Source organism: Chamaea fasciata, unplaced genomic scaffold, assembly GCF_029207755.1.
Source record: "Chamaea fasciata isolate MVZ Bird 193981 ecotype frontalis unplaced genomic scaffold, bChaFas1.0.hap1 SCAF_19, whole genome shotgun sequence".
Classification (NCBI taxonomy): Eukaryota; Metazoa; Chordata; class Aves; order Passeriformes; family Sylviidae; genus Chamaea; species Chamaea fasciata.
In genome coordinates, this window is record NW_027094104.1 from 1,536,832 (window position 1) to 1,681,010 (window position 144,179).

At 41.8% G+C, this 144,179-nt stretch overlaps 3 protein-coding genes across 3 annotated transcripts; 2 read left to right on the forward strand and 1 right to left on the reverse strand.

The window, feature by feature from the left end:
- The first annotated feature begins 26,238 nt into the window (after window positions 1-26,238).
- Window positions 26,239-92,298, forward strand: ANKFN1 (ankyrin repeat and fibronectin type III domain containing 1). Its single transcript, XM_066200413.1, has 19 exons — window positions 26,239-26,290; window positions 26,434-26,568; window positions 31,248-31,449; window positions 38,687-38,897; window positions 43,819-44,013; window positions 46,019-46,132; window positions 59,934-60,031; window positions 60,646-60,736; window positions 64,016-64,123; window positions 69,897-69,996; window positions 71,138-71,270; window positions 71,877-71,993; window positions 75,246-75,461; window positions 77,523-77,689; window positions 79,097-79,247; window positions 81,045-81,213; window positions 84,628-84,794; window positions 89,097-89,316; window positions 91,502-92,298. The coding sequence occupies exons 3-19, from the start codon at window positions 31,264-31,266 to the stop codon at window positions 92,296-92,298; spliced, it is 3,240 nt and encodes a 1,079-aa protein (XP_066056510.1). The 5' UTR covers window positions 26,239-26,290; window positions 26,434-26,568; window positions 31,248-31,263.
- Window positions 92,299-109,371: 17,073 nt separating this feature from the next.
- LOC136299334 (basic proline-rich protein-like) lies at window positions 109,372-110,229 on the reverse strand. Its single transcript, XM_066200850.1, has one exon. It carries the CDS (start codon window positions 110,227-110,229, stop codon window positions 109,372-109,374), a length of 858 nt encoding a protein of 285 aa, XP_066056947.1.
- Window positions 110,230-118,266: 8,037 nt separating this feature from the next.
- Window positions 118,267-120,083, forward strand: NOG (noggin). The gene has a single exon (XM_066200469.1). The coding sequence runs from the start codon at window positions 118,804-118,806 to the stop codon at window positions 119,473-119,475; it is 672 nt and encodes a 223-aa protein (XP_066056566.1). The 5' UTR covers window positions 118,267-118,803; the 3' UTR covers window positions 119,476-120,083.
- The last annotated feature ends 24,096 nt before the right edge of the window (window positions 120,084-144,179 follow it).

Consider the following 144,179-nt stretch of genomic DNA (forward strand, 5'->3'; position numbering starts at 1 on the left):
GCTATGGGAAGCCTGCCCAAAGGCTGCATTAGCCTGAGTGCTCAGAAATAGGGCATGGGCTGCCCAGGAGGGGAAAATCGGAAAACGTGAGGGACTAAAAGAAGTTTGTGACTCCAACTGAGATTCAAGGCTGTGTGTTGTCAGAGCAACAGTCTGTGCTCAGAAAAAGCTGTCAAATGTTTGGAGTACCAGGACACCTGAGCAAGGACTGTCCCTTCCGTTGTGTTGAGCTGTGGATGGCCGCAGCTTTGCCACCTGTGTTAATGCAGTACTCTGAGTTTGTGTTACTGTACAAAAGTGTCAGAGAAAATTATCACTGCACTTCAAGCTTTTAACTGATGGAGTTCTATTAACTTAAACAACTTTTCTGGGAATAAAAAACACTTTGAAATATATATGAAGCCTGATGGAAATACTTCTTTATTTATCACCTGATGGATATATTATTATCATCCCAATTCTCTTGTAGCCTTGTCTATCAGAACGTCTGCTTGAATCATGTAAAACTTGTGAATTGATAAACTAAAAAAAAGGTGCTGTATGCTGAGCAGCAGATTTCTTTCATAAAAAGTTTATGCTTAAAAAAACCCTGGTTTTTTTTTTTATTTTATCGGTCCTCTTTTAAAAGAGGATGTTTTTCATGGTCCACTATCACATTCTCTCTGCCATCAGTTAAAAAAAAAAAAAAAAGAGAAAGGTCTCTGCACTGTTGTATTTTACTTTTGAACTGGGCAATTCACCAGCTTTCAAAGAGAGAGAAAGAACTTAAGAGTTGATCCAGGGGGAATCAGAGCCCACTGTGCAGCCCTGAGATTTTGTGGGGCTGCACCCAGGGCTGGCTGTGTACTGGGGGACACAATGTCAGCCTTCCAAACCAGTTGCAAAACCAGGGTATTTTCCTGCTCTGCAAAGGGCATGTTTTTTCCCGTTTTTACTCCTGGTAGCTGAGCTCAGTGTGTTGGTCTGTAGGGCACAACAATCCCCGCACTTGTGGATGTGCCAGACTATTGTTCTTTGGTCAGTCAGAGCATTGAGTTGCGCTGTGAGCAAACATGGGGTGCTCAGTACATCCCTGGTCTCTTCCTACAAGAACTGCTTCTGAAAAGGTTCTTAGAAGTCGGAGTGTGGTGGGAAAAACACAGTATTGATTTCACAGGTTATCTGAGGAAAAGTCTTGTTTTGCATTCTCTAGATAATTTGAGGTATCCTTTGTGATGAAGACTTTCAGACACCCCTCAGAAAAGAATGAATTTCAGATCCTTCTTTTAAAAGTTAATTCTGATAAACGTGCTTTATATTTAGCCTGTCTTGGTAAATCTCAATGTATTTAAATGAAACATAACTTTTCTTCTCTATTTATTTACATTTCATTTGGTTCAGAAAAAAATCCCACTATAGTCAGTGACAATATGCAAGTGTTTGTGGGGTTTTTTTAAAATCTGGCTCTGAATAGTTAATATACTTTTATATAAATTAGGGCTAAATTAATGACATGTTTACCCTAGGAACACTAGGACTGTTTGCACTCTCAAAGCACTAGGAAGTTCATGCAAGGACATATTTTTTATTTTTATTTAACATCCCAAATTTTGTTGACTCAGAGTCTTAAGGTTAATAGGCATATTTATAAATATAACCACATCAATCTATATTGTGGTTCTCAGTAAGTGCTAGAGAGGAGTTGTTTGCACAGGAAGCTAAGACAAATTAACTAAAGATATGATTTTAAAGTATATTAGTTAAAGTGCATTAAAGCTTGGTGTGAATGCTCTCATTCAGAAATAAAGTGACTGTAGTTCACTTTACCTTAATGCACTTTAAATTCACACCTTTCAGCTAATTTAGCTTAACTTCCTGTGTGGACAAGCCTTAAGATTGTTCCCATTAAAAGCTCTGCTGAGCTTTATTTTCTACTTCTTAAATCCAAACACGTAAAATAGTCTAACATTCTAAAGAGACTATGTTTTAAAAAGGGAATTTTTTGTGAGTCTTCCAGTCATGAAATTTGCTTGAATGGAGTTGTAAGTAGTAAATTTAAGGATGAACTATATTTTGTCATTTTTAGTTTTAATTTCAGGTACAACATTAGTGAGAGATAGGATGTATTTATCAAGCAAAAACCTTAAGACCTTATGGGCAACACACAAAACTATGACAAATCATACTCAATGAGTCTGGATTATTTTTACTTGGGAACCTATTGGAGCAGAAAAAAGAGAGTTTGAACTATTTTTTTCCCCAGGATTTCTGAACTTTTAAAGCTCTGGACAAAAGATGCTGCACATGAGCAGATCGACCCACCTGCAATACACAGTGGCTTGGCTGCTTCGGGGATGTGAAACCTGGCATGAGATCTGCACACAGAACTCTGCTCATGTCCCTGACATGGCAGTGCAAAGATATTTTCTGTTTAAAAAACCAGTTCCTTTCTCTATTGTTTAGCAGTAATTTTGATAGAAGTATTCCATCCTAAAATAGATGTTGGATGATTATTTACCACAGTACCTTTGTGTATTTTAGGGTGCTTAAAGTATAGAAACTACTCATCGTATTACTCAGATTTTTCATTAGTTTTGGTTTAGGTTTGCATCCTTTTGTTCTCATGTTTATTATCAGATAATAAACTGCTTCTGTAGTAAGTTGTTATCCCAAGCACGACACAGGGCCGGGTCATTGAAATGGAACCGAAACCAAGGATGTGAATTAGTGGTTGGATCTGCAAGGAGTGTTGGTCCTGATATAGCACCCTACCTGTGCTTTCACTTAATTTTTAAGTGGTCTCATTTTCAATGGAATACCAAGACTTTTGAGGTGTTAAAGAAAATCATGTGCTTTATGGTTTCCAGGGTTAGGGTCAGAATGCTGAACACATTTTAGGGTTTAGCACATTGCATTTGACTCTGCTGATGTCATGAACTGTAACCAGAGAGTTTTGGTCAGAGCTGGCACATGGCTCAGAAGAGACTGTGTGGCAGCTGATAGTTAAGTATGTGTGTAATAAAAACTGTCATTCTGGTCTTCAGATAATGGTGACAAAGCTCCAGTTTTCTTTTGCCATTTGTCTTACTGTTCACATTGTTAGGAAGCTGTGATACAATCCTTAGAACAGTCGTTATTACTTCAAACGTAACTTCTGTTCCCTCTTTGCATGGTTAATAAAAGTTACAAATGTTTGAGAAAATAAAACTATCAAGTAACAGTAATTCCTGATGGTCTTTTCCATAAAAATCAACCCCTATGTAGAATAACAATAGAAGAACAGTAGATGAAATTGTGGTTTTAAAAAATGGGTAAACAATAGTAGGCAGATACAGTAGTGAGGTACATTGTCAAAGACCAGCTTTTTCACACACTTCAACATGTAAGATAAAATATATTAACTGGAGCTCAAAAATGCATTAGTACCTGATATGTAGTAGATTTACAGACTATAAAGGAAAAAAGAATCCTTAGCATCATTAATGGTTCACATATTTGTGAGACTATTTTGCCACTGGCAGTTAGGTTTATAATAATGTTTTCTGTGAGTCACACAGTAATATGTTGCCATCTCTTGAATCAACCATAGAATATCATGGAGGTAACATGTCTTAATAAACACAGGCCAGAAGCATTGTACAGATACTATTGGCATTACAGGATCACCTACTGACCCTGTCTCATTAGGTTTTGCCCATAAGAAAGCAGGTAGACGATGGATGAGGGTGGAAGGGGTCAGAGAAACAGAAAGCGACTTGGTGACAGTCACATAACAAGAATAGAAACAAAGTCTCCTCACTCCCAAGCCCAGTGTGTTATCCAGTATTTCATACTGCTGCTCCACGTCTGTGCTCGCTTGTTTCTTAAGCTCAACCACTGCTGGAAACTGGACCCCCTGTACCCTGTATGTAACAATGAGGACCACCTAAATTTTGAGTAGGTAAGCTGAATGGGCAGGTTAAGCATATTACTTACTAAGCGTAATATCAGGTTTCTAAATTTATCTGCAGAGACCATCATTCCAATTGCATTTTAACACCAAAATAGCATATCAGGCAAAATGAATTTAGCACAAATAGTGAGTTTATCATCACTTTATTTCCTTTGTACTTATGATAGTTACAAAGTTGCATTTCTAGTTGCTTCCAGACAAATGTGTAGTGTGTGGGAAGGCCTGTAAATTTCTTAGGTTTCTGCAGCCAAGTGTTTAGATAAAGGGATGACTGTCAAAGGAAACGTTTTTTCAAGCTGTTTTAGCTTCAAGATGAATAATTAACTGTCTTAGGTTGCAATGCAAGCTGTGATCAGAATTATGTATTCTGTCACCATCTGTTGAAACCAGGTGGAGCAGTGCTCTTTGTCTCTTCCATGACCCATCCCTCATAACTCCGGGGCCATATCTTCTGTGAATGGGCCATCAAGGCTCACTGCATGATTGATAAAATCACATCATTCCATTGTGAAATGCCCCACCAAGCGGGAGGAGCCAAGCGTTTCTACCTGGATAAAACCTGAGATTTGGGAACACCCCAGCAGCCTTTTCCCACTGAATTCCCAGAGGAAAACCAGACCCACCTACACCACCACTGGACCATCAGAGCAAAACTACACCCTTCTACAGGATCGTTGCTTCAACGGAACATCTGTCACTCCAGGAGGATTGCAGCCACAATTTAATTGGCTTGCTGCCAATACCCCGACCAACAGGGTGTCAGGTTGTTTTCTGACTTTGTCCGTGGTTTTTTTGTACTGCTGCTTTTTTTTTTTTTTTTAAAGTTTTCCTAGTTAAGAACTGTTATTCCTATTCCCTTATCTTTGCCTGAGAGCCCCTTAATTTCAAAATTATAATAATTTGGAGGTAGGGGTTTACATTTTCCATTTCAAGGGAAGCTCCTGCCTTCCTTAGCAGACACCTGTCTTTTCAAACCAAGACATTAACTTTTATCAGCTTTTAAGCTTAAGTTATAAGTTCTGTGGACTCTTTTCCCTGGTACATTTTCATCTTACAGTAAGATATTTCGTTTTTTTTTTAAAAAAAAAGGTGGGGGGGGAGTTAATTCTATCATTCTGGATCAAACATAAGATATTGTGTAAAGCTGTAGTGAGAGGAGGAGCAGTGACATTGCTTCCTTTATGCTGCAGTGTGAAAGTAGCAAAGGATACAGGGAGAGAAATGAACTATCCCACAAGAAACATTGTCCATGTTGTACACATGGACATCAGCTCACAATTCCAGTATGGGAAAGTTCAGCTGTTGTACTTGGGTCACAACATGCCTTAATATTACTGTCATTACAGTGACTCAGGAATTTCTATTTGGAAACAGTTCTTCATGAAGAAATATGGGATACCACACCTCCAGACTTTCCTTTCTGGATGAAAACTTTAGCTTCCAACATTTTGACACATTCAAACATTTATCCAGGTACCATGAGAGGCCAACTGGAGCATCAGCAACTGTGTCCATTGGAAGTTTTAGTGATATAGTTCTTACAAGAAACATTTGAGTGTACTCACTACAGCTGTTGTCTGCCTGCAGTAGAGCTGGCACCCACCAGAAGTTTTGGGCAGACCTGTCCTACCACATGCGCTTTCAGTTCCAGGTAGACTCAGTAAGTTACATCCTTCAGGAAGGATCTAACCCACTCCACAAGCTCTGTCTGTTTTTTTCCCTGCACACCCAGATTCGCTCCATTCCCCATGTGCACAGAAATGGTCCCCACCCAGGAGGTCTGACACGATCTTTCCAAGGTGTTGAGCTGACAGCAAAGGTGTTGCACAGCACATCTGTAAGCATTACAATCTGGATTTACTGTAGGAACAACAAAGGCTGTGTCTCACATTTAGCTGAAGCACTTGCAATCAGAAAGAGTCGCTGTAGAAACAGAGCACGGAGTTGTTATAGTATGGATGAATGAGAGATGAGGGAGGGAAGGAACATGTCAAACCAACTCTGCAGTCACAGAAAGTACTCCTGAGTCTCCAGCCTTTACGTGCACATGCTCAGAGTAACTACAAGCACATATATTAATGCAGCACTGCTCCTCAGAGCAGGAGATGGGGTCAGGGATGGACACCCCAGCAGCATCTGTGCCTGGGGCTGAGGGATAGAGGGTCAGGTTTGCACAGGGCAGAGCTGAGGGTGGACTCGGGCTGCAGCAACACCAAACACAACCCTGCTCTGCAAACACTCTGAGTACTTCAGAGAGAGCTGCAACTTATCCTTCACTTGCAGCATCATTTAAGGATTATTTTTCTTCTGAAATACAGAAGAAAATTCATTCCTGAATTTCCATAGAAGAAGAAAGATGACCTATTTAAGTATGGTATATTATTTAATCGTTGATGGAAATACATGCTATTGGGTCATCAGTCCTATGCACGGTTTATTTACACTGCATGTCCTATAAACATATCAGCTTACTAAATTCTCTGTTTACTAAAAGAATGTGGCCAGCATATTCAGATGTGCCTGGTTTTTACTTTTTAAAAACTTCTTTGTCTGCTCTTAAGAAAATTAATTTGCTTTAGAAATTACACTTCCTTGCAAATTGTTGTCAGATATTAAATACATCTTAAGTGTCAGCCAAAATACCAAGTCTATGGCTCTCATATTTGCATTCTGTATTCCTTCACTGTCCACTAAGGCAAATTAATTACCCTGTGTTTCTTTTGCAAGTCAGCAGGAGGTAAATTGGTATGGTAGAAATGAAAGGGCAGAGTCTAAAAGAAAATTCTCAATCAATTTGTTAAGTTTTAATTCCTCTTTACTGCTTTGTTTTGCAACATCAATGCCTGAAAATTAAATGCCTGTCATTGCTCTGAGCATTGTCCTAGTGTCCTAGTGCAGCTGGCACAGGAACTGTTAGCAGTGAGAGAAAATGTCAGTTGGCTTTTGAATGGCAGCTAAAGGGCATCATGAGGACTTAAAAAATCTGTTCTCTTCAAGGTCTAAAAAATCATTCATTAATTTTAGAGCTGTTGAATAATATGAACTTTTTTCTTTTTCTTTTCTTTTTTTTTTTTTTTTTTTGGTGAGAATCTGGTATCTTGATCTTTTCATGTGTGAGAGATTCCACCTCAATTATTTCATGAAGATGGTATTATGCTTTTTGCCAGTCTAGGTCATCTTCCATTATATTCAATGGCCTTTAAGTTGGGTTTATATAAATAAAAATATGAAGTGTTTTAGAGCGTGTGTCTTGCTCCTACTCTTTACACGCGGGTTAAGATTAAAGAACTGAAGGATGAGGCAGAAGCACAGTGTGTGTATATAAAGGGGAGAGACACTAGTGTTGAAAGGAGCTGAAAATATTAGTAAAGCCTATTATTTTTTTAACTTCATTATATATTTATATTTAGGGGCAAGTCTGGGGAGTTCACAAAAGTCAAGTGGGTTAATTCCCTCATAGAAGGGGTTAAAGATCTGACTGATCTGAACCTTCAACACAACTGCAAATTGAAAGATGTAAATCTGATCTCACAGGTCTAGACATAACTGCCAGCTACTTTTAGCCATTTGTTCTGTATTGATTTTTATGTTCTTATTCTTATTTAATTAACAGGTTATTTTTCTCTTCCTCTGTAATTCTGACCTCATTCAGTAGAATCTCAATCTGTAACTCCCCTTTAACTTTCAAAAAAAAATCTCTTCCAAAACAGGTTCAGAAAGCAGTTTCCTGTGAATTTTTATGAGGATGTTACGAAAATTAGGGTTGCATTTTTGACCCCATTTAATCTCCGAGCATCTGGCTTGCACTGTTCTGTTTGGTGATGTTTCTTTCCCCCAATATGACTTTGATAAATACTCTTGGTAGGCTGCTTACCCTTTGCAATTCAAAGCATTAGAGTTATTTACTACAGTCTTGCAAACTTTCCTATTGTTTCCACTGTCCTTTGTATCAAATAAGTTGGAGACCAGCACCAGATTTGCAGGAGATTGATTATGTGGCTGTTGATGGCTGCTTCTTTGATAGTTTTGAATTTCAGTGCAGAGTAAGAAGAACTGTGCAAGTACTATAAAATTATATCTTTCTTGCTTTTATTTTCCCTTTGCACATGATGCTTTTATTAAGATGATATACTATTTTTATTTGCCATGAAATCTTAGTTCTACAAAACTAATTTAGTTCAGATGGAAATACCTGACATATGAATTTTTAAGAACTTTGATGTCCTACAGGACAAAATTCTTTTCATGCACCTTTAGTCAATGAGCTGTATTTTTACCATCAGTAATATTTACTTTTTTTTTTTTTTTTGGTAGCATAGTACTACCCCATTGTGAGAAGATACCCATTGTAGCAGGCACTAAACAAGCATTGATTAATGGAATTCTTGCCCAGAAGAATTTACAGTCTGAAAATGAAGAGGAGAGGAGAGGAGAGGAGAGGAGAGGAGAGGAGAGGAGAGGAGAGGAGAGGAGAGGAGAGGAGAGGAGAGGAGAGGAGAGGAGAGGAGAGGAGAGGAGAGGAGAGGAGAGGAGAGGAGAGGAGAGGAGAGGAGAGGAGAGGAGAGGAGAGGAGAGGAGAGGAGAGGAGAGGAGAGGAGAGGAGAGGAGAGGAGAGGAGAGGAGAGGAGAGGAGAGGAGAGGAGAGGAGAGGAGAGGAGAGGAGAGGAGAGGAGAGGAGAGGAGAGGAGAGGAGAGGAGAGGAGAGGAGAGGAGAGGAGAGGAGAGGAGAGGAGAGGAGAGGAGAGGAGAGGAGAGGAGAGGAGAGGAGAGGAGAGGAGAGGAGAGGAGAGGAGAGGAGAGGAGAGGAGAGGAGAGGAGAGGAGAGGAGAGGAGAGGAGAGGAGTTTTTATCCTCCTTTTACAGAGGAAAAACTTGAATGACAGAAAGACATTTTACTGCTGTTGAAATCAACTGATTTATTCAAAGTCCACAATCACTCTCTGTGAAAGTAACATAAGGGAAGATACCTAAAGTTAGCTATACTTGTCCAAACAAACATACTGGAAAAAAATCAGCATAATATAAACTACCCCCAAATATGTAGGTTTACATAAGGTAAATCAGGATGTGACCATCCACTGGTGGAAAAGACTCTTCCAGTGGGAGTACTGGCAGCAAAAACCCAAATTATATTCATGGAAATGCATAGTTCAGTGCCCTGATGATCAGAGAAAACTAAGAGGCATCTCAGGTCATTGTGTTCATCCTTAGATGGTAGAGCTTCAATGTCTGTTGACCCAGACTCATCATGGTGTGGTGGTTTTGTTTGTTCTCCAGCAGGGTTATAAATACATAGTTTATAATGCTTTGGTTTACTGGGAAGCACAGAAAATGTTACACGTGCAGTGTTTGCATGCAACAAAACCTCTTATTTACCTGCGGGAGATCTTGGTCTTTGGATCTCTCCTCTCTGGATATCCCCGGTCTTTGGATCTCTCCTCTCTGGATATCCCCCACACCAGGAGATAATATGATGAAAACAAAATCCTGAAGTTTTTCTAGGTACTCATATAAAGAGTCCTTTGGATTGAATCATCTTAGAAGAAGACGGAGAGGAGACTCATTAAAACTAAGCACACAAAATGAGAGGAATATTTGGGAACCTTGCAATGTGTCTGATTATGTCTGCCAAAAAAACAATGCTTGAAAACCAAAAATTATATATAATCTTGTTTTTTGCTCCACCACTTCTAGCAGCCAAGCTGATGTAAACCAGCTCATTCTGTGTAAAAAACCACAAAATTCCAAATGGCATTTCTTCATTGAGCTATCCAAATGAATTTTGTGTTTTTGAGAAAACCAAATATCTCATGATTTGTGAGAGGCTTCGCTTCGGTTATTTTCTTGGCACAGATTATGGCATTAAATAATTCAATCATTTGAAGATCTGTGTAAAATCTCAGAAGTTAATTTTCCCTAAAATCTCCTCACTTAAGCCGTATCTCTGTACTTAACTTACAGATCACTCTCTTTCAAGCTCGGCAAGGAACTGCTTTTACATTATCTCACTGGATAACAGACAATCCTCAATAATTAATGCCAGATCCTCAGCTCTGATACTTTCATGGAAACCATTAGGTTGATGCCAGTTTACATCATTTGAAGATCTGACCCAGCAGGTATAAAAATGAAAATGGCAAGGCAAAAAAATATGAGCAATTTGATATCAATAAAAATGTGCATGAGGTCAGGGAGGACAGAGCCTTTTCAAGTTTTCCTTTGACTTTTTATCCTAAAGAAGAAAGTTGGTTTTTTTCCCCGTCATTGAGCTAGATAATGCACAGCAAAAGATAAATTACAAAAGAAAATAATCTGCTGCAATAAAACCTGGGCAGAGCCCCAAGTATTTGCTCCCAAAGTATTTATTTTTTCCCCAGCTGTATTTATATGTGAATTCAATGATGTTTGTAAAACAAGTATTAAAACTTGTAACATTTTGAGTTATGCACATTTCCAAAAAGAAGTTTCTCCTCTTTCAAAATTCAAACTTTAACCTTTCTGAAATTTCTCTGTCACAACTGACAAGACTGTTTTTTATTTTTCAATGTTTTCAGAAAAAGAAATCTCAATTCAGAAGTTGGGATCAAATTTCTAACACAGAAAGTTACTCCACTGCCCAGAAAAGAAGCTGTAATAGATCAGAGAACAGAGAACAAGTTATTGTCTCACTTTGAATAGCAAATATATTTTGGCTTGTATTGAAATTATTCTTGTTATAACTTACGCCCAGAAAAGATATATTAATAATTATTTACAAAGCAAAAACCAAGTCAGCGCCAAATACAGAATTAACTCAAAGAAGGGATGTTTTCTTTTTATTTCACTGTAGCACCCTTAGAAAACCTCAAATGCAAAATGTTTTAAGTAAGATTACAGTTTCAATAATGAGCTTAGTGAAAAAAAAGAAAAAAAACATACTCAGATGTGAGACCTGAATGCAGAAAATAAATTTCAGTTGGGTCCACCTGCTGTGGGGACAAAGCCCAGGGCAGAGAGCAGCCAGCAGGTTGTGCTTGAGCTGTTTCCCTTCTCCCTGGCACGTGAGCAGGACACAGGGACACCAAGAGTGTTCTGCTAAAATGCATGACTGGCATCTACCCCAGCGGGGAAACTGAGGCAGGAGTGCTGGGAGCTGGAGTTCTTCCTGGCAGAGCAGTGAAACCCTGTTCAGTCCTCCTGAGCCTGTGTGTGACTCCCTCTCCAGCTTTGCTCTGCCTTCTGCTCTGCTTCGTCAGGAGCCGTTCTTCAGTCTCTTGCTGGGGGTGAATGACAAAGATAACCCCGGCTGGTGGGAATCTAGGAACAGAGGCTAAAATATATTCTCCTTCACAGCGGATCCTACAGAGGAGCAGTTCCCTGTCTGGAATGGGTTGGGTGTATGCTGGGGCCTAGCCTCATTATAAGGAATGGAATATATGGAATCAAATGAAATTCTATATGGGACAAGAAATGGGGTGGTCTTTAGAGCAGGGTGGTCTTAAACTGAGGTTTAATGTATGTACAATATACAAACATTTTTGACAGACCATTAACACCTATAATCTTGTAAATATTTGCAATTTTCTAGATCATAAATATAGCTGCATAAGCAGTTCTTTCAGGACATCATTTATACTCCATTAAAGGTTAATTTACAAGTTAGTACCTTATAGAAAGAAGATATGTGTACTTTTATGTTAACTTTCTGTAAAGGGAGACTGGTGTCTCCAGCAGCAATTTGTAATTCTCCTGTGACGCTCCCAGTGGCACTATTCAAAGCACTATTTGAATTCTTTTCATCAGCTCATGTTCACAGCAAACTTAATCTTCTGTTTTGAAGGTGGAGGGAGAAAGAAAAGAGGAAAAAAAAAGGAAAGAAAAGAAAAGCTAGATCTTAGCTCTTCTGTCTGTGTTCCCAAGCATCCGAGTGTTTGTTTGAACAGCCTCCCCTGACACACATTCTCATTTGTCACAGTGCTGATGATACCTGCTGCTGTCTCTGAGCCCGACAGAGCCAGCCTGGCTGGGCTGGGGGCTGGCTCAGGCAGGGGGGAGGTAAATAGTAGGGGATTGACTCTGTGGGCTATGACTTTATTCACTGTAATGGCATTTGTGCTTTCTAAAGATCAAAGGCCAGGGGGAAAAAAAAAAAAAAAAAAAGGTGGGGGCAGGGGAAGAAGGGGAAGAGAAAGAAAATTGTTCACTCTAGACCTAGTCAGGAGCTTTCAGAAGTGCCTGTGAGAAATTAGGTGCCTCTCTTGCACATTTGATCATCTAACTTTGAAATCTTGGTGAGGGAGCTTAGAGAAAGATGTGAAGAGAAGGAAGAATAACCACCCGTATGTCAGGACTGGTGGGGAAGAACGAACAAGGAAGATGCCAAATTTAACTGGATTCTGATTAATTTTTTTTTTTCTAAATGCTAAATTTCCTTGTTCAGCCTGGTAGTTAAACAAATGAGAGGCTTTAAAACTGCAGTTAGCTACAGATTAAAAGGGAAAAAAAGGAAATCTGTTGTAAATGCATATATTTTGTTGCCAGCTATTGGGATAAAAGAAAGATTTCTCTAATGGTATGGTATGGGTTCCTACAATGGTCTCTATGGGTTTATTTGCCTTCCATAGGATTTCCCATCAAGAAAAATGAAAGCTTTATGCTCATTACTCACCATGTAGTATGTGTTTATGTTTGTCATTCATATCCTAATACTGTAACGACTTCAGCAGCATTTTTTTCCTGTTTCAAACCACTGTGAACACTGCAGAATGTTCCAAGCTTCTGTATTTCAAATATGGAGTTTCTTCCAGCTGGTTTCATGCACAAAACAGAGGGTGGTCATTATGGTGCATTCACATCGCCCTAAATAGGGGTTAATGATGTATTTTTACTGTACTGCTTTCACTGAAAGATCTTTATAAAAATTGAGGCTTTTCTCAAAACACAATGATATCAACACTTGAATAATTTTCTTGGGCTTAGGGATTAATTTGTCACTAAGGGATGTGAGAACTGGAGACTTTGACCATTGCACATTGCTTTTGTCATTTTCCAATCCATACTTACATTTCTACTCTGAAAAAGGGAGATCAAGGAGTAATTAGAAACTCACTGCAGACTGGAGTGGAGAGGAGGGACTGAGCTTCCCTTTTACGGGGTAGTGATCCAACTGCAACACCACAGAGTCAGTCCAGTCTGTCAGAACTTGTTCCAAACAATTGTTTGTCAACTCAGAGAAAAACTTTCTGAGGTACCACTTGTAACTCCAAACTAGTTTTTCCCAATATTTTTAAAAACACATCCTTATAAATCCAGTAGCATCAGCAGTGTTGAATGAAGTAGCTGTCTTCTTGAGGCCTGAACAAACGGGGACATACCTTGGTATGAAATTCAGTGAAAAAAATGCTACTATGGATGTGGCTGGAGTTGTACCAAGCTCCAGGACAGCACTGTGAATCCTGGTGTCACACCCAAGCTTGGAAATCTCAGTATTTCCATGACCAAGAGGGCATCTCTGATTAGTTTGACGGGCTCATTGATCCTGAAACCAAAGAGCAGCTGTGTAGATGCTTCGGCTGTTTAATGCCACCTGCCTGCGTGCCTCAAAAATCCCAAAAATAGGTTGAAGAAGCACATATCAAAATGGCAGAGCTGAACTTCTCAGTCACAGATCAGTCAGTGCCCTCCTGAGGCACAAAGGGTTTTGCTCCGTTAAGTGAAGCACTGGGTTTGTGTTTGCAAATCACGAATGTGGGTTTAATTTCTCTTGTAGTAGTTACCATAAATAGCCTTATTATAGTTGATGTTGTAAGTGGGTGGGCAAAACAAGAGTAATCATAAAGGAAAGTCTAAAATGATTCATTCGCTAGGGAGGTCATCAAAAAACAGCTTCTTCCTACAGTCACTGCTGAAGCGGCTCTGGGGAAAGGTTTAAAGGCTGTGTAGGTGCTTTAATATAATTCAGCCTGAGAAATCCCGTGAACCTCAACGTGTGCAAAGCCTCACTATTTGGTGGTATTGGACCTGTAGATCTATTTGCCACTGCAGGCTGAAGGCAGCTGAAAGAAATACTAAAAATGCAAGTTCAATAAAAGCCTGAAAACGTAGATTAAAGCAGGATTCATTCTATTAATTTTTTCCTAGGAAGGAAGTTGTTTCAGCTACCTTAGAAAATAAAGGAGTGTCTATTAATTATTAAATTCACTGTTTAATAATCTAGCAGACTTGCCAGGAATTGCATTAAAAACTGTTTTATGTAAATTGCCTCAAAATATGTTCAATTACCTCATTTTTGAACCAGCTGTGTGTCACACGGTTATTCAAGCTTCACAGAAGATTACTTGAGGAAATCATTTATGTGGAACATCTTTCTGCTGATAATTTGTATGTTTTATCATGACTGTGTCTTCTACATTTATCATGCAAACATCTTTTCTCTTTTAATATACAGAGTAAGGAATGTATGTAAGAGAACAGGTTTTCTTTGATGCTGTGAACGAAGGGAAATGTAGCAGTGCTTATGAAATTACTACGTTATGGTTTGTTTAGGACATAATTAAGACATCAATCAGAAAGGTTTGATTCCTTCACTAGCAAAGTTAAGGAGATATTAACCCGCACTCTGAAGCTTGATCCAAGCCAGCATTCCACTATTTCACAAGTCCTCCAAATTCCAACCTTTATGGTCAATGGTAGCGTGAAAGAAAACTTTTTAATATTTTCCTATATCTTTTTTTTTAAAGTCCAAATGCAAGAAAGCAATTTTGATCATTGCAATAAATTTCTGTGTATAAGTTATCACTAAACAGTTTTGCTTTAACCTGCTTGCAAATTGACAATGCAGCGTCATTCCAGGTGACAGCCAGCTTTGCTGAATAATAGCTTGCATGTGTTGAAGGCACTGACAACTCCTGCTGAATGCACCACGCTTCTGATCTTTCAATAGAAAGCATAAATTAAAGGAAGAGCTCCAGAGGAGTTTATCCCCAGTCCCTCTCTGAAAGACTGTATTTCACAGGAATATTGTCATTAAGGTGACCATCAAAGCAGGGAGAAAATCAACATCCTGATTTTCTGAGAGAGTGACACAATCTAACAGTTATCTAAATATTTGCTTTAGGAAACTTGATGCAACGTTTTAAAAGGAGTCTTCAGTGACCTTATAACCAGACAGTACAGAGGTGATAATTGAAGCACCTTCAGACTGTAAGGAACAGCTGCTGAATTGCAGCAGAAAACTGCAAGCTGAACAGTTGCACAGGTTTCTTAATAAAAAATACTTTTTGGTTACTTAAAATCTGCTGGACAGTTCTTTATCCATTGCTTCAACAAGTTCATATTGTTTGCATTTCCCTATATAATACTTCGTCCAAATGACTGAGATTATGGAGACTTTGCAGAAAGACAAAAAGTTTGAGATAAATACATATCTACCCAAACTCAAGCAGAGATCCTAATTGTTTGCTCGTATTTTCAAGCTCCAATAAATTAGAGTGTTGCTTTCATTGTTACACAGAGTCCCTGTAGTTTGCTTCATTTAGCTTCTGGAAAATCAGATTCCTATTTCCTCTGGCACAGAACACACCTAACAGAGAGACTGTCCTATTTTTTCAGCTGTTTATGAACTGCTGCTGTAATTGAAGAACTATGATCAGAAGTTGCTTTTAGAAGTCCCCTGGATGTTTTCCTTACCCAGACCCTGTCATAAATCCATTCTAAAGATAAATCTTAACACATCCTGCACCATTCATTTTAAAGTTTTCTCATTGAATGATCCAGATACACATCTGTAGGGACTTAGAAAATTATTTACTGTAACAGCACCACACTTTCTTCTACTGACTGAAACTGTATCAGTTTTAACTGGTGAGACTTATTTAGCTAAGAATATGGCTAATCATAAGACAAGGAATTATTCCATCACTGAACTTAAACTTCCATCCATTTTGGTTTCTTGATAATCTATCCTTTGTCTGCCTTTTGGTACCGATGCAATTTTCAGCATCTCTTCCTCCCTTGAACTTTATCTTGAGGAAGTTGTGGATGCAAGAGTGATTTGTCTTATGAGATCACTATTGCTAAGCCATTGCAATTTTTAAAGAAAATGTGTTTCTGGATTTTAAGAAAAAAGAAAAATCTATCTCCAAACAAGTGATAGGTGGATGCCTCCCATTTGGATTCCCTGGTAGCTGCTGTGATGGTATCAGTGGAGGTTAAAGAGACTTTCTTCTTGGCTGTTCAGATTTTATACAAGGTGTCAATAAAGAACAAAAACAGTTGCATGGTGGGTATTAGCAAAAAGTTGCAGAATATTCAGCCTGTGGCTAAGAAAAATCTTCCACGTCTTCTGTGCTGTCCAGCAAAAGAATTAAACCAATCAAAATGTGTTCCTGGAACAATTAACTGGCTCAGGGCCTGTTGTAGTTAAAACTGCTTAGTAGCTTTGGATGGGAATTTCTGGTCCTTCACTGATTGTATTAATTTCTCATTCGTTGAGGTTTTTTGATGATATTTTTGTACCATTTATCTTTAATACAGTATTATTTTCAGAACAAGGCAGAAAATGCAAATGTCCTTTTTTGACCTTTTTTAATCATGACTCATCAGTTTGTAAAGAAACACAATTTGCATTTTTTATTTCCTTATCCATTTGTTCCTGGGTTTAAAACAAAAGTGTAAAATCTGCTGTTATTTGAAACAGGTGATATTGTGTAACAGTTTTCTGCTTATCTTGTCTGAGACAGAGGTGAAAATGAGTTTATATAGAACCAATATAACATACTCTTTATAGAGAGAAAATGGGAGAAAATCCATAGCAATTACTTTTAGATTTCCATTCCTTTCATACTTCACTCATAAGCTTAATTTTCTCACCCATCTGTGTATGCTAATCAGCTGAATTAATTATTTCATGTTGAAAGAGATTACTTCATAATTAGTCGGTTGTATAACTTGAAGCAAATGCTGCAGTGAATTGTACCTATTTTTATTTGGAAATCATCTGCAAGCAGTTTTCTCAAAAGTGCTATTTACAGAAAATTATTTACCTGATAGTTAGACTTCAGGAATTGCTCTCTAATAATGTTTGAACACTGATTTTGTGTATCTAATATTTCATTTTTAATGTATTCAAACTGTCACTTTTTTTAGATAGACACATATGAATGTATTAATTTTCAGTACAGTAATTCCTTAATTTTCTGCATTGTTTTTCAAGGAGAGGAAAACTTTTCTGAGAAGACACCTAGTTTTATATAATTGTTTGCTTGGAAATACAGTTCAAATGCTGCTTTGTGTAGATAGATAGATAGATAGATAGATAGATAGATAGATAGATAGATAGATGAAGGAAATTAAAGTGAAGTGACTCTGATTTGCAGCATGCACTGGAAAAACCATATCTTGCAGGGAGACAACTTTCATTGCAAATTCAAAGCTTGCCACTGAAATCCTATTGGATTGTCTTGTATAATTGTGATCACACTTTTACTTCCCCCTTGACATTTCAAAAGTATTTCTGGTGTGCAAGTGACATCTTGCACTGTCGTCCACTGTGAGCACCATGTGCACAGCTGGAAATACTGTCTGAACGTAGAAAAACTTTTCTATTTTGACAGATGATTGGCAACACAGAACAGCAGCAGCTCAGCACTGCCAAGGTTTGTTAGGGCTTGTGTTTGTGTTGTGATTTTCTGTTTTGAACAGCTGAAACTAAGGTTGAAGAAGGAGATGAAAATAAGTCTTTCTCATGTGCAGTGATGTTTCATACCTCTAACCCACTGGGAGGTTGTCCCTATCCAAACCTAAGATCTGAGCTATCAGACCTGTAGGAGAAATGCAGAAAGCAGTGATTTAGAGAGGTTGCTATTATTTGCTAACTAAATAGGACCCCCCATTATGGAATGAAGATCGTATTACATGGATCTGTGGAATTTCACATAAAATTAGAGAAGATTCATTTCACTTTTAAGCCTGAACTCCTTGTTTTTCATGAGGGCTCTATGAATGATTCTGGCTGAAAGAAGCAGTTGTATTCTCCATATTATTTTCCAAAGCTTGCTGAACAAAATGCTGCATATTAAAATGCCATTCAGTGGTTCATAGATAAGTCTATGGAAAAACTCTGACCAAAATTTCTGGTTTCAATGGTGTATAACTATTTCTTTAAGTTAACTTGGAATTCTATTAATCGGGTTTTCCTACTACTTATATTTAAAAGCTAAATTCTGGTATAGGTAAAAGGAATGCTATGCAATCCTTGTGGTGGTGGACTGGTACTATTAAGTTTGAATCTGTGCTTCTTCGAGTGTTAGAAAACACAACTGCTTCACTTGTCTTTTTGTGTGTCTCACAATTTCGTATTCTCCCAGCACAGCTTGTGCGCTGATATATCAGAGCATTCAATTTTTAGATTGCCTATTTTCAGGAGAGACTGGTAGTTAGGCTCAGATTTCTCACCCTTCTAAAAAACATTCTTTAAGGACTGCACACCTTTGAAAAATAATTTTTTGAGTGTCTGGGTGTTCTTCAGAAAATCCAAAGAACTATATTGTAAGAATATGATATCTCAGCCTCACAGTTGTATTTAAACTGTAAGACTGTGATATAATAATGGGCTCAGCAATCAAACTTTCCTATGATATCAAAATACTAATACTCTAGCTTTTGCTGAAGTGCAGGTTCATTTCTTCGTGTTAAGCTGGTTTTTAAGATAGGCTCATTTAAAGAAAAACGATGGAATCATTCATTGGCCACCAGTTCTGTTCTCTTCTGACTTCATGTGGTCTATTCTGTCGACTTTTCAAACACAACTATCAATGTAGCATGTCAGTAATTTGAAAATTCCATTCAATGGTCACTTCTTGAAGGGGGGAGGGTGTAAAATAAAAGTCAGATGAGCCAAAATTGGACAAAATTCCAACATTTCTGTTAGGCTATGTGGTGAAGGATAAATAGGCACTGGAACAATATTAATGTCCAGTTCCAGCTCTCTCACAGGTCCCCTGAGTATCCATGAGATAAACTCTCACTACACTCTCCCTACTTTCATTTTCCTGTTGAGTGTTTATACTTAGAGCAAACATGAAAAATATATTCTCAGCTGCAATCATTCAAAAGACCTGCCTCAAGTGCAATCCTGCAAAACATGACCTAAAGCATATTATTTACCAATTTGACAAAAGTCGCAAAACAAATACCAAAATTGGTGTGATAAATGTGCACATTTCTGCATTTGTGCTTTGTGTGTGTGTGAGAGGGGCTGTTTTTGGGAGAACGGTTGCTGTTGAAACCAAGAGAAGCACCTGAAGTAAAACCCTGAGCATTTCTTTCTGTCCCCAGGCTCAGGTGTCACACTGGTCAGTGCTGTTTGAAGGGTAATTCTCTTGCCAGCACTGAATATCTGAAAGATTTCACTTGGGCTCCATGTTGCCTATAGCAGAGGCTGGCTGCATTACCACGTGAGAATTCAGTGCAGGTTTGTGGGGAACTCATTACAAGTTTTCTGTGACACACATTCATGCAGACCATGCCCCTTAAAAAAAAAGCTGAGAAAAGGCACTCCGTGAGAGGTTCCACATTGTGTGAAATCAGTTAATTTTTCCTTATAACACCTCATAATTTTCCAGAACAGAGATCATTAATCATCCCAAAGTGTGTAGAAGTCTGGGCAATTGCTGTAAGACCACCAAATGCTGACCCTGAAGCAAATCAATTACTAAAGGTGAAAAGCAAGTGTTTTCTTAATTAAGCCACCTAAGCTGCCTGGTTTTGCAAATATTTATTAACACAATTCAGATGAAATCAGATCAGCACTTCTGGCTGCAGAGAATGTTGTTTCATTGGACAAGGGGTCCTCGTTTCCAAATCCATATTCAGTCTTTTAACACAGCAGCAAATTATATTCCCCATCTGTCTCCTGTGACAACACTAATGAATGTAATAACTGGATGATGATGTACAAACGTTTTTGAAGTAGCTAATTTATAAAATATAGGAAGTAGTTATTTATAATAAGCTGTTGGGGGGTTGGGGTTCTATAGTTTTTGAAGTTAAGTTTTAGTATTTTTGATTTTCTGCATGTAACTGAAACATAAGTGAGCGTGTGATAACCAAACATTCTTGATACAGCGTAGGTGAGCCTGATATCTCAGAGGTTTTCCCAGCCAATGTCTCTGTTCTAGGACTAACAAGTGCTTTACCATGATTTGAAGAATAAAAGGTCCTGAGTCTGGACCAGCTCTGGCCTTGAGTTGTCCCACCCATGGTGAATCTGGGCACTTGCCAGCATCCTGCTGTGTGTTCTAAGCACCTCCTGCCCTATTTTAACCAGCGTTGCTCTTTCTGATTTGAGTGAGAAGGAGTAAAGCATGTCCCAGAGGGTCCACGAACAGGATGGAAGTTCCTAGACCTTTGCCAACACGTCAGGACTTGGCCTGTACCACAACCCCTCCTGAAGAATCGGCCTGATAGCTGTTTTCCAAGGACTTTGCTTAGTCAGAGTTTGAATATGGGAGATAAAGCCCACAATTTTATAGCCTGAGTCAGATTTTCTTTGACCTGTTGGAAAACAGAGCAAGTCACGCTGCAAGCAGCAAGAAAAGTAGGAGTTTATTTCAGATGGATTTCTCACCTTTGGAGTTGGTTGATGCATTAGTTCGGATGTGATAAAGAGAGAGAAATGGGAAGAGAGGCTGTGAACTAAATTAATCCAAAAAGTGTGTGCTCATTAGGGAGCAATTACCACTTTGTATTCTGATCTTGTTTGTGTGGTGGAGGAGGGATTTGTGGCAACACAGCAAGGCCGAGTACTGATGTCTATTGCCCAGTGAGAGGCTGGCATGACTAATTGAGAGGGAACAGATTCATCAGGGTTAGAGCTTAAAAAAAGTGATGAGAAGATATATTCATGAACTGCTATTCTCACTACTACAGTTTTTAAAGTCTCCATTACAGTAAAAAAGGAATGACTTTTGGTAAAGTAGGTTACAAACTTGCTATGTTCTAAACAGAAAATACTTGGTTGCACTACTTACATTTTAATTTCACTTTTATTGAAATGTTGCACTTGAGGAAAGGAGAATCCCATATTTTGAATTTTGCCACTGATTTGCTGTGCCCCACGCCTCTTGTAAAGGATAAACAATCATATGTCCTCGTCTCTCTAAATTATAAAAAGGTTTCAACAAAGGTTTTCAACAAGTTTTGAATAAAAGGGAGATCCATCTTCAGAAACAGGCCTTATATTAATAAGTTTACTGCTAATTACTGCAGTCATACAAAAGTTGCAATGACACCTATCTATATATTTGTATGTTCTTTCTGGTGTTTTTAAAGTCTGTGTCACAAGCCTCAAAATGTCTTTAGCTTAAAAAAGAAGATGCTTCTCTGGGATGGTGTGTGTCTGCCTCTGTTCAGCTTTGTTCCATGCTCAACTTCCCTAAATTCTGTTTTTTTCTTTATTCTCTCCTAATCTAGAAATTGCCAGTTATGAAAAGCCTGTTAATTTCTGTTTGTAAAATGTTCTGGTATAACTTGAATTAAATGTAGTGCAGCTGGGAGTAGTCATGGCTAAACAATACATGGCATAAATTATCTCTATCTGGAGTGTCTGACTAAATAACATAATCAACAGGAGGCTGACAAAACATCACAGCCGCCTGTTGTTGCTGACAACTTCATTATTTCCATGATGTTCATATGGGTAATTTGTTTCTGAGGAACAGCAAGATCTTTAGACACGTCCAATGGCCTCAAGTACATTTATAGGCTTCCTGCAGCTGGTTCTGTTTGCACAGTTTTAGGGTTTTTTCCTAATCTGGGGAAAAACTGCAAGAACCATCAGCAAAGAGCTCTGCTCTGCATTGGTTTTGCAATAGGGAGGTATTCCCATCAATCGATCAGAGTTGGTGCACACCTCTTGATAGGTAACAGCAGCTGCTCTTTGATTCCTTGGCTCAAACAAGAAGGGCTTTGAGGCTCTGATGGACTTCTTATACTATTTTATTTCTGTTTACCTTAACTTACACTCCAAAAGATCCTAAATGACTCAGTAGTTTTGTGGCTCTGACAGCCCAGGCCCGATTCTATTCCACTGCAGCCAGGAATTATTATTCTCAGGAATTTTCCAAGAGATTAGCAGGGGGGTAAAAAAGCCACTGTGACTGTATGAAAAACATGCCATCTTTAAAGAATTCTGACCAAACAGTTCTGAGTTTCTGCTAGTTCATTTAAAACCATGTTCTGAAATACAAGTAACAACTCCACAGCTGCCACGAAGCTGAGAACTCCTCCCCTCTGCATCCTTCCTCTGGAAGTGGGAGTCTGCAAGCCCCAGGCACTGATGCATCTGCCAACCTCAGCCCTGCAGCAGAGCCTGGGTGTGCCAGATTCCAGGCTGGGCTGATGGGACCGTGTGTTGGGAGCCGTGGTTCTGGGGGAAGCCTGGGGGAGCTGGGGCTGCCAAGCCCAGTTCCATTTGGTCACCTACATCACATTGCCTCAAGTATTTCAGAATACTTGGGAAAATTATTTTCTAAGCTTAGTCCAAACACAATTATTTTTTCTTCACTCTTTTCTTCACAATTTCAGAATTTTTAATGTTTGATTATGTCTGTGACTGATTGACTGGGCAATATTTGTCTTTTTTATAAGCATACTGAATACTTCTGTGTCTCTGTGGATAACAGGTTATTTGCTATGGATTTGGATCCAGAACACTGGCTAAAGTAACTAGTGAAACAGTAAGACTCAAATCAATGTCCTTGAAGAAACACAAGAAAGCAGAGAATAGGACAGAGAATAAACAAATTGGCCAAGGGGTATGTGTGAAAGATGATAGGTAAACAAGGAGCCAGAGTGGCAGGAATTGCCAAAACTAGAGTTGGAATTTACTACAGCAGTACCTTGTATGTATAAAAATCTGCAAGAAAGAATGAGTGTGGGGACAACGAAACATACACTTTTATGCATTTGTTTGGGGACTTTGATTTTTATCTTACCTTTCCCACTGAATAGTTTTGACAGTATGAAAAAACCCACCCCATTATCTTGTATCAAGGAGAAGAGTCGCTTTAACTACCTTTCCAGGATTTTTAAAATGACAGTGCATACAGGTGCCAGACAGAGTTAGTCACGTTACTTTGGGAGGGAGTGGAGATCCCAGTCCCAGGTACCCAATCTGCCTGGCTCCATTGCTGTGAGAGCGCATGGAGATCTGATATTTGAGCAATATTTGTTCTTTCAGTGAGGCCATGAACAGTCTAAAATGCAGAGACAAAGATCTCTCATGATGGCGACAGCTTTGCCATTGACTTATTTGCAAGTAAAGTCAGGCTCCATGTGAGTCTCTTCACCCCAAACTTCCCACCGAGTTTCTAGTGGGGAAAACGGAATTTCCCAAACACGGCACATGTGATGTGGAACACGGACGCGCTGGGCTCTGGGCACGGAGCACGTGCTGACCACTGGAATGCCGACTGCAGGGACGCATTTGGACATCGTCCTGTGGACAAAGCCATCCCTGTGTGGCCGCCGCTCCAGGGACCATGCCAGGATTTTGGAGAATTGGGTGGACGCTGCCACCTATCGATGGATGGAGGAGGCGAAAGCCGAGACCTTGCGCGGAGCTCCTCATCCCAGGAATGTCCCGAAGTCTGGGAGGAGCAAAAAGAATTTGCCAAATGGAGTTAATGGCCAACAGAACGCTAAAAACACCTGCAGTGTGTAAAGCTGAGAACAGCACAGGGTGAAGGTTTGGGGGACTGTGTCACTGAATCGGCCAACTTGAGCGACCTCTTGAAACAAAATGCACCACTAAATGTACATCTTCACAAAAAGCTGCAGCTTTAGCAGGGTAAGAACAGCAGCGGCTTGTGGGATCAATCCTCCTCGTGTGCTGCAGGTAGGGAACTCTCAGACTCCTCAATCATGGAAGGAAAACCTGTCACAATAGGTGAAGTCAGCAGCGTAAGGACAGCCAGCAAAATGCTCAGTGCAGCTGTGGAGAATGGAATGCAAGTGCCATAATAACTGGGTAGCTTCTCTGTCCTCTAATGGAAGCATCAAAGGCTGAAGACGGGCAGGTTTCTGCAGGAGATCAGACTAAAGGATCTGCTTCCACATGTTTCATCATAAACCCAGGGGTTTGTTTCTGTAGGTCTTTTAGTCTTCTTCATATCCAGAACTGGATGTAGGTGCCTCTCACAGTTGTTTAAAGACATTCAGTAATCATTTTTAATCGTTTCAGTTCTTAGAATTTGCAAAATGTATGGTTACTTCTTTTACCTTACTGAACATTGTTTTGTGTCTTCTGGCTTTTGAACAGGTCAATTATGAATTTATATTCATAGGTCAAGAAGATTATAAATGTATTTTCTTGATACAAAAAAGCTAATTTCATAAGAACTAGGCTTGGGCAAGAAAACATCTTGACTTTAACTATTCTTTAATTTTTTAGATTTAAAAAATTTCATTTTTTAAAAATCCGTAGTCCTTTTTCTACCCAAACTAAATACTGTTTGGGTAGGAAAAGGACAAGCATTTGAAAAATATAAATGGCAGTTGTAAAAGGGCTGCTTTCCACCAAGCTGAAGGGAGAAAGCAGTAGATAAAAGTATTGAACCACAATGAGAAAGTGCTAGAAAATGTTTAGGGATAGACTAATTGCTGCAAATTCACTTTATGTTTTTCCCCCAAAACAGCTGGAAATTGAGAAATCCTTTACTAGTGACTTCCATAGATGAGGTCAATACACACGAAAAAAATAACTTAATTGGGGATTTTGACTCAGAAGAATCATCCCTATTTAGCACGGCACTGAAAATGGACTTCTTAGGCTTAAATTTATTTTTAACTGATTTAGACGTTTCAGATTTTCAGCTTGCTTTTTTCCAGATAGTATCTCGGTGTTAGCGAGGTATTTGGTGGTTTTTGAAAGACTTCCAATTTCCTCCTTTTGGCAAGGAGCAGTGACCTCAGTCAGCTCTCTGACTAATGATCCTTGGAAGGGTTGAACAAAAGAGGGAATCCTGCACACAGAGGGCCTGTGATTTGCAAGGTACAGGAGAAGGAATGTCCTGCATAGAATAGTGTAATGGCACTTTGCAATTCTCTGCTGCAGCAAAGCATGTAACTATTTGCACTTGGTATTTTCATGATGCCCTGGAAATCCATCTGTGTGATGCTTACACACACGTGTGCTGACAGAAAACCCCCCAGGGAATACTTTGATGCAGATCCAGATTGGTTTAAAAAATACAGATTATTTTCAAGTTCCATGGCCTACAAACATCAGGCCCAGGACTACATTTCAGCTACAGTCACTTGGGCAAAAGGATGCCATTGGGTATGAGGCACAGCATCCTTAGCTGAGGTTTGAAGTGTGGGAGAATCAGGCTGATCAACAGATTTTGGGAGGTTTCCAACACTTTCCAAAACTCAAGCATCATGTCTGAATAAAATCGGGGAAAAAATTCAGCAGATTGTAAGAATAGCTCTGGTATCTCCTTAAAAACAATCCAAAAATCTTTTTCTGTAGGTATTAATGGCCACTGGCTATGACCAGGAATTGGTGTGTTTTGGTTCTTTTTTATTATCCGATGTTGCACTGGAGTATTCTGGTTGCATGAATTTAACCCAGTGGACTGTTTAGAAGGGTAACAATTTTCTAGGTTGGTGTTTATCTTTGATTGTCACATTCACTGTTTTTAGAATTCTGGGTATGGGTATTTGAAGTGTTCCACATTTGATTTTGTAACATTTTCGTGGGTTTCTGTGGGTTCCAGCATTTGCATTTTTTGCCCTACAGTAAAAAAAAAAAAAAAAAAAAAAAAGAAAAAAAGAAAAAGAAAATTTGAAATATCGTTGTTCTACTATTTTGGAAGCTCCTAATGCAGACATTACAGGATCTGCTTTAGCTGAAACATCCGTAGAGTGTGCTTTTGTTATCCATTTAATAATCTTTTTGAGGCGTAACCTGTTCAGGCTGGGAGCTTTCCAGTGATGTTGCAGATGTCCCACAGCTACAGCTGCTGCTTTTGTTGCTGTGATTGCAGACTGCCGTAGTGGTAGCTCGCTTGGAGAAAGAGGAAACAATACATCACATGCAACAAGCACTACTGCATTGTGATTTTTTTCCCCCTTCCTCTCACAGTTTTAGCATAAAATCAACTGCTGGAGGATGGCTGCATTAATGTCTTTCTGTTCATACTTCATGGCAAAGTAATTACAATCGCAGTTTTGTTTACTCTGGCAGTAATTATATTTTCTACTTGCACGCTGTGTTGCTGATCAGTTTTAAAGGCTACAACAAGCTAAAAGCCCACAGAAGTCATGGCATCTCTCCCATGGAAGCTTCACATATCAGTCACTCCTACAGCGGCACAGGTAACTGGGACAGAGTTCAGGCATTCTACCTGTGATACAACACTACTTGCTGTAAATACTGTTCTGCTCTGAGGTTTTAGCAGCAATCTTGGACTTCAGTAATTACTACTAATAGGTTTTTTCATATCTGATCATTCATGCAGTGTAAGGAAGAGATTTACTCATTCTGCCCAGAGGCTGAGCCAGCAGAGACAGCAAAGCTAATGTGATTCATTGAATGAAGAGAGTGGACAATTACCAGCAACTTGTTCACATTTTACCTTGGATAACCTGAGCTGGTAAGTCAAATTTAACTCTTTAATGCACATATTCCTAATTATTAGTTTCAAGTATAATTGATTCATAAACATAAAGTGTTGAGTGGTTTCTCAGCTGTTGTGCTTTCCTAAATTCCTAAGAGAATGCTTTTACAGGTATGCAGTGCCCTTACCAGTGCACCTGTCTATAGAGTGTAGCATATATGTGCCACAGACTACAGAGAGTGATCTATAATTTAGGTATTTCTTTTTCTTTCTCTGCAATATGTTTGTTTTTAAGGCACATGAATGTTAGGTATGTATCTAACAATTAAAGAGGAAGAAAACACAAAGCTTTTATAAAGGTAACTATTTTATATTCATTTGTATTTGAATTGGGCTTTTAAAGGACCTTGGTGATGAGGAATTAAATGGTTACTTCGGTGCTTAGGTGCAAGTAGAAATCCCATCACAAAGATGAAGCTGCAGGATACGCAGCATGAAATGTGTTTTGGGAGACCTTGGTCCCTGGTTTGGTTCCTGCTATAGCACAGTGGCAGTCACACAGCCTGGTTCGATGGGTATTTCCAGGGAAGGGCAGTAACTGCTTCCCCAGAGATCTGCTGCGAGCCTTCTGTGCTCTTTTTTTCTTGGAAATGCAAGCTGCTGTTAATTACGACTGGTTATAAGGGGAGCTGCTGTTGTTATTTTGTCCAGTCCTGCCTTTCTCAGTAATACCTGGTGCTGTGCTGCCTGTTGCAGTGCTCACCTTGCTGTGGGGATGTAAGTTAGATCACACAGGGCTACTCCAAGCGACATGGAGATGTCCTTATTGTCATCCCAACCCACGTCAGCTTTGTGCAGGGACTTCCATAGGCGAAAATCTCAAACGGGGCTGTTCTGCACTTCTCCTTTTTCTAAATTATTAGTCTTCCATATGCTGTAAAAATTTTAGTCCTGACAATGGCACAGCCTCAGGCTAAGTGCATTTCAGCTGGGGGATTTGTTGTTTCAATCAAGACAATGCCCATTTCAGGTCTTCACCGGATTGTTGAGGCAAGGATATGGCTGTAAAAGAAATGAAATTAATAACTTTTTGAAGGAGCCTAAAACTGCTCTGATGAAACAGTTTCTGTAAAAAAATGTCAGCATCCAAAAATCCCTCACAGAATCATGTGAATAGAGCTGTCTCTTTTCCTTTTTTCTGATTATGCTTTTCACCCACGATTCCCATTTCTCTGTGGTGAGCCATTTCTACAGCCTGATAAGGTCCCACTTTCAGAAAGTTTTCCAGAATATGCAACTTGCCTTGTTGATTTTCATTGTATACCTTGTACATGACTAGGAAGGATGCTAGTATGATAATCTGAAGTAGCATTTTGCGCTTTACTGTTTCAGTACACTGGTGAAAAAATGCAGCTTGTTTGCATCATGTTGTTCCAGCTATTACTTTATTGTTCCACATTTATTCCCTGCACTTATTTGGGATATTGATGGTGAGTATACAGGGAACGTATCCGTGTTTCAAGTCATCCGTGACTCACCAATCCTGTGTGGATAGCGAAGATGCCATCTGTTTTATTGCTGAATAGCTGTGATTTCAAGAGTGCTCACGTAGCTTCTCTATAGATTCACCTGCTCTTGACTTCACAGAAACATTGATGAGATTATAAAAGAATCTGTTCTCTTCTTCCATCAGTGTCAGCCCTGGGATCTGCTCTGCCTCTTTACTGACAGAGATCCATCTGTGGCAAGGGCACGCCGTGGTCACTGCCCTCAGAAGTCATTGTTTAGGAGGTTACTAACACACTGTTGTTTTCTTCTGAATGGATAAATCCCGGTTCATTGGCCAGATCAAGGTGGGAAGGACTCCAGCAAGTCCAAGGAACTGTAATATCTGGAGTCAAGTTATGTTTAGTCATGGTCCATAAGAGCAGTAACCCGTGCCATGGGAAACAGACTTGGTAGTTAACTGCTCGGAGACTTTTCTGGGTTGGTGACACAGATTAGCACCCCAGTGATGCCTAAATTTGCTTTGGTTCAAAGCCTAAACCAGCACTCTAGAATGCTGTAACAGAGACTCCAGTTTCCTTTTACAAGTGGACACACTGAAACAGAGAAAACAGCCCTGCCAACTGTCTGAGTTTTGAATGTGCATTGGGAGATGTGTCACTAGAACACGTCTCCCAAAGACTCTGATTTCCTGGAAAACTGTCCAAAACCTGACAGGTGCTTCTCCTTTACTTGCTCAGGTTAGTATTTTCTCATAAAAGAAAATGCTGCTGTCAAGCTGTTCTCTGAAAAATCCGGGGTTCTGGAAACAACTTCTGCCTTCTCAAGAAAAGATTTAACTTGATGCCTTTCAAGAGATTCTGTGAAAAACATCTAGGCAACTGGGTTTAAGGAGATGGAGACAAATACACTTCCTGCATTAGTGAAGGCTGGAGGAGAGATGGGGCTTTTTTTGGAGTCAGGCTGGCAAAATTCCATGTTTTTGTAATTATGTAAATCCTTGAGGGTATTAAAGTCAGCAAGGAGGCAGTTTGGTCTAGTGAGACAGAGGGAGGACTTTATCAGCCTAGACAACACTGATAGAGGCATAAGCCATGTAGCTTTAATACCAGGCATTCTTGGTTTGTTTAACTAATACCACAATAGGAGAAATCCTACTAAGTGGATGCTCCTAATTTATTTAATGTATACTTACTAAAAATCTACACAGCCCCTCAGTAAACTCCAGTATTGGCTTCATGAACCTTGTAACCTCTCCTGTGCCACTCCGCTCTGCTGAGCCTGTTGCCTTTCAAACAAAAATCCATAATCCCAAAGCAGGCAGAGTGCAGCAGGCTGACCTGCCTCTGAATTAAGAATTGGCTGGGTCTACTCTTCTTTGTCCTCATCTTGAGGGTGGTAAGGCTTGTGTGGCAAACGCAAACTGTTCTTTCTGTCCTGAGTTCACGACTAACAGTGTGGTATTTGGTATTCAAAACTTGTAATCTTGGAATGAAATTATTTTGGGAAATTGAAACTTCTTTTACAAACATGACTGTGGCCCTCCCTGGCCTATTTTTATTCACTATTTGTGTCTGTGTTTTGACCCATACTTTATTGATGAAAAGAAGTAGTTCTTGAAAACAGAGGGAAAGGGAGAAATTTATGTGGGACTGTAGCACTGTGTACTAACGGAAACTGGAAGTGTTTCTCTACATAACTGAGAATTAAATTATTATTAAATTTGGTAACTTGCTGAGTTTGTTTAAAATACTAATAACATAGAAAAGTGGGAGGTGGATAATCAGTTTACTCCATAAACTCAGAGAAAATCAGTCAAATGTCCTTGCAGTGTCACTGCCTGCTGAGTCCCAGAGGTCTTCTGATCATCTCCACACTTGCACATTTATTTCAGCTCACATAATTCCCTTCTGATTGCACACACTGTTGTTCTAGTGTAACAAAGTCTGTTCATCCCATACGACAATTGTGTTGACTCCGTCTCTTTTCCTTCAGAGACTTGGTCTCTCTTCAATACCCCAGGAGCATGGAGAATATGTGAAATTATTTGTAATAAGATCCTTTTCTGCTCTGGGTGTCTGCTCACCACAGTGTACAGTGAGAATGGAAGATGTAGAAAGCTTAGGAGACCTGGGTGTTGTCTTTAATCTTAAGGACAAATATCTGCCAAAACCAGCCTCAACAGCAGGGTGAGTGTTTAGTAAAGAATGCTTTTACTGGAAATAGTCGTTAAAGTCTGGTCCGGCCATCCAATTTGCTCAGAAGAAGGCTGAGACCATGAGAACAAAAAATAATTTGTATCATAATGCCAAAAAAAAAAAAAAAAAATTTCCAGAAAAGATAGTCTTGAAAGGGTAGCCAGGTTCACTATTACAACTGTGAAGTCTCATAGAGAGGCATTCTGCCTTATGGATGTGTACACACTCTTGTCAGGGGAAAAGGAAAATGGGAAGAAAAGGTTCATTTTTGACACTTTTTCACTTAGAAATCCATAGGGATAGTTTCCTATGCCTGCAGTTGGGTCAAATCGGATACTTCATTTCCCTTCAGAAAGGCAAAATTATTTCCACATAACATACTTCCAGAGTTAAATATTCATTCAATTTTTCTTAATGTGGAAAAATTATTGGAATGATAGAGCATAGAAAGTATTGATTAATTATGAGATAACGTGTAAATCCAATTAGGTGAGGCAGTCAGAGAGAGGCAGCAGTCCCTCTTGGAAGGGTTTGTACTCTAAATGGACAGGGCAAACACAGAGCAGGATAAAGTAATACAAAATATAGACACAACCAGTGCCTGCCCACTACATGAGGGAGAAGACACTCAGTACAAAACTGTCCACAGCAACTTTTGCTTTTTGGTGTCACTTTTTCTGGCACCTGTACTACCAAAACTGACCCTGCAAAAACATTGTTTCTCTCATTAAGTGAAACCCTGCCTCCTTATACGAATCAGCAAATAATTCTGGGGTGGTCTGTTTTATTTTTCCCTACTTATTTCTCTGTCTCCATAGATATCCATGGGTCTAATTCCATAAAGAGCAATTTGCCATTGAAAAAACCCAAAGCATGCCTCTGTGTGTCCAGAAACTCTGTGAAAGCGATTTTAGCCACAGCAGCCTCGTGCCGTGTGTTTCAGTGACACGCGTCTGATCAATGATGTTGGTGCAGCAAAACCTCACTAAACGGCTGCTGTTTTCCTCCTAGAAAACCCTGGCTGAGAATGACCCAGCAAATGCACAACTTAAGCCTGCTGCAGAGCAAAAAGCACAGCATGCCGTCGTCCCCCAACGCTGCCAAGCGGCTGTACCGGAACCTGTCGGAGAAGCTGAAGGGCAGCCACACGTCCTTTGACGAGGCCTATTTCCGAGCCCGCTCCGACCGCCTCAGCCTCCGCAAGGCCTCCCTGGTAATTGCCTGGTCCCCATCCCACTGACACTTCACTCTGCTAGTCATCTCCTTATTCAGCTGGCTTTTAATCTGTGCAATTCTCATCATCTCGCTTTGTTCCCTGAGGAGCGCCGTGCGTTCTTCCCACCCTTAACGTTTATGATCCTTTGTCAAAGCAGAGTTTGACCTTCTTGAAGGGTAAAGACAGGCTACCCACTCAAGTGTTGATGTTTTATTCTAGGAGTAAGGCTGTAACTTGGCACTTACATGACAAAACGTGAATTAAATCTATAGATGCAAGTGTTTCTCTTACAAGAAAAGAATAAAAAGTATTTTGAGGAAAGGGAAGATGGCTTTAATAGAAGTTCCCATTTTTTCCAAACAAAAGAGCAAATGGAATTTGCAGTCATGACAGATAAATGCAAGGTTATTCCCACACTGTGGTGATGGTCAGTAGATAAGACTACAGAGGAAAGAGATCACATTTCCCTTGTGAGGGAGTCTGGCCTGGGTACCCCAACCAAACCCCAGCCAAGCACTCTGGTTCCAGCACAGTAAAATACAGAAACACCTGCTGGAATTAACCCTCACAAGGGCTCCTGCTGCTGCCAGTGCTGGTGGAGTTACACAACCCCCAGTGTGCACACTGCAGGGAATGGACTTTGTCTCTGAAATAACAGTGTACAACATTCATTGAAATTCAGTGTACAACAGAATGTTTTCTTTTTGCTGGAGGAAGATGAACCTGCTTGTTGATATTGCCAAAACAAAATAAATCCCACTTTTTTCCAAGTAGGAAAAACAAGCACATTCTTCAACTTCTCCTCTGAATTATTTTGAAGGAAAGGGTTTGTCTCGAGTTCTGAAGAGCAAAGACTAATGACAGAGTCTGTGAAGGCACCAGGAGATGCCCCTTGGAACCAGTACGCTGCTGCACTCGATCTGATGCTTAGTGCAATGCAGGACTAAACTCAGAGTATGGCTGGGCCAGATAACAGAAATACTGCATTTTGTCAGAAGGAAAAAGGACACTCTAGACTCCTTTACACCTTACTGCTCACACCTCATGTAAGAAACATATTATATGAATCAGTGAGAGAATTGGAAATCATTTTTCGTTCTATTAGCGGATGCTGTCCCCTAGGATTGCGCTTTCCTGAAGTCAGAGAACCCTTGCATGATTGTTGTCTCTCTCCTATGAAGGAAGACCATGACCTGAAGGAAGCAGGGGACCATGGCTGCTTCCTCTCAGCTCTTCCAGAGCCAATAGATTCTTGTTTCATAAGAGAAGCCTGAAATTCAGACAAGGCTTGTGAGCTGGAGAACGGTCTTTTCATGGTAGCCAATAGCCACAGCCAGTAGCTGTGCTTTTGAGGCTGTGGGCTTGCAAATGCTCTTCAGTTTGGAGGGATGATTTGAATTGAGGTCTCAAAGTACGAACTGTGGGGAAAGATTCTTTAGATTGTTTTTTTTTAGCCACTGCCTTATCTTGTGGTTTTGTTTTTGGGATTTGTTTGTTTGTTTGTTTTTTGGGTTTTTTGGTTTGTTTTTTTTTATTTGCAAGCTCAAGTGAGGCTGAGACAGTGAAGGAGGAGGATAAACCAGCACTGGGGACATGCCAGAGCAGACTGACATGTCGGCTGAATGAATGCCAGTCTGTGAGCATATCTTCTGACCAGTGTTTATCTAAAGACACACTTTAGATTACATATTTCTTCAAACATGGGCTCCTCTGTCATACTTAACTAATAAGAAGAGAAACTGCCAATGATCTGAGCCAAAGGATTGAGGAGCAGAGCACTGCTACTGGGGGCCGAGCCCCCTGCTAAGCCTGAGGCAATAAATTACAATCTCAGCTCTGTCCCTTTCACTCTGCATCTGCCAGCAGTGGGAGTGCCTGTACCATCAGCCATCGTCATTAGGAGACTTGATTTTATGTTGTGTGGATGGGGATTTAATGAGATACAGATGGACCTGTGCTAACTTTGCTCCCCCAGCCCACTACACTGTCATGGGAGTCTCACAGCTCTTGTCACCGTTAATGCCCAGCAGAGGAACCTGTAGGTATCACCAGTCAGGGGTCTAAGCTGCTGTTCACAACAGACTCCCACTGAACTCGAGACAATTTGGATCCCATTCTGTCCATTCTGCTTGTTGTTTTCCCAGTTTTCCCTAGAAATAAGCAGCAAGAAAACCATTAATGGAGGGGTGGAAATATTCCAGGTCAGGTTGCTAGTCCATGTATTTTCTAATCATTGAGTTTCTGTGCAACTGAGCTAAGTCAAGGAATAAAATCATGTCTCCAGACAAGTGAACAACATTTGTTAGAATTTGTTTTCTTTCAGCTTTGGCTAGTGAAGAGTTTTCTTTCCACTCTCTCTTGCTGTGCAACACTTTCCATTCAGTAAATTGTTGTCTTGCTGCAGACATAGCAATGTCCCAAAATAGCTTTATTCTTGAACTCATGTTTATCAAAACAAGTCTTTGCAGAAACTACTTTACCACTTTTTCCAGCTCCAGTAGTACATAGTGGACTTTTTCAGTCAAACTTAGAGCAAATAGCTTGAAAGGGGCACTTCATTTTAATTAAGCTACATAAGATTGCATTTCTAAACACTCTGGCACTGAATCACTTACTGGAACATGGTTATTACTTACTGCAAAGAAATACTGTAGTTCTTTTCAGTATATACATTTGTGCATCACAGTAACACCTAAATAAATTAATCACGTAGCACAGCTGTCCAGCTAATGATTAGAGGCTGCAGGACCGAGTCAAGGCAAAGGCAATGTAAAAACTGCTCCTAAACTTCACCCAAGATGTGATTCAGTTTCTCTTTGAATTTACTACTTTTGTCCTTTCAGAGCAGAAGAAAGTTCTCTAGTAAAGGTAAATGATGACAGAAATCAGAAGATTCTTGTTGGTATTTGTGACAATACCAGCTGGACTAAAATAGAGCACTGGGGTCTCAAGATATTACTCCTTATAGCTGTTCGGATTTCTTATCTCTGGGCTGCAGATGTCTGAAAAATGCTGCAATACTAGAGAGTCTTCTACGTGGAATGTGACAAGCTTTTTGCAGAAAACTGTATCATTTTCAAAAACATTTCTGTTTTCTGTGTGAAATCAAATAGTTGGGGACAAGTTGGTCAGGTGTGTAGAATGTTTTTTTGCAGTTGGAGAGCTGAGGTGGATGCAGACTTCCAGATAGGGCAGTTCACTAGCATGGGTGAAGATGTAATAGATATTCTGCTGCCTCTCCAGGATGCCTTTTGACTGTCTAGCACAGTTTGATGTGCTCTGCCATGGATGAGGGATGCACACATGACCAGTTGGAAAGGCCACATCACTGCTCCCACGATTATACACTCTTTGAAGTTACAAGACCTGCCAATGTATTTCAGCCTATTGCTTGTGTCTGAATCGCTCATTTGGAAAACCTGATATTTGCAATTTGGTCTTGTAGTTGTTTAGATTGGATGAAATAGCTTATAATATTCATGCTCTGTTTCTCATTTAAATCAGTGCAGCTTTTTCAATCAGATTTCTAATGAAATGAAGAAATAGAAATTTGCTTTTATTTTTTCCCTTTTGGTGAAACATTCTTGCCAACAGGTCAGTTGGCAAGAGTGTTTACGACAAATTAACTTAAACACGTGCTTAGATTCTGCTCAACAACTTACTGAGGGCCAAAATTTCCCAAATACTTCAGATATTTCATTTGGCAAGCAGAAGCCCAAAGATGCATTTTCAAAGGCACACTAGCAGGTCTGTCTAAATTGTGATAACTGAATCAAAAAAACCCAGTTTAAATCAAAGTTTTTAAAATAATTCAACAGCAATCTGACAGGTAAAATCTCTTAAGAGGGTGTGTGTGTGTGTGTGTGCATGTGTATATATCTTTAAAAAGGACCAAATGCTTTTGTCAGCCATAACTTCTGTTAATTTCAGCTATACTAGTGAAGTTAGCCATCTCTCTTTTATTATCATGTAATAATGAATTTTTGGTTTGTATAATGGAAGAAACTTAGGAGATATAGAACAAGATTTCCTGAGTTTCTCACATAATTGGAATTAAAGCCAAATAATGATACTGAGCACTTAGGGGAGCATTCTACAAATGCTAACTCATTTAACTTCTGTGCACAGATATAAAGCCAATTAAAAGAGTATTATTTATTCTGGTTTTAGGAAAGGGAAAACCATGTGTGCACCCAGTGCCACAGAAAGGAAAATGTGAAGGGAGAAATAACTACCTTCCTGTCCTGAGCGGGCATCACGGCCTTTCACTCAGTAATATCATCAACTTTACCTTTTTGTTCTACTCCCAGACTGCTTCCAAAAATGAGCTTAACTAAAAGAAATGCAGACCAATGCTGTCATTCAGTTTCCTTCAAAAAATTCCCCTTGTAATATGCTCTTGAATAATTCACTGCTAAATATATAGGGTTTCATAGCTGTGATCAGTTTCAAGAGTAATACGCTTTTGCTTGTTTTCTGACTGGATCAAAATGCAGATGGTTCTGAAGCACGATTATCCCGTATTCCCATAAACAACACTGTAGAGAAAGTTCCAATAACAGCAGGAAAAGAATTTGAAATGGATGTTAACAGTGATGAAATTAATGCTGTTTAGAATGCTGATACAGAAGAATTGGTGGGTGTATTTCTAGTGGAAGGTGTCCCTGTGTGTGGCAGGTTGTTGGGACAAGTTGATCTTTATGGTCCCTCCCCACCCAAAACAATCTCTGATTTTCTGACTTTACATTTCTAATAATTTCCATGAAAAAAGTCTATCTTTTCACAACTCTGCATCATAATAATGAAGTCTCATAGAGCGAAGAGCACAGCTTTCTTTTTCCTCTGTACTTTAAACCTCAGTGCTCTCTGTTGTTGAGTGCACAATACAGTGACATACAGCTGTTAAATCAATACCACTGTCGAGTGGAACTGAAGGCATACAGAAGTATCATACCAATAATTATTTTGTAATTAAAATTACTTAAAATTCTTTTAATCTCTAGCAAGAGCACTTCATCCCTTCAGGGTACAGGCAAAACACCGGAATAAGTGTAAGGTCTCTGATATCAAGATTATAAAGGTGTTGCATAAGCAAGACAGCAAAGGAGCTGCTGTGGAGATACTGGAAAGATAAGAAGTAGCCCTGCATTGCAGTAAAAATTTCTGACATTTTTAAAGTTTTCTCTCATAATAAGACAAATATGTGCTGTCTTCCTTTCTAAAATTTTCTGGACACGCGCTCTGCCTAATGACAGTGTATGTCCTTACACACATTTTTTTATCTTGAACAGAGGAGTTAAAAAAGAATGACAAATAGAGCTGCTTGCCATTCAACTGTCCCTTTTTCTGAGATTTTTATCTTATACCAACCCTGGAGTGTGGCCTAAGTATTTGATTATAAAATTAAACCTGAATCTCACCATCTGAAGAAAAGTCTAAACCCAAGAATGTGACAGACCCCCATGATTAGTGCTGATGTTTAAGCCATGTCTTTTATTCTGCATGGAAACCTACAGACAAAATATTTCTCTAGCATGAGCTGTTTTGTATTTCAGTGTCTACAGGGTAGATTCCCAAGTCAGCACTACTGACCCAGATTTGTTTTATTGCTGCATACCTCATGTCATCCTTAGATTGTCATCTTAATGTAAGTTTCTCATTTCTTCATCTTGGTAGTTTGAGGTAAAGGGCATCTTCTGTACATTTGTCCTCCTGTTCTGCTGATCCCCAATATTCAGCACAGAAGAGGTCTGTACTAAAACTTTTAGTTAACATCACCTTTGCAATTTCTTAGTGTGGTACCAATATTTCACATGCTAAGAGTAGACCTGAAGACCCCTGTCAGGCTTGAAAATTTCTGAAGACACTTCTACCTTCAAACACACTGAGAAGAAAAAGGCCCCGTAGAACTGATCAGATTCCAAGGAGGAGCTGGGACTGCAGTTTCCAGAACTGCTTGGAAACCCTTAGTCCATTTGTTTTATGAGTAGACAAAAGATGTTCCAGAAGATCAGTGTTGTTTTTCTGAGAGCAAACTTGGACATGAATATGCCCAATGAAACTATATCGATTTAAAAAAGAAAATGAAATTTTAGAGTGGTTGAAGTGTTAACTTCTAATCACAGTAGAAAATGGTTTCAATTCAATATTTATTTCATAGAATAAAGAGGGCATTCTGTGATGAGAATTTTCTCAGTGCTCCCTCCCTGTGGTTTTGGGACACGGGGAGCTGGTTTACGCTACGTATCTGAATCTGTGCTCTGAGCCCTCCTTGCCTTGCTGGGCCTCTTGCTCCTGCTATTTCATTCCAAAGAGGGAAAAACCCATCAGGTAATTATGGCAATGGGACACTGGGAGAGAATTTAAAGAATCTTGGCACATAACTTGTCATTACTGCAGGCTCCAGAAGGATGTTCTCATAAAAGAAACCGGCAGGCCCTGCTACTCTCCTGCACCTGCTTCTCCCTAGCTCAATTAAGAAACAACAGGGGCCTTTGTATTGTGCCATTCTTTTATCTCCTCGACATTGGTAAGGAAAAGGTTCAGTGGTTCCCCCTGCCTCAGACTTGGTGCCGTGGAAGTTCCCAGGTTTGGCTGCTTGTGCTCTCTGCTGCTCAGACATGCACACTGGACAGTCCATTTTTTCAGTCCCATTTCTACTTCTGTTTTTAAGGCCTATAAATTTCAAAGTTTCTTCTCATTACGACTTAAATGCAATAATATGGGCACCTAGAAATAACCGAGGTGGTAAAATGAACATGCTGGCTGACACTGGAACTGGGAGGGGTTTTCTGCAGAATTGCTTGTTTGATTTGGATTTTTATCCCCTGATTGTAGTTTTCAGCTTGAAATTTTGAGTTTGAGTTTGAAAAACTCAGTAGTCCAAGGCTCTGCCAAAATTGTAGTGTATCATCCAGTTTCACACTGCAAACATAATGTTGCTCATATAGTTTGATTACAGGACAGATGTCTAAAGAAGAATGTGTTTGGTTCATATGGCTCTGAATTTCACTTGAAAATTCCCACAGATATGAAGCAATTTCAAGCACTCCAGGGGAAGACCAAGCTCAATTCTGCTGCAAACATTTGCCATGCTTCAAGCTGAGCCCAAGTTGGGGCTGAAGGAGCAGTATTTTATTTTGAGGAGCAATTTCACAAAACTCAATTTTTCTCTATTTTTAAAGTGCTAACATATGAAAAGTTTTACTAAATTTCTGTCTTTATTGACACACAGAATTTCCAGTGCAATGAAGCCATGTTTGAGGCCGTAGAGCAGCAGGACCTGGATGCTGTTCAGATTCTTCTTTATCAATACACACTGGAGGAACTGGACCTGAACACACCGAACAGCGAGGGACTCACTCCTTTGGATATTGCCATTTTGACGAACAATGTCCCCATTGCCAGGACCCTTCTACACGTCGGAGCAAAGGAAAGCCCACACTGTAAGTAAAGGACACAGATTGACTTAGAGAATTGCTTGTATGAGATCAATTCTGCTGTTGTTAGGGAAAATCAAATACAGGACACACAAAAATTGCCTGGTTTTATTGTAAGGCTGATTATAACAAGAGTGCTGGAGAATATCTGCAGCAATATCTGCTCGTTGAATATGTGCTCAGTAGATCTTTTTTGTTCTCTGTCTCAGACACACCAACTAATGAATCAGGTTGAGCTTCTAATGTGATTAACACCGGAGCAGCTGGGTTAATAGCAATTTTGAGAAAAAATCTTTAAAAATATAGCAACAGGAACTCAGGGATTCAAGGATCATGGTCTGAAATGCAGAGTTTGTCATCAAAAATGAAAGGATGATGGGTTGTCTAGACTTCGCTTTATTTCGATTATCCTTTTGATTTTGGCTATGCTGCCTTCAGGAGGCCAGTTGTATTGAAATCTATTACTTCCACTCCCCACAGACCCCTTACTACTGGTCTTCAAATGGCCTAAAATCCCACTTAAATGAGAATTTCAAAGTTCTACAGAACCAGAGAAAACCTAAACACAAAACAGACTTTCTCACTTTACTGGAATACCAATATTGCTTATAACTACATATTGTAGTTATAAAACTTCTTTGTATTCCTTCATGGGCCTTTTTATGCCCAGTTTGTGGGTTGGAGGGTGACTTACCAACCCAATTAATCAACCATATACCATGACACAAACTCTGACGCCTTACGTGGGTCTAAAAATACCCCGATGTAAGAGAATTTGTTTTAAACTGTCAATGCCTATATTTAGGACATTCCCAGCAAGGCTATAATGAGACTGTGTTTGAGGGGTTCGGCCACTGCAGACTCTGCCATTAATTTGAAGTTAGTTAAATTAACAACATTTAGTGCTGGCATGTCAATCTCAGTGCTCCAGGAAATTGCACCTTGAGGCTACTAACATTGCCAGTTTTTTCACTGGAGAGTGTGTGTGCATGTGCATGTTGAGTTTTTTTGCCAGACCCTCAGTGTTGGTACACCTTTATTGCTTTTCTATATCCACAGCACTTATATTATCATTTATTCTGGCCTCCTTTAACCTTCCCTGGAGATTTTTGCATAGTGTAGCTGCTCAGTGAAAAGAGTTTTTTAGTTTTATATTTATTTGTTTATTTTTCTGTCATGGTTCATGACTGAGGCTTTAAAAAAAAAGTGTGACAGCATTTAGAGTACATGATTGACTGCTGAAGCAACATTCATTAACCATGACAAATCTAGAGGAAAACACAGTCTTGAGTGTTCTAAACAGCAGTAAAAAAGACTAAACTAATTTTTCATTGACCTCATCTGTAAATAAATGTAGTCTGATGGCAAGCAGGGGCAATCATAAATTAGTATTCATTTCCTGTAATTAATGCAAACATGCCTATGAACACAGAGAATATGAATATATAACCACCTCATTTCCATTTCAAAATATACCCACCAAATTTCCACTTCACTTATCTTGATTTTTAGTTTTTCTGATTGAAATAATGGATGGAATATTCTCAGTAAAAAGCAAATGATCATTTTGTTTGAGTTTCTTACCTGAAGGGTTTGCAGTGGCTCTTTGAAAGCAAAACACAAAAAGTTATTTTCAGCCCTCAAAACAAAGGTTCACAGCATCTTTTTTGCATGGCTTCACTCTTGTGGAACTGATGGCAGTCACTTTCTATTTTCTCCAGACTTTCTGCTCTGCTTTCCATACTCAACCAACCCTGTTCAAATTAAATCCTGTTTCTATCATCTCAGGGCTGCAGGAACATAATCCAGCACCCAGCAGGAGCATTTTCATTTCTCTGTGGTGGGCAATTGAGCGAGACTTCCACAGGCTGAATGGGAGGGTAAAATCCTGACTCACCCAGACTTGGGACTGGACACAGCATCTCTTAATGTGATTAGAAGTATACAAGACAGATGCACAGAGCTGGGAGAAGGCTAAATAGAGGAATTCCTCATTCCAAGTGCACACAAAAAGCTTCCTTCACAGAAAACCTTTGCTCTTCCACCGTATATATTAGCTGCAGTGATCCAGCTGAAATCTCATTATAGCCTCTAACCTAACTCTGTAGAAAAGAGGATCTGGAAGACAGATAGCTTCCATCTGTATCACCTGGATTTCTGCCTGGAACAGCAGCAGATAAAGCAATAGAAAGTAAAACCATGATCTTCATCTCCACATGGAACTCAGATTGTATAAATCTCAACAGGAACCCAACATCTTTAAAAACAAAGTAACTAAGATCAGAGAGTGCAGCATTTTAAATATTAATTTAGTTGGGGAGAAGACAAAGTGTTATCTTTTCAGTTACTATTATTCATCATATACTCATGGTTTGGTTTGTTCATGTGAACCCAAATAAAAGTAAGATTAAAATTCCCACTGGCTGATTGGACACGTTTCCAGGACTCAGCAAATGTGGATCTGAACCTTGATTAAACAGATAGAGCCAGATCCTTAGTGAGAACTTGAACCAATGCCAATTCTCAACCACCTGAAGCTCTGGCACATAAAATCTCCTTCCTCAATCCTGTTGTGCTATCAGATGTGTTGCATGTTTATTGTAGGTATGGATCCAGGAAACCCTATCACCTCTGGCCTCCCAGTAAACAACAGTTCTGAGGATGCCAGCAGGTTCCAGGGAGCCTGGCCATATGTCCCTGATGTCCATATGAGGAATGATCAAACTTAAGAAGGATGGCTTCAAGCCAGCTTCTGAAAGCAAAGTCTTAGAGACAAACATGCTTCAAAAACAACCCTTTGGATGTCAGAGGTGTTGAGTAATTCTTTGTTCTCCTGTGGCTGTAAAGATGCCAGGGCACTTTTCACATCAGTAGGATTATTCTTAGACTCTGCTAAACTCTGGCTGTCATACTGTTATGAGACAGAGGCAAAAGTTAAAATGAGAGGTTCAGACTGGATGAAACAAACACCTTTCCACTATAAGCACAGTGAAGCAGTGGAACAGTCTCCATCCATCCTGGGAAGTTTTCAAGACCAGACTGGATAATGCCTTCAGTAACTCAGTCTGACCTCCTGGCTGAACCTGTTTTGAAGACGATTGGTCTAGAGAAGGTCCTTTCCAATCTAGTTTCCCTCATTCGATCCCAGTTTAGAAATAACACATTCATATCCGCATACATATTTGCTCCTGTGGTGTTTTGGTGTCAGAAACCTGTCAGAGTTTTGGTGCTTTGTATGGTACAGTTTGATTTTTTCCGAAATGTCTGCTGCTCCTGACTTGTGCAAGTGAATGACGGGTTCAGTCTATGTAAGATTCCTGCTGCTCCTGTGAAAGACTTGGGGCAACCAAGAGCCTGCCTGTCCCTACTTAGCAATTCCCCACGGTTGCTAAGAAAAGCCACATGTGCTAGGGCACTGATTTTAGGAAAAAGAGGCCCTTTAAATTAAGGCTGTCTCAGAGCTCTTCTGCAAAAACACCAGACACCAGAGTTAGTTTCTGTGATTTCAGAATTCCTTCTTTTGTACACGGTTTCCTCTATATTGAACACCAAATCAGCACTTAGATTTCTATTCAATCAAAGATCTTTGAAAGTCCACCTTTACAAACAGCAGATTGAACAATTTTAGGCTAAGACCCACTCTGAAAATAGGACTTCGTTCACCACATTTCACTGTACATTCAAGGGGCTTGTTTAGGGACTTGGGTTAAAATCAAACCTGTTCTAGTTTGTAATCTGTGTGATCTTCATTTTCACCTTGATGTAGCCCGCAGTAGTTCACACAGAAAATCTGAACTGCTAAACATCAAAATAAAATAATTCTGAGCACTGGAGGAAAAAAATCTCCACGTGTCAAGCCACTCACTGCCTGTCAGAGGACTAATTAAGTCTCACATGGACAAAACTGTGGCACAAAAAACTGGAGAGATCCATTCTCTACCAGCCATGGACCTGAGGCACAAAAATTCGTCATTTTGCCAATTAGATCTCTTCTCATTTGTAGAAGTTTATATATTGTGTTTGTAACCAGTACAATCTTCTTCTTCTTCTTTTATGTAAATTTATGATTTTATGTCAAAGCAGAGGTCAGAGAGGTTAGTATTTTAGCTTGGTTTTCATATTCCAACTTAAAACAGGTATGCAATTTCAGTCTACTTCAAAGATTTTTAAGCATATGAGAAATACCGGAGGAAAAAATGTGGTGAATTTATTCGTGCTGTGAATGTAATTTAAACGACCCAATCTTTAAACAGTATAATCGCCATTGCTCTGACCCACCTGATGGCAAGACAATATCTGGAAGGCAGAGTGTGCGAGGGTTTGACCTTACAGGTGTGTAATAGTTTGAAAGCCAACCAGTGGGAGATCCCAAGCCAGAAATACAATTTAATAGGAAAATTCAAATGAGTGACAGAGTCAGAATACATCCTGACACTCTGTAGGTCAGGTAGCAGTCTGATTAAATAGTGGCTGCAGTCCTCTTGGAGTTACAGATGTGGTTCTGTTGAAGCAGTCATCCTGTAAAAGGGTTTGATCTTCCTCTGAAGGTCCAGCGGTGGTTATGGATGTCCTGTCCTCTGAGAAGGCTGAGGCTGCCTGTGGTGTTCCACACCTCAGGTTATATACAGGTAGGAATTAAATACACACTTCAGATTATATACAGGTTCCTCCCCCTGGGCAGAGCATCCCACAATGGGATGATGTAGTTTCATCAGTGATGCAGTGAAGCTTGATGGCCCATTAACAGAAGATATCCCCTGGAGTCATCAGGGATGTGTTGTGGAGATAAGAAGCACTGGCCCACCTGGTTTTAATAGCTCGTGAAGATTGTGATAGAATACATACTTTCGATACACACATACATCTTATATTGTGACCTAAGACAACATTTTGCCAAGCACTTCCTATTTTCCCCTTTTCCTGGCAGTTGTGACCGTGGAGAGCAGGTCTGTGCACCTGAGCACACTGGTGCAGGAGGCCCAGCAGAGAGTGATGGAATTGTCTGCACAAGCAGTGAGTGAAGGGCTGGGCACAGACAGCAGCGAGAGGGAGAAGCAGCTCAAGGGCTGGGAGTGGAGGGCCAGGCTCTACCAGCGCATGAAGGCCGGCTACGAGCATGCCCGTGAGTACGCTGCCCTTTTCTCAACCTGGAAATGGAACTCGAGGTAATTTTAGTGAGGAGGTAATATAAAAGAGGATCTCTATTTGAAGGCCTTCAGGGGCAGTTATGGAAAGATGTCCACAAAAGCCCACCCCTACAGGGATGAGGACATTTTTATAGGTTTTAGGAAATTAACATAATGGATAAAAAGCACCAATTAGGAGGCAAGTGGTGATGCAGTGCAGGTCAAGCCTCTTCTCTGAAGTCCTCCCCTCTGCACTAGCTGTGCTCTGTCCATGAAAATGTATCTTGAAGAGTTGTTCTCAACCTTGGTTCCCAGGAAGAACCAAGACAGCATTAGGGCCCTGCACCTCCTGGAGCTTGGAGCTCTGGAATTTCTTTTGTCTTTCTGCTTAAGGGAAGGCTATGGAAAAGTACTGGGAAAACTAGCTACTAATACAATAGGCTACAGAGCTACAAATATATGTGTGAAAAATACAGAGAACATATAAAAGGAAAAAAGCAAAAACCAAATGGCAGCAAGTACAGGGAAACAGTGAGATTCCAGACAGGAATCTGCAGCTGAGAACCCTCTTCAGAGATGCTGATCCTTACGGCACTGCTGTGGAGAGGGAGGAGGTTGGGGTGGGGAAACCGAGGCACAAAGGTGAAATGGCCTTTCCAAGAGGGAGAAGGAAATGGGTGTCAGAACAATAAAGGGCCAAACATCAGAGAGCAACAAGCACATGGCTGCATAAAATAAATAAGACATCCAACACTGCAACTCTGTTCAGGATGCAATGATTCTGCCCTGCTTCTCTCTCTTCACATTTACTACTGAATCTCATTTAACATGTTCAGAATTTTAAGCAGGATACTATATAACAACATAGAAATAGGCAGGAAGAGGGATGGGGACATTGGCCTTTTCTCTGTTGTAATTTGTTTATTTTTCAAAAGAAATTACTATTTTGGAATGGGATTGTTCTAAATATTTGATCAAGCTGTGAAATTTCATTTTGCAAATAAGTATTGTGAAAATTTAACCTTTATTTTGGTGAGCACTAATCTTAATTTTGCTATCCATTTCATCACCACAGCCACAAATTGAGTCACTTTAAACAGTTGCACAAATGAGTCTGTATCCAAATTAAATGGGAATTTGGGTCCAAATGAAGGAGTAAACAGGCCTGAATTGTTCCTTGACACGTGAATCTTTTAACTGTATCCTATGTGATGAAATACAATCATTGCCATGAACATTTTTACAACCCTCTTTATATAAATGTGCTTACAAATAATTTTCTCTAATTTATTGTACGCTAAGGTAATTTCTTCAAGACAGATGTAGTGCTCCTTCTCTTAGATACTAAACACAGGAAATACAGAAGTAGTGGAAGTTATTCTACTGATGTTTTAAATCAATCCCAGCAGTAAGTCATGACATTTTGTGTTTGATTTCTGAATTGAGTCTGATTAATATTCCACAAATTAAGCTTTTTTTTCCCCCCCTTTTCTTTTTTAAACAAAAATGTTAGTCCTCAGTTGAAAACTGTATTTTGAAACTATTACACCAAAACAATTGTGGAGTTTGAAATTTTTGAATCCAAATAACATAAGGATGTTTCCCGGTTTTTGATAAATTTGAGTTTGTTAGTGAAACCATAAAGGTTTCATTAGCATTTTGTGGTTTTGCCCTTTCTCTCTCCTCCTATCCATGCCAAGAGATTTCTAAGGGCTTTTCACTGACATAATTAGCATGAATCTGTTTTATTGGGTTACATATATGCAGGAAGATATTTTTAACCGAAAAGGAGCCAAAACCCATGATAGAAACAAATGGTGTCTCCAGGATATTGTTAGCAGGGGCACTAATTAAAATGCTCAAAAGGCAGAAAACACAAACACCTATAACCCGAAGCTCACAATTGCAGGGTGATTTTCAGTGGGTTCTTTGAAGACTCGGGAACATTGTTTGAATAGGATTTGTTGTGCTGAAGAGCTGATGTTTTCTCTTCTCTCCCAGGAGCCCCCGAGGCGCCAACCAATGTCTGTCTCATGGTAACGAGCAGTACATCACTCACTGTCACCTTCCAAGAACCCCTCAGTGTCAACTCAGCTGTGGTGACCAAGTATAAAGGTACTGGATTTAGACATCTTTCATTCCCCTAACAATGTACAAAAAATTTGACGGCTGTATGGCAAAGGTACTTATCTACAAGAGATTATTTTATGATGCAAGTAGTGTTTAAATGTAATTATTTTCCCAGTAAACAGACATAGAAGTGGAATTTACTTGTAAGATTACCCAAGGACAAAATTTTTATTTTAAAAAAAAAAAAAAGAAAAAAAAAAATAAATTAACGAAAAGCTTTCTCCATGAGTGCTTTGAAGAAGTTTGCTTGACTCACTGTGGTTAAGACATCAGCTCAATGACTGGGTTGAGATGAGCAGTTACAAAACACAAACTAACTTTTGGTGCCTGTGGGCTCCTGAAACCATGTGTATCCTTGTAAAAGCCAAACCCACACCATCATTCCTTAAAGGAATGCCTCTGGAAGCTGAAACTTCTGGCACAGGCATCATACAGCCCAATTAATTAGCTATTCCAGGGCTGCCACATCATTCTTGGAAGAGTGATACATTTGGGGTGGCACCAGTTAGTTGCAAAGTGGAATGAATAAGAAAATGCTTCCATCTGAATAGCCCTGTTGAATAGAGATGGTTTTAAAACAGAATTTCTGTTCCACAGGAAATTCCAACATTAAGAAAAAAAGCGACTTTTATTGAAGATTAGAACAAAAATGAGAATTTTTTAAATTTCCTGCTTAAAGGAACTTTCAGGTTTTCTACAATCTTTGGAACAGTAAGTTCTTTAGTGTTAAGCAGAGCAATCCACAGCCTCCAACTTCCAGTGGGAATCCTCCCGCAGGTCAAGGGACTGGGGATCTGAAGCCTCCTTGGCTCTGCCCAGGGCAGTGAAGGAGTGGGAACCTGAAAGTCCTCTTAGTTATTTCCCCCATTTTCTCCCTTCATGCACCCCGCTGTGTTTGTTTCTTTGTATTAATCATTAAGAACTCCTTTCAGAGGTACCTAAACCTAAAATTTCCACACTCACAGCCGGAACCATCCTGCCTCTGTGGTGGTGAGTGTGTTTCGTGTTTCCATGGGTGGGTGTCCCAGGGGTGGGTTCAACAGGAGAGATTCAGAAAGACTCCATCCCTCGAGGGTCCAGCAGCTCCTGGATCTCTTCCAAAGGTGGGACATGCAGTGCACAAGCTCCACTGCCATCAGCACAAGCTCCCAAAGTGCTACAGAAGCTTATTTTGGAAAAGGCACATTCTCTCTTTCCTCCTCCAGCTTCTGGTTACAGATTCCACTCATCACTGGCTGTGCCCAGCAAAATAATTTTTTACATTCTATGAAAAAAAAAAAAACCCCTACCTCCCAGATACCACTGAGGCCATCAAAGTGATAATGCCCTGAGAGCCTCAGTAGAAGGCAAATTACTGTATTACACCTAGTCAGCTGTGCAGTGCTACAGGAAGTGTGATTTTCAAAAACATCAAAGCCCTTTAGAAGCCTAAATCTAATTTTCAGCAATGGGTTGTGTTGCCAGGAAACTAAGTTTCATTTAAGAGCTTCCCACTGCCTGATTTACTTGTGAAAACAATACTTGGGCTCCTAAAACACCAAAGTTTTCTAGAAAATAACCGACTGTTCTTTGTAATAGTTGTATTTTAAATAACCCGGAAACATTGTCCACCCTCTAATTACAATGACTCGTGGTATTTTCACAGGAAAGCAAATTACCAAACAGAGCTGATTTTTAAAAATAATTTTGTGAAGGTTGCAGTATTTTTCTCTTGGGGATTCATTTGGGTTGAGCCTGGTTTGTACCATGTCAGTGGTGTCCTGTTTTCGATAAGCACAGCAGTCAGAGAAATTTAATCCAACCTGACCTCACTTTCTGATCAGACCAGGTAGCACTGCCCTGTATTTTGAACTACCCTCACTCCTGATCATTTTATGCTTTATCAAGTTGACAGTTAGTCTTGCCAGAATATTCTTTTTAAATCCTTTGTCCCAGGAGACTTGCATATTTACGGTTAGATAAAAAGAAAGATCATTAATAGCTCCTTTTGGTGACTTTCAGGAATTAATTAAGCACTGGTTGTAGGATTGTTTATTACATTATGGAGTGAGATTCTTTGTGCTACTTTGAGGGGTCATAAAATGAACCTTTCAAATGATCACTTGCAAGAATGATTAGAACCAGCTAGCAATTACTAGCCCTGAAAGGAGAGCTTGATAACAAAGTGTGAGGATTGTTTTAGTCAGATATACAAACCTCCTGTCCAGAAAACCACTCAGGCATTTTGCTAATTCAGAAACAAAACAAACAGACAAACAAACAAACAAAGGCCATTAAGGTGTTTTTTTCCCCCTCAATACTTTACCATTTCTTTTTCTAAGAAAATTAAAATTCAAGAGCTTTTGCAACACTCTTTAGGGAATACCTGCTCATTAACAGAAACTAATAATGTTCTTTTCTCTGGACCTGAACTATGGGAATAAAATATTGACATCAATTCTGTTCGATTTAGTTTAGTTCCCTAAAAACAGTGGAAAAACTGCCAATTCAATTTTTCTGGTGTCATCTTTCTTTTTCTTTTTTCTTTTCTTTTTTTTTTTTTTTTAATGTATTTTTTCCAAAGCTTTATTTGCCCAAATGTCTTTTAGAAACCGGGCTTGGAACATTATCTAACTGTCTGCTGTTTTCCTGTGTGTGATCTTTTCCCTTGTTAGCTGTATAACTTACAAATAATCATACAGGAGAATAATACTTTGCACTCACTCTCTAACCACTAAAACCATCTCACTTCATTAGGAGATTTAATTTTAACCACACACAGTGAATGGGTATTGACTTTGGTGTCCCAGCTGGATGGCAGCTCAGTGACTGCATTCTGTTCAGCCATTGCTTTAAGGAGCCAGAGTATTCTTTACTTCCTCTCCTGGATTGTTGTTTAATGTTGCAGGCACCATCCTAATGGCTCCCTTCAGTTTCCCTCTGGAGAAGGCTGCAGCGTGGTGGTGGCTGATGTGAAATGATTCCTAAGTATATTGTAACTTAGTAAAGTGTTTTGAGGCTGGAAGCAGACAGGCATGGCATAAATCAATAATAAAAGTAATAATCTGCTCCATGCTAGAGAATGACTCAAAGCCAGAGACACCTCACCCCAGCCAGTTTTAGGAAGGATGTGAGGCATCACTGTAATATTGAGAATAAAAACCCCTGCCCTTGGCTAATTGTGCCCTAGAGCCAAACTTCACATCCCACCATGGAAGTACTTAGGACCTGCTTTAGTTTTACATCTTTGAAAACACAATGAAAACATTCCATGTTGGCATACGAAACGACTTGTCACTGTTGGAAGCCGGGGAGAGCTTTCTGTTTACACCACCACACTGGTACTGCAGGATGTTTTGTTATCCCAGAGCTGCACCGCTGCAACCATCTCAACGAAAAATTCCCCGCAGCAGCATAATCCAGACAGACAGCACTCAGCTCTCAGGGACATCCCACTGGAGACGGGCAGCAAGTGCTTGCTGGGCTTTTAAGAACTGTTGTCTTTCACTAATCAGCCTTCCTAGGGTTCACATGTTCCACACAACACATACACATAAAGAAAGCAGGTTTTTTCAAAGAAAAAAAATTAAAAGTAGATGTTAAGTAATTTTGTCACACATGTTTTCTGTGGATTTCAAACCTGATTATTATTTTGCTTTTACAGTGAGTAAGTACAGATAAACCTTCTCTTACTGCATGATTTTTTTCATCCATTTTCCATAAGAAGTAGTCATAATAACGCTGTGATCCCAAAGTATAGGATAAGGAAGAAAAATGGACATAGTGCTGATCACTACCTGGAAAGGATCACCATGCAGTGAAAAATCTCTGTTTATATTTTATTTACAATTTTTAAACAAACATCTATATTCCCTTTTGAAGAAAAAAAATGAAACAGCTTGTATAACCCAAGTTGAGCAAATTTATTTTAGAGCCTGGAACTATTTAAGTTTGAAGAGAGAGGAAGAAAGACATGTTTGATGTAGCAAACAAAGCTAATCTTCTCTGTTTGGTTATAGCTGTGGATGCCAAGTTATTTTCCAGATAGTGATGCTGAGCTGTCTGGGCCACTTTAGCCCTTTTTACCTTTTTGTTTAGTTTGGTGTTTTAGCAGAGTATTTCATGTTTGTCAGAACTTCGCAGCTGCCTTCCAGGATTTCTTTTGGATGGAAAGAAGATTTTCAGTCAGTGTAGCTCTTTAAAACACAAAACAGGTTGGTTTAGATCAGGAAAGGAGTTATGCCTTGCTTAAATTTTGAGAAAAGGTCGTTCCCTGCCTCCATTCTTCCAAAGCACTTTGTGGTCCGTTTCAGAAATTTTTTTTTTGAATGAGAATAATTTCAATTGTCGTTGAGTCACAGTTTCAGTCCCGGCTGGATATGCAGTAGCCCCAGGATGTTTCTGTCACACGGCTGCATGAAATGGGTCAGTTCCAGTCCAGAACAGATCAGTACAATTTGCTCTTGTCACTGGAGTCTCAGCTAAGGGATGGGTGGGGCTGCCTTCACACTCAGGGTCGGGAATGAGGAATGAGGAATTTCTGGGCTCAGGAATGAGGAGCCCGGGCCTGTTTGAGATCTGCCCTGGAGCTCAAAAGAAGCCTGAATCTGGGATTCTCAGCTGGCTTCTCAGCTGGCTTCCCCCCAGGTCGATGGAAAATTTACACTGAACATTTCAGTGTGAAAAAACCCCAAGACTTTACAGGAGTGATGTAGAAATTCTGACTGTGATTCTGCCTGTTTCATTCTTGGGGGTAATCCTTTCACAACCACATAATCTCATCATTTTGTGTGGGCTTCTGCTTGCCCCCATGAGCACATAAAACCAGGAGATACCACATTTTTTAATTAGGTATTTGATATGTTTATCAAAAGTTAGCCTTCCATGTTTGACCAAGTTTGGATTTGTTCTGTAGCAGACTCCCTGCAGTGATCCTCAAAGACCTAAATATACAGATATATATATTGCTATATCTCTATGTATCCATAGCTATACCCATAGCTATATGTATCGTTCTCCACTTTGGTGACAACTATCTGCTCACACAGCGGTGTCAGAGTGGAAAGCAGGAAGGCTGTGCTTTCTTTGGTTCTAGAAGAACCCTGGTTATGGAAATGAACGCTTGTGCAAGCGAATCTTATGAAAACAAAGTGCTTTAATAATAATACCTCTGCCTCTCTAAAGTAGATGCTGTGTCACTGCTTGATTCTGCCCCAGTCCATAGTGGAACTGAGCAGCATTCTGCACATTGTCTTGAAACCCTTTCCACTTATTATTCAAAGTTTCTTTGTATATTTTGAAACTCATTCTTTCTTTCCTCAAAACAGTTCTTGCTCCATAAAAAGAAAAGAGAATACATTTCTTTGTAAGACATTTGAATTTATCCTGCTGAATAGGTGTGGTCTGATATTTTTTACAGTAGTTCATTTATGGCATTTTATTAGGTCTCCCGGGCACTTTATTTGCACGTTACATTTTGGTAGCTAACAGGACTGTGCAATTTGACTTCTATTTTTATGCCTAGCCAGTACAGAAATGTATAAAAGTTAAAACAAACCTTTCTATTTCTAGCTCCTGTCAATGTCTGTAGTCTGTGCTGGACTTAACAGAAAATTTAAGACCTTCTATTATTTAAGTTTGTTATGTATTTAAAATCACCTTTGAACATGAATCACATATTAAGTGATGGTATAATTAACTAATGTAGCTAATCAAACCCTGGTTACTCAGCTGAATCATTCTTTCCTCCTGCCTTGTGTTTTATAAGGATTTTGAACAGCAGTTCAGGATAAATAGCTCTGAGAAAACCCAGACACACAGGCTCTACTTTTGTCTGCCTTGGTTTCTAAGGAAAAAAGCCTGTATCATGATGCTGTTGAATTTTAGATGCTGCTTTGCCTTTTACATTTGCTTTTACTTACCAAAATTAATGAGTTTTGGGGGGTTTTTTAACTCCAGTTCATAGGTATGCCACAGAAGAGGTGAATCCCTTGTAGTCAGGGGCAGGACTGAGACTCAAGACCTTCAGCTTCTGTCTTGAAGTGGGTCCATGATTTAGCCGATATTTTGATTAATGGATTTGGGAGTGAAGACTCACTGAAGACTTCAATAAAACCAGAGTGTCTTCAAGGGGTTTATGGCAAAGTTTCCCTGCTCACAGCTTCTTAAGTCTTCTCTGGCCCATCATGGACTTCCCTGGACCTCAGACAAGCATCAAAGGTCTAGGTCTTATTTGCCTCCCCAGCCAAAGCCTGATCCTGTTCTAGCGGTCAGATCTGACCCCCAGAACAGATGCCTGTCTGTAAATCTGGAATCAGGCCTTGGGATTTGCTGCAAGCTCCTACCTTGTGTATTGAGCATGAACTGCAGGGTTTCCTGCATCCATGCATGAGTGCCCAGTTAGTTCAGGCATGAACACCCCATCAGTTTGTGCATGAGCACCCAGTTGATTTACTAACGAGCACCCAGCTGGCTCACCCATGAGCTCCCTCTTCACCCATGTCTGAGCTCAGCCACTTCACACCTGAGCACGCACTTGGCTCACTCCTGAGCACGGTGATGGGCATGGCTGGCAGGTTCCACTACCAGGGGCAACTGAAGGAGTGGGAGGAGGTCGGGAGAGGCCGTGTGCTGCTCACGACTCGCCTGGCTGTGTCCCGGTGTGATGGAAAACCCAGCCCTGGGTGAAAGCCACCGCAGAGGGAAGGGAAGCTGACAGTAGGAAAGGGGGAGTATAAGTGGATTAAGTTCAGTCTAGGAAAGATAGTGGGAAAGTGTTAAACGTTTTTTAAATTATATTTACTTTCTTCTCACTTTGAATGAATTATTAGAAATTCGTGTTAATTGGCAATAAATTAAATTAAGTAAAACTCCCCAAATCAAGGCTGTTTTGCCCACAACACCTGTCTGCATTGCTAGGGAAGGTGAAAGCTCTTTAAGTTACTGTAGAGATTAGTTTATAAGGACATAAAAGCCTTAAATATGGTTAATCAATGTCTATGCAGCAAAGTCCCTCTTTATATCACAGGAGATCTAAAGGACAAGGAGTGGAATCCCATCAAACAGATAACTTGAATTCGCGTCTGTGTGTTTCCTCCCTTTGCTCCCCACACTGTGCAATGCTCTGCTTTGCCTCCTACGTTGTGACAGATTACTTTTTTGTGTGCATTTTCCCAGCTGCTCATTATGAATTAGATTTTAATGTCATGTTTTGGGATGAAGCTGAGCCTGCCCCATGCACCCTTCACAGCAAGGAGCGGCCCTCACGTGCGGGCACTTCCCCCAGCTCTGGCTGCACAGGTCACAGGAGAATAACTTTCCCACTGGGAAGGGAAGCTTGCAGAATCCAAGCCAAGCTTTTCTAGGATGTGAAGCCTCTGCATAAGAACCCCATTTATTCTCCAATCCCCTCTCACAGTTCTACCACATACTCTCTCTCACTTTTCCTTCCATGGCCACAGTGGGATATGTTTGTCGTTTCAGGGCTGAGAAATAAATCTTGGCTGTTATTATAATCCATTGTAGCTTTCTAACCACTGGCCCACATTGGAAGGCTGAATGTACACCCACATGGCACATTGTCTTAGTTATTTATAAAATGTTAGTAAGAAATGTCGTTTTCACTAACAGAGGAAAAAATTTCCCTCTTGTACTGGAATAGCTGGCCTTATTGCAAACAGATAAAGAATTGCTGGCATTTAGAAAACGCTAAACAAATACTTCAGAAAAAAAAAGATTTCCTTTTTTTTTTAATTCTCTTGGTGAGAATTTTATTAAAATTCAGTAAAAATAGTATCTTATAAATCATTTATATAATGCAGATTTGCTTTAAGATGAACTAGTGAAACCATGATCAAGCAAAGATGTGTCTTTGGCACCCAGCCTGCTGTCATAATGGTTCCCATAAATGTCAAGACATAAAATAGAGTATTCTGGCTTGGGTCAAAGGAACATCCAGAAACAGGGCCACAAGAAAGGTTATTTAACATCATTGGTTATTGTTAGCAGGCGTAAAATGCAAAGGAGCCCAGAGCTGTTGGGAAGAAGATTTACTGCAAATAAAGTATTTGATTATTAAAAAAAAAAAAAAAAAAAACCCTCTGAAATAAATATCATGAAGATTTATAGCCATGGAAGTTCCAAATGAAGATGTGCTCTCTAGGAATAGTCTAGAGATGCTTTTTTTGGTGCTCGGTCTTGTACTGCTCTGTCTTTTTCTGCTGAGAGGCCCTTAAACCCCCCTGCAGCTCTCTCCCATCACACCACAGCAGTGCCTTGTTTGCCTCAGGTGGGCAAAGAGCTGCTTGTTCGCATCTTTTTTCATTCCTCTTCAGCTTTACTGATGCCTCTGCAAGGAGCCTTGGATAAGTTTACAGAAATAACTGAAATGATAGACAAGATCCAAAACAATGAACGCCAGTATTTAGAGCAGTTTGGAGCTCAGGTTTTAATTTAAGCTGTACCTTAAAAATCCACAGGCCACGACTGTGTTTTAACTTCTGCGTTTGCACAAACTGCTCAGTGCCAAACATTTGTTTTTTCCTAGTGGAAGCATTATGCTGTCAGTAGTCCCTACGGCTGGTATGATTTGTCTTTCTCCTACCATTGGAGGATTTCCAGATATGAGAGAAGCATGAACACAGCCTGAACTGAAAATGTGAAAAAATTGTGTTCCTTTCTTAAGTCAGGCTGGAAAGAACGGCTGAAAACAGCAAGGAGGAGCTGACCAAATACTACAAACAATGTCCTCCGTCAGAGCTGGTGACGCTCTACACCAACAGATTCCTCCTGCTTTTCACTAGTGTTCAGGTCATTTCACTTGTTCGATAAATATTTGTTGAAGGTCTTTCATCCTGATTTTATTCATATGAATGGCAGTGTTTTATGTCCTTAAATCCAGCTGCTAAGACATTATGAGAGCAAATCATTAACATTTTTTCATCAAGATCAGCAAGCAGAGAAAGATGGCATGAAGTGGTTTCTGGTGGTGCTCTGTGACAGTTTTATATTTCAAAGGAAGTTAATAAATAACACAACTATTTGTTTGGGGGCCCTTGGGAACACCAGATAAGACCACCATCATCCCAGGCCCTGGCCACGGGAGGAGGGGAAGGAGACAGAACCTTTGCTGCTCAAGCCTGCCTTAAAAGCTGGAGTGACAGAATGCATTGCCCAAGGTCTCTCAGCCCGTCGGTGGCGGATGAAGGAATAAAATCCAGAATTCCAGCTCCATACACTACTCTGCAGACCCCAACAAGCAGCAACTCCTGTCTCTCGGTCTAATTAATCTACTCAGCAATTCAGTAATTTAAGTGCAAGGAAAAACAAATGTCAAGACAAGAAACAAATTCTACTGTGGCTCAGGCTATTTACTTAACTCAGGAGAAGGTGCTTTCCTGAATGAATCTACAATAGGGTCAGGAAGTGTTTTGTGTCTTCCCTTTGCCCTTTATCTGTCTGTCCATCTCTCTGATAAGCTGTTAAAGGCATGCTCAGGATAACGGAAAGATTGTGAGTGGAAAAGAAACAGGTGAAAATAAACTTCTCCCTTTATTTTAAAGTGCGTGAATTGAGTGTTTGAAAAAAAAAAAAAAAAAAAGGAAAAAAAAAAACTTGGCCACAAGTAAGTTACATAACTTAAGCCAGTCTAAAATTATGTGCCAGCAATTTACATGAGTTTTATGTAACTGTTTATACTGCTGTTTATTTAAAAATTACTACTTATCTTGGCGACCGCAGCAACACATCGTGCATTTGCTAGCTCTGGAATACAGGGCACCTTCATTAAAACACATAGTCACCAATATATTAAACGCACAAAAAAGCCCTGCTCTGACATAACATGAAGTGTCAGATGGAAAGCCGCAACAGCAAAGACATTCAGCGTTCACAACAAAGCAGCCCTTTGGGGTGTTCAGAACAGGACTGGAACATGCTCCATCCTTAATTCACCCAACAGCTTTCAGGTCCTTTACAGCACAGTTGGTGCAGTCTACAAGACCAGCTCCTGTTCCTGGGCTCTCATAAAGGACCCTCTTCATCCTCAGCTTTCTATACTTGAGCATGTTTATAATTCAGCATTTACGTGCTGAGGTGAGGCAGCCTTTTGTTCTTTCTTAAAGTCCCAAGGACTCTAGCGTGACACAAGTGGCTGGAAATTTCTGTTTGCTCTCTCCCAGCACTCTGTCTCTCACAAAGGAGGCAAAGACTTAGCTAAATCTTCGTGATGGGTTGCTCAGGCACAAATTACGTGATTTTTAGGTCCAGATCCATCACCAGGGTAAGACCGTGGGTGAGTGGCTTTGTACTGGTACCAGGAAGAGCTGCAGGTACCCCACAAAGCCAGGCAGTGGGAGCAACACTGGCCTAACACATGGATTTTGCCCTTCTTTTGGGGCCTGTTGACTGAACAAGGTGCTTTACACCTCCTTACTTCATTTTCACTTCTATAAAAGAGGAAAACTGGTATCCATGTCCTCCTAGGAGGTTTCTAGCCAAATGAATCAATATAGCAGAATATTATGTATTATTTTTAGATGACCATTACAGTAGAGAGCTGAAAACTGGCAATGCAGAGCAGGAGATATAAACCTAGGTGATAAATTATTTCCATGGATTTGCATTTCTTTAAAGCTGTATCATGTCTTCTTCTTCTCACTTGAATCAGTAAAATCATGCAAGGAAAAAAGTTTGTTAAAATTATAAGTAAGCAAGAAAATTCCAAAACTTGTTATGAGTTACTTTATGACAGATATACTTTGAAATGAGGGGGAAAAGAAGGCACTATTCCAACACAGCTGTTGAAAAAATATTTATTTTTTCAGTTATGGAAATTTTTATTGAAAATGGGGGACGGGTATTTTTCCAAAAGTGAGGTCTTTAAATAAATACATTTGAAAATTAGGTTTTGAGTAACTTTGGATACACTATCTTGTTAGGTAAATATCCTTTAAAAGGAGGGTTCTCAACCATAACCATAACCTGATCCACAAGCTAATATCATATTCCTGTGTTTCAGTTACATGGGGCTCAGCCACCACTGGCTGAGCTAAAAAGAAATGCAACATGCTGGTATTGCTGCATAAGGAGAGGCACAGCTGAGCCTCAGCCTGGCAGCCAGACAAGGATGGGACGGCGGGGGCCAGAGGGCACCCTGGGTGCACCCTCAGCACCTCACGGCAGGACGAGCACTTGGTCACTCTCCCAGGGCAGCTGCTGTCCCTCAAGGGGCTGGGACATGCCAGTGTCACCCAGCACACAGGGGCTCTCTGACACCAGCTGCCCTGGGAGATCAGAGCAAAGCCCGGTGATTTACTGCGACAGAACCTCTCAGACTTCCCCGCTGCTCCTGAGGTGGCTTTGGAGACCATGTCAGCCTGCTCTCCCCTTGGAAACTCAGCGTCTCTCCCTGAACTCAGCAGCCTTTGATTCTCTCTGAGAACAAGCTGCCATGCTGTTGCTAGTCACAACACCAGTATTGTGGTGCTCCTGCTGGCCACAGGCTTGCAGACAGGTAGGATTGCAATCCTGCTCGGATTCAGCCATTACCTCCTCTTCAGACAGAGTGCCAACATCTCGAAATACTCGGAGAAGTCCTCTAAATGCCAAATGCAAGTGGAAGGGGGCCCACATCAAGGACAGGGCTGCAATGTTTATTTGTGTAAGCTACCCAAATTTAAATATGTCTCTTGAAGTACCAGTTCATGTCTGGGCAACCCCCAGTCCATAGGACAGTTTAAAATTTGGGAAGATCAAAAGCTGCTTAGAGCTACTTCTCTCACTCTTGGGTTTTGCTTTGTGCTGTGTGAAGTGTGACCCAACCACCGCCCCTCTCTTGGACACTTGGGCATGCCTGGGGATTCCAATGAAGGCAGGATTTTCTGGCAGAATCTGTCCTGAATGACACTGTCTTGCTTGACATGAATCCTTGAAAAGAGAAATGGCGTCTGAAGTGACTGCAAGCCTGTTGACAACACGTTCAGCAGTTTGAACAGGGTTTCTCCTTCTGGAAAACAGAAAACATGTCTAAGTCTGCAGCATGTGTACAGTGTCTGCAGTGATTTAATACACGAGTTAGAAACCTTGAAAATCATGGTTTACAATGGAAAGTCTGACAAGCCATCAAGTTCAATGTTACTTTTAAGTATACTCATAATTAAACTGTCAACAAAACCCTACAATATGGTACTGCAACAGTCTCTACATTTTCCTACTAATGTACAGAGATAGCTTCCATTGAAGGTGGCAGTAATTGGTTATTTAAAACCCACGGAAAACTAGAAAAATACACAGTGAAAAAATTCAATGAGAATAAAAAAAAACCAATCTTCTTTTCATTGCAGCAAACAAAAAAATGCTGCAGAGCATGCTGTGCATTCACAAACTGCAATCACAGAAAAGGAGCAATTAAGGGAGAAGGGAAAATGAGTTGTGTTATTGATACTTGGCTGTTTCAGAAAAATGTGTTGGCAGTTAAATGTTGTATATGCTGAACAAGAAATTCTCTGAAGCTCTTTTCTTTTAACATGTAAATACCAGTATGACACTGCCAGAAGATGAAAATTCCATATGTTGAAATTAGAATACCTGTATCCTCTGATCTGTTCTGAATTATCAACTCCAATACTAATGAATATACAAATAAATATACAAAAACTATTCTGTGAATAGTTTTTAGGAAATAAGGGAAAGCTTTATATTGAATTCTTTCGTGTAAATCCAGGAAATTCATGAGATTCCCCAGTTTCTGCTGTAGAATAATTCAAGAGATTAATTTCACTATGGTTTTGATAGGTTTCCCTGAAAGTTTGAATCTGAAGGTACAAATCCCTAAATCCCAGAGGTATGACTCCAGGATTAACCAGGATGGCACCTCTCATTAACAAGGAATAATTTAAGAAAAAAGGCTGGTTTCCTGCCTGCAGCAATCCATTCCTCATTTGCACATTTATTTTTTTTTTAAACCATCCAGCAGAATTTCGTGGTCTGCTCAATACTAGTTTATGTGAACAATTATTTTTGCAAGTCCTGAGGAAGAGTGTGGATGGAGAGCGGGACTGGTGATTCCATAACCCCTGAGCTCAGCAGGAACAGGAGTGACAGGAGCACTTTGGTGAAGGTGCCCATCGCAATTTTGGCTGAAGGAAAGATGGGAGGGGTCTGTCAGCCCAGCAACACTCAAATGCCTCTGAAAGTGGCTACAGCTTACCAGGTCCTGGTGGAGCTCTGTGACTGCAGTGACCAGAGCAGCAGCAGGCCTGGCCAGGAGAGCCAGAACCCCTGAAACCAACCATGAGGCTCCAGTGAGTGTCTGGTTCAAGGAGAATATTTCTACCCTAATTAGACAAGGGTAGTTTGTGGGCCTGAGGAGCCAAAAGGACTCTCTGCCCGTGCCCACCTGTGCAGATCCAATGCAAGTCCGCGCTTTTTGTTGGTTAGGATGTATAAACTGCCAAAAGGCATTAACTGGTCCAATTCCTTCACCTTCTCTTTTCCCCTACTTCACTGCCTTTTAAAGGAAAATGCTTAAATGCGGGCAATGGTGACTTAAAGTAATTTGCATTGCAGTCTATTTTTAAGAATTCTTTCCTGAAAAGTTTTTGAACAATATTTTGGTTTTGTCTCCCATACACAGAGATATAATTTAATTAATGTGTATTTGCTATACATTACTGTTAAGCATGACTTTTAGTATTCACATGGACTGGGAAACTGCTGGGAGAAAAGTTAACCTGTGAGTGATTCTAGTCCTTGGACTTCTTTGCTTGGACTGGTACCTGATTGATTTTCTCCTGCTATTTGTTTCTAGTGGAATGGAGCTCTTCAGAAGGCTTTTCTCCTTTGGCTGGTGAAATAATTATGGATAATCTTCACTCTTTGAGGTGCTCCATCACAGGTCTCAGGACGGTGAGTTCCGGAGGACTCATTTAGACCTTGATGGCCTAGTTCCCACAGTGATACAAAGACACGAGAATTGGCATCAGCGCCCCTTGGAAATCACTGCAGAGACTTCTAGCAACATGTTCCAGTGATTGAGCATGATAAGTCTGGTAGCCATAATCCAAAAGTCACAAAGGAATAGAACCATTTTTTGAGTTATCATTCTCAGGAGAAATTGGGAAAGACTGGAGCAAAAGCTGCTGTTTTCTGGATCACAGGATAATCAGTGTAGATCAAAGGCTCTTGAGAAATCTAGACCTGACTCTGATGACCAACACCTCAAATAACAACTCTTTCTCTTCTCCTTCTTCCAGAAATGCCCATGTTGATGGCAATCATTCTCGTTTTTGTTATTTGTCTTTGTACATCTCTTTTACACCAGACAGAACAGGGCCTCAAACCTTGTCCTCAAATCTTTGTAGTATGTTTAAATCCATCGTGATACATTTAAATTATTAAATCTATTTAAGTTTCTCACTGGAAAAAAAAAAAAACCTCTTTGTGAGGCACTGTTTTGCAGTTGTTCCAGCCAAGATTTTGAATCCAGTGATAGTTTTGACTCCAGTTGTTTCCATTTGCAGGGCCAGAGATATTACGTCCGTGTGTCAGCATACAACATGAGAGGATGGGGACCTCCATGCAAATCTACTCCTGAATATGCTTCTCCTTCAAGTAGGTTGGGTTTGTCTGCTCTCCCAGTTTGCTGAGTGATGTTAGAGTTGATGATGTAATTGTCATGACATCTAGGAGTGAAATAAATAATAAAACTCAACTCCTTCCAACACCCCAAAAATAAGCAAAATAATAATTCATGCATATTTATGTCTCAGCTTTTATTCTTCTCCAATCCCCTGACAGAAAATTGTTGTCTAGTCATCAACACTTTAAAAAATTAGAGATATTTTAATCTTCATTTCTCTTAGGAGATTTCTGATATACGGAACTTCATTTTTCCAGTACATGAATGGATCAAAACCTGGTTCTGAGCTGCTAGAAGCAAAACACTAAATGTTTCTCATATAGTTTTATGTTTTACCTTGCAGCATTACAGATCCCATTCACTGGACCATTCTTACATGAAATTCTCCAGTGTGGACACATACAGTGATAGAATGTAGCCTGTGAATGTTCCAGAAATGTCCAAAAGCCTTTCTTCCTTTTCCAACCTCTGACAGGTCTTCTCAGACTCCATTAAGGCTATGATTTGTCATTTGCAATTTTTAATCTATTATAATCAAATTGTATTGTTAGTTGCTTTTCCAGACTTAGCGTTCCCTGCCAAAGTGGCTCAGTGTATTACAGCTTCCCTTGTATTGATTAATACAGTAAAGTGGGACTTTTTCCTTTTATTGCATTAACACTAGTTTTTATTAGGCTAATGTAGCAATTTAATAACCTTGCATGCTAATGTGAAAAAATATAACAAGCTGCACCTACTCTCAGTAGTCATAATGGAGAGGGTTGGATAAATACGGCTTTTGCATTACCATTGTCCCATTTTGCTTCAATTTTGTTCTTGTGTTTTCTCCAGAACAATACCAGAACTAGGGTAAAGAAACATTCTGCTTGAGAACAAAAACGGGCTACAACCACAGGAAATAAATCTACTGTGGATAACTGAATAATTTGGTGATGTGCAATTACCTTGACTATAGCCAGGTGTAACTACACAGGACTTGGCCCCAGAAACCCAAAATTTACATCAGCTGGGGGACAGATTCCTTCACAGTAGCTGCCAGTTATTCAGCCAAATATGCCCAAAGAAGGAGCGCTCCTGGCAAGACAGGTGGTATTTAAGCCTGCAACTTTGTATGATGTGAATTTTGCTTTCAGCATATTGCATTCTCTTCCCTTTTTACAGCCCCCTGCTGTTAACCTTCTGAAATCTGACATAATTTGCTGGTTCCAAAGTTTCGGGGCGTGAAGGAAAAATCTTCCTGCAGATTTCAGTGGATCAGCACAAAAGCCATGGAGAGAATTCTGTTCATTCCCTTTGTAAAGTATCCCAGGATGTTAAGAGGACAGAAATTTCTGCAGTTGGTGGGTTTAGGGCCACATGCTTAAGCTTCACAGTAAGATCAGCAGAGCCTAAATACAAATCTTTTCATTAAATAACACTCACATTAGAGAGACACGATGTTATTTACCATTGCAGTTACTGGGGGCAGAACTTCCCTATTCACACAGTGCCTTCACCACTGGTTTTGAAAAGCAGATTTGTGCTTGGCAAGGAGGCAGCAAGCTGACGTTGCACCAGTGCTGCATAACAAAATACAGCCCTATGCTAAAATTTAAATGGAAATACATTAATGCTCCACAAAGTTGTCTGCAACAGCAGCCACAAGAATGTGCAAGGGAAAGGAAAGCTTCAGAGCCTGATGCTGATCCAGGGCAACAAAGGTTGGTGACACTCCTGGAGAGGTGTCTGTGTGTGATGACAGTGAGCACTAGCACTTGTCCTCCTGTTTCCCCCACACACTGCAGCAGCCTGGATGGTGGTGGCCAATGTCGTGCAGCTTCTCTGTGAAATCCCAGCAGACAGAAACATTTCTAGGTTTATTCATTAGCCGGTGAGTGATGGACAATGAGGAGAGCTGGTCTGGTTTTAGTGTCATTTTTAAGGTAGTCAGCAATCTGGAGGTTCAAAAAGTTTGGAGATTCCTGGGACAGAGAAATCAGAATGTTGTTTGAAACTCTACCAGTCTGATAACACCAAAGCACTTTGAGACTGGTGAGTTCCAGTTGGTCCCTCCTGGCCGCTCACGGGAGCTCTAAGGACATTTTCCCCACACAGAGCAGAAAATGCAGCTGGCCCTGATGTCTGCAGGAACAGAGCACACAGGACAGCCCCTCTGCGGCTGTCACACTGCCCACAGGCTATCAGGATACCAAATGTCTTCTCTTTCCAGCTTTTCATGGGGCTTACTCTGGCTGCTACACTAAATGTAAATAAACAGGTATTTATATCCCTGGCATAGTGAGCCCATTGGAAGGAATGCTTGACTCCAGACTTGCACTAGAAACTGGATCTGTATATTTAGTGAGTGAGCAAACTGCTGGTGGCTATGAGTACATACACAGCCCCTGTGCCAGCAAGATGGGAGCATGTCTCCTGTGCAGACAGATCTCTTAATACCTTGATCCACCATTCCTCTGGGCTTGGAAATGGGTGCAATGCGCTTTTCTCATTATAATCAAAGTATGAAAATAGCCAAGTCTGAAATTCAAGAGCTCCTTTCTGATACACACAGATTCTTCCCATTTGTGATGAGTTTGGTTTTTTTAAAATAAAGACTGAGATTCTCATTAGCAGCAAGTGAAAACAAAGTCTGTTGGTGGTTGAAGGTGTGTGGGACAAATGCAGCAGGTTCTTGCCTCAGGAGTGCAGTGCTGAGCAGCCTGTGGGCTGCGGGGCAGGGACTGCCAGCGTTTGCTCAGGCCCCTTCTGGAAGCAGATCTCCAGAAGTGACTTTACTGCAAGCATGTTTCTCTGGCTACAGGGCAAGCTCTGGGTGTAGGAAGATGTTCATTTCTGCTTCGCAGAACTGTAGGCGAGTTGTGGAGCCTCCTGGTGTGAGAAGCAGTGGCAGAAGGAGCACTGTGTGGCTTTGGGGAGGGGTGAGTGTCAGGACAGGCCGACAGTGACTGCAGCCCCGACTGCAGCACCAGAGCTCATTCATGGAGAGAAAATAGCCATTGTCAAGTCAGTCACTACATGAGCTGCTCAGAGCTGCTTGTGAGCTCTTTGTTAATAATCATTATGATTAATTACCCAGCTGGCGCAAGGCAAAGAAAACTCAGTGTACAAGAAACAACAGACTTAAAAACGACTCCTGCCTGCTGAGATGTTAAACTCCTCTAGAGCCAAGAAGTACCAGAGGCAAGAAAATATTTTTAAACCCTCTCCTGCACCTTTGTGTTTCACTTCTGTTTATTTCCTTTGTTCAATAGACTGGAAAGACTGCAGTGGAAGAGAGCCTCGGCACAGGGGACACACGGAGGCCCTGGAACGCCTCCTTCAGCAGGTTCGAGCAGCTCATCAGCACTATAATTGCAGAGGTAAGGAGAAATATCTGTGTGGTAGGGCACCAGCTGAAGCCTCTGTGGCGCCTGTAATTTTAGCAGTTTTCTAACTAGGTCATACCTTCTCATTCATCAGGAAAAGAAAGATATTAATATTGGCCCATCTGGAATCACTTTAGCACACTATCTCGCTCTTAACCCTTGAAATTAGTTGGATGAAAACATCTGAAGGCTGCAATGTGCACACACACAGGCACAGGCTTTCTCCCTCCGTATCCTACACGCCTATTGATTTGTTTTTCCCTGCAAATTAATTTCACACAGGATTCCACTGAAATGTTTCAAGGAGGGCTTTTTTATTTTCACATATAAAGAAACAGTTTAGACAGTTAACAACTGGTTTGGATCAAAAGGGAGGAATTGGCTGCCTCCAAATGGAAGACACTAAGTGGATGTCATGCCAATCCATAATGAAAAATACTTGCACAATGTAACAGGAAGATAAGACTGCTACATTTCAAAACGGAATGGATCGAAACTAGGAGAGAGTTCAAATCCCAGCCAATCTTCATTCATGAGAAACAGACTGTGCCTTTAATAGCTCAAGAGCCAAGGCAGGCAACAGCTTGGCATTCTTTTTAGAGCCTATATAAAAACTCCTGTTCTATATGGGTTGTTGAAAAATACTATTTAATTTTTTAAAATAAACTTCTAACTGGAATAACGCTTCATTGCAAAGGGACTTACTTGAAATGGCAAAGTAGACTATCATGAAGTTTTCATTTTTCTTCACTGCTCTGTCAAGTCGCATCAATAGATTTAAAATCATAGAAATACTTTGAGCTAAAATGATCTGGCTGAAATGAAAAGATGCAGCCTTTGTTCTTTACGTGCAAATTTGTAACCATCACACTGATCCAGGGTCTGACACAACCCATTGTAACCATAGCAACTTAAACTATTCATCTATGATGCTTGGAAAGGGAAAGGAGATATTGCAAGAAAATGTTGTTTCTCTAATTAAAATTCATGCAAACATTATCACTTGCAGGTGGTCTTGGTATTGAAAATACAGATGATGTGCTCTATCTCTTACATGGCTTTTTGTGCTATTAAAGAGGGCTTTTTTCATGGTGCAGTTTTTCCTTTCTGGTGTCAGTGGCTATCTCAGCTCTTTCAGGCCACCTTTCCAGTCAACAGGGAGTAAGTGATGGAACATCTGAAAATATTCTTAGTATAAATTGTTTTAGTGACATAGCAGCCCAGAACAGAAGCAGTTGTAAACATCATGCAGAAAATCCCTCCTTTTGACATTTTGACACCAGTGCCTGGTTCTTATAAAATTCCACTGCTCCTGAAACGAACCCCAGTCTCAAAACTGAGCACAGACAACTCTGTTCTTGATTTCCTAACACCTTTTCCTTTAATAATAAATAGCAATACAGAAAATGTGTTTTACTCCGAACATTTTCTTCTATGCCTGAAAGGCTGTGGGACCTCACATGGGGCAGTTCCACACTGTGGAGTCAGCTTGAGCAACACCCTTGCCTCCAACCAAATAAAAATCTCATAATTGCTTGTAATGCTAGCATTACACAGTAGTATATTTTGGATAAATCAGGATGGCATCATCATAGGAGAAACTTTGGAACTTGCCTTAAATATATGATGATGTCAATCCCTTTAATTTCACTAATATGGTAAGGAATCAAAACAAAGTTTGCAGGAAAAGTAAGAATTATGATGTCACTTTGACTCAGAAATTTCATTCTGATATTTATCAACTTCAGTGGAATCTGAGGAGTTTGATTAAGGATCTGAGATAAGCCGCTGTATATAAAAGCCCCAAATAACAGTTTTCACTTCATGTAATACAGAGGCTTGATTTCTATTCTTAATTAATGTAAATTAGCACGATTGACTGACAGGGTGGAAGTCAGCATGGCCCTGCTATTTACACACAGGCTGAGGACCTGCCCAGGCGTTTTTCTGCTCTTTGCCATGATTCCCTTTACCACATTCTGGTTAGTGCCAATCTTGTGATCTCTGTTTGCCCCATTTGTTGTAGAGCTGTCAGTAAACAGCTGGACATTGTTTGAGGAAGATCCCCGAATCTGCCTACAAGAGCTGTGAGAGCAAAATCAGGCTGTGCAGGAACTAGAGCTCAGTGGGAGCAGAGCTGGGATCAAACCTGGTGTCCAGGCACCTTGACTGTTCCCACAGCGATTCCTGCGTGGAATGTCCCACTCATGCTGCTCGGGGCAGAGCGCAGGATGAGTGACAGGAAGGTGGAAAAAACTGAGAGTAATCAATCGAAATGGCCTGAGAGTATCTGAACAAGGCAGGCAAAAGCCTCAGAAGCCAGAGGGGCTGGAGGACGAGGCTGTGTGCTGCTGCTGCTGTGGGATCTGGGAGGGGACATTGCCCACATTCCAGGCAGATCCTTTGCCCAAGTCTGTTCATTCAGGCTCTGCCTTTTGCCCTGTGCTTTGCATTGCAGGGGCTGGGGAAAACAAGCTTACAAAAATACCAGGAAGAATATACTGGAATGTACAGTGAGTTTAAGAGCTTTTGGAATTAGATCAGCTGTTGCTTTTGAACCTGCTCTGTGATATGATGAAATCTCCTAGGGAATTACTTAGGAAGCTTTGCTTTCATATGTTTAATCTTCTGGAAAACCCTGATGATTACAAATAACAGTCATCCATTTGTCTTCATAATACCATGCTACAGACTACCATAACTGAGTTACTACAATTTTATTTCCTGGCAACACTTCAAATATATTTTTTAAGTTTTTTTTTTTTCTTGTAGATCTTTCTTTCTAAACAATTCAGAGTGGACTAAGTAATTGTGTGACACTTCATTAGGAAAGGAACCAACTCTTCAGGAGAATTCTTACCAGATATTTTTCCTTCTGAAATTCAGTTGAAATGTATTTTACTGGACAAGTCAGAGGTGAAATAAAAATTTGACTCACAAGCAGCACACATAGTTTTAATTGCATTTAGCCAAGAGAGGGATCTCTGATTCCACAGGGCATTTAAGATGTTTAGATTATAATTCTGTGTGAGAATATACAAAAGTAGACCTGAGAACCAAGCTACAGACTGAGAAGTTCAGGTCAAGAATTTAAGAAGAGACCCCAGATGCACACAAGCTTGAGGAGGCAACGTGGTTCTTGTTCTTCCAAGAGGCTGCTTTTAAGTGTGGGTTGTATTCATGTAAGAAAGTGCAAAGAAATATTTATACACCCTCTACCTTCGAAGAGAAAGGCTGCCAATGTCATAAATACACCTTCTTATTTAATTGCCTATTTCAGTCCAGGTTTGAATGCTTCTGATCTAAATCTAATCACTGGGAATTCTCCCATCTTGGCTGCTATGTGCTCACTCCCAGGCTTCTATTAAAAGAGCTCACAGCTCAGTTGCTGTATCATTTGTTAATATAAACTTACTGTGTTGCTACTGATGCTTTTCCATGAAGGTTACTCTGTGTTATTTATTAGTTAATTAAGTAACAGACAAAGTTCCATTTCCTGCAGATCCAAATTATCCTCTAATCTCAGCTCCATGTTTTCTGGCTTCTAGACACACAATACTGTAAAACAGAAGCAAATGGCAATATAGGAGAGTTTACAGTCTCCATCTAGTTTTACATTAATTCTTTTGCTGTTGGCTTCTGCAAAGCTGTGGACTAAACCCAAACCACTGAATCGACCAATAACGTATTTTTCACTTGTAATGTGCCCTCTTATTTTAGTGCTGCAGTCTCAGGGTGTTTTATACAAAATTATGTTGCTTTGCCTTCAGTAATTTCCTCCTCCATTCCCTCTGTGTTGATGGAGGGAATACAGAAGAAAATAATTAGAATGAAATTTATATTCCTAAATTGATCTTAACCTTGAAACAAGGAAACAGTAAGATAGGACTTTTCATGCAGCAGTTGGTTTACATTACTGCAATACACTGAAAAAGGTTCTCAGTAAAATAACCGTTATCTGAGGAGATATGCATAGAAATACAAAAGAACATTTTTGGAAGGAGGAGAAAACAAAGGAGTAGTCATGGATTTGGATGAGTCTGTTTAAGCTGGAGAGCGCATTGGAGAATATGCCAGGGAGAACAAGTTTGCACTGGAAAGACAATGGATTTGATGATCTAATAAGTCTCATGCATCTGAACTGTATGATTTCACCCCCAACAGAACCTTGTTCTCTTTGTGCTCGCTGTTCCACAGAGCAGTAATTATTGCTAATAATGTGTCTGTTTGCTGGGGCTTTCAATGTGCCAATCGTGGTGAAAATTTATTCAGCATTTAGAATACGCTGAGCACTTCCACAGATGGGGTTTTGGAAACAACAAATTTAGGTGTTCTTCAAATATTCGAGACTAGAATTCACCAGGGAGACACAGACAGGCACCTCCTATTCTGCACCAGAGGTAAGTGGGAAATACTCTGAGAACACCTAAGCAGATGATCAGCAGCTTTCAGCAAGTGGCTCTTCAGGAGTCATGTTTTTTTCCCACTAGAGAAGGCTATTCCTCAATATGCTTCACACTTCAGTCTGGCTGGGGATCCATGCTTCATCCAAATAAACAGTCAGATCCTGGAAAAGTGAGATGCACTTTCACAGTGACATTTTTGTCTTGTCTTTCTTTTCACATCACAGCAAATATCTGAAGAATTTACTGCATTTTTCAAAGAATTCCTTTTGTTTTTCTACAACAGCATTAAATAGCACAGACATTGCAAAAACCAAAACCAACCCCAAACAGTGTTAAATGCCCAATTGCTTCCCAATCCAGATATGAACAACAACTGCCAGTACATTATAAAGTCCTGCATGTCCCTGATTGCCATCTCTTGGTGTCCCCTCCAAACCTGCTCACAGGCACGTAGGTGTTCACAGCTGCTACACAGAACTCAGGGCTTTCAATGCCCATGGGAAAATATTTCCTTGTCTTTCAAGGCCATGCATGAGAGAAGGGAAGACAATAAGTCAAATTCATCAAAAAAGAATGCAATGTGTAAAAATTTAACAGGATTCTCTTTGAACATTGGGACGATCTCATAAAATTCTTCCATTGGAGAGCTGGCCCAGAGATGCTGGCAGGCACACAGCGGGTCTCAGTTTGACGTGAACAAAAGAGTTTGACACCTCCTCCTTGGACTCCAGATTACTAGGGAGCAAAGGTAGCTGTGGAAGCTCTGAGGCAATACATGAGTGGAAGTTGTTGTGATGGAGAAAAAAAAATTCCAAACAAGAGTAGATGCATTTAATGTGATATACAGAGAGATGAGGGTTAATCTTGTCTCCTTAAAACTTTTCCTTAGGTTATACTGGTGATGCTGGAATGTCAGTGTTAGCCAGGGCACCAATTATTCACTTCTTAGAAGCTTAAGCTATGTGTGGTACGAAATTTAGAAATTTCAACACCCTAAAATGTTGACTGATTCAAATCCCTTCTCGGGTTTTTGAGACCACTTGCAAAATTCCCATCCTTTCTGAGCGTTAAGAGTGTGTAGGGCTGGTTCAAGCTTGCCTCAGAGAAAAACAGCTTTATCTTGTCTGAGTTTGCAGCAAGTCTGCAGGCAAGGAAATTGCGTGCTGCCGTGTATCACTAAGTTAATGAAAACACCATCAAGGGGTTGCATTTGAGCATCTCTCTAAATGCTGTCTTTCGAAAGGAATGTAGTGGGCACTGACTGAAATTTAGTGCTGCGGTTCAAGAAACAAAAGTTTTTTATGAGACACTAACTGAAATTTAAGAGCTGGGTTGGGTTTGCTTCTTTTTTCCCATTTCAGAAAGTTCTAAATTACAAAACGCTGGTCGCAAGCAATCGGTTTCCAGAAGCCTGAAGCACCTTTTCCATTCATCAAACAAGTTTGTGAAGACTCTGAAACGGTTTGTCATTCCTTCTATGTTCGAGACATTCTGAATTTTGGCAGTTGTTGTTCTGTATTAGAGAAAGGCACCTTAGAAATATGTGTGAATATGCCACCACTGATGACACACCAATTGGTCAGAATGAACTGACAAAATCACAGATGTGTAAGACTGGTGCAGCTGACAGGGGAAAAAAAATGCTCCAGCTCCTACTGAAATCAATAGAATTTTTTCCTTGTTACTTTTGGAAGTGGATTCAAATTGTTACAGAGTGAAATATTCTGTGCAAATACGGAGCTGTTTGAAAGCACTATCTCTGTTGCTGTTCTTTAATGAAACTACAACATTTATTCATTAATAATATAAAGAACAGAGCTCAGATAACATTTGAATTGTCCACTGGCAACAAGCTACACACATAGAACTCAGACATCCTCAGCTGGGTTTGCAGCCCACTGTGACCCAATTCACAGCCCTGATAATTTGTTTTAACAAATGGAAGTTACTTATTCTGGATTGTTTCTTCTTTCATTGCCAGGAGTGTTCAATTTGCATTTTTTTTCTTTGTATTTTGATAGGAGTGTGATTCTTTCAGAAGAGCTCTCCAGAGTCTTTAAATTCCCTGCAGTAACTACTTAACATATGTAACTAATTGTAAGGGTAAATATTGAAAGGAATGATCTCTATAAACAGGTTTGCAGATATGTTGGCCAAATTACACTCAATTATACCAATGTAAATCCATAATAACCCACCTGATTTCAATTTAGTTGCTTCAGATTTGCTCTGAAGTAAAGGAGGGCAGAACTAAGCACATTAATGGTAAGTTTTAGTAAAATTTCTGATTTCTAAAGGGCATAAGGCCTCCACTGTGTACTGTGTACCCTGGCCAAATGCTCACTGAAACTGATGTCAGTGGCTCACACAAATGCATAATCTCTTAGAGTCATGTAGTCTTACATCATCTAAAGTGCTAAACTTCCCCAGTATTTTTCAGAATTCACTGACTGAAGTTGCATGACCTTATATTACACGGAATTTTACACCAGATGATTCACTCTGTCTCCTCAGAACTTAACATCTATGATTCTTTGACTAAATTTGGCATGGATGTGAATAGACATGAAAGGTGTTTGATAGTGTTTCCTTCTCTCTTCAGGGGACTCTACTTATCTGTTATACTTTTTTACAAAGACAATTTGTTAGTAACCAATGAAGATCAAATCCCAATTGTGGAAATCGATGACTCTCACAGTAGTTCAGTTATGCAGGATTTCCTGTGGTTCACAAAGGTAATGGGAGTCCAATTTCATCTATTGCTTCTGCAGATCTGTTGCTAGCAATGCATAGGCCTGAGTTCATCACCCTGAATGTATGAAATGATGTCATTAAAAAGCTGAATGATGAAATGCTTCATCACTCATGTTAAAGGCAATTTTCACAAACCAGTCCCCTGGATTAAATCCTGACTGGGCCACTGACAGTGATACAATTAACTCTTAGTGTATGATCCTAGATGAGTGATTGCTGTGTGGGTACTTACATGTTTTATGGACATTTACAGCAAAAGCCTAAAGAATTCAGGGGTTTTTAATTTGGTGTTGTGGTTGTGCCATCACTCAAGTTGTCTTACACTACATTTTTTATACCACAAAGAACAGTAAACCAGTTTTGCACAATGGTCCAAAATCAATTACTACAGGTTCATGATGTTTACAGAACACCTTCTGTGTCTGAGTCAGTATCTGTGTTTATCCAATCAGCTGGTTGCCACCTTCAGAAATACAAAATGTGCAATATCTATTGATTTCTCCAAGACCAAAACGCATTTTAGTATCACTTCTGCTTTTGCAAATGCTGAGAACCAGAACTGGTTGAAGTGGAATCTGTTTTTGCAGTTGTCTTGCATGTGGGATGACATCAGGTGGCTGAGGCAGAACATGGCCGTGTCCGTGTCCTCTTCCACAGCACTCCAGGCCAGGCAGAAGATGCTTTCAGCAGCAGCACAGCTACAGGTGGGTCCCACGGCGTATTTCTGGCTGTTAGCTCAGTGACTTTCTGATCCCCAAGGGACAGAGCTGCCAGCTGTCCCTAGGACTATTCTTCAGAGCAGCATTCTCATCTCCAGTGAAATGAAACACTGAGCCTCTCCTGCCAGGAAGGAGTTACATTAAAAGTAAAGAATGGGAATAACAAAGGAAAAAAACAATAGGAAGAAAGAAAAAAAAAAAAAAAAAAGCCAGACAAAGAAACAAATAGATATGAACCAGTAAATAATGACCAGGCAGAGAAGCCAGTAAGTTTGCAGATTGGAAATTCAAAGTTATAATCCTAATATTTGTTGCTCAAAAGCCTCTTATAGACCTATTCCTTATTAATCTATTAATGAAGCATTTAAAGTCTGTTCTATTCCACCCTCTACTACAGATGCAACCTGAGTGGTACTGAACAGGTCACTAAAATCCTTCGGTGTCTCAGTTCACTATTTGTTATGCAAATAGAAATTACACTTTCTCCAGCAGAACATTTCAACCTTTATTGTAAAGCTTCGAAGTTGAGTTAAGTTGGGTTTCACGACAACATGAAATCTCTAGATGGCAGGCAGACACTTCCATTAAAATAGTTACTTTTGTGGGAAAATACATTCTCAAAAAGCTGTGTGCACAGTTTTTACAGAAAAAAAAGCATATCCAGGCTTCACTTTCTTCGACCTTTTGCTGAAGTCAGCAAAGCTTCCCCGAAAATCTGTGGTACAGTCCATTACTGCACATTACTGCAGATCCTCACTGCTGGGCACTGTGCTGGCCACACGTCACCCCACGGGCTGTGCCAGCACAATGACCTGGTGTGCAGCAGCTGGGAGAGCCACACACGTGGGGCCACTGTTAACAATATGCATGTGGGGTTTGTTTTACCCCTTTTGGTGAGCACGCTGTGCAGGAGAGCAGCCTTCCTGGGCAGCCACATGTCTGGACTGATTTCCCCAAAGTGCCCTGAAATACATCAATGCCAGCCTGCTGCACCTTTATTGGAGAACCACTCGTGTTAGGCAGCAGCTGCTTGTCACTCCTTCGAGCTGTCACTAGAGAAAGTTCTAACTATATCTGGTGAATCTTCCCCTGGCTGGGTTGGCTCAGCTCAGGTAGCACACATTTGGTTAGCTCAGGTCGTTCCCCCTGTGCAGATCCCATTTAACAGCAAACTGCGCTGGGAGATACCCAACATTCCCAGTGCATCCTGCTTTTATTTGCTACCAGAGATGTAAAGTTCAGAGCTTGAAACACAGAGACACAGCAAATGTGCCTATTGTGGTGCATTGCCCTGCTGAAGTTTTGCCAAATTTATTGCCCTAAATGTCTGTTCTGTTCGCTTGGTCCCTGAGGAACACAGGGATTGTCACCCAGCTGCCAGCCTCTAACAGTGTGTGGCCTGATGGGATCCGCCAGTGGAAGGATCTCAATAAAGTTTCTTATGGTTGAATACTTTTTATTGAGGCAGTTAATAGACTGACTCCACAGGAATTTAGGGCAGAATGGAAAAGATCGGTGATGACACAGCTGCTCAGGGACTAGATCAGTAGATTCAGAGACAACAGGGACTGCAACTTTGCCCGTTGTTACCACCAGACAACTAAAGCAAATACAGCACAAGTGATGGCGTAGCAAGCTCACCAGACACAAAACTTTTTTAGGGTGTGAATCAGTCCCATATTGATATTAGCAGGTCCCCCATTCCCTGTGCTGGAATGCCACTCGGAACATCGTGACAGTAAAGAACTGTTTGTTTTCATCTGGGCACATTCACGTGCTGCAGTGATTAATGTAACAATTAGATGGCTCAGGACTACTGCCAGGATCTGCCCCAGCTGGAGACACAGGGATTAGCACAAAATGGGCACTCAAGACAGCCAGAGTCAGAGAAGGAGACAAACCCCAAAAAGCAGAACAGTTTCAAAAGGCAGAGGAGAGGGGCTGTATAGACACCAACAGCCTGCCCTGGAAAGAGACGCACAAACCTAAATTAGACAACTTACGCCACCCAAACCCAGGCACTGTGCTGACTACTGAGAGTTTATAAACAATTTAATTATATTAAAGCTGATAAGTAAATATTGCCTGCTAAGTGCAGATTACAGCATAAAATATCAGTTTACAATGTCATGAAGTTAATGTACAGCACTTCCCTAAAGATACAACGTGCTTCGTTGTGTATGCAAGTTTTCATTTTACACTACCCTTCTCCCTATCCAGCTTACTGTAGATCTCTTGAAAAATCACAAAGTAATGAGCATATTTTAAATGTTAGGCATTTTTCTTTAAGACATCTGGGAATCTCGTCAGTGGCTGGTCACTGGATTGAGTGTGTTTGCACCTATAAGCAGATGCCTTACTGTGTGAGGAAAGGGATTTTAACCAAAATATGTATTTTATGTGGAGTCTTTTAAAATTACTTTTCTTTAATCCTCACATATTTTCCTGGAGAGCTTTGCCTTGGTAGTTTTGTTAGTTTCTGCCTGTTTTGTCTAGCACATTCTTGGTATCTGAAGTAAAAGGGTTCATGTCTCTCCAAATCCTGTGCTTCACAAACACACTGCACAGTTTAGCTCCAGAGTTATTTACATTCAGCACAAACATGAGGGTCTCTTGCTTTTGTTGCTGAAAATAATCCGAATGATTTAAAAACGGTGAACAGAGAATGGAGATTACAGTTAATGAACATAGCAAAAAAATATTTAAAGTGTCTGTTATGAATTATTTGGGGAAAGAGGAAGAATTTTCTATGATCTCTGACATTTAGTTCTGGGAAGGTTCAGATAAACACCCAGCTCTTAAATTCAAATCAAAGGAATCACCAGCAGACCAACAATGAGTCCTTTCAAAAATTGCATCCTTCTTCTTTACATGACTGGGCAAAACTAGGAAATTTGGCCCAAATGAGTGAATTTCTTTGCAGTAAATAAGTGAATTAATTTGCCCTTTACAAAGGCATTGGGTCGTAATAGTCTTTCTGAGGTTCTCCATTAAACATTGGAGTAAACACTACTGGAGCAAATGCATCAGAGGATCCACAACTCAATCCACAAACACAACCTAAGGAAAAACATTTCCTTTTGTCACTAAATGATATAAGGCAAGGGTTTGAGAAACACAGTGTGTCTCATTCTCAGTGAAGTCAATAGGACTGATGTCAATGAGCACAAAGTTATGTTTCAAACACTACTCTCCTGATTTGTGATAAATAATTTTCACTTTATATTTGTTTTCTAGAATATGCTGGGAACTCACAATTTAGGCAGAGTTTTTTATGAGCCAATCAAGGATCGACATGGCAATATCCTGATAGTTACTGTAAGAGAAGTGGAGAGTCTGTACTCATTTTTTAATGGCAAATGGATGCAGATATCCAAACTACAAAGCCAGAGGAAATCCCTATCAACTCCAGAGGAGCCAACAGCATTAGACATCTTGCTTATAACAATCCAGGTAGTGCTTTGCTTCTCTTACTGTGTGTTATTTGCTTTTGTAAAGCCTGTGCCAGAGCCCTGATTTTTGGAAGCGTCTCGTAGAATTTTAGGCCTTAGTCCAGTGCCCAATAAAATTAATGGCAAGGCTCCCATTGAGAGAAAGACTTATATTACTTCCAGTGGGTCTGGGATCAGATCCGTAATATGCAAAATATCCATGAGATTCTAAAGAAATTACTTCAAAGTCCTAGGAGAGAATAGCAGTTTCTATCGATTTCGGGAAACCAGGCTATGGAATTTTGTAGCAAGGGATATAAAAAAGCTTTAAAATTCTCTGCGATGCCCTTAAGCACCTATACAGACACGTAGAATTTCTATACTCCGTAAGATTTTTCCATCCAACCTTGAAAACTAAATCTAGGTTTTAAACTTTAGTATTCTATTTAATAAACTTGTTCTGTGAGGTTCAGGGTTCCTTGGAGCCTGGTATAGCTGCTAAAGAATCCTTTACTGACCATAACCCTCCTTTAATTTCTGCATCACATGCTCCTAGACTTGCAAATAGAGAAATGCCAAGGTAAGGACTGATCCTCAGAAGCTGCTTGGCACGCTCAGCTCAGTTACCATCCCTGAGAGCCATGGGGGCTCAGCCCTTCAAGAATTATCTCTGAACTCACATTAAACAAACAGAGACAGTTCATGTTAAGATTAATACATGTTTTCTGTAGGTAACAGCCGCCAGTCTCCCTAAAACTGTTGCACAGTTACCCAAAATACAAGACAAATCATTTTCTTAGTCCCTTCTTTAGCACTATCCATGAGATGGTGGCTGCTGTGGTTAATTTTTGAATTAGAGGCATTTTCTTGGGCACAGACTCTGCTTTTCATACCGGGAAGTGACAGGCAATCAAAATACATGTTACCAGGTTTTAGGAACGTTAAAAAATTTCCAAAAGACAATAAAGCTTACCTGATCTGTGCTAGATTTAATGCATTACAATGTGTTAAAGGTGCAGAAAATTGTCAATCTGGGCAAAAGTTTTATATTAGGAAAAGCCAAATACAGGCGTGATCAGATTTCCACAGAGATCCTAGTGGAAAAAATGTTCCCCTAATGGTTTACACATTCCTATCTAATGCCCACCCTTTCTTCTATTACTTGTTTAATCATCGAGTGGGTATTTTGTTCATGAAGTGCTTGTGAAAATGAGGGTCTAATTGCACTGGTCAGAGCCAAGCATAGCACTGGCAGATAATTTGATGGTTCCAAGAGTAAAGGCATAGGGCCAGGTGTCTTAATCCTCACCCAGTGCAGAAGCACACATTTCTCAGGACGGATGGCAGCAGACATCATTTTTCAGGTAGTTTTGGAGAACTGCTAGACATAGCCCTAAAAATGTCTCCTGGCTTCAGCGAATTCACCATCAATACTAATTTCTTCTAAGCTCTATTTGTTGATAAAGATATTTGTTCAGAAAACGCTGCCACTAATCCAATTTTGCAAACTACCAACCCCCATGCTGACAGAGATCTTCCTGTTGACAGCAGGTGATACAGAGCAGGTTTTGGAGAGATGTGGGCTGGGATCTCCTTGGGGACGGTCCTGGCTCCTGCAGCCCCTCTCTCCCAGCCCTTCCCCAGTGCTGCTCTGCTTCCTCTGTGTAGCCACGACCAAAACCCAAACCAGGGAACTGCTCAGCTGAAAAACAACTGCTCCTTTTCCCAAATTGTTTTTCGGAGGACCTGGCTCACCACTGAAATGATCTGACAGGAGCAGAGGTGGGGGTTATTTAAGCCAGTTTAAACACCACTATTGCAGAAGATTGAAACCTCAGGTTGTCAGAGCCAGTTCCTGCATGACACAGAGACCTTAGAGATCCTGTGTATGGCTTTAAGTTGGAAATTGTCGAAGTGCACCCAAACTACCAGAGATTATTCATATGCTTAAGCATGTGCTTAAATGCTTTTTGAACTGGGAACGACGGCTGCAAAAACTTTTGTTACGTTTTGCTCCCAAACTCTTCTGCTTATGTGGAAAAAAAGATGAGATTTTTATGTAGAACCATTTCCCTTAAAACAGGACATACTTTCCTATCACAAACGAAGTCAGCAGCGCCTCCCTCCTGGCTTGTATCTGGGTTACCTGAAACTCTGCAGTTCTGTGGATCAGATCAAAGTGTTGGTGTTGCAGAAGCTGCCCAATGTCCTGTGTCACGTCAAAATCCGAGACAACAGCAACGTCTCCAAGTAAGTGAATATACAGACATACTTACACAGAGAGAGAGAGAGAACAGTTGTTTTAAGCTTGAAACAATTGATCAAATGTTAATGCCAAAGCAATTCTGCAATCGCAAAATTGTAGGTGGCAGCATGGTTTGGCTCTGGAGTGTGGCCGAAGGGTTTGGCTCCGGTGTGTGCCACCCCAGAGGGCCGTGCTGAGCTAAACAGGTGCACCTAAGTTTTCCCAGCAGTCTGAAGACCTGTCCAGAACACATGGATGGGGCCCACTGGTTTCTAAGGATGGTATTCCACGGTTACTCCAGTTGTGCACAGGGGCAATGACCTGTTCAGAAGATGGTAGCCTGCAGCCCTGACTCGGCCTTCAGTGGATTCAGTGCCATCCTTTCCATGGATTTTCACTGACTATGGGGTGTTGGTGTGGGGAATTTTTCTGTTTTTCCTCTGTGTGATATCTGGTTTTTTTCACCCAAAACCACAGCAAACACACAGCAGTTGAAAACCATATTGCTAAATGCAACCAGCCAGCAAACTGCTGTGCTCTGGGAAAGTCATTTTCCCCTTGTCCACTGTTTCCCTTATCCATTGGCAAGGGCCCTGTTTGTACTGCCTGGCTCTTGCCTAGTAGGCAACACATTCTACTGACCTTTTTCTGGGGCTTTTTAATCCCACATCATTTCAGCAACCAGCTGAGAATTTTGCATGAGGAAAAAGGAATGGGATATTTACACAGATGACAGAGATATCCAGAATGTAGTAGTGAATCCCAGCAACAATGCTGGAAGGAATATAAAGGCTAAGGCTTCAGAGTTTATAGCAATCCCTGACTCTTGAAGTTTAAGATCAGATCTTTATTTAGGAACAGATTATACCACAGCTATTACTTGTCTTGTAGTGGGGTTTCCTGTACATTCTTTTTTTTTTTTTTTAACGTTTGATGCTGGCTGCTATTCAAGACTAACTACTGGGCAGGGTGAATTAGGGACTGGATCCAGAACTATGACTCCCATGTTTATCAGGACATGTGGAGGAATGCAGGAAGTTCTTTGGTTGCAGTGAGTAGAAGACAGTCCTTCACAGAGATCAAACTTCCTGCAAACTGTAGCAATTTCCAATGCATGTTTTTTAAAATATTGTGGTAGATAAGGAAAAAAGAATGTGAAAGAGAAAACCTGAAGTGAGAAGCCTTAGTGAAATATTTCAAAGGCAGTTGGACTTCCAGAGGAATATTCAGCCCGATGTACATGTGCTAGAAAAATAAAACTTTTCAAAGTTCAATCAAGATTGCACAAGTTTAGAATGTTTTGGTATATGAGGATTAAATGATCAACAGATCCCAAATGCACATACACCGAATTCCTGCTTGTGCCCTGAACTGTTGTTATATTTCTAATTTTAACTTGACTCAACATACAGAGATGAGTGGGAATGGATCCAAACACTTTCTGGCTCAGAATCCGTGGAAAGTATGGATCATACTTCAGACTGCCCTACTCAATTGTTCTTGTATGAGCTCCAGACGGCAGTGAAAGCTCTCCTCAAACAGATCAATCTACCTCTGCATCAGGTATTTGCCTTTGTGGGATTTATCACTTTTTTAAAACCCCATTCTTAAGAATGCAACAAAAAGCTACAAAGTGTGTCACTGAAAAGTAGGGAATTCAATGTTAGGGTTGCAAGAAAAGCAAAGCAGAGAAGTTTTGTATTCCATCATTCTAAGGGGGAGCATCTTCAGTAAAACATTCATGTCCTGGACATGTGAACATTCAAGGATTAAGAGACAAATTTCAACTACCTGCTATTTTTTTAAACTTTTACCTTATTGGTGCAACTTCAGGCAGGTGCAAATAAGCACTTTTCCATGAAAGTAGTAGTTTTGAGCACCTTTACCAAGCTGACAAAGAAGAAGAGGCATTTTTGCTGGCAAGCACAGCAAGTGACTGTTTTCTGGGAGGCTTTGAGTGAGGCTGAAGGAAAGGCCTGGTAAAGACACTTGGCTGTTTTTCCTGCATTTTGCTGTTCTTTTGCACACAGATGAATGTACCCCTTCTAAAACACAAAGTCCCAGACCTCCAGATTGCTGTGGGTGAGGAGAGGTGTCTGGCTTCTGGCTTTATATTTAGGTACAAGAAATGCATATGTGAATAAATAAAGTCAGTGAGAATAATCTCTGATGTGAAAGACCCATGAAAAAATAAGCTAAGAACTTTGTTTCTTGTTTCCATGAATTCCATTTTATTTTGGTCTGCAAGGGTAAAGAGGTCTTAAAGTAGAAGTAAATCATCTTTATATTCACTTCAAGGTCTGTTTGTGCAGCTAGAAAGATGTGGTCTTAAAATAAATTAATCTGGTTCTACATTTCTTGATTTTGAAAGGTTTAGGCTTTGCTTTTAAAAAGGAATCCATCAGTGCTTCACCTTCTAGCCTGAGAAGAGCCAAGTAAGACTCAAGTAAATCCAAAATTAAGATAGATGGTGTGCTGCCTTGTGGTCAGTCACTCTAATTCAATAGGGCTCTGTACAGGTCTCTATGTTACTGCATGTTCTTGGAGGTTATATCTTTTGTGCGCATTTTTTTTCTTTCAGAGTTAGGGACTAAACTATTAAAATCACTGTGCAGTATGTTCCTGAGGCTGCAGCTCAGCCAAGCATCTGAGCTCATCTATTGTGCCTGAGAGATAGACATCAACATGACCTCGCAGTTGCAATGGTCTGGTGGCTCAGCACCAAAGTTTTATGTTAATTAATTGCATTTTTAATTCCACGGATTTATTTATGTATTTTTATTATTTTTGTGGTAACCAGGAGCAGGGACAGTGGCACTGGGGCACAGCCAGGGCAGAAGGCAGTGGTGCACACAGCAGCTCTGAGCAGCCTCAGGCCACTTCTGCCTGGGCCATTTTCTCTTGCTGCAGCACTTGTTAAACCTTTCCAGTGCTGTGTTGAGGGAGAGCTGCATATTTCTCTTAACCAACCCTAAATTGAATCTTAAAGGTTTTTAATTGAATCCATTTTCATGTTTTCACATAATTATGCAATCATAATCTTGAAAAGCACATGGCATGTGATCATTTTCTGCCTAATAAGAAACATAAATGTTGTTTTCAGGGGGGTTGTGCCTGTGTATGTTGTTTTAATGTGGAACATTGCAGCTTTAAATCTTTATTTTATGTAGTGACATGAACCCACATTTAGCCACCACCACCACCACCCCCCCCCGCCCCAAATATTTACGTTTTATAAAAATTCCGAGCTTGATGTTGTGCAAATTTTCTTTAATGTTTTATATCATTTGGGGTGTTGTTTATATAAGTGCCATGTTGTAATTCTCTCCTATTCCTTCCCCCGCGCGTGTCCCTGTACAGGCTAAGCACTTCCGTCTGTACACACAGGAGGTGTTGGAACTGGGTCACAATGTCTCCTTTCTTCTCCTGCTCCCCGCCTCAGACGACGTCTGCACTGCCCCAGGACAGAATAATCCTTACACCCCACACTCAGGATTTCTTAACCTCCCTCTTCAGATGTTTGAACTCGGTATAGTAGCTTGCTTCTCCTAGAAATATTAACCCAGTCTCCTTATAATAAAATCACAAAGTTGTATCTGTTTTCCCCCTTGTCCCAGTGGAGAGTCAATAAATCACATGATGGCTTTGGCAACAACACTCCCTATAACGGTGTACAAGTTACAGAGGGAGCAGGGCAGTTAAAGCATTCACTGTAGCCATCGTTATTGAAATGCAAAGCAGAGAGCAAGGCCCACAGTTATCCACTATGTGTCTGTAAGATTCTTTGCAAGATGATGTTCTTTAAAACACGGAACGAAGAGAAATTACACATGACACAGAAAGGCTGGAGTGTGACAGGAGATGCAAAAAACATCTCTAAGTTGTCACAAGGAAAACCCCTGGTTCTTTAATGGGGATTTATGCAGATCCTGATTGGGGATTGTCCTACTCAAGGTCTGACTCTTTCACAGCTTCGTGAAAGGTCTGAATAGATTTTCTCACATGAGGGACAACTTTTTCCCTTTGATCCCTGGAAAAATGCAGGAGACTGTCCTATTGCTGTGGTGCAGCAAAAGCCTGTTGTGAAAAATGCCAAAGCACTGGACTTGAATCTCTTTCTTTGGAGTGCACATCTTGTGCTGTAGCAGATTCAACTCTCTTCTTCCACTGCATTGCTGACTGACAGGAGTTCCCCAAAACAGAGTTTTCCAGCTGCTTCACAGAAGGCATAAGATGCTTTAGCTTCAGGTCCTCTATTTCTCATTTCTTCTTCTTTGGTCCACAGAGAAAAGAAAAGGTTCCACATAAAAGCAGCTCATAAATACTTAATAGTTCTTTTTTAGAAAGAATATTAAAATGTGGGGGCTGCTGAGACTTACACATCAGTCTGCTCTGTTTCCTTCTGGCCTGTAAAACTGGGGATCTTTCTTTCCTCTGCCTCGGAGAAGGGAGAAAGATATGAGCCAAAACTGATCGAGTCAGTACACCAGGAGCCACTGCAGGAAAGGCCTTAGTGGCAACTGTGTCCCTAGTGATGTCCCTCTCAGGTGTTTATGTGACACCATTACCTTCCCATCTCCTGTGTATAATTGCCAAGTGCTGCTCAAATCACTTGTGTAGGAGATTAGATATTAATGGAGTGTCTTGCCTTGCCCGCAGTCACAACTCATCCATGACCTACCATCACCCAGCAACACAAATTTCATTTGGATCAGGCAGGAATACAGCGCTGGATTTATGCCACATCAGCCACACCACGCTGTGGTGCCTGTGACAGCTCTGGGAGCTTCTGCTGCCTGTGGGAGGACAGATGCCAGCTGAGCTGCCATACAATTATGAGTGGAACAGCCACACAATACATGGTGTAGTCTGCCAAGGAAAAGTTACCCCTTCAAAGGAAAGCTGATGTAATTGAATGAGAAGAGTTAGCTTTGGGTCACATGGCCATGGCTGAAGTGCCCTAAAGCCAGACTTTTGTCTTCTGATGTGCCATCCTGAAGCCTGTTGGTGTCTGAGTATGGAGCACATGATTCTCCTGGTGAGAGGGGCTTGCTGCCTTGCAATGCAAATTAATGCACAGAGCATATTAAACTGTGATGCAATTAATCCCCTCATTTGAGGTTGTGCAGAATATTTGATTCTCATTAGGTGGGACACGGGCCAGGGGTAGGAGTGTCTCTCATCTGAGGGACACAGCCTGCGTGTGTCTGACAAATCAACAGAGCCTGCACGGCAGGGTGTGGCACTGGCAAACATGCAACAGAGCCATCTCCCAAAAGGCATTCCTGGTGCAGCCCTCTCTGCTCAGCAATGTTGCTGCAGTGGGAAAGCAGCTCATGGTGGAGAAAACAGTATGGAAAGCTGAGTTTTACTCTTGAGTATTTTTTTAAGTAAGCAATCCTCCGGCCAAAGGCAGATGACATTTCAATATGACTTATTATATATGTATCCCTGATGTTCTATAAAGTGACTGTGATTCACATCTCAAATATTAGAAGCTTCCATTCCCCATTAGCTGGTGGCTACCAACTATATAATTGCATAACCACAAAAGACTACGTTGAAGTAACATTTGTTAAAGTAACATTAAAGGGTCTGACTTAAAACCACAAAGGCTCAAAACTTCAGCACTGGAGCCGAAACCGCGGCTGTAATTCACTCAAGAGTCCACCACATATGGCATATGTACTGGAAGACCACACACTATTCACACTGGATCCCTGCAATATCTAGGCATTGCTGAAAGCAGAAGGTAGAATTCATTCTTTCACTCTTTCTTTGTGAGATTTCTATGTTCAGATTAGGCCTTTATTGTTAATGCTACAAATGTTTCTGTGATTGGATCTCTTAATTCAGCAAATTCTTCTCAATTATTCCAATCATGCTGTTTGTATGAGATAAGTAGACATGGGACACGGTTTTCATTTCTTATTTTTTAATATTTGTGATGAGAAGAATATTTGCATTTTACACCTGGAACACTCTGAAAAATGCCCTGCCCCAGTCCAGAGGAGCAGCAGCAGTAAATCCGACTGGCACTCGCTGCTCTAAGAAGGTCATGCTGTATGTTTGCATTTACTGCAGCACCAATGAATGGGGAAGTATTTCTGAAAACTTGCTCTCCCTCAGCAAGTTTCAGTATGTCTGCACTGCATTTGTAACTGCTCAGTTGTGCCTGAGCAGTGGCAGGTTCTGGTATAATGCAGCTTTAACACACCAGGTAAATTAACATCTGCAAAGCTCCATGGCGCTGTAGCTGTTCTGTCTCTGTTACCTCTGGTAAAGTTTGGACAGTTCTGTGCTGCTCCAAAGTCAAATTACACAGAGCAAGAGGTCATGTCTGAACTTGATGTGTCTTCCTTCTGCAGGAGAGTTCAGAAGATGATGTGTGGTAACATCTAAAAGAGTTTTAATTCTTTTCCCCAAACTGTGATATCACTGCAATGCTTTTCCTGCTGAGTCATTTACACTGAAGTTCCTGATTTAAGCCAGCATAGCCCAAGAGAAAGTTATCAGCCTTCAAAATGATCCTTTCGTTCTGAAACACTCAATTAAAAAAAAAAAAAAAAAAAAAAGAGTTTCATTTTCCAGCCGTGTCACTACTTTCTTGATAAAAGAAATTATGAGCTATAAAAGCCTCAGAAATAGCCTTTCTGATTAAAGCTGTCAAGGGCAAGATAGCCTCTGGAGCTGCATACTAAGGAGCTGATTATCCCTTCACTTAGATATAATTAAAAATGATTCTTTTGAAATCAGTGAAGTTACAGAGTAAATCCAGTGTAAATGAGAGGAGAACTGAAGCCTGTATTATTTATTTCTAGCTTAAAGAAACCCATCCAGAGGTAGTAACTATATTTAATAAAATTTGTGCTCTGAAAGCTAAGGATTTCATATTTCATAACCAGAATGTAACAATTTTCCTTTGCACTTGGTCTTTTCACAGTTCATTTTTGCTGTTACAAGGAAAAATTTATAAGCCTGTATTGCCGCCTTTCTGCTGTCATAGAGCTGGACTCTCTGAAAACCCAGCAGTCCCTGAGGGAAGCAATTTCAGACAGTGAAGTCGCTGCAGCCAAACAAAGACACCAGCAAGTTATAGACTACATACAGGTAATAGTCTGTTTCTGACTATTCCAAGGAGATTTTAAGGTGGCTTTCTTAAAAATTGCATGGGGCTGTAATTTGAAATCTAAATGGAGAATTATTCACAGACATCATAAAAAGAGCAGTTGTATCAAAAGTGCAATTCTGTTTTTATGAAATTCAAACCCAGAACATGCTTTCCTTAGTTGTTGCTTTTATAGAAGGATTTTTACGGGTAAAATCAAATGACAGTTATACTAGACTGTTATAAAGAAATGTGTCAGTCTGCTTGTAAAACTCCCTCCCATCTAACGTGAGGTAAGCTAGCACCATGTCTGGGCATTCATTTGTGTAAGAGTTTTTCTTTGTCTGTATGAACTGGGGACATTTTTCACCGTGATAATGCGGCAATTAAAAAAATCAAAATGAAAATTCAGACTAGGTTGTGGAGACAATCTCCACCAACAATATCACTCTCAGGAACACAGCTCTGCACTTCAGATGTCAAGCTGGCCCCGCAAGCAGCTGTGAGCCTGGCCAGCACCATGCAGTGGCACCGCTTCAGTCCCCCAGTGCAGGAGGGTCCCCAGTCTTACCATACTTGTCCAATTTGCTTATTCTCTGTCCTTCCTCCTGATTTTCCTCTGCTGTTCCAAAATCAAGACTTTACCTACTCAACTCAGGGCTCTTTGAACTACACTCCATTGTGCAGCATAGTAAAGCCTGTCCTTTTGCAAATGATTTTGACAATTGGTTATTTACAGATAAAGCTCGTGACTTCTGCAGAGTATATCTGTGGGCAAGGTTGACTTTCTACAGGAGAGATCCAAATAACTTTACAGCTCTATATTCTTAATATTCAAGATATCTTCTGTTGGAATAGGGGCCAAGACATCATTTGTCCCACTGAGCAGATGTTTGGTCCCCCATAGTTATGAACAAAAGGATGATATTTCTATTTCTCTTTGTTCTGCATTCAGACCCCCTTTGCCTTGTCCACTTGGAGCTTTTGGCAACCTGCTGCAGGGCAGAAAGGGAAGATCCACTGTACTTTCACTCTCATTCACCTCCCATTCTCACACCTGGAAAACCTAGCTTTCTTGGAGTCTGTAGGAGAATTTGGAAAATGTTTATCCTTCACATCAAACCCAACCATTTGTATATTAATATGCAGGTACAGTTGTCATGGGTTGAAACAGTATCTCCCTGCTAGGACCTTAGAATTTCTACGCTGGGCCTTACAGAGCAGCTGTGAGTGGCTCACACCATCAGATGGAGGGATGGAAGACAAGGTGTCCATCAGCCTCCCCTCCACCTCATGGCTTTGGAGCATTTGCAGCTGCCGAGGCAGAGATCGCCTGACCACCGCAGGCCTGGGCAAGCTTTAACTCTTTCCTGACACGGATTGAGACTTTAAAACTCTAACCCTTCTCGGGGATGAAAGAAAAGGCCAAATTGGAGACATGTAAAGGGACAACATGGAGATCTCAAAGCCAGTGAAGGAAGAGTGACTTTTAAGTGGTAGAGATGACAAGTTCCCTTGGTTCTAGGCTGAAAATCTCCTATGGATTTTGGTAATGGGATAATCTTTTAAATCGTGGACAATATAAATTGGGGAGATGATTTGTGGATTTGAGCAAAGGTATCTGTGGTAAACTGAGTGAATATTTTTGTGCCCCCATGAGAGGTTGAACAGAGAGAGATGAGAAGAAGCCCTCTGCCAGTGAAGAAGTGAGAAGACCATCTCTGTTCCCTGAGTTGAAAAAGATCCTTTGTTTTTTTGAAACAGCTAATTTTTGAAAGGTACCACCCCAATTTTGTAAAATCCACGGCCCATAGGTAGTCATGGGAAAGGCTACGTGATATGGGAAGTGCCACAAATGCAGATTCTTCTAGGCGGGCTGCTTTTGTGTGAAAGTTACCAAACAACAGGAGTGACTTCTCTCTCTCAAAGACTGAATGAAAGACTGTTTTATAAGTGGTACTGACCTGGAGTTCTGAGTTTTGCCTCTTTACATTGTTTGTAGAAAATGAAGTTTGTAGTGAGAGGGTTGGTTTTAGAAATTAATTTGTGTTGGGTTTTTTTTTTCTTTTCTTATTTTCCTCTCTTAGTGTATGTTAATAAAATCTATCTGGTTTTGCTTCTAAGTTGAGCCTGCTTTTGCCTTTTTCTCCCAAAATCCTGTCTCTCAATTAGCAAACAAATTCGGCAAACATAAAACCACCACACAAATGGTGCCGAAACCCAAGATAAGCAAACCTAAACCACAACAACAGTATAGAAAGTTCTGTGTTCCTCTTCTCTGAAGTGTTTGGGTCACATATCTACGCTGGGAAAACATGCAGAACATTTTAAACTTCGGTGTTTTGTACTGAATTATTGTGACAGTGTATTAGGCTTGTCAGGTTTCCTCTCAAATGAAAACCAGCTGTATTCCACCTATTGGCAAAAATATCCCTGCCCACCACATACCGCAATCTTCAGTGGTGACCACGAAACCGCAAGAGCATTTGTGTGATCCCAGATCTAAGACAGTGTTGAAGTCACTACACAAACCAAACATTGTAAAGAGCAAGGGAGTCTATATAAATGCCGTTCTGAAAAGGAGTCAGAGGGCAACTGAAAAGTAAAAATTATTGAAAAACCCCCAACCAGAATGTAAGGTACTTGGAGTCTTTACTAGAATGTCACAGAAAAAGGAAAGAAATCTACAAACACAGAAACTAAAACTGAAGTTAAGCTGTAATTTATATCATGTGATGCTTCAGATGTTCCTTAATTGTAAAAGAACCACAGTTCATCACAACGTCCTGCAGAACAGCACCGGGGGAAAACCAACAGGATTTGCATTTTAATATACTGCATGTAGGATGGTTCTTGTTTGGGGTTGAGGGAGGATCACAGAAAGGATGTATGAAATCCTTAAAATCAAATAGGTGAGATGTTTACTAATTGGAATTCTCATCATGAAGCTACAGTGAAGTCTTGAAATTATGCAGGATTATGAATTAATCTCGGAACCATTTGCTATTGTTATTGATGTATATTCTTAGCTCAAATTGACTCAGTGGCAAGGCTTGCACTGACATCATTGGAGCTGGGATTTCACCTTTACATAAAAATGGCCATACTAGGTCAAAACCAAGATCCAGCAGCCCAGTTATCCTGCCTCCAACACGGCTCATCAGGAACTACCCCAGCAAATCTGGCATCTACAGTATCCCTTGGGAGTAAATTTCACACTTTGAATATGCATTTTGTGAAGTATTCCAGCTAAGAGAAGTTGTCTTCAAATATCAGTCTGCAGGCTCTCTGATCCCTCTGTCACTCTGATCCCTCTGTCACTCTCGGATCCCTCTGTCACTCCCCTATCAGACAATTGTCACTGCAAAGAGTACCCCTCACTTTTGCCTCTCCATTACTGACCCAAAACTCTCACTGCATTCTTGCAGAATGTAGCTTGTGTAACTGCAAGACAGCTTCCCTCAAACACTGCAATATTAATAGGAAGGCTCACTTGAAATTCAGAACCTTCAGTAGGAAAAGAGGGGGAAATTCTAGACAGGCACTGCAGCAGGAGGGTATTTACTCACAGCTACTCTCATTTGATGGTTGCAACATTTGCTCAGCCATCAAAGATCTTGAGTGGTTTGAAGACGATGTTAAAAGATGTTGAAAGTGTTCCATTATCTAAACTCTTCAGATCCACATTAAACAGCATCTTTCCTCTCTGCAGAGATACTTAAACCGACATCCTGCTATTGATTTAGGCACTTGTCTCTTATTGCCATCAACAGGCATGTGTTAGAACTGCTTTTGTGTAGATTTATACTTTTAAAAGTATGAATGCAGACTAAAATGGTAAAGGAGAAACTGCAGTTTGGCTCATAGCTGTGCTTCTGCCCTCCATTTATGCATCCACACGTGTGTATGTTCTTTGTTAAACTAGATCTGACCTGAGCAATTGCTTTGACCTGGGTTTTCAAAGGTGCTTCAGAAGTCTCGCTTTTATTCCAGTACAGAATCAAGCCAACTTCCAGGTGTGCTACAAACTGATTGATTTTTTACTCCATCAAAATTCAAATTTCATTTTCTTTCCCTTAAGACTTTAGGTCTGGATTCACCCCTCCTAACTACACATTTGTAATTGAGGTACCTCTTAATCAAAATCAGTTCAGACCACCTCAATCTGAATGCTCTTTTGGGGGATCCTGATGTTCTCTCTTGGCAATCACTACAGACTTACTTGGGCACTTGAAAAATACACACTTAGGTAGAATTAATACTCAGCCATAACTGTATTTTGCCACTATTGTTTTTTTCCACAGCAAATTGATGAGATCTGGAGGGACATGAGATGGATCACAGAAGCACTGCAGTATGCAAGATACAAGCAGCCAGCAGCAGGCCTGTCCATAAAAAAGTTTGTGGATCTTTCAGAAGAACATTCTCAAAAGAAAATGAGCTCCACCTCTTCACATCTAGACTGTCTTCCTTCACTGCCCCCTTCCCCTGAGCCTAGAATGCAGAGGAGAAAAGCTGTGAGTGGTAAGAGAACTTTTCTTTGTTCACCAAGCACTCTTTGAACTCACTTTTAATTATAACAGTTCTTGTATGTCTTTTTATAAAAGGAGTAAATTTTTCCCATACTTGTCAAGGTATTTTAACAGTCATTTCACCAATCATTTACCACTCAGTATCCTGAGATCCTTCTATAATCTTTACAATCATTTTTAACTTTCAGCTACTCAGAATAACTGCTCATCATCAGCCAACTTTGTCACCTCGCTGTTCCAGATCATTTAATGAACAGGTTGGAAGGGACAAGTGCTATCACTGGCTTCTCCATGATGTCCAGAATTCCAGTAAAATCCATCCATGGTGAAAGCTGCCTGCTTCATTTTTTGCCTACACCAACAATCTGCTCTTTTATATGGAGGCAGCTTTCTCTTTGTCCCAATTACAGCTGCAGAGCCTGTGGCAAAGAACATTATCAAATGCTCTTCAGAGCTCTGATGATGGCAGTGTATTAATTGTACACACAAGCAGAGTTTTATTAGGCTGATGAGACATGAGTTGCCAGCAAAAGCTACTGACCCATCCTCATCACTCATGTGTCTATTATTCTTCCCCATAGTTTTCATTAATTTGACAAAATCTAACTCAAATTTTTCTGTAGCTTCCATTTGCCACCTTCTGTTTTTCAGGTATTGCAGCCATTTCCTTTCCAGGCTTTGAGTGTTCCTCTGCTTTGCAGCAATTCTTTATGCCCCTCTTGCTTTCTTTTGATAGAGAAAATTTTAGTGCTAATAGTCCAGTTTAACAGCAGTTTTCACACACCTCTCAGAGTTCTCAGTGTTTTAGAGAAGCATTTTGAATTACACAAATTACACAAATAAGTACCCACCTCACTGAGCATTGTTACTTCTCTGCATAGCCAGAAAATTAAACTGATGAAACAAATGGATCACAGCAAATAAAGATGACGCAAATGAAATTGCAACACCCATTTTGCTAACAGAATAAGGACTTCAGAAGAAAAAATAAACCATCATTCTGCTGAGCTGTCTTTAAGCAACAAGTAAACGAAACAGTAGAAACAAAAGAAACAGATGCTGCATTAAACAACTGCCATGACCATTATAATAATAATAATTTGGGGGGTTTTCAAATTGGCAGTTTTATACAGTTAAGGAAAATGAGTAGATCTATTCTGATTAAATTTCATGAAGTTAAAAGAAAAGAAACCTGAAGGGGGTGGTGCTTTGCTCCACTCCATTATACAGTGGTGGTCTTTCTCAGCCCCCCTCCCTGAGCTGTTTTTCCCCTGTATTACAGACCATGAATGTAGAGTAATCCTTAGCTCTGGCACAGTGCAAGCTGCAGCTTTATCTTGTCCTGCACACCCTGGGTTCGTTACTGCTGGGCTCTATGGCAATTTACACAAGCTCCAAGTGAACAGTCAGCACTGTATAAAATCGATATTTAATTCCTGGAATCTAACATAAACTATCCAGAGCAATGGAGCATCAATCTATTCTATCACACATGCCTCTATTTATTATCTTATTGATTCTTCTGAAACCAAAGGACAGCAGCAATTTCAGTGCCAGTGTGAGATTTGGTCCACGAGTTGGCATTTGAATTACATGTGTCTGTTTTGGATTTGAACACGCAATGTCGGATTCAAACATACCTGATAGCCAAAAGGGTGGGTTTTATCTAAAGACCTCCACGTTGTGCCTAGAGCCTCTCTCTTACCACACTTACAGCTGCACCCTGCTCACTGTTACAGAGATATAAATCTAGAGTAACTTAACTGACATCTTTAATAAAAACAGAACCTGGATTAGAGATTTTCTCTCTCACAAATCTCCATGTCTATGAAATTTAGTGAAAGCAAGATAAAAGAAAACAGATTCTCTCAGTACTTAATCCCAATTCAAATGCAATTTTTTTCCTGTCTTTAACAGACTAAATTAATTCTTTCTGGTTTTCCTAATTCTGCCGCCACCTGTCTAACACATCCGTAACTCCCCCCTGATAAATCCTCCCAGACAAATCCTCCCAGACTGCCTTTGCTGTCACCTCAGCCCATGGCAATTCCACAGAGGAAACACACAAGCATTTCCAGCACTGGAGATTTAAAATTAAGACAAAAAACACATAAATGACAGTTAAGCCATTTCTCTGCTGAGCTTGTCTTGTGAGTGTTAACCAGTTCTCCTTGCAGACTCCCAGCCCTGCTCGGATGAAGAAGGCTGCTCCGAGGTGTTCCTCCCAACCGACAGCGACTACGACTCCAGCGATGCGCTGAGCCCGAGGGAATTAGACCTGATGTACTCCTCATCCCAGGACATCTCCCAGCAGGCTGGCAGTGGCCTGGGTGGCAGCGCACCCAATGTGCTCCAAGCCCACGACATGAAGCCCTGCCTGGCACTGAGAGAAGGCCTGACAGAGTGTGGTGCCTTGGACACCAGTGCTGAATGTTGCACAGAGCAGATGAGCAGCCTAACAATGTCAGGGTTTACACCGAAAAGCACGGACAAGTTGTCCAGCTCCAAGCAGCCACTGGGCTTTTTAGGGAAAAAAAAGCTGGGGAAACACCAACATTACAACTACTTCAGCCGGCAGCACCGCTGGCTGCGCGTGCACAGCGAGACTCAGGTGGGCTCTCTGTCGGAAGGTGTCTACACCCAGCACCTCATGAGATCTCCAGATTTGTCTCAAGAACCTACCTCCAGCGAGCAGGTGAAGATTCCCATCGATGGGTCTCGCAGCACTTTCGTACCTCATGCATCCAGCCTTCCAGAGAACGGGAAAGGCAAGTATGAGGAACCAAGGCAGGATGTCCACAGGATACATGTGGAGCCTTATGAAACAACATTTCTGGATGAAGAGGGCAAGTCCTGGGCAATGAGCACAGAGTCTGTAGAACACACGGATGTGCACAGTACTATGCAACAGACCACGGGTCCAGAGGAGCAGTCAGGTTCTGCTGTCCCAGAAGTTTTCAGCAGCACTCTTTAACCCCAGAATGCTGCACTGCTTCCCATCACTCTACATGAAATATGAGCGCTGTGATCATAAAGGCCATACTTTCAAAACCACTGGTAAAAGAATCCAGTTCCTGAAATGGCAACTTGTGCCACTCTAAAGAATCCCAATCTTTTGACTTGATCACCAGATTTCTGGTCTCACAGAGGTATCATCTCTCATGAAGTGAGCATTATTATTACTGGCATCTGCAGCTTTGCAGGTAGAGTAATAGCAGTCACCACATAACAATGTGCAATTGAGTAATCAGGTTTTGCAGGTCTCTTCACTTCCATGTTTCTCTGAGCATGCAAAATTTTAAGCATGAGTTGCTCTGCCTGCAAGTTAGCAGAAGTTGTAACATCCTTGGTGTCCTTATGTTAGGACTGTGTCCTGAAAGTCTATCAACCTGTTTCCCACCATCTCCTTCAATTTTTTCTACTTTTCAGCTTTTCTTGAATGGATTTAAGTTGGATATAACTGAAATACTAACTCATCTAATAACACAGATAACCCAGATTTTCTAGCCACTTAAAGAAATTAAAATTCTTTCAATATCTGGAAAATGTAATCAACACCATCTCTGAATGCTGTCAGAGCCTGACATAATTATCACAATTGTTTTTTCAGGAGCTTAGATTTCAAATTATTAAAGTAGCAAGTTATTTTAAAAGCTCAGGAGATGAACCTTTGAGGTCAAGAGCAGGCAGAATGAGGCCAAGTTCTAAACAAATAATATACAGGGTCTATGTGAAATTAAAGCAAAATTTTTCTTTTCTTCTCCCCGCCACACAAGAGCACATTTTGGTGTGTTGGCATCACTCTGACACATCCATTAGAAAGAAACACCCCTATTTGTATTCCTGAATATTCACCATAAACTCCAGGGGTATTTGATGACCCTGTCTAAAGCTGGGATATTCTTGCAATTCAAATTAGGGAAGTTAGGGGTGCAGTTTGAATCTAAGATTTCTTTCCTTTGGGCCCCAAATAAATACTAATATGATAAGGAGGCCGGGATCTTGCTGCATTGTGTAAAGGCAAATTACAGTGAGTCAGAATTTTGTCTTTTGCAAACACAACAAGCCTTGGAGCACTGCAGAAGATGATCTCAAAAATTAAATCTATATTAACAAGAACCATAACGCTGGAGTCACCAAGAAATGAACTAATGTGTAGAGAAACCCCAGCTGTTGCACAAGCTTTAATTTTCTTAAACAGTTCTTGAAGTTTAATTTTATAGGCCACATTCCTGCTGGTTAAATTCCCTCACTCCGTGTTTGTGCAGCCTTCTACCTTTTGGTTTTCCAGCCTCCAGGTGGATACATTCTAAGGCCCCCAATAAAGAGATTTGAGTTAAATAGTCGAGTTTACAAGTCCTTGAGGTAAAGGTAAGGATTTGGGCCCATGATCTGTGATCCTTATTAAAATAGCACTTCCATAACCCCAGTGCTATTAAAATCCCTGTGAACTCAATCCATAAATTCAAAAATAAGTGTTATTCACTATTTTATGCTTGGTCAGTATGTGGAAGCCAAGAAGAGTCTTTGCAGTGATAGGGAGGGCAAAATTTTTCTACAAGGGATTTACATTTGCAACTTCTCATTTTGGGAGCAGGAAGTTAACTTTTTGCACCAAAAATACTCACTCATTACCTGATCCAAAGTGAGGATGGAAAGACTTCCATTCACTCCCAGAGGGTTTGGATGAGACCCACACCAAAAATTCCTGTGGGTGAGAAGATGCAGGGGGAGCAGCAGTGTCAGTGCCCATTTGCAGCTAGAAGGGCACACATTGTATGGAACCGGGGATGGGGAAAGCCTGACTCACCAGAGAGCCGAGCAGAGCTGTCTGACTGTCACTGAGGGCACTCACAGCTGGTTACTTAGATTTTGTTTATTAGCAAAGGCTTTTCACCAGGGAGAGACAAACAATGTAGTGCTTCTGTGCAGAACCAAAATAATTGAGTTTTCCAGTGTCCAGCAGCTCGCCTGCGCTCCCCTAATCTGTTGTGCCTCTAAAGAAAACTGCCATGAAACTATTAAAGAATAAAGTATCTGTACACTGAGGCCATATGTTTTTGCAGGAAGTGATGAGATAAAACAAGATGTTCCTAAATGAAATCCACCTCTCTTTGCTTTGGCTCATCAGGAACAATGAGGGCAAGAAGCAGCAAAATCTCCAGCAGAGAGGCACACACTGCTGGTGGGATAAGGATGTGAAAACCTCTTGTCTGCTCCTGCTGCTGGACCTTTCCAGAAGCAGTCATGTAGCTAATAAAGGACTGGATTCTTTACCTGTAGGAAAGCCTTGACTTCATCATAATCTTTGGGCTGAGATGAAATTTGACTCTGGGGGTGCAAATACCAGCCAAAATCTATCCTGTCTTGTTTTTAACCTTGCTATGGAAGTAGTGTTTAGGTGATGGCCAATGGGATGTGCTTCCTTAATCTATTGCCTCCAGACTGAGGTTCTTCCACAAACTTTAATAGTCAAAGTACTAATTGATAAATCTGGGTTTAAATACTTCTGGCTATGAAGCACTGACTTATCTTCAGGTAAAAATACATGTTCTTTGTTCAAAATTGTTATCCCTACCTATTTTGGGTCTCCTTAAAAGAATAGTAGTTAACACCCAGAGATAAATAAATAGTAGAAAGCAATGCCTTTCAAGTACTGCCATAACACAAATCACAATTCTTCTGCAGTTCAACATCACACACACATTTCACAAGCAATCAGCAATTGAAAAGAAACCCAGAAAAAGCACAGCACATAGCCCTGCTCCATAGAGTGTCTCATCAGTGACACTCTATTCATCTTCTGAGTAGAGCTGAGTAAAGGCTCACAATGCAGAATCAAATTAAAATTAGGAATCCAGACCTGCAATTGCTAGGAACTCTTTCTCCAGGCTGAGCTTGAGTGCCCCTCTAAGGATTCTTGCACAGAGCTGGGCAGTGCCATGGCCCAGAGCCTGCACCACACCTTCAGTGGCCAGGAGACCATACAGTTAAAGGAGCTTTGGTCCTGCATTTTTCAGGGAGTATGTTTTCTCCTGGGTTGAACCCACTCCCTCCTATTTCTAGCCATAACTTGAACTGGCTAGAAAAGTACATAGTGCTTCAATATTATGACTCCACAGAAAGAAAAAAAAAAAAAAAATCCCTGTTTAGTGGTCTCAAACTTTCCTGTTTCTGCTGGTAGGGAGTGAGATATGGGTAAACTGCAAGGTTTACACTCAAAATTCTTTGCATCCACAGGAAGGCAGTCTGCACATGGACAGTTTGTCTCAAGACACCTGTGGCTCAAGCATTTACTTCCCATGCTTGTATTTTTTACTTTGTTTTAGGGACTAATTAACAATTGGATTTTTTACACAGTAAGACAAAGGAATCTATAAAATAATGCTTTTAAATATAGACATTAAAGGGGGGGAGGGGAGATGGAATATTTTATCCTGAATATTCATGTGTTTTGGAAAGAGACGGTGCATCTTTAAATTCTCCACGGTATAAGAAAATGCATTAAGTTGCTGGTCAGCTCTTTTAAGGTATTTAAATGCACGGCTCGTGACTGTTATGTAAAATTTCAATACAGCCTTACAAACAACAAGGGTATAGTGTATCTGAAAATAGGGTCCACAGCTTGGAAACTTACCCTGAATTTCTCTAAGGTGTTGAACTTTGCCATCAGCAAAAAGTATTTTTAGTAAACAGGCCTTGAATTTTCAGACAATGGAGATTTCATCAGGTTGGGTCTCTGATTTTTCCACTACAGAAAAACATAAAGTAACTAGAATGCTTTATTTGTAAGTATAATTTATCTTTTGATTGCGTGAAGGGGAATTCATAAGGCTGAATCATGCCCAGAAGTGAGAAGGGGAGATGTTGGCCCCACATATTCTTTGCAGAAAGGCAGGGCAGCATTTCCCAAGGTAAACCCTGGCACACTGGCAGTAGGGACTAGCCAGCATGGCATCCACCCTCCCTGGAGCAGCCCCCAGAGCCCTCCCTTGGCTTAGACAGTTCTGCAAAGACAGGAGGAGTCACCTTGATCTGACTGGGCTCTGGAGCAGCCCATCCACCATTGCTGGATGCTGGAGAGATCACCTCTCCACAGTGCTGATGTCTGTGAGCTCTGAACCAGAGGCTGGTTCTCAGCCTGGGTTTTGGGGTGAATAAGAGCCAGGTTGGAATGCCTTCCTCAGTTTTTTCACACCACAGCATCCCGGGCAAGGTTCAGCCTTTCCAGCAGGCAGCACATAACAGGGGAATGTGCTACTAAGCTTGGCTGTCGCTAGGCTACAGAAAACCACCTATGTAGCTTTTGAAAAATATAGGAACAAACTTCTTATGTTTATTGTTATTTTAATTTTCTTTCTTGGAAAAGCTATATGAAACTGACCTGACCTTGGAGAAGTTGGTGTGGCACTAATCTACCTTAGTACTGTGAACTGTAGTAACTTATTAAGCAGATTTGAAACTGAACGCACAGACTTTTTGTGGTTTACTTGATGTAAAGGTCCGTTTGGGCACAGTCCTGTTGTCCTTGGGCCTCACTCCACGTTCTTTTGCACCAGTGTAAATCGGGAGTAGTTCCACTGAAGCTGGGTCAGGTACAGACCATGTACAGACCAGCACACCCTGGCGCACAGTTCCGTGTCACCTGAGACCTGGACCGCTGGAGTCACCATGAAAACAACACATTTATGCTGGTGTAAAAAATTACGTGTGTAAGGAAGACAAAAGGGGTTTGATCTCAGAATATCCCCCTGGAGATCACAGGGATTGCTAGAGCCAGGCTCAGAGAGTGAGCCCACCACACTGTGTGACATGCTGTTGTACCGGGGGAAGCCCTCACTGCATAATTCACTATTGCTTCTTATAGTAGGGACCAAGTTTCTCTCCCATGTTATGCCAATGAATCCCCTTCTGAATGCAATGGGAGTTCCAGTCATTTTGCTGATAAAAACAAAGACTTAATAGGGTTATTGGGGACTTGGGGGAGGGGAAGAGGGGTTGTTTGTTTTTTCCCCTCCGAGAAAAAGTAATTTAACTGAAATGTGCGAGGCAGTGTTTAATTGCTTCCTGCCTTGTTTGTACATAGCAATTTGGCTGTTTATTGGTTGTCTTTGTTCAGATTTTTATTGTAACTTGTTTCTATATATGCAACCAAGCGTATGTTAAAGTTTAGATTTTGGTACAAAATAATGCACAATTTTATGTGCTCTAAAACTTTGTAAATATCTCAATGAACAATGTATGCTGTGCTAACTGTGAGCTTGGGACTGACACAATATTTTCATGCATATGTACCTGTGAATGGCTTGAAAAAATCAAAACATATATTGAGGATGGCCATGAGCCAAGAGTAAATGAGTGCCGTATGACTCATGCTTCTTTAATAATTCCTGAAAGAGGCATGAATAGTACATAAAATAGACAATAAAAATAATTTTCAGGACTACAAATATTTTTTATAACTTCAGATATTAAATACTATTTTAGAAAAAAAAAAAGATCAGTTGGTAAAAGAAAGCTTAAGTTTATTCTAGTGAATCATTGTCATAAAAATGTTCTTAACATAGATTTTTTTGTTTGATCTACTATCATTGAAATTCAGCTCTTTCAAGATTTAGAAGACTTGAATTGCTCTTGCATTCTTACCACTCCTGTGATCTTTTAAAATTATGCACTTCAAGTCTTCTCCCTCATTAACAAAGAAATGCTGGTGTGTACACTCACATGATCCTAAATACCACATGCACTTGTGCATAATCGTTAAACAGTATTTCTTGAAAAATATTCTGTTTGACCATTATCAAGTATCCCCATATGTGAACTTTACAATCCCTGGAAATCTGAACATAGTTCGTGTTTCTTCCTGAATTCCTTTCTTTTTATTGGAAAGTGACCTTTTCTAAGGCCAAGCTTTCAAATCTGGTATCCAACTCTTCATTTCAATTCAGGAACCTGAATGAAATAAGCATGGTTTCCAGGTTTGTGGGTGAAAATACCCTCCCATAAAAGACTACAGAAATGGAGTTTTTTTCACATATTCTTGTACACAAAAAACCAAAGCAAGACACTTCTCATACAGTATAGAACTGTGTTACTGTATGAAAGCAAGGGAAACAAGAACAACTCTGTTTTGAATGCTGAAGTCAAACTGGAAGAGTTCTGCTCTGGGTCACAGTTTACCTGCTTTCACAGACAGATGGGTTGCTACATGTGTTTTAACAGTCAGATGATGCCACAACTTGAGTTAGTCACATGGCCAAGGTCACACTGCTTGCGGCAGAGCAGGGACACAATTTCCTGGTTAGCATCCTCCCAGCATCATCATCCGCAGCCTGTGCACAGGTACATGCGGCAATGTCCACGGTGACCATGGTCTGTATTTCAGCTGTGACATCCCAACTCAATGCAAGGTTCAAAAATAACAGCGTGCCATGGGACTAATACTAGATATTTTCACCCATAGAAAATATTTTAACCAAAACACAGCCAAAGTGGAGTTAAGCAGCAGAGCAAAATAATTCCCAAACTACAAGGTAAAACATGTCTGTCATTTCCACTACCATGATTTTTAATTCCAAAACATTAAGATTAGTACCGCATTTACTATGTTAGTAAAAGAAAAAAGCCCAAATGCAAGTAATTAGTCATGTACAGTGACCCAAGATATTAACTGGGGAAAACACCGCAGGACAAAGCAGGATTTTTGTGTGCATGCGCTTCAGTTCCTCTGGTGCATTTTGCATGTACCATGCATTTTTGGAGCCTGGCTGTTTGTATGTTTTGCCTGCCCTGAGCTGAGATTTCTCCTTTCTCTCAGAAGATCAGTGAGTAAGCAGTGCAGTTCTCCCAGACGTTTCCAACACGTCTGCCATGAAGGACGGCGCTGTTCTGTACCTGCCTCTGTGTTCTCTGCTGTTTTACTGAAAGGCTTTTAAACCAACTGCAAAGAAGTTACAAACTTTTCTGGGCATGTTTCTGACTCGCTCTTCTGACAGCAAAAGATACCCATTTCACTGTTCCACTCCAGTGTATTGACCTATATAAACCCTCATCTCTCTGAGCAAACTATTAACTTATTTTTTCATTCTGTCTTTAAATAAAAGCTTTGGGTTTTATTTGGGATTTTTGTTTGTTTTGAAAACACACAAAAAAATCTTCATTTATAAGCTTCACTGTTCTCTTCCCCAGGCTGCTCTTCTCCCCAGACTGCTTTTTTCAATTTCTCTCTCCAAACAAATACATCTTTTAGCAAAAGGCTATAAAAGTGTTTTTATTTTCTTAAAGTGTTTAATTAATAAATATTAATTAATTTGTCCTAATTAATCAGCAGGAGTTCTTTTTCTTACCTGTGAGAGTAACATCTTTTTATTCTGACTGTCCAGTTCATCTTTATGATACCAAAAACAGTCAGGTAGAATCATCCACTCTCTGCTCACACACAGATTCAATCACAGAAAGAATAATCATAAATGGAGCAGCAAAATAAGAAATTTAAAGACAGCCTTTAATACCAGTAAATATCATGCTTTTCCTTGACAAATCAAAATCACTGAATTTGGTGATGACAGCTTTTTTTTTTTTTTTACTGAATCAATGTGACATTTTCAAAATAGATTCTTTCAAAATTTCGACCAAATTTTATTTCTCAGGAAGGAAAAAAGACAATGCCAAAATGTTTTTTCTGGCACTCTTTGTTATCACTTTCTTAAAATCCTGAAGCAAAATATTTCAAGTATGGATGCCTTAAGTGGTGATAAATAATTCTGTAGGAGTTGAAACACCCTCTGTGACAAACACCAACATCTGCCACTGCTGCTGATTTTAGCAGTACTTGGGAGTGCCCCTCGCTTCTGCAAATTGGGCATTTTGCTGATGCCCTTCATCACAGGAACGTGGCTCCTGTTCTCCTCAGTCATGATCATTTCTGGACCACAGAAGATTTTTCCACCTACGTGGGGGTTCTTCACAAGAACCCGCATGGCCTTTGTCTTTTCCCATATTGGTTTTCAAAATGTTTGAGAAAGGAAAATGTTGCTTTGTTTTTTTCACTTATATTTTCCTGAAATGGTCACAGAAAGGAGCTAAATGAGAACTCGGGCTCCAACAGTGGAACACCCGATTCACATGGCTACACGTGCTTTGAACCCAGCCACAGCAGAACAAGGATTTTTTTTTTTCCAGGCTTTCTTCTGGGGCACACTTGCTTCTTTCCCCCTTCTGTGCCTTGTAGTTTGGTTCTGATCCCCTGCTCTCTCGTGGCTCCATCCTGATCCCTCTCTTCCTCAAGTCCGAGTCACAAGAGCAACAACCCTGCCTGCTCCGACCTACTCAGTGCCTCAGCTGTTAAGGTAAAGCCCACGCTCCCAAGGGACTCACGTTTGAGTACAACCCCAGGATTGTCAGGGCTCTGGCTGGCAGTGCTGCCGAGGGGACAGTCTAAGGCTCTATTTTAATCTTCTGGAGCCCAGCCAAACGCTGGAACGGAGCTGCCAGCACGAGGGGGGCCCTCTTGCTCACTGTGCCTGACCTCCCATCAGGAGAGGTGCTGGTGTGTTCCTTCTCAAACTACTAGGGCTCATTCATTGCGCCTGACCTCCCATCACGAGTGCTACCAGGGATCCAGCTCCGACTACTGGGGCTTAACCCTGGCCCGGCTCCAGCACACGAGCCGCACGCTGCTTGTCTCCAGATGTAAGATGCACTGAGCGTAAATCCAGACTCAGCTGCAAGCGCTGTTTCAGGTACACGGTAAAGCAGCCACGGAGCGACTCCGACTGCTTGTCCTGCCTCAGAGCTAAAAACACCCCCGCACGTTTTTTCAGCTTTAGTATGGGAGGATGCAAACCAGCATCTCACGTGCATTTGTGGTCCCAGCCTGAGTCTGTGCCCTGCGGCTGGTTCTGCAGCCTGGCTTCAGATGCCCAGTCCTGTCCTGAGTCACACTGGCTCCACAGCCCACCCCCACAGGCAGTGACAAGAGACCTGACTGTGCCTTGGGCCAAACCCTTACACAGCTGCAAAGCCGAGCAGGTCTTACCCTTTCCTGGATACTCGGAGAAGGGAATTTTACAAAACCCCCGGCACGGTGATGCCCAGTTTTGATGCTCAGCGCTGCAGAGCTCTCCTCCAACACGGGCAGCAAAGCACAGCAGCGCTGCCCGCCTGACTTACCGCTGGTTTGCCCGGAGCGCAGCACACCAGCTCGTCCCGGCTTCTCGTAAATCACCACACCGCGCTCCGTGCCACCGTGCCACCCCTTGCAACGCTTATTTTCCATTGAAAGAGAAATGCATTTTTACCAGCCTAAGTCAGTGTGTCCTAATCAACTTCAGTGACGCCCGCCGGGTCAGCTCTAAGAGCTGCACAGCTTTACACCAGATTTACACCTCGGCAGCCCGGAGCCTCTGATGCCGCTGCGGTGACCGAGCCTGCGGCAGGGGGACCCAGCTCTGTCCCGAGGAGGCTCGGCTGGGGCTCGCCCGGCCTGAGCCCGCCCTTGGCTGCTCCGATGCCCGCTGTGCCACAGCCCGGGGTCTGCTCTGTGACTGGCGGGGGGCACTGCCTGCGCCGTGCCCGCTGTGGGGACAGCCTGGAGGTCGCTGCCTGAGCCACGCCCGGTGCGGGGACAGCTCGAGGGTGGCCGCCCGAATGTCCCCGGTGTCGCCAGACCGCCCCGCCGGCGTCCCCTCACGCCCGCCCAACATGGCGTCCCGCGGGCGCCGCGGCGCCCCCTCCTGGCCAGCGCCGGGCAGTGGCGGGCCCGCGGGAGAGGCGCCGCGCTCAGGGGAGCGCCTGAGGGGGGATCCCGCAGAAACCCCACACGCGACGGGGACCCGAACCCCGCCGGTGCTTCCCGCAGCCCTGCCCGAGGCTCGGCAGGTCCCTGCCCCAGGCATGCGGAGGCTCATCCCGCGTGGATCGCCATCGGCGGCCGCCCCGTCGCAGGTGTTGGCGCTCGGGGCTCTGAGGTGAGCGGCGGCCGTGGCAGCGCTGGGATGGGCCGGCGGCCTTGGGTGTCACACACAGCGTCGAACACAGGCCTGAACCCCCCAGAACCCGCAGCCATCACCACCAGCCTTCAGCTCTCTGCAGGATTCCCTGTGCTGCCCTGGGCTGCAAAAGGTTTTCCAATAAAAAGAGGTAAGAAAGCAGCACTCTAAGCCCCTGGGAAACAACTGATGTGCGAAAACTTGCAGGCATTGCTCTTAGTGGATGAGTTTTGGCAGCTGTGTGTCACCCAGGCTCGGGAAGATGGTTAGCACAAGGATTCTTGGCAAAGCTAAACTCATAAAGATCGCTCTGTTTGAGTGATTGCATCACTGCAGGTTCCTGAGTGACTCCAAACTCAAGATGCATATTTTAAATCTCCCCTGCTGTTGCTGATAATTTGTTCCATATTTACCACATTACTTAGGATTTGCAAATGGGGCGGGTTTTTTTTAGAACGTAAATGTTAATTGAATTAGGTGGCCGTAGCCACAGCAGGCCGAGCTCATCCCTGGCCCCCAATGCCATGGCAATCCGTGGGTTTAATATTCAGGGTGAATTCAGTACTATTGACTTTCCCCCAACATTAATCCACGGTACTTGAAAAGAGATGGAGATGCATAAACTCAGTTCGTCACAATTTCTGATTGAGCTTTGTGCTGGCTTAGGGTCCCAAGGTTGTCAAAGGATGAGGCTGCTGAAACTGTATTGCTTGTTCAAATTTATATTGGCATCGATGAAAACAGTTCTGGACTTAGCCAAAGACCACAGTCCTTGTATCTGCATCTTTCAAGGTAAGACTTGGGTAACAATGTTGATAAAATAAAAGGTTTATTGCAACAAGTTTTTAATAGCAGGTATCCTCAGCTGGGGTTTTATGGTAATGTTCTTCCTTAAAATCAACCTGCAAACTCCCATAACATCGGAAAAAGGAGCAGCTCAAAAGGAAATTATCTCATGCACTAGTGTCTTACATCCTGCGGAGTGCACCCAGTGTCCGGTATTGCATTGTTAAAATAATTTCATAAAATGACATTTAAGGTGCCATCGTTACCATTTATGGATGGAATATCCTTTACCATGTGATGATAGCTTTCACTTTGGATTAGGTATGGAGTAGATAAGACCTGTGCTGTTGGGATGTGCAAGCTGATGGGAGAGCCATTGTTTCTGGGACAGCTTTTAATTTAATTTTCAACCTGTTCCACATTATTTGCTAAATCAATTTACAGAAAAAAATCAGTTCAATCAATGTTGGGGAAAAGATATTTTAGTTTTGGCAATTAATTTTAAAAACAAACTGAAGATTCATTTCAGTGAGAGAGTACAACTGTCATGAGCCTCAGCTACCTGATTACAATCCAAGTAGACAATAATCTAGTTTTCGGTTTTCATGTTAAAAATCTCATTTGAAGTATGAAATTAATGTCTTTTCCTGGTATTTTTCTTGCTAGATGTCTCCTCCTTTTGTGGTTTAACCAATTATTTTAACCTCAGTTCTTTGCCAAATGACCAGATTTACTACATACAGATCCCATTGATGCATACTGATGTAGGTAATAAAGTATTTCATCCTGTTCTGGAAGTTAAGACTTCAGAAAGGTTCAAAAGGATTGGTAAGCATTTATAAGAATGATTCAGGCCATGAAAACCATACCTTAGAGCAAGATACTTAGGCAACCCTTTCCAGTCCACTTAACCAAAAGGCGACTAAGAGCTATTAGTTCACATCCTGTTCAGTTCATGAGGAGGGTTTGGATCATAGAGGTGTCCTAACATGGACATGAAATTCCCTTCTGAACCCCAGTGTCAGGGTACTGGAGCACTTTGGAGTGAAACGGGGAGTACAGTCAACTTCTGGAAAAACTTGCTGAATATTGATTTGCCCTTTGCACTCTTCAGTGTAAAATTGGTGTGTTAAGAACCAAGTGTCCCCATCCTGGTGTACATGGGTGGACACAATTTAGCCAGAGCTGCTGGTGTGATAGTACCTCCTGTGCTTTAATCCATACAGGAATTATTTTGGTCTACATTGTTAACCAGTCTGAATATCCAAGATGTTAGCAACCACCGAAGTGAGGCATAGTTTTAGCCTCCATGTGATGCTTTGCAATTTATTTTTAGCTTCATATTCTGTGGACTTTCATAACACACAGTCTCTGCCCTTTTGTAATAAAAATCGACAGCTGTGGAAAAAATGTTTTAGTCGGGCTGCAGCTCTTCCTCTGTGGCTTTGTGTCCCTGTCCTGATGACCAGAGGCCTCTGGAGGTGCAGAGCACCCAGAGTTGTAGTGCACCAATACCCTCCTGCAGCTGCCCCAGTTTGGGGCACAACGGGGTTCTCTGCTCGGTCAGGTTGTCATCTCTCAGCAGGGACACTTGCCCAGATGGTGACCTTGCTTTCTGTGCAGTGCCCACCCAGGTGTGGGAGCATCTCCTCCAGCTCTCCAGGCTAACTTTTCCCTGATTTTTGATTTGTTAACCCACTGAGACGCTGGAAAGGACATTGGAAAATATTGGAAGTGTGATACCGACTTAAGCCTTCCAGCCTGACAAATACATAGGCTGGCAAGAAGGCACCGACTGAAAGTTAACATACTGTGAAGCTTGTTTTGGTATGAATTGATGGGGGCAAGCAAAAACACATGTAGGAACACCGAGGCTACAAAATAAATAAATTGGGACTTTTTGCATTCAGTTCTATTGAAACCTGGGACAGAACTTCACTATTTGGAAAAAATGACAGATGCTGGAAGTTGAGTGGCTCCAATAAGAGTGTTGGTGCTGGGAGATGAGCAAAGGTAAGACCTGCCTTTTTGGATGTAGCTTGGCAGGAGTGAAAGTTGGCAGAGCTGAGCCAGCAGTGAGCTCTTTAAAAATCCTATCCTTGCCCTTTGAGTTCTCGGTACTTCGTTCCCTCAGGCTGTGTGACTTTACACAGCAACACACCTTTAAGTACTTCCGTGCTGGGTTTGAGTATTGGCTCATGCTCTTCTTCAGTTGCCTGTGGGCAGGTTTATAAATTATGTGCTGAGGCTTATTTCGTTTATGTGGTTTCTTGAAATATGCTTAAACTTAGGAGATATTTAGTCAGTATCTTTGTGTCTTTCAAAACATTCCGCTATAATGTTACTCATATATTAGGTTTTGGGTTTTACAGAACCTCTCCAAAACCTCTTGACCAGCAGATTTGCAGTAAAGGTCTGCTGGCCACAAAGCCCACTGTCCTGCTGCCACCATGTGCTGCTTGTCAAGGTGCCCCTTCTTACCTGGTTCATCAACTGAATGTTGTTGGCAACAGTGAGCAGTTAAGTAACTAAACGTCTATTCAAAGAGGGCCTGCCAAGTTATCAGTGCAGGCATATTTTTTTGAAGAAATATGCAGCTCAACTTGTGGTGGCCATTGAGAAGCTGAGCTGCAAAAACATCAACACCACAAGGACACAATATTTTTCTCCTGATTACAACATGCTCATTTATTTTGGAATTCTTATGCCAGCTGAGGACTCCACGGCAGTGACAGTAGAAGAGTTGTCCAGATGCCAAGGAAAAGAGAGAACTGTATATGCACTCCTGTCCTGAAATGGTAGAGGGCAGGGAGAAAGATTTGAAAGAATACATTCCCGTAAACTTTCCAAGAGAATCCACAGATTGCTCCCACAACAGGTACCTGCAATACTTTGAAAATATTTACAAAATCCAGATGATTGCTAAATTCCCTGGTCTTCCTGTATCCTTTGCAGAGATCCGCAGATTCAGACCAACCTTTCTATTAAGATACATGATTGCCTTTCAAATTAGCTGGGAAAGCCATCACATAATAAAGTGATTGTGATGGGAGCAATCCCTGTGCTTAGGGCCAGAGAGATAGTGAGCTCTGACATCTGACCAGGGTGGCCAAGCAACAAAGAGCAAACAAGTAACTAACAGAGACTTTGTTTGAGGTTATGTGGAAAACTCAGATCACTGTGTCTTTCTATAGTACGTGTAGACAGGTATTTTTTCCTCTTACTGTGGTACTTTTTCTGTGTGGAGACAGCCCCTCCAGCTCTCAGCATTATTTAAAACTTTTAAATTCTCTGGCAGTTCCCAGCACTAACTTTTTGAAAGAAACTGTGTTCATCAAAATGTAGGGAGCACAGTCTGTATAGCCTCTTGCAGAGGCTGTGCAAAAGTTAAAAGTTTCTCCTGGGTCATATCACAGAATCTGTTTTTAAGCCTTCTTTTAAAAGGCTTTTTTTCAGTTTTAGCTGGGAAAAAATTGAGCATAGGTGCTGAGGTACAGGTGTGCTGAGGCAAACCTGAACATGGTTCTGTTTCATTCTCTACCCTCCCTCCTGCCACCTGCTAACTCAAAGGTTTAACTTATGTTATAAATTTCTGTGGGAGCAAGGATACCTTTTTTTTACATATTTACACAACACAAAACATGGCTGGTCCACATCCAAGCTTTTAGGTACTCCAATAAAATAAGTAACAAATCTTTCAAAGGATATCTTTTTTTTTATACACCCTTGATCATCATGGGTGTGATGTTTTATGGCTGGAGAACCAAGACATAGATGGTCTCCAGTCAAAGTTATCAAGTATCCCCTAATTGTGGCTATGCTGATTCAAACCACCTAAGAGCTGGTATTTCATACCAGGACTTTATGTGTTCAAAGCCCGGTTCCAGTTGGTTTGCACTGCAGCTGTTGTGAATACACGCCCTGCTATGAATGGAGCCCAAGTGAGGCTGCATAGCTTAAGTGTTGTTGAAAATGAGACATAGACATTAAGTGGCCATTTCCACTCTGTGGAAAGTCTTCAGTTGCTTTCATGCTACTGCACTGGGATTCGTGGCAGAACCCAGGGAGAGAATTCATTTTGCTGTGATGATGCTCACTTCCTGCAAGTGCTGCCTTTATCTTCCCGCAATCTTCTGCTTGGGTCAGATCATCTAATTACTGTAACAAATCAGGGAGTCCTGTTTCTGCAACAGTTTCCTTTCACTGTATATCCATTGTCAGGTGCACCTTTACCAGCACAGAGGTGTAAAAGAAGTCCACACACTGACTGTAGAAAGAAGTGCAGAGAACAAATGGCACTTGCTCAAATAATGAAAAGCTGTAGCATGAAGTGTGAGAACAATTCAGGCTGCTTTTCAAACAATAATGACACATGACAGAACATGGTCCAGTATCAAAAATGTGCTTCCTCCACACCAAGACAGTTCAGCTTCATTCCCTTCTGTATCACACTTTTGACTAAAGGTAGCTGAAGGTCCTCTATCCCCAGGGTGGGTATTTGCAAAGCAGAGAGAAAATACTGAGAAGTACTACAAAGGCAACAATTATATTTCTAACTGATGAGTAACTGCCACTGTAATGAAATCAGAACATGCTATAAAATCCATGAGGCCCTGTGGTCTATCCCTGCCAACACGATACTCTGCAAAAGACAGGAACTGGTCCTCTTCTTGGTTTTGCTGTTTTGGGCAAGCTGATTTGCTTACTTCCTTTTATGTTCTCAAGTTCTGTCTGTGCTATCTGTTGAGATGATCAAGAATGCACACCCTGACCTGCTGTTCAACACATGCCCAAGGCCCACTGCAGAGGGATCCTGGTTACACTGCACTGACATTCACCTGATACATTTCACTGGAAGATCCTGGTGGCAGAGGGACCTGAAGGAGCTGAACTCAACAGAATAATCACTGAGCAAACACTGACTACCCATAGCATGGTGCAGAAAATGGACTGGTTTGTATGAAATCTGTTGGATTATCTTACCAATGGCTCTGATAAATCTTTTTACAACACTATAGCTGTCCTCGTATGCTACTGTATACGTGTTCTTGATGTTTTGAAAATTTTCAAAGCAGCCTTTTCCAACATTCTCAGTCCATTATTACAATAGCCTTATCTCCTTGTACAAAATGGCTTCTTTCTCTAGTGAATGATTTAATTTAAACGAATCAAATCAAAGTCAACCTTCATTATGAGCAGCAGCACGTGGCACTGCAGGATTTTAAAGCACTGACAGGGATTTCAGAGCTCAGTTTACAGTTCTATCATAGATTTGGACAACCATCTCTTCAGTTCTGGTGGTGACTGGCTGCACCTCTGTCAGCAATGAGCCAGGCACCTCAGGTGGAGAACAGTCAGGTCGTCCTGGGCCATGGGAGAGAGGGTGAAATGGGCTCCTCTAGCCAATCAAATCTGCCTCTTGCCACTGGTTTGAGCATATCAGGGTCCTACTGACTTGATAAACAGGATCTATGCCAGGACAGTGGTTCAGTGACAGAAAGCAGTTCTGAGGGCTTTGTTCCTCTTGAACATTCATGGGCAGCATCCCTGCTCAGGGATGTCTACAAGCATGCACACTCCCATCAGCTGCTTTTTCATCAGCTAGGCAAACAAGGATCTCAGGGAATCAAGAGGCTTGACTGCTCTTTGTTGCTGTCTTTTGGAAGGCTCTGTTGCCCATTAAAATGTATGTGAAGTTTTTCTGTCACTTCACAGGCTTCTTGAATTAAACGCCTTCCAATGTCAGTATCTAAGCTGCAGGTTCAGGCTCTTACCTTTAAAATCCGTGCATTAAGTGCCTTGTATCGTATCTGCTATAGCTGTTGAACTAATCAGAATAAACATTCTACAATTTACATTTATCCTTCCAAGCTGAGAGATCATGCACCACTGGCATTGAAAAGGCTGAATGATTTGTCCCGGTTCATGCTTCTGAATAAAATTGACAGCTATGAGATGGAAATGTTCAGCTCGTGTTTTAATTTGCTGCAGGAAAGATTTATCAGACAGAGGTGAAGTCTTTGACCCATTTTTGTCCTACTGGGTCTCTCTATACAAACTACAGAGGGAAAGAAGGGGTCTCAAGCACTGATATTTTCAGGTGTCTCTTGCTCTCCCAGTTACAATTGGGATTTTAGGATAACTCATAGCTTGGTGCTGCAGCCTAAGCAGGGGTGTTGCAGGGCTGGTCGGGGATTGCTGCAGGGCAGGCAGGGTTTGGGGCAAAGGGAGGGCGGGCACCTCGAGGTACCACATCTGCTCTCAGGGAGCGGTCAGGGAGCAGAGGATCCCTCAGGATGCTGCCGGCTGCAGCCCGAGTGGCCCCGCCGGCTCCAGGAGCTGCTCAGAGGGACCGCGGCCAGGGAAGCACAGGGCAGAGCCGGGGGATGGCAGGGCCGGGGGATGGCAGGGCCGGGGGATGGCAGGGCTGAGCCAGGGGATGGCAGAGCCGGGGGATGGCAGGGCCGGAGGATGGCAGGGCCGGGGGATGGCAGAGCCAGGGGATGGCAGGGCCGGGGGATGGCAGGGCCGGAGGATGGCAGGGCCGGGGGATGGCAGAGCCGGGGGATGGCAGGGCCGGGGGATGGCAGGGCCGGGGGATAGCAGAGCCGGGGGATGGCAGGGCCGGGGGATAGCAGAGCCGGGGGATGGCAGAGCCGGGGGATGGCAGGGCCGGGGGATGGCAGAGCCGGGGGATGGCAGGGCCGGGGGATGGCAGGGCCGGGGGCTGGCAGGGCCGGAGGATGGCAGGGCCGGGGGCTGGCAGGGCCGGGGGCTGGCAGGGCCAGGGGATGGCAGGGCCGGGGGATGGCAGGGCCGGGGGATAGCAGAGCCGGGGGATGGCAGAGCCGGGGGATGGCAGGGCCGGGGGCTGGCAGAGCCAGGGGATGGCAGGGCCGAGCCGGGGGCTGGCAGGGCCAGGGGATGGCAGGGCCGGGGGCTGGCAGGGCCGGGGGCCGGCGGGGCTGAGCCGGGCCCGGCCCAGGGCTCCCAGGGCTGCGCTCCACGCAGGGAGCCGGCGGTCCGCGGGCCTGGGGGCAGGGCGGCTGTCTATTTTTAGTGAGGGTTTTATAGAGTGGATCCCTGCGGTCTGGCTCCACACTGAAATATTGTCCTAGTCTCAATGACATAAACACAGGGCCAGCCTATGATCCTGGCGCCAGCTTCAGCTTAGGGAATGTGAATGAAAGTACCAGTGGGGTCCAAGCAAGAAGAAGAAAAAAATCCGACTGTAATTACAAATAAATCCCAAACCCTTTCGCTCTCATGGCTCACTTAGTGCTGCAAATAGCCTCTGATTCTCTACAAATAAGTCCCAGCTTAGTTACTGACAGATCTACCAAGAGGCAGTTAATGGAATAATGACTAAGGGAAGCTTAGGGTAATTTACAAACAGTTCCCGGTGTTGGAGGGTGATTGCCCCCACCTCGCCCCCCTCCCTGCTCCCTTCAGGTCCTGCAGCGGTAAGCACCAGGCAGGACCTAAGCCTAGGCACACCAGGGCCCTCTTCGGCTCCTCAGGGGAGGCTATTTATTTATTTATTTATTCAAGAGATCACACATAAGAATGATGACAGGCAAACTCCAATATCTGTCTCCCTAGGGAGAGCAGTTTAGGTTACGGTCTGCTGGGCAAGGTTATTCCTACTTTCTTTTTTGATGAGGAAAGTGGGGAAATCTTAAGTGAAAGTGGCTTTAAAAGCCATCCCGGCCATGAGAGATGCTTTAAATGCAGCATTCTTCCTTTTGCTTCTTTTTCTGTTACAAAGGCATCTCTCTTTGAATCCCTTGTCTGAGCCTGTTTCAATATCCCGTATTTGAGTTGAAATGCTCATTTTGCTGACCGAAGTTAACCTTCATGTTTAAAGTAGAGAATTTGTGTGGCACTTCCAGAGTGGTCAGTGCAATGCTCTTTTTTCTTTGGTTTTGATCTTTTTTGCAAATCAGAACAGGATCATGTATTCCGTCAAGAATGGGAGAAATGGGAAAGCTGTTCCTGCAAGGGAACAATTGCACATGCATAGGCACACATAAAGAGAACAAATAATAGTCAAAATACATGCCACTGTGTTTGGCATGTTATTGACTGCCGATGTGTTTATTATGAGAACAAGTACTTCAAATGATGATGTGGCTTCAGGACATGTGCGAGGCAGCGAAGACACTCGGTTAAATGTCATTATATCAGTGACGCTTGAAAAGAAAATCATCCTGACCCATGCCGATACAGGAAAGCCTAGCTTGTTAGTCCTGTGATGGGTTGTTTTTTCTTCCGGTGCCATCCTAGTTCTTTCCGAGTGTCTGTGTTCAAAGGAGGAGGACAACAGTCACTTTTTAATATTTTCTATTTAAAAGAAAAACACAAAGTCCTTATTCAGGCTTATCAGAGGAACTTCACTGTACATAAGCAAAGCTGTGCTATAAGCAAAGCAGTAATTTGTGACTCCTCTGTGTGCTGTGGGGCTTTTTATCTCATATTCCTGCTGTACCCTCCTATACCCCCTCTCAATTCTCTTTTAGAGACTGTAGCATTGTGGGATGTTGCTCAATACCCAAAAGCTTTTAACTCTATCCTGTAATTGATGTTTTGTGTAAACTGCAATAAAGGAAGGATATTTTAAAAAGGAGGGGGGGGGGAGGGGAACAACATATTTAATGAGGATGAGTAAACACACCCAAGATGTAACTGTAGATATAAAAAAAATAAAAGCAGCTGGGGGGCTTCTGAGACATTGTTTGTCTTGAAAGTGATGAGAAGAGGCACCATCAAAAGACTTGTTTTACTACAGTCATGCTTCATTATGGGCAAGGAGAGTGTGGGGAAGGGGAGGGGTGGGGGTTCTCTACGTGACCAGGTTGCCAGAAGAGAGAACCTAACTCGTTTGCATGGCCTAATTAATCCCTGAACCCAGTCAAAGCCTGAGTCAGAGGGAGAGAGCAAATGTCAGATCTGTGTCTGGGAAGCCTAGATTCATTATTTTACTCGCCTGGGTCCCTTTGCCTTCAGACGCGAAGACTTGAAACTCCCAAGCCAAAGAAACACGTCCCAGAGATTCCTACTGAACATTAGCAGGTTTGGAATCAGTCTCAGACACAAATGTCTGTTTCTATATCTGAATTAATCCCATACCCCCCTGAGTGTGCCTGTTTCATCATTTGTGAGAGAAAGGAGAAATCATTTCATGTGCCACTAAAGGTACAACTTTCTTTGAGAAGTCTCCTATTGAACACAGATCTCTTCACAGCCAGCCCAGCCACTGTGGGTTTGTATCTTGGGACATTTTGTAGTGGCAGCAGAGATAATGCTATGTACACAACTCTGGCTGATCGTTGTGATCTACTTCTTTTTGAAGAGATCAGATTCCCTGAAGGGAAAAAGCATAAGAAGTTGGAAAGGAGTGATAATACAAAATGCTGGGGAATGACATGCAGTTTAATCTTTTTCTAGTTAATAAAGCTCGTTCATCCTTGCACATTTTCTAGCTGGAGCAAATTTAAAGAATTTCTAATAAAGCAGTGATTCTGAATTTGGGGGACCTTCTGCTGCTGCATTAATTCTTGAGGCAAAACCCTAGCCAGGAGTTTTTCTATATACAGGCTAAATTCTGCTCTTTTATTACACTGTACCCAGGATACTTCTTGTGAGCATAGAGTGCAGCCATTCTACATTTCGTCCAGGATTTCTGAGTCAGATATATTTGGGATCCTGTTCCCTCTGGCTCTCTGATCAGGATTAGGCCCTGCCTCTTGGACTTTGTACTTCCACAAAACCCGTGAGTGTCTTGGAACATTTTATACCAGAATGTGAGGCAACATTTACTGAGTGCAGGGGACCTGGGGGCTCAGGACTACGTTGCTGGAAGTACTTTTAAAATAAGTTTTAGTTTTCCTTCATTCATAACCAACAGGCTAAATATGATGTAATTGGATTTATTTTTTCCTCTTCACCCCCACTGGAGCCAGGAAAATGAAGTAGTTGAGAGAAAAGGGGTTGTCATTTTCAGTCAAGCAGTCATTCATCACGTAGCATTAGACAATTAGCAATAAAACATTTGAAGGGCTCCACTGGTGCTAAAAAAGCGAGGGGGTCCTTTTAAATATCAGAGGTGAGAAATGTTATGTATCAGGGTTATTCAGTAACTGGCATCAATGAATCACTCACATGCACACACGGCATGATTGGGGGGTTGCTGTATTTTTCGCTTCATTGAATCTTTGTCCCTCAGTTGTCTTTAGTGTTTTATAAAAAAGGAATAGTAAAAACTTGGTTTATCTCAATAGATGTTTATCTTAATGACCAGGCTGACTAAAATGAATAAATACATTCCTACTTGCCATGTGTGTATATATGTAATATATGCTGCCACAGGGAGTTTGTTTAGATAAACAAAGTTGCCTGTGTGGAAATTTAAATCCCCTTCAGGAGCCATTGCTTGTAAATATAAGTGTCATTTTTTACATAAAAAATGCCTTGGTTTCTGTATCATCTTTTCCAATTCTTTCACTGGCCTCCCTGTCCGCAATGAATTGGTCTGCACGCTGTGAGACGTTGGTCTCTTCTCTTGACTGCTGAGATGTTAGGATTTGGTGCAGAAAGTAGGATGTTTAGGTGGGGTAGAGGAGGGGGAGGATTTAGTAGAACTTTGGGTTTCCTCTGTTGCAAACCTTTTGCATAAATAAATAAATAAATAAATAAATAAATAAATAAATAAAACTAATTCCTCCAAGTGGGGTTGTAGCCAAGAAAACTCTGTTCTGAGAGATTCAGATTTATGGCAGAAGACACTGCTGAGAGAAAAAGCAAGAAACACAGACAGTGGACTTCCACCTCCCATGATATATAGAGCCAAGGGAGGTATAAATACCCGTCACTTCCCGGGCCCTCTTTTAAAAAAAAGACAAACACCCAGGATCCTGTCTCTGGCTGGCTTGCAGCAAGGCGCCCTCATAAAAGCTAAGATAAACAGTTTATCAGCAGATGAATGCACAAGCTCTGGTCTAAAGACAAAAGTCTATACCTTAGGAAAAATGCAGAAGCAAGAGGAGAGTGGGCTGAGAATCAAGGAGGCACAGTGTTTTAGGAGGAAGAATGACATGTAATGAGAAAAATACAGCAATTCTTTAAGGACATTTTTGTAAGGCAAAGGATACATATAGCTGTACTTAAAAGACTAAGAAATAACTTTTTTTATTTGCGGGGTCTCCTTTTATGTTGGTTTTTTTTTTTCTTCATTGTTTTAATGCATTAGTCATCTAAGGATTTACTCCACTATAAAACATTCATCCCAGAGCTTAGTTTCACAATATATTATTTATATATTATTTATCACTGTAGATACAGATTCTTGACCAAATGTATCCTTCCCTGTCTCCATTCTGTTCGGATTTCAAGGTAGAACTTTGCTCTCGCAAAATATGTTTTACCTTCCAAGGTTTTTGATTCAAAACTGTTTTCCATCAGAGCAGTTGATCACCTGCTAACGTTGTAATCTTCAGCACAGTCCTTATTCTGTGTATCAGGAAAGGGGCAAGGATATTGATGAGGTACCTTCCTCATGAGGGAAGAGGGACAGAGCACCACATTTCATAGATCAAGCAGAATCTCCCTGATGTAGTTTCAAAGTAGCAGAATGGTGATTTTCTACCTCTGGTACATGGATTCCTGGGAAGGTCATACATGACCCTTGACAGCTCATATTGTAGATTTGTCATCTGATATATGTGGACTATGCAAAATGGCTGCAAGCCGTGCATCTCCTTTAGAATTTCTTTAGGGATTCAGTCTTTTTAAAAAAGGTAGAAAAGGAATTCCTTACAAAGTGAATACAGGTGTATAAAGGAAGAGGAAACGAGCAGCTTGCTAGGATCTAAGACTAAAATCGAAGTGATTTTAATTCAGCTGTCTGCTCTTTCAAACACAGGCTTCCTCTACAATTTTAGCAAAACAGGAGACTCTTCCCTCTGCATTGTTCCATTGATACTGGTAGCATCTAATCAAACTCTCCAACACTTCCATGAAAGACGCAAGGATTAGCATTCCTGCTCTACAGACAAGGAAAGGCAGAACTATGAAATGTGCTGCCCAAAGCCATAGGAGAAATTCACATGACACCTGAGCAGAGGACTCATTTGGTTATGCTGTTGGTTTTCCCTTCCTTTCCTTAACAATTGTTTCATGTCAATGGATTTTTTAAAACGAGGAGCAAAAGGCAATGAGAGCACGATTTAAATAATCTTCAAGTGTAAAGGGAAGCAAGAATAGTTTTAAGGAAGCCTCCACTCCTAAGGAAGGCACAGCTTTGCCAATCACACCTGGCATAGTTCTTCATGCCAGTTTTGCAGTGTTTTATTACTTTCTGTGAGATTCCCCCCCCGTGTTTTAGAGTGGTGCATGCATCGTGCCTGAGACCACTACTTGCAGACCAGGCTGATTTGACACCACGGGCTGAATTCAGAGGGATGTTCCTGATCCCTGGACTGGGTGAAGTAGGTCAGGCCATTTTCTGTTAGTAGATTTAACAGGAAACAAATCTATTCTGAATTGTTTCTGTGCATCCTCACTGCTGTGGACTGAAGTCAGCTGCTTACATAATGTGTTTTCAGAGCTGTGCCTCCAGAGCCGTGCAGGCTGCATTCCTCTTCTCTCCTCATCAGCAATGTGACCCTGAAGAAGTGGCATCTTACTCTAGCCCACATTGGCTTCCTGTTGCCTTGAAGATTTTATTTCCTTTGTCTACTGAAAAAAACACATTTTTACTACCAACAGCACTCCAGAACCAATAAAGCTGAGGCAAAGGGAGTTGTTCTACCCTGCTTCATGCATCACTGCCGGTAGAACGATCCGCTAAGGCCCCTATGAGCTGCTGGCCCCTCTCCCTGTCCCAGGAAGGGCTGGCATCATACACAGACCCTGGATCACGCCCTTTACCTTCAGGTTTCATTTACTGCTGTTTTCAGCAAGCCTTGGAATAAACCAGCTTCTTTTCTCTCTGACCCAGAGGCCTTGGCAGAGTTAGTGGCAGCTCTTCCCCAGTCCTTCTGCCAGCCATCCCATCAAGAAATTCTTGGGCCACAAGTGACTTCTGTCACTTCTGCATCCCTCGAACTTTCACGACCTCTCCAGGAACCCAGTGCACCTGAGGCAAGGCAGACACTCACACTTGAATTGCTGAGCCCCAGCCTGCTCTGCTCAGAACAGACCTGGGGCTTAAAGAGGGACAGAGAGGCTTAAAGAGCCTCATTCCAGAAACATTTCTTCGTACAGGTAACTAACTCAATTGAGAAGGAAAAGGTCTTGTCTTCCCATCCTTGCTTAGGGTCACAATTTTGAATGTGGAATCTTAAACTTCTGGTATGGAATAGATGGAACATAGGCCTTATCAGCTTTGCTTTTTAGACTTAAGAGACTAGTAGTTAAAGAAATGGTTTCAAATACCAGCTGAGTAAAACTGAATCTATTATTAAAAAAAATACAAGCCATTAGATGTAACTTCTGAATTTTTGCTTCTGTTGTGTTTCTGACGTGTGGCTTCTCACATCCAGGGACAACTTTTATGGCACATTTCAGCAGTTAAGGTTTATCAGGAGCTGGGTGAAGGTAGAGACCTCAACTTGCAGGTGAAAAAAATTGTAATAAAACTCCAGCAGACCTTTGACTGACATTGTAGCAGTGTCACTTTGAGGCTCTTTCACAGTGTTGACCCTAAGTCAGCTTTCCCTCTTTTTCATGTAATTTTTTTCAGTTATGTATTATTTATAAAATGCCCCATATGTTCTGGAATAAAGCAAAGTTAAGGGTTATTTTAAATTGGAAATTGGAAGTGAAAATAGTTTTAAAAATATAATTTTTTAAAAAAACACCCAATCTTGGTAATTTGATCTATGTATTACTTCCATAATGAATCTAAATTTGAAGGTTAAGATTTAAAAAAAATGTATAAATAATTTAGGTGAAATGGCTCAGCTTCAGTCCCATTAAACTTAGACTCCTAAGTGCCTAAATAGCCTGCAGGAATGGGATTCAAGCACTTCAGGAAATTTTACTCAAACCGTAATAGAGCCTTACAGCCACACTGCCTGCCACGCCGTGTAAGTGCTCTTTGCAAGGCAGTAATTCTGCCATGGAAGCGGCATTTAGTATCAAATTTTAAATTGTTTTACGTATTTGCCATTGAGGCACTTTCCATCTTTCCTGTACGCACTGAGGGCATAACTGGAAATTGCGTTTCTGATGAAGAAGTCTTAGCCAACTCCCTAGAAAATCGCTAAGCAAGTGCTCCGGAGAGAGCAGCGGGGCCAGGCAGTCTCCCGGAGCATCCGCCATGGGAGCCGAGCTCCAGGGCCCGTCTCGGGGGACCGCAGGTCGGACGCGGGGTCCTACCCGCCGTCGCCCCCGAGGTGCGCGCGGATTCCGCGGGAGCCGCCTCCTCCCGCCCGCGGCGCCGCCGCTGCTCTGCCCGCCGCTGCCGCTGCCCGCGCTCACACGCGCGGCGCGGGAGCCTCTTCCCGAACCTCTCCGGCGCCGAGGGCATCCCGCCGCTCCGCGCCGTCCCGGTGCCCCCCGGCCCGCCCGCGGGCGGCCCCCGGCCCGGCGCGGCGCCGCCAGCAGAGGGCTCGCTCCGCCCGGCAAGGCGCCCGGCGGCGCCGGGGCCGCGGGCACAGCGTCCGCGGCGGCCCCGCGGGCGGGCGGCGCGCCCCGCGCCCATGTGCGCGCCCGGCAAGGCGGCCCCCGGCGGCCGCGCCGCGCAGGCCGGGCCGGGAGGGCGCGGGCGGCCCGCGGAGCGCCGGGAGAGCCGCTGCCCTCCGCCGGCGGCCGGGCCGCGCTCCTGCGCCGCGCGGGCGGGAGAGGCCGCGCTCCGCGCCCACGGGGAGAGCGGCGGGGCGAGGCCGAGCCCGGAGCCGGCGACGACGGCCCGAGGAGCGGGCGCCCGGCCGGGCGGAGCTGCCGGCGGCTGCCCCGGGCAGGGCAGCATCTCCCGGGGCGCGGCGGCTCGCGTGAGCGGCGGCGTGCGGAGGGCGGGGGGAGGCGGCGGCTCCCGCCTCAGCCTTCCCCAGCAGAGGGTGCCTGCCGGTGGGAAGGGGGAAGCCGCGCTCTCCTGGACTTTTGTGGGAGTGGGGGTTGTGTTGTGTGTGTGGGGTTTTTTTTTAAGGGGGGTGGGGTGGGTTAGGAGAGAGTCTGTGGTTTCCATGGAGATGAAGCTGAAAGTGCAGGAAATTTAAAGGCTTTGGGTCCTTGCAAAGCAGACAAACTGGTGCCAACGTGCGTGGCTGCTGTTGCTGCTGAGGAGGCTGCTTTGCAAACGGCGGAGAGGAGCGGGGAGGAAGAATCGGCAGCAACTTCTACGCGCACGGGCAGACAACGAGGAGCGGCAGCAGCAAGCAGGATTCGCAACAAAAAGAGGCATCTCCCGTTCCCGGGAAGGGCGAGAAGAAGCAGCAGCAGCAGAATTTTGGAGCGGCTCCACCAGGAGAAATTTTATAGAGAAGCCTGCAAGAGAGAGTGTTTGCAGGGGGCTTGTTCTCCGGGCTTATCAGGGGGCTGTCTTTGCTGGTGGTGCGGCGAGTGGAGGTGATCCCCCTCAAAGACGAGCTATTTTGGATATCCCCGTACAAGTTTTCTGATGTATTTGCTTGCACCTTCTTCCCTTGCTGTTTGGTGAATCCAGCCCCCCTTTCCCTCCCCCCCCCCCCACCGGTCTCCCAAGGATGGATCATTCCCAGTGCCTTGTGACTATATACGCCTTGGTGGTTCTGCTGGGTCTCCGGCTAGAGCAGGGCGCCTGCCAGCACTATCTGCACATCCGACCGGCTCCCAGCGACAACTTGCCCTTGGTGGATCTAATCGAGCACCCGGACCCTATCTTTGACCCCAAGGAGAAGGATCTTAACGAGACCTTGCTAAGGAACCTCATGGGCGGACACTTCGACCCCAACTTTATGGCTGTTTCCTTGCCCGAGGACCGCCTCGGAGTGGACGATCTAGCTGAGCTGGACTTGCTGCTTAGGCAGAGACCCTCGGGAGCGATGCCCAGCGAAATCAAAGGGCTGGAGTTCTACGACGGGCTGCAGCCGGGCAAGAAGCACAGGCTGAGCAAGAAGCTGCGCAGGAAGCTGCAGATGTGGCTTTGGTCCCAGACCTTCTGCCCGGTCCTATACACGTGGAACGATCTCGGCAGCCGCTTTTGGCCCCGGTATGTCAAAGTGGGCAGCTGCTACAGTAAAAGGTCTTGTTCAGTCCCCGAAGGCATGGTTTGCAAACCTGCCAAGTCCGTGCATTTAACGATCCTGAGGTGGAGGTGCCAGCGCCGGGGCGGGCAGAGATGCACATGGATACCCATCCAGTACCCCATCATTTCGGAGTGTAAGTGCTCCTGCTAGGGCTGGCACTTCCCTTCGCGCCCCTTCTCCAGCGGACTCACGTGGACCTTTGCTGCAACAGAAATAAAAGACATTTGCTTTCTGGTTAACGTTGTAATGCACTGTAACGTGTAGGAGAATGTATATTGTGTGTATATATGGCACCGGTTTAATATACTATTAAAAGGTCAGTATTATACGTGAAATAATCAGCGTCTACTGTATTTTCAAGACTATTACCCTGATCGTTGCTAATGTATCTTTTTTTTTTTTTTTTTTGTATTTATATTCCAGAGAGAAGTTGCTTCGCTTTGGCGAAGTAGGTTTTTTGTTGGGTTTTTTTTTTTTTAATAAAAGGGTTAAAAAGTACAAACCAAGCTTTTTGATAAGAAAACGTTTAAAGCTATTTTCCATTATTCGGAAAGCGTGTGTGTGAGGGGTTTCTTTTTCCTTACGGACTTTAGATTTAAAATAAAAATAAATAAACGCCTAGAGCACAATGTTATTGTAAATAGAGAGAACAGTTTGAATGACTTAATCCTATGTAAATGAAGAGTATCTGCTATTTATTCTTTATATCCTTGTAGTAAAAGTGCAGTGCAGAATTAAAGTCAACCACTAAAACACGAGCCGTTTGGATTCTGTTTGCTTTTTGGTTTGGCCGCCGTCGGGGGGGCTTTCTTCTCTCTCCTCCTCGTTTTCCACGCTCAGCAGGACGCTTCGTGGTGGCACGGGGAGGTGGGAACCTGCTCACGACTCTGTTAAGAGGGGCTCTGCCTCACCTACACGGCCAGAGCTCTGCGGGCTCCGGCTCCGCAGGATGGGGGGCGGCCGGCGGGGGGTCCGCCCGCTCCGCGCTGCGCTGTCCCCCGCGGAGCCGCTCCCGCGGCCGCGCAGCCCCGGCGAGCTCAGTGGCAGCTGCTCGGGGATTTTTCTTTTAACCGCTTGACATTTCATTTACAACGGGACACGTGTCTTTCACACCTACCATTGTGGTGGGACACTGCTGAAACTTGACCCCTGGGCTTTGGGGGGTTTCAGCGCAGACACGTTATTAGCGCGATCCTGTGACAGCCCCGCACACCGCCCGGCCCGGCCCGGTTAACTCTTTGGGCTCCCTCCAGCGCCGGGCCGTCGCCGCCCTGACGGCTGCCCGGGGCTGGGGGACTGCACGCCCTCCCTCGAGCCTCCTCTGTCCGTCCAGGCAGCCCGGGGAGCACCGTGCCCTGCGGCCGCGGAGCAGCGCGCTGTGCGGCCGCGGGCTGCCCGAGCCCCGCCGCCGTCCGCTCCCGGCCCGCCCCCCGGGGCCGCCCCCGCCCGCTCCCCGCTCCCCGCTCCCCGCTCCCCGCTCCCCGCTCTCCGCTCCCCGCTCTCCGCTCCCCGCTCCGTCGGTGCTGCGGAACGGCCCGGCCCGGCCCGGCCCGGCCCGCGGCATCTGCAACCCGCAAACCGTCGGGACCCGGCCCAATTAGCGACGTGTTTGACTTTTACGTGCTGGGAGAGCCGACGGTTCGTATCTCATAGATACCGACTGCGAAAACAAACTCTCCACGTGTTCTTCAAAGGCTCCCTGACAGTTCAGAAAACCTTTTCCTTATTTATTTTGGAGCCAAAAAAACCTTTTTTTTTTTTTGTCTTTTAATTTCTCCTCCAAAACTCGGAGGGAATCCATGCTAGTAATTTTAAACGCGTGGGTCTTTCATTGAGACGAGCCAGCCCTGCTTTCTCTAACGCTTAGTTCGGTATCTCCGAATGCATATTCATTCCCTCGCTCCGTCTCTCGGTGCGTTTTACCGCCCGTCTCTTTGCTCTAATTTCAATAGTTTTGGGAGGGGGGTAGAAAATCAGATCTTGGGACATTTAGGGTATTCATTAACCTAGTGAAGAGGAACAGAGGCATTATTACTCACATAGAAGGCACCCTGCCCCCATGTCTATCTAAGGGTTCATTGTAAAAGGATTAAAAGTTAAAGACCTTCATCTTATGATTCTTTCATTTAATCTTCGTGGCGCCTGAAAGACATGCTGGATGGATGATCACATTTAAAATATTCCTAATGTCGGCTACCTTAGGACTCCAGGCAGGGCAAACAAACGTAATTTATTTCCAGAAGAAAGGGTATATTGAGATGTTTAAGTTTATGAACCACCATTACCATGTATATTTGTTAGGTTCTGACAAATACCCAAATAACATTAAAATCAGCCATTCATCACATATGAATTTATGCAAAACCTTGTATGCCTGGGGCCAATATTTTTTTAGACAGAGTTTCACTTGCAAAAAAAAAAAAAAAGTTTATTTAAAAAAAAAAGGCAAGAGTTTTTCATGACTGGTAAACACGAGAATTATGTGAACAGAAACTATTTCATGCTGGGATGGCAGCCAGGGACTTGGGAATGTCAACAAAAGTTCTCCGAAGGTTGAAAATGTCACTGGATTACAATACAAGGTCCTTTGCCCCATTAGCAAACTTTGCTAAAGTAATATTCCCACTACTTAGCGAGGGGGCTCACCCAGTGATTTACCGGTCTGTGATCCCAGCAATGGGGCAAACGGGGACTTCATCAGGAAACCACCTCTGACTGCTGGCTTCAAGATTTAAAAATTTTTATGTGTGCAGAGCTGGGTGTGTATTGGTGACTGTTATGTGAGTGTAAAAGAGGTGTGCTGTCAATGTAGTCTAAATATCTACCACCATATCTATCTTAATTTTAATCTGAGGGCCATTGTCATCAGAGAGTCATGTGCACATATATGCTTTCTCTACCAATAACACCCTATTAATGAATTTATGAGAATATTTTGTGTTTTAAAAAATCAAGTTTCACCATCCATAAGGCCCATGACTTTTTTTTTTTAATAAATAGCTAAATTTTGTCAGCTGCTAGATCAAAAATAAACTAGTAGTTTTCACTGTTGTTTCTGGTCAGGTCCACTTTCTGGTCCTCCTGCCATAGTGTTGAAATGTTTGGCTTGTAGTGGAAGTGTTTCAAGCCAAACAAATAAAATATCTTTCAGATGAATGTTTCTATGCAAATCTTTTTAATATTAGATTTTGTAATATGTTTTTGTAGCAAAATTGAATTATAGCTCTTTTAAATAGAAATCAGTTCATAACACAGCCAGTTTTTCTTTGCTGATCTTTGTAGCGGTATCATAAGACTGCACAAAAGACCACTGTGGGGAAGAAAAAAGGGAAGAGTTTAAAGTTTGCTTTTAGTTACTTTGCAGTTTCTTCTTTTACAATTTTAGTGTCTTAAAACATAATAATGGGAATTTCAATTCATTTCTGTGTCCGCCATAGGCTCAGCTTGAGTCATTTAACCTGTGTGCTGCAGTTCCTTGTGAGGAGCACAGGACTTCATCTTCTTTGCCACTGTAGTCAGCCTGTATCAGAATAATCTGTTCTCTCACACCACGTGTTTATTCAAAATCTAGTAAAGTTAAAGCCCAGTGTTCAAGGGAGGTTCCTCTGTGATACTGCATTTAGCATCCAAGCTATTGTTTTTGTCAGTATTCTACGTATCATTCTCCAGTGTTTTATACTTCTGATTATCAGGGGAAAACCCGTGACTTTTACTCAAAGTCGTGATGGTGGCTAATTTGAAAGTGCTAAGAGGAACACAGTCGATAAAAGCACAAAAACGTAAACCAGAGTAATTTTTCTAAATGAACTAATTCAGAATTAGTTCAGATAGTGTGAAGTAAATGAACATTTAAGTGTTGTACCTCACATACGTACTTAATTGAAAAATGTATTTTATTCCTTTTATCATTTTCAAAATACCACCACAAAGATGAGTTCTTGAGATTGCATGAGGACACTCTGGAGTCATCACCAAAATAACCACAGCTAGAAATCAGAGTGGCAGTAAGAAATTAGAGTGGTAGTATTTTCGGTAAATACTGGACAAGTTTTTCCTCTTCCTTAGTTTTAATAGAGAAATAATCTTAATTTAGCAACATCAACACCTTGAAAAAAATTCCCAGCAGTTCACCTCACTGGGCTGTGTTATATAAATGTAATCTGCACCACATCGGCTGGATCTTGGACACATCAAAGAGAAGATATTCTAGCTTGGAGATTTGCCAGGAATCTTCATTGAAAGTTGAAATAAATATAATGACATCATCATATACTATAACATCATAGCTTTCACGGTGAGCCAAACCAAAGGTATGCTGGCAGGGGAATGTTGCCACCTGGTAGATCTATGCTAGGAATAGATACGATACTCTCATCCAGCGGGGAGGAGAACAGCCACACTCTTCCTGGAGTGCCCACAAGGATCCTGCAGTCTCTCTGTGCCTGCAGGTCCTGTGGGAGCCTTGCTGCACGTGGGAGCTGCAGGATCTGTGTCAATGCTCTCTTTTAAGAGAGCAGCTCCAGCAAATTTGAAGAGACCTTTTCATTCCCTCTTCCCTACTCCCAGGCCAAGCAAGAAGCTCCGATGGTTAAAGGGAAGGGAATGAATACGTTCACTTGAAACAACTGGTTTGGAATGGTTCAGATTGGGAACAGAAATATTCAGCAATCAACATTAAAGACTTTAAATCCTTGGAGGTGTTATTGCAGGATCAGCAGCTTACAGCCCTCTTCGTGAAGCCTGGGTAGCAGTGTATTACTGTTAAGTCCCCTGCAGCTTGTTCCCTGCGGGGAAAGCAGCTGCTCTGTGTGATGTGCTTCTGAAGAGTCTGGGAGAAAAGCTATTGCAGAGAAATCAGCATGGGTGTAATGTCACAGGGAGTCACACTTTTCCCTGCCAAACTGTGGCACAGGAGTGCAGATGCCACAATTTAGCCTCTGACTCTGTTGGTGGATGGCTTAGATGGAAACCAGCTGAGAGCAGATGCTCTGGCAGCTCACTGGTTGTACTTCTGCTCTCTCTGGGGTATGTTCATGCTGCCTTCGAGCATCATTCTGAGCCCGCACTCAAAGCCAGGCCAACCTGTGCATGCACCAAGGCCCTGTCAGCCTGTAGATGTCCCAGAAGCTTTGGAGCCATCCCTGTGGGGCCTGGCTGTGTGTGGGTGCTCCTGTCCCAGAGCCCAGCTGAAGGCAGCGGCCCCGACTGAAGGGACGCAGATCCTGGCACTGACTGGACTGGAGTCTGCTCCTCACCCAAGGCAGACATCACCCAGCACTCAGGTCTCTCCCATGGAGAATCCCAGAGTAGTGGCTGCATCAGATAATCCTAACAGAGTTTGAAAATAGGTTTCACACTCCCTCCTCGTTGTTTTTTTTCCCTCATGAGAGGGGGAGTGGCAAGGCTCCCACCACAAAGAACGTTACTCAGAACCAGAACAGATCTTTAAGGCACAACACTAAAAACCTGTATGCAATGGAGAAGGACTGGGTGGCTCGAGGGATTGGTAATGGTATAAAGAGCTTTTCACCACTAGGCTTCTGGCTCTGATCCAGAGGTAGTAACTGAAAGCCACAGTCATCTGATGCCTGCAGAGTGGGCTCTGTAGAATGAGTTGTTGGTCTCTGCATAGATCCTACCAAGCAGGATCCAGATCACAAAGCCACCACCAGAACTGTCATGCTTGCAGGGATTCTCAACCCAAAGTGCAAAACATGTAGGAGGATGTTTGATCCGTGTTTGTGGTTAGTAGCTTAACAGTTTCTGATTGTGAAGAGTATATTGTTGTTGGGTATTTTTTGTTTTGCGGGGGAGGGGTTAAATTAAGAGAATATCACCAGAATAGCCCCTTGTATTGATCCAACCCTAATAGCATTTTCCTTCTGCCATAGTAGTACCTTTATTTTTTGCCTACACCTGTCAACTTACTACTTGGCTTGGAGGCAAAACCGTGGTCCAGAGGAAGATGGAGCAAATAGAAGGACCAGGCACTGCTGTATTAATTGAACTGCCTCCTTCATTGGGTGGTGCAAATAACTTCATAATAAGTGCATCTTACACCTACCAGTGCAAATACCTTATTTACAGCCCTTATTTCCAGGGCTCAGGTTAGAGGTTACCCTTCCACAGGATTCCCAATCATGCAGCTCCAAGCACACATTTCTGTGAAAAATTTCAGAATATCCTTGCCAGGCTGCTGTGTTGTACCTGTGCAATTAAAAAAAAAAAAAAAAAAAAAAAAACAGCAACAACAAAACAAAAAAAACCAGCGCCTTTCTCAGCAATAAATAAGCTGAGTTTAATTTGAAGTAGTAGGAAAAAGAAGTACATAAAACCAATCCATATTTATACAAGGGCCAGTGTAAACATCAGTCCTCTGTTTTAAAATGAACCTTTAAAATGTCCTCTGTCTTTAAAATGAACCTGGTATTCCAGGCACTTCATAATATTGTCTGGGAGTGAAAAATGGACAGAAAATAATTTTCCCTCACTCCCTCTCCTAGTTTGCTTTGGACATTCAGACACTACATATCAAGCCAGGTTTATTTTGCCTTTTGCGTGGATTTTTTCCTCCAAGAGCATTCCATTTCTTTCACAGAGCAACAGAATGTTGAATAATATTGCCTAGATAATATTGTAAACATGCATAAATTACTTGAGAGATTTTATAGCCCAGGAAGACAAGCTGAAATACTATCTTTTAAAATCGGATAGACTTCCAAGTTTATCATGTCCTTTTGGAATAAGAGGGTAAGTTTTTGTTTTGTAGATAATACTTGCACAGTAAATGAGGTCAATTACCTGAACCTTGAAGCTCTTGTAATTAAGCCTCAGAACCAATGCCTTAATTTAGTCTCAGTGCTAGATCTCCTGGCCTTAGAAACACCCACTTATCTCTCCTCTCTCTCCTGTGTCTGCTCCTGGCTTCATGAGGGTGTGAAGAGCCCTTTTCACCCTGCAGTTCACTGGGTCTGTGGTGGGTTGACTCTGGCAGGACTCCATGTGCCCACCAATGCTGCTGGAATGGGGAGAAAATACATGAGATTCTTGGGTCAAAATAAAGGCAGGGCGAAATCACTCACCTATTACCATAACAGGCAAAACAGAGTTAGCTTGGGGAAATTTATTTATTACCGATCAAATCAGAGTACTGAGAAACAAAACCGGATCTTGAAACAGCTCCCCTCTGCCCCTCCCTTCTTTTGAGGCATAAATGCACTCCTGATTTTGTCCGCTTCCTCCCCACCAGCAGCACAGAGGCCTGGAAATGGGGGCTGGGGTCAGGTCACCACGCATCATTCTGCTGCTCCTCCCTGCAAAGCCAGAGAATTCGCAACACTCTGCTCTGCTCCAGGGTGGGCTCCTCTCTCCATGGGAGCACAGGTCCCGCCAGCTCCAGCATGGGCTTCCCATAGGGCAGCTTGGCGTGGGCTCCTCCAGGGCTGCAGGTGAATGTCTGCTCCACGGCGGACCCAGGACAGCCTTCCTGACCATGGTCTTCACCAGGGGCTGCAGGGGAACCTTTGCTCCTGGAGGTGCCTGGAGCACCTCCTCCCCCTCCTGCACTGACCTGGGTGTCTGCGGAGTTGTTGCTCTTCAGTGTTCTCCCTGGTCTCTCTGGCTGAAGTGGCTGGATTTTTTTGTTTCCATTTCTAATGAATTCCTCAGGCCAGAGGCGCTCCCATCATGGTTGATGGGCTCAGCCTTGGTCCCCCGTGGAGCCGGCTGGAATTGGCTTCGTGGGACCTGGGGGAAGCTTTTCAGCAAAGGCATCCCCGTAGCCCAAACCTGGCCACGCAAAGCCAGCGCCGTTGTGTGTGCGCACAGTGGAGTTTCTGGTGAGCTGGGAAGTCTAATAAAGCTCCCTGAGCATTACATGAAGAAGGCATTAAGCCTGGACCACCAGGTTGGGAATAGTTACACTGTACTTAAGCTGTCTTCAGAAGTGCGTAGCATCCTGCTGTGAGCCAGCAAAACCTCGAGCACAACTCGGCCAAGGCTCCACAAGCACAGCCTCCGAAGGTCTGAGTGCTCACCCCACGTGCCCATTAAGATCTCTCTTGGACCAGCTGAAACCATCAGCACCCTGCCCTGGAGTCCCGAGGGAACGGGGAGCAGCCTGGGTGTTCAGGGGAGGGCTGTTCGACCTAACCAGGAACAGCTGAGTGTTGTGGTTTGTATAAACTGTTTGCCATGTATGTGTGGCATGTGGCAGTAAATGAAACACTTACTTTAAAACTTATTGAAGTTCTTTCAGGGAAAAAATTAATGTGGGGTTGGCTTTTATGCGTTGTTTCAAATGAAGCAGAGATTTATACACCTTATTATCCTAATTTTTTTCCAGACACTGCCCTGAATATCTCTCGTATCTTATGGGAAATCAAATATCGGAGATCACTTTTAATTTCCCATCTATGGTAAGAACAAAAAAATGAGTAAGTCTAATGAAGTGGCATGTAGTCAGATGTTCAGACGGTAATCATCCACAAAATATTTAAAGCAATTTGAAAGAAACTTTTCAGACTAGGCAGACTAGATTCCTCTTACTCCTAAGCTTCTGAGACATGCCAACAACCTTTAACATTTTCAGTCCTGGGTGCCTGAGATTAGGCGTCTTGTTCAATAAGATGACATCTAGGACAGGAAAAACCTTTGGTTTGAGTTTTTGGACACAGAAATTCAGTGCTTTCAGTAGGAGACGATAATACAGCACACTGTGGACAACAACAGATGTAGCTTTACTGCTAGGTACAAGATTTTATCTGATATGATGGATTTTGTAATTGGTTGGTTATAGTAAGGTTTTTGGGGGGTTTTTTGTTGTTTGTTTTTTCTTTCAGAGCTAATAGATGCATATTTTTTAAAGTGGGGCATTAGGTATATAACATTACCAGGTGCTGCAGAAAACTCCATTTCCAAATCTTCTCACTCTAAAGTAATGAGAAAAAGAGGGGGACTTGGACTTTCTCACAGAGAAGAGAAATCCTAAAGCAAAATAATTGGATTCTAAGCCATATCTTCTGCCAACGTGGATTTGTAGGGGCAAAGGGAGGATGGGGGAGGAAGAGCTGAGGAAGCATTATCCTCTTTTCACTTTTTTCCCTCCTCCTGCCTTCCACCAGCGTGGGTCTTGCTGTCCTTCATGCTGAAGGAGTGGTTGAGTCCCCTTCCTCCTTCATTTCAGCTCTACATCAGCTGCTGCAGATGTGATGGATAAACATGTTGACTTCAGTACAGTTATTTTATGCCAGTCAAACGTTTTCATCTGCTTTTAAAAATATGAAGTATTTTCAGAGATCTCTTCTTCTATTTTTTATTGCCTAGAATATTTCTGTCTTTGGTACAGTAATTACTTGTCACTGAAGTTTCTCTTTGCCTGTTATATTTTCTCTGAAGGTTGTCCTAATATTGTGATTAATTTTTTTTTTAACTAAACAGTAGGTGTTCTGTGAAATTGCACATTTTGTCTTGCAAGTTTAGCTTTGTAGAATTTCTTTCATTTTCTGTAAAAACAGAGCAAAACATGGACTTTAATGTTCATTGCTGGGAGACCATAGAGTTTAATACAGTCCACCAGCATGGTCCAACTCCCTTCATTTCAATTGAAAACAAAATATGTTTAAAAAATTGCTGTGGCATTGAAAGATAGATCTGAATCATGAGTAGCTTTGCTGTGAGTATTAAACAGCCCCATTACAAATCATCTCCAAATCTCCTTCCTCAGATGCTCTTGAGCATCATTTCTGCCATGACACTTGAAATGTGTGAGTCAAATATGTTATGTATTTCAAAGTATGCCTTCCAGCCTTACTGAGCAATTCTACAGTTTATTCTGTAACTCTTCTTAGTATTTTGGATTCATTTGAGTATTTCTGCTGTAAATTGCTCAAAATAGTTTAGGTTCTGCAAAACAGCAAATGCTCCTGGCCCTACCTGTGCAAGTTGTCTTACTAAGGCCAATAAATTTATCTACTGGTACAGCTGATAAAAATGTTTTAGCAGTTTTTCTGGAGTAAAAATGGTGACTTGTTGGCAGTGTAACATTTTATAGATTCCCATCAGCTGAAAAATCTGGCCACTTTGAGCTTTGAAAACAATAAACTATTTTCTATTAATAAAATATTTTGTTCTGATCTTTTCAGGGTAATACCTGTTGATTTTTTAACTTAGTGGGTTTTTTCATTTTAGAAGTCCTCAGTCAATTCTATTACAAAAATCCATTCCTCTTTAGCTTGCGTGAACTGAAATCCCATTTCAATCAAAATTAAACTCAGTAAGATGCAGCAGAGCATTTCATGTGATTCTGAGCCAGTATTTCTTATTTTTCGGCTCACCAAAAATTTTGAAAATGTATTATTTTTGGTGAGCTCAGAGCACATATTTAAATTATTCACCAGAGCTGTTAGGAATGGAAAATTTAGATTGTCTCAGAGCTCAAATCAGATGCCAGATCCATGGCTGCAGTAAATCAGCGTAGCTGTGCTGTCAGATGAGCCGGGTGGGTTTATGCCAGCAAGGAATCCATCTCCATTTAAATATTTGGCTCACTAGGAATGTGTAGATGGACTCTTCAGGTGGCCACGGCTTGGAGCTGAGATGTTGAGAGGAAAGACTTGCGAGACAAAAGTGACTGACTTATCTGTAGCACTAATGTGTGATGCCTGTGTTTGAGTAGTAAGTGTTGGTATAAATTCTGTGTGCCTAGACAGCACTACATGAATTCCCTTCCACACTCCTTCATGGGGAATACTAAGCATTGCATAACTTCCAAGTCTTCCTATGTGCTGTTGATTAGCTTTCCACCAGGATCACTAACCTATTGCAGTGGCTGTCACTCTTGGTGGAAAAGAATCTTTTATTTCCTTCTCAAATTATTTTGCTTTTCTTCAGTGGTGTCCATAGCAACCCATACTGGTGGTGATGAATCCCTGATTCTGTTGCAGGCTTTCCACAGCTGTGTCTTGCCAGGAACAACAGCTGACCCAGCGTTGGGAGGCTGCTGGGGGACACGAAGCCACACTGGTTCTCCTGAGCAATGGGAGGTGTTTTTCCACACATGGCAGGTCAGTTCTAGCAAATGGTGTGGCTGATTTCTGGTCACACTGACATCTTCCTTATTCTGAACAGTGATGAGAGTCTTACCCTGGAAGGTCTTTTGCCTGAAATGCCTTTTGTGAATGTGTCTGTGCACGCGTTTCTCTGCATGTCTGTAACTGTTTCCATGAGTATGAGTTTGCTGCTCCAAGCTGAAAGTTAGTTCTGGTAGCAAATAGTCTGTGGACGAGGTTGTCTAGAATATGGCCAGGGGACAAGGACATCTTCTCAGTCATCTCTCCTTGTTTTAACCTTTCTGTGTAAGTAAAAGACATCTCAAGAAATCCATCATCTGCAATACAGACTATCTCTGCTGCAGACTTCAGATCAGAACCAACAATCTAAAGTCATGCTCAAATAAGAATGACTTCATTACCTAGACTGAAGCTGGCAAGGAAGACAAAATGCTCTGTTGTGGTCTCTTGTGCCTTAACCTAACAAGTCTTGGACTTAGTAAGAATTGGCTTTATATCACAACGTGCATAAAGCAGGGACCAGATCCAGTGACCTTTCTTCCTGCGAGCAATTCTTGCTCACATATGTAATCAGTGGGATGGTTTGCTTAGGTAAAGTTTCTCTACATGTGTAAAAGTGGAAAGGACCTGGACAAAATTCCACAGTTTTTCTTTCTCTGACTCATACTTGTCTCTGGATTTGCTTTGTGTGTGTATTGGCACTGCCATTGCGTCCAAGCCCCAAATACATCTCTGCAGCTCTTTAGGCTGGATTTTGAGTGCCAGACATCCTGCATTTCTCATGCGCCCATCAAAGGATCTGCCTTTTGGAAGCAAGAAGTCTTGACCAAGTGTCTGTTGCATGAAAGGGAAATGATTTGTGCCCTCTGAAATGCCCTTGCCATCTCCATTTGTGCTGGTGGTGTGTCAGTTCTGGTGTTCCATGTCATTTCTTCCAGGACAGCTTTGCCCTGAAGCCCTGGAGTGAGGGTCCCAGCTGAGCTGGGGCCAAGCACAATGAAGGTTGTATGAACAGATGGACAGGCCTGCAGTCAACAGAGCGTGCCTGAGTGTGAGAGCAGAACTCACAGGTGGGAATGGCCAAATGTCTGTCTGTGCTGTGGTTAGGGGGAGATACCATTGCTAATTCTGCTCTGGGCTGGCTTAACTGAAAAAAGGAATTCTTCCCTCGCCACATAAGGAGAGGTTTTGGCCTGTTGGAATTGCCTGGGTGGTGCAAAGGAAGGTGGGGTGTAGAGAGACATTCTAATTAGGTCTCTATCCCCTTTTGTTCATATCTTTTTAGGAAAGCCCCCGTGGAATAGACCAAAATAAGCTCCTACCCCTCGCTGAATAAGTTGTCAGGGTGCAGAACTATATTCTGCAGACTTATGCATGTGTAAGGGGTGTGTAACATTTTTGTCTGAATGGAGCCCTATGTTCTCATAATTTATAGTAAGTAATCTTATTTGCAAAGCATGCCCTTACAGTTTTAAAAAACAGGTTAATTGACTTGCATAAAAATCAAACATGTCAAAGTTTTCCATCTCGACACAAACACCACATTGAGCAGCACATTGCTACAATAGCCATGATGCAGTCTGAGCTACCTATTGAGATGTTTCATAAACCAAAATGGAATCTTTAAAAGTTTGTCAGTTTTGCATACCTCTGAGTTTCTGAATTTAGGAGTCCATTACTCCACTAATTATACAATGTTTTATTTTTTTCCTTGTGTAAATAAACAAACTTGTGTCTGAATTTTGGCAAGGGGCACTAGAAGCCAATTAGAAGGTGTTCCCAATGTATTACAGTATTACAAACAAGATGCCTTTTCTTAGAAAGGCGAACACACCATGTTTCTTTTAATGAGTGTGAAAATATACCAGTTGCTTAATCACTAGCAACTTATAGTTATAAGCATAAGTGAGTCCTTTCTCAGGAATGAAAAACATAGCTTAGTTTCTTTACTAACAGATGACATTTTAATTTAAGGCTCCAGTTTTTGTCTGGAAGGGCTAAAACATCTGAATTATTTGAGAGAGAAACAGGGGCTAGAGGAGAGGTATGAGAGAGCTGGCAGGATTTTCTTTGAGTAGACTTCACCCCGTGCTCCTTTGAGTGGTGAGAGGAGTGTGTGTCCCCTCAGGCTGTGTCTGCAATGCCATCTGAGGTATTGTGCCATGTCTAGCATGAAACTGGATCCAAAACTAAAGCACCGTGACTTACACAAGAGTTAAATATTCTTTCTGCATGTTTTAGGTCTGGGTTGGAGCAGCATCTCCAGCAGAGCGAGCCCAAGGAAGGATGGTGGCTCAGCTGTAATTTCTTCCTATGGTCCTCTTCTGGGTGAAAAGCAGGAATACAGCCTGGAGTTACTTTGAAAGGATAAAGCATCCTCCTGTGCAGCCCGGGCAAGTCACAATATGCTCGTTGTGAAGCAACAAAAATATTAAGCTGGATAAGAGGCTGGATAGAACAAATAGCTCCATATAGAGACCCTTTATCCTTGTTTTCCTTGAAATGTTTGTCTAGAAACATAAAGATCGCTTGATTTATGACTTGTTCAACAAGCTCCCAATCAGATGGTGCTGCATTCAGAGCAGTGAATCTGTCAGCCTGGCACTGCTCCCCTGCAGCCAGTGGAGTGCTGCAAATTCCACGAGACACATCCCCAGCTGCTGCTCACTGGGGTTATGGCAGAAGTGTGGTGCTTGTCAGCAGATAGAAGTGTGGAAGGATCTGGACCATCACAATTTTTAATCCTTCTCATAAAAATAAAATAAGCCTGGGTAAAGCTCTCCAGTGTTATTTAAAAATAGAAGAAAGAGTGTTAGTGGTTTTATATGGATTATATAAATTACTAGTTTATTAGAAAAAGGGATAAATTTTAAAAGAGAAAATTTCCCTTAAAGGGAACATTTAACTTCTTTGCGTTACTTTATGGATATTTTCTTTTACATTTAAAAATAATTAAATCTTTTAAAGCAGAAATTTTCTCTCAAGGTTTTTTTTTTCCTTTTTTTTTTTTTCTTGTGTCAAATAATGCTGTCCCTGCTTCAGAGCTCCCCAGCTTCTTGTGAGCCTTCCTCAGTGCTGCTCAGCCCTGAGGCATGAGCTGGAGCTCAGTGAGTTACTGTGCCTGGCTTTGGCCAGGGTCTGTGCAGGTACTCTTAATTCAAGGCAGGGCAATGCTGACTTAGCCAGAAAACCAAGCGCAGGAGGTTTAATCCAAAGCCAGCTCCACTGCCCAGCTTTAGTTGTGCCAGGTACATGAGTTAGATTCCCAAGTTAGCAGTTTGTGTCCCGGGTTCCAGGGGAGCGTTCAGAGAGGCAGAGCACAGTTCTCAGCCTATTTACTGCCTTATTTGCTCTAAAGCACCGTCAGAATTTTCACACAGGCATTGTAATAACAGCAAAAGTAGCTCAGGAGTTGCTGAAAGGGATAAGCAAGAAAAAAGGAAGAAAACGTAGAAAATTGCCCCTTTGTGCTGTGATTTTTTAATGGAAAGTCAGTCTTGTCAAAAGATTGGGCTATTCTTTTCCTTTTGCTAATGCATCTCAAAATGTTCAGGTTCTGGAAAAAAAGTGAGGCTTTGATTGGGTAGAAAACCTTCTGTTAAAACCAGGAAAAAATCAGGTTTGCTTGTAAAAATTCTTCGGATTTCAGTACCCAAAAGTGGAGGGGAAGAACTTTGTTCAAAACTAAAACATTTCAGCTTTCTGTCCCTGAAAACCAAAAAGTTGTCATTGAAATTTTTTGTGGTGAAAGTAATAGTTTCTAATCTAGCTCTGAGATTTTCCAGGACATTTAGGGAATAGCAGGCTATGCTCTGGATGGGGACACAGAAGGCCTGATCTCAGCTTTGTCAGAGGTTTCTGACAATCTCTTTGGGTATGTCCACATGCCCTGACGGAGGTGACCCAGGGCTCTGCTGGAGTCAGTAATGTCCAGTTTGCTAGAAAATAGTAACTTCATGCTTTTCTGCCTCAGTTTTTCTTCTTTAAAATGGGAATAAAATCCTTGACCTCTTTTGTCTCCTGAGTGTGTTGGTGGTCTCTGATGGGGTCTGTGTCTCTTGGCAAATGAGGTCCCATTTGTAACTGCTGACACATGGCTGTTGAAGGCTCCCGGTAGTGCTGCTAAGGAAAGAATATATGTCTAAATACTCCCTTTTATTCAGATTTTTATAAGCATTTTGCTTTACTAGGAAAGATCCTCAACCATTTTAAATTTGGAGGGTGTCCACCAATGTGAGAGCAGCTCTACCAGCTTACACCAACTAAGGAGCTTGGCCCCAAAGTGTGCTTGGGGGAAGAAAAGTAAACTTTTGGTGTAGGAATCCTTTTGTTAATACAATTAGCGTATTTTGTGTTTACAGCATTTTTAAAAGTTCTGTTAAAAATAAATTCCTGAAGTCCTGGATAAATAAATACTGTACAGAAGAGTCCTCTGTAGCCACAAAGGTGCCAAAAATTATCAGTAATCCTCAGTCAGATGGAATGTACAGTTGGCAAGGGGATGGCAGGAAAAAGTCCTCACCAGTTCTGCTTCATATTCCCATACAATGAGAGGTGCCAAGTTTTTCTGTTAGTGTCTGTGATGCAGTTGAAGATGGGAATGTTTGTCATTACAGAGACCTTGTTTTGGTTAAATAACCAGTGAAAGGCTCAGTTCGGTTGCATATTTTTCCATCACTAGACGTCAATTTCACATGAGCTGCTTTATTTTGTTAATGAAATTTGACCTTCATTTCTTCTCCCTCTGCATTTAATTCAGTTTAGGTCAAAACATATACTATGCAAATGAAGAACCACAAGTCCAGCCCACTGGTGATGTGGTTTTAAACTCATGAATAAAAATAAAAATTATTTACAGGCTAGTCTGGGGCAATACATGCCGTGAAAACTGACATCCAGGATCCTGGCAGCTGACGTATGTATTTATTTAGGCTTTTACACTGCCAGGATTTATAATTGGGGGGGGTGGGGGTGTTTTTTTGGAAAGTGACTGGTGATTTTAAAGGCCTTTATTCTGAGTGACGAAATTCAGACAAATGAAACTGGCCTGTGCTCCCTGCTGTCTGAAACATGGCTTTGTTTGAGCCCTGTGTAGTAAAACTTCAAGCTCTTGAGGAACCCCCAATCACTTGTCAATGCTGTGTATCTTGGCCCCTGGGCACATTGCATATAAGTGGATAATGGGCCAAGAGCTGTTTTTATTTAAAGCTGCGGAATTCCCGCTTGGTTCAACAGGAATTACACCTGTTCGGCTAAAGGCAAACTTTGGCCCAGGCACTGAGACTGAAAGATGCTGCAGCCACCCCGAGGAATCACAGCCTCAGCACTGTCTTGTCTCAGAAGCACTGCACCAACACCAGGCACACCATGAAGATGAAATCACAGAGTAGTAAGAAAATGGGAAATCTGCTCAATCTGAGGTTCCCCACTCAGTTTGACTGGCTCCAGCCCCAGTAAATACCCTCCCTAAATGTTCCACCATTAGATCTCTGTGATGGCATCGCTCTGCGCCAACAGAAAAGTTAGAAACACTTTGTGGCTAAGAAAAAACATCTGCTGAAAAGTTTAGTAGCTTAATTGCAGCGTGTGTAGAAATGTTTAATAGCCAGAAGAGTGGAGCTGTAGGAGTGACTGTGCCTGCATAGCACTTGAGTCTTTTCAATTAGCCCTGAAGGTAGACGTCTGAGAACAGAAAAATTAAGAGACTGAAAAGATTTGCCATCAATGCCGTGATTAAGCCCCATTCATACTCAATTTCTCAGTGTTTTCCCGACCCCAAAAACATAAAGGCAAAGTCTGAACTATTTAAGGACTGATGCAGCTCCAAATTAAATTAATATCTACATTAGAGCAGCTACTACTGTGACTGTCAAAAATTAGTTTTACCCCAGAGAAAAGGTACAAAGGAAACAATGGAAGGTCTTCTGCATGAAACCCTGAAATCAGATCCTAACAGGCACACAGAGCTGTGCAGATGTAACACAATCTAACCTTTTCATGTTTAGACTAAAGCACTTTCATTTAACATTACACTTAACGGAACAGCTTTAAACCAGCCACAAAGAAGTGACCTGGCATGTTTTGACTATAATAAGCATTGATTCCATGCCTATAAATTTTATAGTTGAATCAATTATACTCTTTCTTTATAGGATTAAGGAAAATGTTCCATTTCAAATGGAATTTTTCTTTTTTATTCTCATGACAGAGAGGAATGGAAGAGAGAAAAAAGAAAAACAAGTGAGCAATGCTAAAATTATTAAGAAAGTGCCTAGAGTATTTTCTGCTAGAATAAAACCTGTCTAGATAGACTATCTCAGCCTGTGGAAAGATCCACAAGCACTGCAAATAGTTCTTATTTCCCATAAAAAGAGAAAATCACCAGATGTGGTCTGTCAGTTCCCAGAGCAGTTAGGAGCTGACACTCAGATCTCAGTGCAGATGGGCCTGTGCTATCAGACTCAGCACTGACAAGAAGGGACACGCTTTTCCATCAGAAATAGGATCCTGGGCTTTGGGGAGAGCTCAGTTAAATTTTCATCTCTGCCACAAGCTTCCTCGGGCAGCTCTTCTTTCGTCTGAAATTGTCAGGCCTGGTACTGTGTTTTCATAAAGTGCCCAGTCAAGTGGGACTTGGAGTCTTTGGTGGGACTGAACCTATTGATCACTAACTGATACAGTTTCGTTATCTCTGTGGAATGCAGTGTTCTCAATACTTGTGGCGTGTTTAGTGGTAAAGTTGCAAAGTCGGGTAGTAGGGAAAAGCTCTGAAAATCTTTGGTTGAAGTTGCATGGAGGTTTTGAAGTACTTTTCGAATTCCTGATCATGTTACTATTATAGAGCAGCCATAATTCTAGACATTTGCAGCGGATTCACTAAGTTACCAAAGCCTGTTGTTAGTCAGAGGTCACAGAGCAAGAAAAGGCCAGCATAGAAGCTCTTCCCATTCAGCCACATCCCACCGTGGAGTGAAAATATCCACTTCACCACGCTGAAGAGAGATTATGAAGCAGCTTGTGACAGATATCAACAACACAAACCAGAACTCTTCAGAGTCTCCAAAACTCCGACGAACTTGTCTACTGCAAGTCTTTATTTACAAGGGCTCTGAGTGAGGTGCCAGTCCAGAAGTGCTAAAGACTGCATCATACGTGATGATTGAAATCATGTACTTCACTTATTAAAAAGCAACTAGGACCCAATATATTCCCGAAAGTTTGGGTACATGTTGCAATACGTGTTCCTACGCATCCACACAAAACTTTGCTGCAAGCCGGTAAAATCTAATGTGTGACCCCAAAAAAAAGTTACAGTGAGCTGTAAATTTTCTGGGTAAATCCTGGTCTGGGTAGACACCTCCGAAAAGCTGCCCCAAGAGCAGAGAAACCCTTGGCCTTGCCCTGCAGGATGCAGTGCAGTGCAGCATTTTCTCAGTGCAGAGAGGAGTTGCACAGACCCTGCTGTCAGAGGACAGCAAAGCATCGTGGCCCAGAGCGTATCACTCCACCATGGGAGGGATCCTCTGGATCAACAGTGATCACGGAGGAGAAGAGAAAAGCCTCTGGCTGCTCCTTTGCACTTCCCGAAGGTCAAGGCCTGGGGTAAATACACTGTTTAAGTGACGAAATGCAGATCAAGGTGCACTAATTCATGATGTTTGATTTTATAGCTTTAAATTACACCTTTTTTTCCCAATCACAGTTACTCTGTGTAACTGTTACCTGACAAAACAGTGCCCAAGCAAATTTCCATAAAATGGGGATGGGGAGAGGGAAGGGGTAACCAGCTTCTCTTGAAGGATGCACCAGGACATCTACATTAAAACCAGTAAAATATCCTTGAGGCTTCTACAAACACTGCTAGTGTCTTTTCAGTCACTTCGACTGTGGTTTAGGGTAGATTAGATTTTTAATAATCTTCTGGCCTAAAAATCTGAAAAAAACCCAATACTGATGTCTCTTTGCTTCCTTTGTTGGAGACAGTATAGTGCAGGCATTACTGTAAAATAGCAGATATTCCATTTAGTCAGTGAATTTTTGTAAATGGATAACCTTTAAGACCTGTTGATGCAACCAGCAGGTATTTAAAGATGCCCTTCAGAGATTTCCTGTACTCAGGTAGGTAGGTAGTTCTGAGCGGGAAAGGGTGGATTCTTTTTGTCAAAGAGCATTATTTCACCCGTGAATAACCTGTCCTGGTTTGCCATCATTAGTAGCCTGAAATGGGGAGTGAAAATGTAACATTTCCCTGATTATTTGGGGGGTTATTTTTAGAATAGCAGCATTTATATAACAGTCTTGGTAGAGATTTAGGGTACAAAAACCCCCTAACCCAGGCTACAGCTATTAACCTCATGCGTTGTGTTTATAAAAAGCCACTTAAATACAATGCTGTATAAAGTACGTATAAAAAGAAAAATCCATTACAACCAAGGGGATTTTCAATGAAGTATTAGGCTGGTAAGAGGGTTAACAAGTTTGGTGCTTTGCTTCCTTTCCTTTAGTTTTTGGGGTTTTTTTTAATCAAGGCACAACTTATTATAAGCAGTTAATGTGCAATTTTGGTGCCACAGATCAAATTGTGCAGGCAAAAGTACTGCAGGGTTTTGTAAAGACATATATTCAGTACATTGATACACATAAATAAGATTATACCCTTTCCCCTGTATTTGCATTAGCCAAGACAAGTATTAGACATCATAATACAGAATGGTTATTCAGAGTTCACTAATTATCGCTTCGTATCTTTAAATGAGATTATAATATGGCCAGCTCTGGATCCTGGTACAGCCTGACTGAGTTATGCTGTGACACTTGGAGGCAGCGGAAAAACAGCCTGGAAAAAAAGACTTTACAAAATATTTCATATCAAGTTGGTAAAAGTGTCTGTGTGTGTGTGTGTGCAGGGGAGGAGAGAAAGTGGACCTTCACCTCCAGGTTACAAAGGGCTGTTCCAGAGCTGGGATTCCTGGTGCTCCAGCTGGCTCTGCAGGTGCTCAGGGGAAATCTCAGCAGGCTGCATGAAACCTGTGGTGAACATCAGGGGTGGCTGCCTCCCAAACACTCCCACGCTGCTCCCATAACAAGGAGCTTTCAAGGACTATCCCAGAGATTTCCGATCCAGCTGAAGATGAGGCTGTGCAGTTGTTGGATTGGCTCTGGGGTCAGAAGACCTTTCCCAGTTCTGGCCTTCAGATGTTTGGAAAAGAAGATGCAGGCTGGGTGAATTTTTATTTTGCATGGGACTTCCGTGGCACTGATATCTACATTCCATCCTTTTTTCTAGGAGCCTATTGAGTCACTGCTGCTCTCCCCCTCTTCCACCTCTTACAGTTTTTTAACACCGTCACATCCCTGGCTCTCAGGATGGCAAAGGGAGCAGGTGGCTGAGCTTTCCTTCTGTTCCCTATTGAGCTACAGCCTGGAATGCTTGACATCATGTGTAAATCACAAATAACAGCACAGAATTCCCAGTAACTGCAATGAGGTAGGGAAGAAGAGAACCAGGCTCTGCATGCTGCCTGTTGGAAACTGCTCTGTGCTGTTGCTCTGGGCAGCTGCTGCTGCTGAGCACACTTCACCCCAGGACTGGCCACAGTTCTGTGATGAATGAAGCCACCCTGTGTCCAACATGTCTGTTTTGTTTTAATTCTGCAGAGCTCTTTGGAATCTTCTGAGAAGAAAGTGTGAGATTGTTGTTTTTATTTGAATTGGGAAATAGCCTTTCTGAAAATAGTAAGTTGTAGATTAAATGCCAAACCAGGATGAGGCAATACAGCTTTGTACACAGAGAGGATTATTAGAAATATTTCTTTAGAATGATACCCAGAATGTGAATTACTCAACTTGCCAGGTTACTTATGAAACAGAAAAAGTTACAGAAGTACTTATGTAACATTGTTTTTCCAGAAAAAATAGGTGCTGATTTTTCTCAGCAGCTCCATCTGCTAAATGGACTAACATCTTGCAAAACCCCCTCACTGCTTTCCCTCCCAGAACTCCGGCAAGGGGACACACACAAAAGCAGATCTATGCGTTACAAAGAGCAATCTCAGATGGTTTAAGTAGGCAATCAGATACAAGAACAAGCTTGGACTATTTGATGGGTGAGAAAGGTCAGCTTGTTTTTAGCTTCTCTGCATATAAATCATCTATGAAAAAGTTTATTTTGCAAACGTCTTGAGCAGTACAAACAAGCAATACAAAGTTCAGTGATTTGGGGGTGGGTGGCAAGTTGGCCAAAAAGGTCTCTTGACGTGCTTCATCCTTGTCACAGCAGCACTCCGTTACACCACTCCAACACAATCCCAAATTATTCCCTTTCTGCCAGCAGTGATTTGCAGAGGGTTGGCATCAATGCAGAGCAGCTCTTGCAGCGCTCACCTCTGCTGAGTGCAGCGGTATTTATAGATTAACAACTGCTCCCTCTGCTTTTGGAAAGACTGGCAGGAATGCTTAATATCTGGGGCTAAATTCTTCTAGAAATATAATTATTGTATAGCACAGAAGGAAAAAGGCTTAGTCAATGCAGAGTATTCACTTCTAGGCAGATATATGGGAGGTCTCCAGTGATACAAATTATGTTGTGCTACTGTTTTATCTGCCAATAGCATGTGCGAATTTGGGTGCTGAGCTGACAGAGATCTCTTCCAGGGGGTGTATAATGCACCCCGTCAAAATAATGCTTCTGGATGCTCATTTTTAAATCTTCCTACAGAACAACAACAATAACAAAGATCCCCTCCTCTATGGCTGCCCAGTAAAGCACCACATGAGTGTTCATGTCACTCCTTTAATGGCCATTTCTATTTTATGCCATATTTTTAAAATGCATTTACAGATTTCTTTCTAATTAAATTTTATGGATTAATTTACTGCTCATGAAAGTGCATGATTACTAATCGTGGCTCGGATCAGACACAGTGGGGTAGGCATTGTGCAAACTTCCCTGCATGGCTCTGCCACAGCACCTCAGTCTGGACTGCTTTCCCCTGGAGAGTGAGGCTGGCCAGTTGTGTGATAGTGGGGGCATGTGGTGTGGCTTTTTCATCCCATGCCACCAAGGAAGAATTTCCCCCTGGAGGATCAGTGGCTGGCATGGTCCTGTAGTTTCTGCTGCTGCCATCCATGGTGCTGGCACTGGTAACTACAGGAGAACCCAGCTGGGAGCTTTGTGCTTGGATCCCATGGGTGCACAGAGAAAACCAAAATCCCTGTCCCTTGGAGAGGGGCTGAAACTTCAGGACCTGAATAATTTCAAGGATGTAAATACTTACTGTCTTTAAGAGGAGAGGAATCTTTTTGAAGTCAAGCACATGATGAAGTAATTTCTTGCCTGTGAAGGTCTAAAACGAGCAGAAACTGTAAGTGGGGGGAGGTAAGAATGACAAAGGCTTGAGATCAAGTCATTACAAACTAGAAATCAGCATATCACTAATCACTATATTAAAGCAAAACTGAGAAAGGCAGTTAATAAACAAGATTCCCTTTTTAGTTCTTACTTGCTATTCCTTGAAAATCCCATGTTTTTTTGTGTATTCAGAGCAACTCAAGCAAGTACTAGACATTTATGGCAACACAACCTGAAGTAACTATAGGAATAGCTCCATTTCCAAAAACTTGTAATGCCCAGTGGGTTTCCCAGAGAATCCTTCCCAGTCCTGAAATGCACATTGGTTTTCACGGCTGTAATACAGTTCGGAGCTGACACTTTGGCATCTTCACAAATCTTGTTGATACTGAAAACCTGAAGTTATACCAGCTCTGAAAGGTACAGGTCTGAGCTTTACTCAGCAGGATTTTTGAGAACATAGTCTTGAGTATCACTTGTTCTTTGACACTTTCTGTCTCACAGAAATTCCTTTTATTCCTCTGGAAAGGGATCTTATCTTTACAATGACTGTCACAATAGACCACTTCTAGAAAGCAAAATTCCCTGTGACAGCTGTTCCAGGCTTTCTCTTCCTATTTTTAGACAGTGGGCACATCCATCAGCTGATATAATCCCAAGTAGCACTGTGAGTTAAATGTAAGTCTTCAGTAGCAACAGTTTAGTCCCAATGCTTTTAAACATTTCTTTCAAATACACTTTAACTCTGACAGTCTTTATCGTATTCTCTTTACATTTTTATAGAACAGACCCTGTTTTCAGCACATACTTTCTATTAACAGTATCCCCAGCCCACTTAATACTTAGTGTTTATAATGCCTTGGCTTTGGGATTTGCATGAAGACATTAGAATAACAAGTTTCAAGTTTTATACTTAAAAATATATCTCACTGCTGTGGGTATGAAGTTTGGACACTTCTTTTTAGGACAAGAAGGCAAACAGAAGCCAATAAATATTTACAAACTATCATGACAGTTTATTTGTTTTCTAAAAAAAAAATATAGTTCTGAGTCTGCTACATCATTTCTTCAAACACTTTGTAATGTTGTAATAGATATGAATCACCATCTGGAGGCAAAAAGGGCTCTGGACAGAATGAAATGATGCCACAGTTCTATGAAGAGTAATTAACTGCAGTGTGTAAATAATGTGTGTGCTGCTTGACCAGAATTAGCCAAGCCTCACACAACTCATCTGATAATGCTATTTGTGGTTTTAATTTTTCTCCCAGAGAGAGTTCTGGCAGTCCAGAAGATTCTAATGAAAAGTCTGATGTAAGACTAATGAGAGTCAGTGGAGATTTAAAGTAATGCTGGCTAATGCTGTGTGGTGAGACCAAAGGTGGTTGCTGAGAAGTTTTTAGAAAACAGCAGTTGATCCAATAACATTGGAATAATTGATAGGTACTCCCTGGACACCATAATCAATGCTGACACAGCTGGAGGTTGCACATGAAATCAGCTTCTGTAGGGTGATAATGGATCTGAAGCATGGACTACACCTACACTCCTAAAACTTAGCAGAGGTTCTTGGATTGCAAGACTCCAATTGGACCCCTGGTGCACTTTGGGATCTGCTTCCTACATTATTTTCAGCACAGATTTTAGGCCATTTCATACAGAAGTGCCTACTTAGATGTGGAAAATCCAGAAATGTCTTCCTGACCATAAACAGTTCATGTTAGGCCAAGTGGGTATCTACAGTAAGCAGCAAAGTGGCTACCATGAGTGCATATCTAATAAATAAATAAATAAATAAATAAATAAATAAATGTGTGTACATTGCACCCACATTTTCTTTCCCCTTTCAAAAATTTAGCCTTATAAACCCAGGATACCAAACAGGATTTTTATTTCTAGGACCTTATATAAATAATTTTCATGGGATTTTCATATACATTTGAAGTAACCTATCTCATTATGATGAAACTTTATTACATGTTGCCTTTATTTTATTCACACCATGTTCTGCAAGGCTGTCATTATGGAAATCGCTTATGAAGAATGTTCCACTAGGCAAGTGAAATGCCAGTTGAATATATTATGTAAAAGTCTGATTAAATTTAAAAAAAAAAAAACACCCCACCTTGATTGATCATAGAATGGGGTTTTTCCTCATTGAAATCATGCTGTCTGCACTGAATTGCAGGTACACGTGTTGCAGAGCTCCATAAAGAACTTTCCATCACTCCTCCTCCTGGATTTCACTGCTGTAAATCCAATCTAAAACCTGGTAAACAAAGAAGGATCTTCACAAAAGAATTTAACACTTGCTCCTTGGGAAAGTGTAAAGAGTGACCATCAGATAGGACTTTGCAGAGAAAATATTTACCTGCATTGATGTCTCAGTAACTGTGAAGAGCATTTTCCAATGAATAGTCAATGTTTGGCTTAAA

Coding starts and splice junctions, on each gene's coding strand:
- LOC136299334 (XM_066200850.1), bottom strand. CDS start 110,229: ATGTCATTGAGACTAGGACAATATTTCAGTGTGGAGCCAGACCGCAGG.
- ANKFN1 (XM_066200413.1), top strand. CDS start 31,264: ATGACCCAGCAAATGCACAACTTAAGCCTGCTGCAGAGCAAAAAGCAC. Junction 38,898..43,818: donor AGCAAAGGAAAGCCCACACT/GTAAGTAAAGGA, acceptor TTTTCCTGGCAG/TTGTGACCGTGGAGAGCAGG. Junction 69,997..71,137: donor TTTGTGAAGACTCTGAAACG/GTTTGTCATTCC, acceptor TTCTCTCTTCAG/GGGACTCTACTTATCTGTTA.
- NOG (XM_066200469.1), top strand. CDS start 118,804: ATGGATCATTCCCAGTGCCTTGTGACTATATACGCCTTGGTGGTTCTG.